Source organism: Mugil cephalus, chromosome 15, assembly GCF_022458985.1.
Source record: "Mugil cephalus isolate CIBA_MC_2020 chromosome 15, CIBA_Mcephalus_1.1, whole genome shotgun sequence".
NCBI classification, from domain to species: domain Eukaryota; kingdom Metazoa; phylum Chordata; class Actinopteri; order Mugiliformes; family Mugilidae; genus Mugil; species Mugil cephalus.
In genome coordinates, this window is record NC_061784.1 from 8,709,192 (window position 1) to 8,816,368 (window position 107,177).

Sequence of the window (107,177 nt, forward strand, 5' to 3'; positions counted from 1 at the left end):
AAAATATTCTGTTACAATTAAAAATGAAGAATCACACTTTAGTAATCTTATAACAATATACAGTTAAAAGTAAAAGTAATTCTTTGGGCCGTCTGACAGATTTTATATGCCAACATTAGATTATTTAAAGAAGTCCTGAGGTAGAGCTGAGGTCTTTTGATTGTTAATCGATATTAAACTGTAGGACAAGTTTAGAGGGAAAATTCTCCCCCTTAAATCTTAAATGACCTCCTAAATGCTGCCTTTGTTTTCTATTTTCTTATGAATTGTGTAAAATTTAAATATTTAAAACTAACTAGTGACTACAATAGTTAAATAAGTTTGGAGAAGTAGACTGTGCAAAAGTTGCATAACATGGAAACTCGCTGTTCATTAACTTTAAAATTGCATTTAAGTAAATGCACTTTTTTTAAGTAAATGCAACTAGTAAACAATATTTTAATATCAGAGTTGAATCTGTGTTACTTTCTTTACCGCTGGCTATGCAAATTCATGACAATGTGTTATTGTTTTTACATGGTGCTAATCTTTTTTTATACGTAAAATATTATTCCACGAAATGGTAAATGTCTTCACTTACTAAAAAACCAATTCAGTACAATATGTCTGGTTCTGATTGAGGCCCAGGAGGATTTTGTTGCTGTAGGACTGTGAGCGTCTCAGCAGATCACTTGTGATCTTTGCAGTCCGCATCGAACGCTGCCTGTCTCGCCGGATCTTAAGGCCTTTCTCTGAGTCACAAACAAAGTGAGACACGAAGTCTAAGAATCATTTGCACATTCGACGGAGAAAAAATAAACTGTCGCACTGAGGTGAGGCGCACAGTCGAGTTCGGTATGAGCTGTTTTCATCTGTCAGCGTGTGCTGCAGGTACATACTTTCCTACAGTGACACGGTGAGAGAGTGTCTGCATCAGAGCCCTTTTCCAGTATGTTAAAAACAAAACGTGAAGGTGGCAAGATGACTGACACAACAACTGTGAATCATTCTGTCTGAAATTACTGGCAATTACGTGTAGTTGGCTGCTGTAATCCCTTTCGGCGGGCACACCGGCTGGCTATATAATCTGAGTTGTCGAGTTGAAACAATGCCCGCGTATTTCAGCAGCTCGGCAATGAAAGTGTTATTCATAAAATATCAGTCACAGAGTTGGCTATTAATCAGAGTTGATTCTATAGCATTAGAGATGTTTCCAGCGGTTTACCACTTCAAGAAGTGTTTTGATTCATGTGGAAAAGGTAACTTACATCTCATTTTGCGGCCAAAGCTAATAAATATCTTGTCAGAATTGTTCAAGATGCAGCTAATTATAACAGGATACAATTTGCTAACAACTGAAAAAAAATGTTAATGTAGATTTCAAAATGTACGTCTTCATTGTTTTATTGATCAAGTTAGTATTTGTTCTCCTGAGAATGGTTCTGTAGGTTAAAGTTAACATTTGTTTTAAACCAGAATTTGCAGTAAAAGTAGCCAACAGATTAATGAAACCTCTCTGTTTCAGTTGGGTCATAAAAGCAGGCCGGTTGCCATGTAGAGAGAAAAGCACACTTAGTGTTTGGGCTATTAAAAATCCTGCACTCTCTAATTTAGCCATAAGCAGAGCATTACTATAACCTTTCCTCTTAGTGATTTATACTGTGTAAGAGAACCACGCAAATCTGTCAGTACTGATGTCATGACATGTCTAACAGTTTCCTCCGCATAGGAATGTGAGCACACTTCCTCCCCTGCCCCAAATACTTGAATCATGATATGAATTACTCGTGTTTGCGGGATGGTATTTACATTGAATTATGTCAACCACAACCTGAAGGGTTTGCTTTAAAAAAAAAAAAAAATAGTATATAAAAGTATATTTATTGCATAAGGCATGCTGTATATCATTTTGTGCTGTACACATGCAGAGATCATTGAATGCAGTTTGCTGCATCTCACCGCAAATGTCAAAAATGTCACTTTGTTGAAAAAAAATAAAAAATAATAGTTGTTGAAAAAATCCAAAAAGGCAGCGGCGTATGTTCATAGAGCATTCCTTCCAGAGAGAAGTCAGTCATTACGCTGGGTTATCATTATGGGGTCTATTTGGAGTGTTGGAACATGTGGTCAAGGTTAACTGTCTGTAGGCTAGTTCCCACACAACCCACAGCGGTTAAAGTGATGTCTTCAGACCACAGAAGAGGTAACGAAGCCGCCTCGACACTGCTATGGTTAAATGAGTCTAAAGAGTTTACAGCACTCTCTTAAATGGATGCTTTTAGTTATTAGAAGACTGTAGTAACAGAATGATCAGAGTAGAATGAATAATCTGGGTAGCACAGGTCAGCTCTCTGGGAGACGGTGATTGTATTTGTTTAAGAACGAAGGAAAGTTACAATCAGACTTCGGAGTTTTGTCATTACGTGGTCGCTGATAATTGCGGCTTTGGTCTCCAGGTCAGTCCTGTGGAGGTCATAACCTCGTCTTGCCTCTGGCCGTTAACCTCTCGATGGAAAGAGACACCCTGTTCTCTACAGGTCTGAAGATGTAATTAAAATGAGTTTGCCCTTTTTCTAAAAGACACAAATTTGACTTTGACCTCATTTATTAAGCCCAGAGGGATATATTCATTTTTTTTATTTTTTTTTCAAAAACAATCTTTCTCCCACTAGCACAACTAATGCTGTTTCTTAATTTAGACTAAACAAAATGTTTTTTTTAAAAAAAACAATAATGTTTCTTAAAACAATATACAGGTTTCCATATGAGCACTCAAAGAGGGTTTGGTACAAAGTTGTCAAAGATTCCTCACTAATGTGCCTGAGCTGTAAAAGTAATGTGTTAAAATTGTGGCGTGTTGCAACCTATTACCAAATGCATTTAAGTTAAGCTATAAAATAACTGTTGGGAAATTCTGAATCACACTTTGTGATAAACAAACTCATTACTCATGTTTCACCACTGGAAAAGGATTCGAAAAGACTGACGTTTGAATATTGTACATACAGCACGTGGTGCTTTAAAAGAAGACAGACACTCTGTTTGTCTGTTAGTGTGTGAGTAATAAATGCTTCACCTCTACTCGATGACATGATCAAGAGGTCTGAAGAGGAAAGAGAGAGTAAAACATCTCTCTATTAGTGCATTTTTCTATAACACAACGTAGTTAGTAACCTGTAGGGGATTGTTACTTTGACATATAAATGTCCGTCTTGGATGTCTCCGCCGTCTTTAATATGTCACTGATTGCTGAGATGTCGTTTGCAGTGAAAGAAAACATTTGTAGAAAGGTTGCCCTCTAGTGGCAAACATGTCACACTCATAGCTAGAAACCATGAAGGTTTACACTCACCTTTACTTATACTACCACTAACCTGTGTTAATCATTATTCCATGGCCTGTGCTGTGAGTGCAAATTCTTGTGATTTAAATTTTTAAATCCCGAAGCAAAGAGCGCCTTTGTGAAATTCTTACTGTATATCACTGGCATAGAGTGGCATGGACACAATACAAAATGTTGGTGGTCTTAAAATTTAGAATTCTCTCCTACTGTTGTCAAGTCTGTGCTTTGTGCCGAGTTTCTTACGTTCCCACATGAGAACCACTCTGTACTGCCGACCCCTTGCGGAACGAGCACGTGTGTGGTGTTGGTATCAAGACGATGCTGACTCTCACCTGCAGATGGTGTAAGTAGACTGTATTTGCTCCCTGTGCTGTTAGAGTAGACACATTATGAGAATATGTCAGATTTTTCATCTCCATGCAGCTGGAGTTCTCTATGTCCTGTAATTTCCTGTGCACACATAAAGTGAATTTAGGGAAGAAAATGTAAAGATAAAATGCATAAGTGAGAAACTCATCTAGTGCATTCAGTCCACACCCACTGTCACACTCAGCTTTCATTTTGATGTCAATTACTACACCCCTGTAAATTTTAATCTTTGCATCTTGCATAATACACTGCACAAAAACAAGCTTAAAAGACTACTGGTGCTAGTGTCTGATGGAAATGTTGGGTGTTTCATTTAGCACCGTTCATGTTTTGGATCCCTACCACCCAGTAATAAAATGCATTCAATTATGCTGTAACCAAATACTTTAAATCAGTCTTTAGACACAACCACACATGAACTTATTTGGACAGCAAAAGGTAAAATGTGGTCCTAGGACGGGTCTTGCAGTGCAGGTTATACATAAGATATAACACACTGACACACACGAGAGACAGCCAGAACAACATGGATTCTCCTAACCCCAACAAGATGCCCCGTTTATGACGAAATGCCACAGAGTCCCGAGGACCTCAAGGTCCTGCACCTGCACCTAGAGGGAAGTGCAGCACATTGTCAAGCGAATGGCTGACCCACAGTTTATCTCTGTGCATGAAGAGACCCATTGGTACGACAGTAGGAGGAGATGGGGAGTGGCATAAGGACATGCAATGCGTGACAGCCATAGACTGTATATTTGGAACAACAGATTTTATCCAGCATAATTCAAAAATGGTGAATGATTGGGGCCAAGGCAGGCAGCTGACACCTAGGAAGACAACTTGGGACATGTGAAATTGGTCACACCCTTAATTATGCACAACTGTGTTCCTTGAAACAGTTCTAAAGTTAATAGAAAAATCTACCACACATATAGTTATTCTGTAACTAGCTGTGGAGAACAAACCCATTTTGTGCCAGTTTGTAAACATGTTTATTAGTGCAGCGAAGTTTCATCGTTGGAGTCTCTGGGGATACGAGGGGACTGCCTCACATTTGAAGTGGTCATTCCAGGAACTGCAGTTTTTTCATTTCATTTTCTAGCCCCAGAGATTGCCACCTGAGGGCAACAAAGAGTCAAGACCCAGTGCACATGTGCAGTCTGTGTGTTGCGCAGGAGAGTTAACAAAGCCAAAAATTTTATTTGCCAAATAGCAGCAAAACCAATGACAATTTGATCTCACAAGCACTGCTGTCATAAAACGCAGCTCCAGAGAGTCTCTTGCATCACCTTGTAGAGGATTTGTTACCTTTCCAATTAACTTCTACCAGAGGTATTTGATTTGTTGTATGTGGTTACTTGTAAATCTCATCTCATCTTCTACTGCCACTTATCCTCACTCTGGTCGCGGTTGCTGGAGTCTATCCCAGCTGTCATCGGGCAAGAGGCGGGGTACACCCAAGACAGGTCGCCAGGGCTAACACAGAAGGCTAACACAGACACAAACAAAAATTCGCACTCACACTCATACCCAGGGTCAATTTAAGAATCAACCTAACGAGCCTTTGGAGGGTCGGAGGAAACCAGAGTACCCGGAGAGTACCCGGCACAGGGAGAACATGCAAACTCAACCCAGAAAGGCCCGAGTAAATATAAGACTTAAAAAAACTTCTGCATGAAACAACAAATTCTTCTGGTCGCACCTCTAAGTCATCGTCTCATTTTGCTGTATCACAGACAGTGTCAACGCTGTGTTGTGAAGTTCAGTTCACACCCACTTTGAAAAAGGATTTTTCATGACACCTTCTATAGCGATCTTTGTCAAAGCTACAGTGATTCTTCTCATGGTGCAGCCTTAAGTAAAATGCTTGGAAGCTTTAAGAATCAAAACAGTCACTTCATCCTCCACAAATTGTTTTATGGCCCATAATACACTTAAGACAGCTACGCTAAATTATTAATGTTACATCAGACCAGCAATGCTTAAGCTGGATTTATGGTCAATTCGACGGCGTACTTGCGGCGTAGCTCCAGACCCCGCGTCGTAGCCTAGAGTGTAACCACACATCTCGGTGATTCTCACAGCTGTGGTGCAAAATGCATTTCCTCGTCCACGTTCCTCAAGCCGGACACGCGCAGAATACTCTCCCTTCCTTCGCCTCCAATACACCGTATACTCTGCCGTCTTTAATCATCTCTGTCTCGCAGTGATTTTTTATGAATTTCACCTCCAACATGAGGTGTTTGGTGTTTGAAATACAAGGAAGAACTCAACACTGCTGAATAGTCACCAACTACTGTTTAGGCTGCATAATTACAAAGAGCGCCTCCACACCAGTACACCAGTATAAATGCTTTCAGCTAGCTAGCTAGCTAGCTAGGTTGTCATCACAGCACAGCGCTGTTGCGAGCTGAGATTTTGAGAGGTTGCAGGAAATAGCGTCAAGATTTTATTAAGATTTTAACTTTTTAAACTGAACTCTGTTTATATTAAGAGTAAAGCATAATCACAGGAGTGGCCATTTAGAGTGACAGGTGGCTGATGTCACATATTGCTAGCTGTCCTCCTAGGTGTCAGCTGCCTACCTCACCTGCACCCAACACTTCACTTCTTTGCCAGATTTTGAATTAGGTAGAGTCTGGCGGTGCCAAGATGGTGACAGCCGGTGACACCACACTGGGCCTAAAGGAACAACTCTTCAGGACTCCTATGGGTGACTTCACAGAGTTCATCTTCATACAGTCCACGTTGTAAACACAGAGTAGATGCCTTTTTTCACCCACTTGCCCACCGTGATACAAGTGACACAAAACAAAAATACATCAATTCTACAATTAATTTAATTTATTAAATAATTTGTGAATAATTATAATGCATTGCGGACCTGATACCACCTGATTAATCTCTGCATTAAAATCCAATTTTTAAAAAATCCAGTTATTATTGGTGTTTGTAATATGTTGATATGGTATAATGTAATGTTGTAGATATTAATTACAAAGTATGTCAGATTTGTTGGCTTAAGAAAACGCAGACAAGTCTATTAAATTATAAAGTAAACACAGAAATAAAAATAAAATACAGGCCCTTCCTGAATAACAAAACTTGGTGGTTTGGGGTAGTGCTCCACTTCAGCCTCTACTCATGCAACTTTAATCACCTCTGGATGCTTTGGTGATTCAATTTGATAAAAATTGGTATTTTTAAAGAACAGTATATAAATAAAAAATGCTTTCAGCGCAGAGGCAAAAAAAAAAAAAAACATGCTTAAATATTAGAACGTAAGTCAGGGCTGATGTTTTGATATTGTGTAATTGGCGTATCTGCAACACAAGTGCAGAATATAATCCATAACGTGTGCACGCCCTCTGTAACCGAGCGGCTCATTTGCAGCAGGAGAATTGCATGCAGGTTCCCATAAAGAGTGGGTGAGCAGTATTCCGAATCAGTCAGCTGCACCATGGACCATGTGTGCATGCATCCTCCTTCCCTCTCATTCAGCTGTTTTAAAACGACACCCCCCACCCCCTTCCCAAATCCTGCTCCCGCTCCGAGTGCAGTCATTTCTAGTGCAGAGAAATGTCCCTGGTGACACTGAGGGATGACGCAGACTCTCTCTTCCTTTCTGTTTCCCTAGCACCCCCCCCAACACCATCTTTTCCCTCTTTTGACTTGCTTCTTTTTTTTTTCTTTTTTTTTTTTTTTGCCTCTTGCACTCCCCCCTTTCTCCATTTCCTCTCCCCGTCTCCCTCTTCCCCCTCCACATACTGCCTCCCCCCCTCTCTCCCCTCCTTCTCGCTCTCTCTTTCTCTCTGCTCCAGCACTGCAGTGCTGATTGTGATTGCACACACACTCAATAACACACGCACACACACAGAGGGAGCGTAGCTGAGAGGCAAGGACTGCAGCAGCATGCACCAACCGCGGCTGAGCTGTTCAGGGACTCGAGGAAGGGGGAACTGAGGAGAGAAAATAGTGTGCTGTCTCACACCAGCCTGCGTGTGCACATTTGCAGCGGTGGGAATGATGCATTTCGAGAGCAGATAGCTTATGTTATCCGGCCTCCTCTGCACTGCCTCTGCATCCCATTCACCCTGCTCCTCCCACTCCAACTCTTCCTCCTCCTCCTGTCTACAGCATCATTAGACTACAGATTGACCGGGGGCTGGCGAGTGGTGGACGGTCAGGCTTTTGCCCCGGCTGAAGGATCCTTCCGTGGCTATGCTACATCTACAGCTTCCCTGACGGCTGGATTGTAACCGATTCTTCGAGCCAGAAGATAACCGACGGCCCGCGAGGAATCTTGGATGTGTGTGTCATTCTTTACTAGTGTTGTCATTGGCGCATTTCCTCTTTTTCGCTGGTTGTTTTCGCTTTCTCTGAGACTGGCTAGCAGGCACTGCAGCATCAGGACCGCAAGACCCGTGAAGTGGTAGGGCATGAGGACCCAGGGGCGACCCAAAGGAAGGGCTTGAGTGCTTCCATTGCTACCACTGCTGCTGAGGTGCTTATCTTGATTTTTTTTCCCCCAGAAAAGGGTGTCTGGTGGGGGTTGGGGTGGGTGGTGACAGCACAGGTACCTAGGCCCCTGCAGAGCAGAAACGGGCGGCTCTTGCGTAGAGGAGGCAGGCAGGACGTCCTGTGAGAAAGGGGGGGGGGAAGAAGGGCTGGCTGGAGCGTTGGGCTCCTGATGGTGGCTATTTTTGTCTCCCCTAGCTGAGTGATTGGGACAGCGGGTGGAAGAGAAGATGCTTATGGCCCGAGACACGGCGCGGGATGAGGCTCAAAAGCTACACAGGAAGTGGCTGAAGCACCAGGCCTTTATGGCAGAACTGGCCCGCAATAAGGAATGGCTGGCAAAGATAGAACAGGTGAGTGGAGATGAACATGTTCACGGAGATGGGGAGGGAGGGTGGGGGGGGGGCCCGGATGAAGAGGTCAGAGAGGAAGAGCAGGTATGTGCGTGCGTGCGTGTTGCGATGGGGGCACATGACCGAGGATCGGTGTTGATGGTGGGTGTGGTGGCTGTAAAATCGAAAAGGAGAAAGTGGGTGAGATGTCATCACTCAGCTTTCATTTCATCACTTGGCTCGGGTGCATCCAGAGTTACAGTACGTTCTCAAGGTTATATTTCCATTGTGCCGGTGTTGTTTCAGGTTCACAAGTGGTGTGATCCCTGTGGTACTTTGATCTTGTCTGTGCAGAGGTTTGGCCAGTCTGAATTTCATCGCTCATTTATGGAGGTTACAGTGAATTATACAGAGGACATGCAAACCTTTGCAGCAGCGAAGGCCAGACACACGGGGATTGCACACTTTCCAGTTTTCCTCTATTTACAAATTGGGTCTGATACAGCTGATATAGCATCCTCAGATTTTCTTTTTTTTTTTTTTTTTTTGCTTGGCATTCCCATCATGCTTTGCTGCCCTCACAGAGCAAAATCCTGGCTACACAGGCTGTTCTTCATGCCCTCTGTCACAGTGAAGCTCAGCTTGACTCTTTACATGTGAATTTGTCAATGAGGCTTCATTTCTGCCCATATGGCCCGTAACCAGGGAGTCACAAATACGTTGCTGCTTTTTCTCAGGCAAATGTGACATCTAGTAGCTGACATCTCACATATGTAGCTAAGTACAAGTTAAAATTATCTAAGTGAATTGCTGACTGTAGTTATGTAGCATATAAGTATGTATTGGTGTACTGTATACGAATACGTATAGAATGATAAAAATAACATAAAAATCGGTGATCTGATTCCCAGGAAGTGCTCTTTCGCTTTCAGCCCCCCGAGCGTCTTATGGACTTGAGTAAAATGTCAGACACAAACCATATTTGCAGATGCAGTTTTAAGAATCCACCATTTAAGAAATATCTTGATCATTGTTTTCTCGTTTGAAATGCAAGGCAGGTGAATGAGAAGACGCCTCATTTCCTCTCGTGCATTTCTGTGGTTAAAATCTCCTTTCGGGGCAAAATCTATATGTGGATTAGTTATGTGTGAAATGTGCCTCGTCTGCAATGTTTTTTGATTATTTGATCCATCTGTGTAGAGGTATCGGTCCTCTCTATCACAGCGTGTCAAGAAGTGTGGCTGTACTTGCCAGACATTTTCATAAATAACAAATTGTTGGTAAAGTCTATTAGACTTTGACCTTGCTTAAACGTACATACATTTGTTTACACGTTTTAATGTCTTAATTCAGATTTTTTTATTAAATGCTCTAAGAAATGAATTATAATATAGATTTCTACATACTATTTTTGTACCATATGCTGTATTATTAAATATTCATAAGATAGCCGTGTAACTAATTATAACCACAGCCCTTGAAGACAAGCCCTACTACGGTATACTACATTACTTAATGAGGAAATACTCATTAGCCACCTTTGTTGGCCATGTGTGAAATGTGTTTTAAGGTTTATCATTGTTGTCTAGACCCTCCCACCGAGCCAGACGCCTTGACTGAGTTCAGTCACGATGCAAAAGAGCTTAAAGATGGGACTTTATTTTTTCTATATAGTGACTTTTTTAGTTCCCAGTTTGAGACGGAATCGATGCTGCTGTTTATTATGATGCATCCTGTGACGTGGAGGCCCATGATATTACATTACTTCAATCACTGCCAGTTGAGACTCATGCAGTGATACAGTGATAAGTCATTTATCAGTCATATTTAAGTCTGAGATGTTATTTCAACAATGTCCAAAAGAGCGTGGAGTTCATTGTGAACGCCTTTTAGTGGTTACTGTGACACTGGTGTCATATCAAAATACATGTAAGTTTGAAGCAATGTCTCCTCCTGACTGATTGTATTTTAATTACGTTGGTATAAACTAGTACAGAAACAATTGCTCATAATTATAAAGTTATTTTTCTTTCAAATATTGTCATTTTCCAGCCACGGTTGGGCTGTGTGCCTAAATTTATCCAGCAGCCACTATCAGTCACACACTGGCGATGCCATTTAATGCCACACACACAAATGCAAATGTCAGATGCAAAACATCATAATTATTGTTTCTTCGTAGTTTATTTAAGTGGTTAAGCGGTATGTAACAGCCGCCCATAACCTTGTGATTATTGGGTGATTTTGGGAGACTATGTATTTTGTTTAATACATTTTCCTTCACCTCATCCTCTAATGTCTGTTGTCATAGTGAATGTTACAGTCTAACTTCTGCTAAACATTACAGCTCATAGGCTATATGTGCTTTTTCAATAATGTATTATAGATTACCTTGATATGGTTAATAAGCAGTAAGTCATAAAGGCTGAACAGCTGCTTCATACCAGAGGAATCAAAGAAGATATGGCATCAAATGAAGGCCTCCGCTCGCCGCCTCTAAATAAACGAAAAGGCGGGGACGATATATGCAGAATACCACCTAAAATACGCACACTTTTGAATCGGCTAAATGCTGGAGGATGTTTTGGTTTTCAGGGAGGTAGACCATTTATTTATTCAATCGTACGGCCCTAGTCTCAGCTAGTGAAAGACTAGAAAAGACTAATATCCTGAATATTGTTTGGATTTGGACATTTGTTAGTGTGTCACCCTGAGCTTCATGAGGTGATGGCTATTTATAATTATATAATTTATCATTTTAACGTAACATATTTTACCATATACCTCAACTCAGTCTCTGGATGAAATGGAGAATGAAGAAGAACAATATCCTAAAGGGGATAACCTACTAATAGACCCTCTCAGTTTCTCCTCTTTATGTATCAACTATTTTAATGTGTAATTATTCAATACGTGCTGGACACATACTGTACTAAAAACATATTGGAGGATACTTGGTGCACTACTTGGTGAGTTTCTGCTCTGTGTGACCGTAATGTCAATTGGCAGCTACATCGTAGGTCCTCCTGTAATCAGAAAACATGGTCTAACGTGTCCAGGATGTTCAGTGGTGAGGTAGTAACACAGATCTGCCCGGACACGTCTGTGGGCCTGCCACTTTAATGTGCCTTTTTCTTTTTTAACAGCACTCAGTCAGCTCGTTTTCTGTTGAAACGCAAACTGAAAGTATGCAAAGTGAGAAAGTGGTCCAGCATGCAGCAACGGTCCTGGACCCGAATCAAACCACTGACACTTAAATCATGAGCCTCCTCAAATTCAAGAAAGTATTTCTCGAGTTTAGAGCAGAACACCAAATGTTCTTCTTATCATTGTGACTCTACTTGATCCCTGAACAACACCTCAGTCTGAAATGAAACAGGACACCGCTTCATTTCCAAATCATCGTCTCACTATAGCCTTTCACGTTAAATAAACCAAAAGGATTGTCAGTGAGCACAGAAGATGGCTGCTTCATTAAGATGTTCTCTCCTGGGTTGACTGGTTCCCTACAGGTGTCTGTGTATATGTATCAACACACAGGAACTTTAAAGAGACCGTCACGTCACCATCGCCCAGCGAATATCACTTAAACCCCATCGCTGTGTCTGTCGTTACCTGAGCGTCAGAAAGAAAAGATGACGCTGCGTCCTGTTGTGATCGGAGAACTCGGCGTCCTTTTGGAAGGGTTCCCACCTCAGCCCCTTACCTCTGTTCTCTCACAGTACTTACTCAGCACATGAAGCGAGCTGCACGCAGCTCCAGTCCGACTCGTGCATGTGGAGGTTCTGTGGGTGCTTCTCTGTTACAGTGAGAGCGCTAACAGCTGACCTTGTGCCAAGCCTCACCACAGGCTCAGGGGTCAATGGTTTGTAAACAGCATTATTAACAGCATTGCATTATTCTATATGTATTTTTTAATACTTTCGTTAACTATTATTAAATCTCAGTGCTCCAAACTAAAAAGCCATTACTCTACATCTCAGTAGCCATTTTTTTTTTTTTAGATGTTTTGACATGTCACAGAAGGAAAAGCTCAGCCTTAATGCAAACAATGAGTAATCGTTCATTTCTATTTACCTGTTTCTGGGTCCTTGAATTGTTCACGCTGTCTCGCTCTGTGTCATAGCTTTACTCTGACACTGCTCTTAATGTTAGCCACATCTTTTTTTTCCTAGTCTGGTCAAAATGTCTGCTGCACTATTTTCTATACCCAGTCTGTAGCACTCAGTCCCAAGACACAGACCATTAAAATATGTAAAATAATAATAACGTATGGCTGGATTTCATTTTACCTCCATGTAATTGTCATTATATATTTGTAGAGGACTATTTTTCATGGGTGGATTACAATAGGTGCTGTAGTGCTTCCCAACCTGGGGTCCACCAAGGGGGGTGCTCCAAAACTTGTCTGATCAGTTTTCACCTGTTTCACCAGTTTTTAAGCTGTATTGGTTGTGTCTCCCCACTTGTAAGATGCGGATCTTAAGGTATTCCGGCACCGCGTTGCATCGGATCTCCGGCGTGTGGCGTTCGATCGCGATTAAAAAAAAAAAATGACTATTTAGAGGAGGGGGGTCAACTTTGTTACATACAAGTAGTTGGGAACCACTGCTCTAGTGAATATTGAGCATAACCAGCTTTAGGGTGAATCTGCATTATTGCTGTGTGGCTGATTCATGTTAAATTCATTTTAACAAAAAAAAAATAAAATAAAAATGGTAAGTGTGTTTTAACCTCACTACTCAGAAATCCAAACAGTGTGAGTTGTGTGACAGTGTCAGTCAGTTGAAAGTTCAAACATTAGCTTCACCACCTGCTGGATGATGTAATATGAACAAACCGTGCACAGCTTGTGATTTTGTGCCATCATGCTAGTACCGTAAATGCAAGGTCACCAGTATAATTTCACCAACGGCTCATGAAAGACATGTCTTTTAGTAAAAAGATTGTCACAATTTGAGCTTGTCATGTTGTTTGATATGTGGCAAATTACAGTTTCCCACAGTGTGAACAATACTATTCATTGCTGACTGTGGCTCAGTGAAGTAAACTGCTCTATAGCATCCTTTGAACGTTGGTGGATCCGTTTGATGCAGGGTTTATTTTACAACATCCAACATGCAACTTCAAGTATATTAAATAACTTAAAACAGTCACATGATTTCAGAGTAAATTAAAGGATTATCTTAACTTTGTTAAGTTGTTTTAACCTGAGTGTCATTGACTTAGAATTACTGATATATTAGCTGTTTAGGGTCCATATAGTTTGTATGAGATTTGATGGATGTGTCCAAGAATTTTAGTGATTTTTGTTGTCTTTTCTTATTGTTCTTGACTACATATTTTCATTTTTTGTCATATTATAGGTAAATATTGTTTATAATATGAATGGTGACCTTCGTTTGAGTTTTTTGCCACATTTTTGTTTTAACATCCAATGGACGTACGCATGTTGTTATTCGGTCATCAGTACAAACCGTAGTTTGGGATATCAAGAGGCACGGAAAGCAAAGTATCCTAGCAAATATTTTTATCCTACAGCGGGCAGCAATAGGCCGTGTAGCGTCAAAACTGCCACATATCCTTAAAGTAGAAGAAAAAAAAGCAGAAACATACAAACAAAAATGGATAAAGAAACGTGTCGAGCTTCCAAACCCGACCAGATGGTTCTCCTGACAAGACCACAGTTATCTGCATTAGCTGTCGATTTGAACTGCGTTACCATCCAATCAAGCACAGCTGAGAGCTTTCTGAGCAGCTGAGATGTTGATAAGAGTAAAAAAAAAAAAAGGAAAGAGTGTGGAAGGAAAAAGCGCCATTAATATTTGTTAATGGTGTGTTAACAATGGAAATCATGCGATTAATCAGGATTAGATATTTGAATCAGTTGCAGCCCTAGTTCACATCCTCCTGGTTTGGTTGATGAACTGTAATGTGATTCAAGGTAAATGAACCTGAAGTGAAATAACAGACAAAGGACCAATTCACCTCGGGTTTCTTTGCTGTTACCTGCAGTTGCCTTTAATTCGGCCATGCTACAACACATATACAGCACTATGATTGCTTGTTAATATTAGATTGTACCTGTGAAATCTTGTCATCTTTTTTTCCAAACCCAGCTGAGTCATGACATGCTTCTGCAATAAAACAGCATTGGGCAATCCCTGCTGCTAGCAGTGTATTTATTATGCAGTAGACCTCACAGCTGCAGGTGACTTTTATTGACTTGGTGACATTCAAGTGTTACATTGGGATTTGATATATTATTATTTGTAATGCATATTTTAAGGACTACATTGCGTCGTGTGAATAGTTAGGATACGCTATACATTTGTACCATCCTAAAGTCACTTTCTGTCTCCAATTAAGTAACTGTGCCTCACGTCTTTAATACAATATAGATGAACTTACACATTTCTCTTATTAAACCCACTTACACTGCTTCTGGCTCTGTTTTAAAACACTCTCGTACGTCACCCAATTCATTGCAACGCCACATGTTTTCAGATTACATGTATCTAATTCTACACATGATTATTTGTTGGGCTTGTGTTTCCGCAGCCCTGTAATGTAGAAGAAACTCATATCCCTTCTGCTGCTCCGGGAGCCTGAGTTGGGACTATTAGAGGAATGTAGGTGACAGCAGCACGTTACTACGGTGGCCGAGAGGGCTCAACGCACTGCAGCTTCCAGACAACGGACACCAGAGCACAAGGAAATGAAGAAAATAAGAGCATTGCTAACACTCAGTTATGTTAATAAATAGTATTAATGGTGTAAATCTGCAAATGAAGCGTGTATTTTGTCAGATTATTTGCTTATAAGCAAAAGGCTTATAAGAAATCATGCAATCAGCATAGAGTATAAAATAAACTTTAATTTCCAACATCACTGATTTGCAGCAAACATCAGTAACCCCCAAACATCTAACAACAAGCGCATCCCAGCTAAGTTCAGCACTATTTATGGTCTCCTGGGCTCGCAGCACAATATTTGTCAGTTAAAGATTTTCCTAATCCAGAAGAATCAAGAGTCTTTATTGTCATTATGAGAACAGAGACCCCCGGCTTTAAGGCACACATGTATACACAGACATGTAAATAGCACTTATGACCAAAACAGACAAAAAGAAGAGAAAATATCTACAGAGAAGATGTAAATAATGTAATAATAATGTACATAAAGTGCAACTAAATGCAAGTGCCGTCTATGAAATGTTGTCAGTGTGTGTTAATGTGCTCGTGTTTTACCTACATGTGTTTTCTAAAGTTGCAGTTCTCTGAGTTCTCTTGGAAACCGTGTGTCACAGTATTCAAACGCCTGCTGATTGGTGGCGCTGATATGTTTCTGTCTTGTGGGAAGTGGCACATTAGCAAAAAAAAAAAAAAAAATCACACTGCATGCCGATCATTTATACATGCGACGCGAATCACATTCACTCTGATGTGTGCTGCGCATCGGTGTAGAAAAATGTGGCGGCTGGAAGATCCCACCACAGACTCATTCACCAGGTGCATACGGGAAGTATGGTGCAGATTAAAAGCGTGAGTTGCCCGGTGTTACTTTTATCTGTACAGTAGTAGGTGTGAATACATCGTGCAAGTAGTAGCTCCGTAATCCCGCCCACTGTTTCACTGTGCTGCATCAGCGTTGCATGCGAGGCTGTAGAATTTGGCGACGCCGCGCTGCCGTAATAGCGTGATTCATTCGGTTAGCCGTTAAACCATCGCGCCGTCACCCATGACTGCCTTGAAAATTCACTTCACAGATGCCCTTTGGATCCAACTGTGCCCGGGCCGTGGCAAAGCCCAGCACACCCGCAGCCTCGCTCCTGTTCCACAAACCTTTGATTCTCTCCCCCTTTTTTTTTTGCTTCCTCTTTTCCTTTAGTCTGTCTTTCTCCTCTCCTCTCTCCACCCCCTCTCTGATTTCTTCTCCCTCTGCCTCACTCTGTGTGTCAGTAAAGCCAAGAGAGAGAGAGACCTGCTTTCTGCTGGCTCTGCATTATGAGAGGGAGAGCGAGGCTGAGGAAAGATAGGAATGAGAGAGTGAGCACTAGCAGCAGTTAAGCAGAGAGCCTGTGCCAAGAGAAGGAATGCAGCACTGCATTATGAAAGCCATAGGATATACAGTAGGTCCGGCTCTCTCGCAGATAAAGGCGAGGGGCAGGTTTTAGGAGATAAAACCTGTCATGTGCGCGCTTTTTTATTGTGTCACGGGCTAAATAAATAATGAATGTGTCACCGTTAAAATGTAAAAGAAAAACTGCAACGTTTTCCTCGGGCTCTTGAACGTGACGGCTGTGACGCCGCGGCCCGATGCGGAGACGTTCAGAACCCTGTCACAGATGGAGAACACCTCCTGCCACCCCGAGTCTCGGCATAGGAGGAGGCTGGTGAGAATCTATTCCGGGGGACGAGCTCCGTTGACACAAAGAAAAACGCCACGAGCTTTGATCTCGCCGCATCTCCTCATCCACGTCACGTCACGAGCAAAGCTCGAGACTTAGAGATGGGAAGAGGAGCAGAAGAGCCCAGGCAAAGGACAGAACGAGGCTTTATTAGACTTACCATGCATGATTTTTAGGTCAGCCCGGGGCCAAACTTTGCTCTATACACCTGCCTCTCCACAAGCAGGGGGGCTCCAGCCTTGGCATGAGCTGTGTTGTGCCAATCTATTTTGGGGACAACACTGAATTTAGCCACTCACGGTTTTATTAGAAGCGCTGTTGTTCCCTCAGTTCCCTTCCTGAAATGCCTAAATATATACACGCGTTAAAACAAGATTGGCAGATTCGTGGTTTAGTATAGCATAATAAAGAAACCGGGAGAAAAAAAAAAAGGTTTTCAATTATCCACAACCCATTGCCATGGAAATCTGAATTAGAATAAATGTCGACTTAGAAATCCATTTTCTTTGTGAGTGAAATCTAAAATGGTGGACGGCTCTCTGCAATGCACTGATTTCTGGTACCAACTGAGGCAACAATCATCGCAGCCCATAAGAAGCTTCCTTGAAGCAAAACCTGACATTAAAGGAGTGTACGAGTCGGACGTACGAAAAGCACTCAGCCAAGAAATGACAGTCCCACACATAATATAATTTTAAAGTAGGATAGGATTAGCACCGCTAAACGCATAGCGGCTTCCAGTAACTGATTAAGTTCAGTCGGTTTTGCTCGGTGTCTAACCCAGTGGTCCTTAACGCTGTCTTTCTCCAGGAGGGTCAGGAGCTGATACAGGAGAAGCCGGAGCTGCGTTCGGTCGTGCAGCAGAAGCTGGAGGAGATCAGGGAGTGCTGGTCCGACCTGGAGACCACAACCAAGGCCAAGGCCCGAGCGCTCTTCGAAAACAACAAGCCCGAGCCGGCCGTGAAGAGCTACTCCGACATCGACAACCAGCTCTCCCACCTGGAGCAGCAGCCCCCCCAGCTGGAACAGGCGCACCACCTGCCCACCTTCAATGAGCAGCTCCAGAAATTCCAGGCAAGACTCTCCTTAGTCACCCTGGAAAACTGTTGCCTGCAAAAAAAACTCTTTTACGTGTTAAACAGCCACCAATGAGGAACGATTAAATTTAATTCAATTGAACTTAAGTTACTGTCAACTGACCCATCTTCATCCTTCACCATGGATGCCATATTGTTCAGCACAGTGGCATGAAATCTTTTTCTATGCTTTTGCTTAAACCGTGACACACACCATAGGTCTTCAACAGGGGGTCCGCGACCCCTAGGGGGTCCACAGGGATGCTGCAGGAGGGGTCGCAAAATCTTTTTCATGTATTTTTTTAATTTTCCCCAAAAGTTTTTAATTTGTTTAAACGCTCATAAACATGAATCCAACATATTTTAGAGAGGAGATAAATCAACTTTATCTTTCAGTCAGCACTTCACTCATTCAGCGATAGAGGAGCTGTCTCAACAGACACCGTTTCACATAGAGCGTCACGCTACCTGAGACCCGTCAATCTGAGCCTCCTGTACGCAATAGGCCCCGCCCCTGTCGCCGCTGAGTCAATCACGAGGCCACGTATTACACACTGACTCTGTCAGGTTCCCCGCAGTTGGCCGAGAGCCTGTTCGGTCCCCAGGTGATATTCACGCTGCAACATTAGCCGAAGAGAAGCTAACAGTGCAGCTCACTCCCATCAGTCAACTACTGAGACCAAAATGTTTTGGTGCTTCTCTGTCCCTACTACATTTAGCCATGTTTAAATGTAAGGTACAACCCTACTGTTGCACATGTTTGATATTTTAACCTGTATTATTTGGATAGCTTAATATTGAATGCAAAATGATAACAATGTATATTTATAAGTAGCACTAGGCCGAGTTTAATATAGAACACATATAGTAGGTAGGGGGTCTCTTCCTAATCTCTCCATCAGTTTGGGGTCCTTGGCCTGAAAAACGTTGAAGACCCCTGACATATAGTATGAGCGTACTTTTATGTAGTGTAAAATTTTATAGTCCACCTACACATCAAGCCGCTCACATGCTTTAACTGCGGACGCCTTTTTGAATCAAGGTTAGCAAACTCAAACAGCACATCCATCGTGGAGGAATGAACTTAGATTTAGACTTTAGACACATTTTCATGATCCACAAGGGAAATTACTTCGTCACCGTAGCTTTGTTGCACATAAAAGTAAACACTCATAAAAACCACAAGATGGTTACCCCAAAATTAAACCCTTCAGTAAATCTTTGCTTCAGCATTTGGCAAATTTGGGAAATAAAAATACTTCTGCCTATGTGACTCCACCCCAAATTTCTTTGAGAAAGCTTTGTCCGTCTCTCCCACTATGATCTGTCGTGACATATCTATTAGTTTTGACAGACTGTAGAGTTCAGCTCATTGTAGTTTATGTAATTTTCCCCCCGCTCCGACATGTGTCCACCCCAGCCTCTGTAGTGGCGTGTTCTCATACGCGAGGTACCGCGGCATTAAAAAATGCACCATGTGCCTTTTTTTTCCTTAAAGCGAGACGACCAATTACATAACCCGGAAATGTTCTGATAGGAAAACAGCTGATGTGCCGCGTTTGTCCACCGCTCATGTGTCTGTAACGCGACCTTCCCCCCCCGATGCAGGCCATGGAGTCTCAGATAGGAGACTTCTACAAGGATGTGGGAGAGCTGGGAAGCTTGCAGGGGCTCTGCCTGCCCCAGCGAGGGCTGATGGCGGGTGACAAGGAAGGCGGGGAGCAGTCAGGCGTGGTGGAGACCCGCATTGTCCGCCTCATTGAGCCCCTGAAGGAGAGGCGCCGCATCCTACTGGCTTCCAAAGAGATGCACCAGGTCGCCCAGGACCTGGAGGATGAGATAGTGAGTAGAGTTCTCCATTGACTCGTTTTCATTCACAGTTAGACAGGTGTTAAAGCATTATGAAATGTAATTGGGCCTGCATATAGATTACATACACAGTATGGTCTGAAAAATGTACTCACCTAACTGTGGTTGTGTGTTAGCTGTGGATTCAGGAGAGGCTTCCCTTGGCCTCCTGTAAGGACTATGGGAATAACCTCCAGAGTGTGCAGCAGCATGTAAAAAAGAATCAGGTAAGTGTCGAGGATGACGTGCAGCCATTATCGCTCGAAATGTGATCAAACCACGCCTGCAAAATTCCCTCCGGTTGGTCCCGTAGGCACTCCAAAGGGAGCTGACGGGGCGGCGGGCTCGTGTTGAGGAGGTTCTAGACCGGGCGGGAATCATCGCTTCGCTGAGGACTCCTGAGGTGGAGTTCGTGCGCGAGGGGGCGGGGCACGTACGCCAGCTGTGGGAGGTTTTGCAGCTGGAGACGGAGAGGAGGGCTGTGATGCTGGACGCTGTGCTACAGGCTCAGCAGTACTACAGCGAGGCAGCTAAAGTGGAGTCCTGGCTGTCGGGGCAGAAGCTCCAACTGCTCAATGAAGAAAAAGGCACAGTATGTCCGTTCTTACATACGATCGCTGAGATAAATCCACATCAAAGTGAACATGCTGAACCTGTATCCTGAGATTCTCGTGACACGTTTCAGGACGAGGCGAGCACCCTGCAGCTGCTGAAGACTCACCTGGCTCTGGAGCAAACGGTGGAGACATATGCAGAAACAGTAGGGATGCTGTCTCAGCAATGCCAGCGTCTTCTGGAGCTGGGACACCCAGAGAGGTGCGGCATGACCCCCAAAGATAGTCGTAGAAACAACGTGAAAGGAGATAGATTTGATATTTACACAGTTTAAGCGCTGTGGCGGATTATTCATTTATTTTTTTTCCATTTTCAACAGTGAGCAGATCACCAAGCAGCAGTCGCACATAGACCGGCTGTACGTGTCTCTGAAGGACATGGTGGAGCACAGGAAGACCAAGCTGGAGCAGCAGTACTGGCTCTATCAGCTTAACAAGGAGGTGGAAGAGTTAGAGAAGTGGATCACGGAGCGGGAGGCGGTTGCCAGTTCCACCGAGCTGGGCCAGGACCTTGAGGATGTCACGGTTAGTACATGAACATAGTGTCTTTTCTACCCTAACCACTGGAAATACTAAATTTTAAATTCTTAGTCACATGTGAGCCATAATCATATACTGTAACAACAACCATTATTCACATCATGTCAAATACTACAATTATTTTTACCTTTGATCATTGGAATCAAATCATTTTGATTTGATGTGAGATTTCAAAGGTTCGTCATTTTAGAGGTGGGCCTCAACTAATGAATTCAAAGTGTGGCCTGTATTGTGTTACAAATAATGTAATTATTAATTAATATTGAATCACCTGCTTGTTTCTTTATTTATTTTTTTGTCAATTATCTACTTATTTTGTCTGTCAAATTGGCCGTTGTGTATTCACAATCATTCATCATTTCAGCTCTAGGATATACATGAGTAATCGTGTGGTTGGAGCTTCATGTTTCTACAGGTAGTTTGTTCAATCAAGCAAAAATATTGACACCACAGCTGACGCCTTCAAAGTTCCCTCTTCTCTCCCATTAGATCAGCTGACCAATCATTAAAGACATAAAAATTGATCCTTTAAACAAAAACAAACTCAGGTATAGGATATACTCCTCACTCCTCACCACCAGTGGGACGTATTTAAGGAACTGGAACATCCTTGATGATGGAGACCTCGGTTGATTTCTGGGTCACTGGTGAGAACAGAGGAGAGTCAGGATGGGATAGAGCGTGCTGTAATGAGCAGAAAGGAAAGCCCCCACTGTGTCGAAAACACGTAAAGGGCCTTAAAATGGAATTTTTATTAATACCGTGGTATCAGAATGAGTCAATTTATCTTCATATGTGCACACACTGTAGGGCGTTTGCTTTTTGTGTGTGTTCAGGTGCTTCAGGAGAAGTTCACCAAGTTTGCCTCAGAAACCAACAGCGTTGGCCAGCAGCGCATGGAGCAGGTGAACAAGATGGTGAACGAGATGATCGACTGCGGCCACTCGGACGCTGCCACCATTGCTGAGTGGAAGGACGGACTGAACGAGTCGTGGGCCGACCTCCTGGAGCTGATGGAGACGCGCAGGCAGATGCTGGCGGCGTCCCACCAGCTGCACAAGTTCTTCACCGACTGCAAAGAGGTACGGTCGAAAACAGAAATGCGCCCTGTGTCTCAGGTGACCTGCGCTCTCCGTCACCGTTTCAGGTAGACAGTCTGGCCGCGATGTGCGGCCGCTATTTTTAAAGCGCTCGTGATGACATCGCTTTCCTGTGTTGTAGGTCTTGGCTCAGATCGCGGGGAAGATGAAGCAGCTGCCAGAGGTGAGGGCGTGCCAAGCCAACATCACCAATCCAGCCACCCTGCAGAGACTCATGCACTCCTTTGAGCATGCCCTTCAACTGCTAGTTGCCCAGGCACGTGGTATAACTTCTCTCTGTGATTCAGTTGAACAGTGTACTTGATGTTAATGAGGGACGGGCAAGACAGGACTAGTGAATATCGGTTTCACCAAGCTTATTTTTTTTGGCATAAAGCTGTATCATAGGCCCAATCCTTAAACTAAGCTAGCCCTTAGGCCGAATAAGTGTATTTAAATCAGGGCTTGTTTGTTCAAGCAACTGCCACAATCCCAAAATAAATCAGGTCAGTTCAGTCTACTTTCAACAACCGTTCTTCTAAACTGCCTGTCCCGATGCTCATCGGTCACTGTGGGCTGAAGACGCTAATCGTTCCATCTTCGTGTAGGTGAGGCAGCTACAGGAGAACGCCGCCCAGCTGAGGACCATCTACGCTGGAGAGAAGGCCGAGGCCATCATGGTCAAGGAGCAGGAAGTGATGGGGGCGTGGAAGGAGCTGCTGAGCTCCTGCGAGGCCAGTCGCGTCCAGGTGACTTCAGTAACCGACAAGGTGCAGTTCTTCTCTGTGGTGCGTGAAAACCTAATGTGGATGGAAGGCATCATGGGCCAGATAGGCTGGGATGAGCCAAGGTAAGAAGTTGTATCCTTGTGCGTCTTTTCTCAGCGCTGTTTCTTTCTGTTGTGCATGCCGTTTATTTCAGGTCCAGAAGCAGCATTTTGTTCAGTGTTCAGTTAAACTAAAAATCTCTGTGACCCCGCGTGGTCCCTGCAGACAGAATTCATTATGTGTAGCATGGAATTAGGCTGCTGTGCCACCTTGACCTAATTTTATATGACATTTTATATGTGATGTAATAGGAGGCTATAATTCTACTCGTTAATTACTGCCATTATTTGTCATTTTTCCCAGACAGCATTAAATCTTTTAGTAGATGTCAGTACATCAACATGCATGAACATACTGCACTGTGGAACTGGCAAAGAGAAAAATGTATGTATGTAGTGTAAAGGGCTGCAGCTGCAGTAACTATTTCCCTTTTAGAGCTGAAATGTTTACGATGGTTGTCATAAATGTCTGATAATGTTAATACTGTTTATTAAAAGACAATGTATTTGATTAATCATCATTAATCACGATCATCAAATAATTATGAGATGCAGCCATAGTTGATATGTCATGTTGGATGGGATTCCCCAATAGTGTTTGCTGCTTAATCTAATCGTTAACATCTGATCCTCAGGGATTTGACAGCTCTGGAGGTGATGATGAAACAACACCAGGAGCTGAAAGTCAAAATAGATGGCCGCAGCAAGACCATACAGCAATGTGCCGATCTCGGCAAGATCCTGATAGCTGCAGGAAACCCTGCATCAGAGGAGGTGTGGCACGCTGCACAAACATGTAGCAGCAGAATGCATAAAACTCGCACAATTACCTGATTAAGTTCTCGCACTGTGTCGTTGACTACAACCTGTCTGACCGCAGATAAAAGAGAAGTTGGACAGTCTTCTGAATAAGCAGAAGGATCTTGTTGAGAAATGGGACAAACATCAGGAGAGGTTACAGCGCAGTAAGTAACTAAAGTTAACTACGTGACTACTGCACGCCCGAAAGCAGCTTTTAACACAACACTTTGGTGTCAAATGGACTCTGACTATAAATGCTTTTTTCCCCTTTGTCCTGTTATGTGCAGTTGATGTATCATGCATCATGTATGAATCTTGCTGTTCTTGTTTGAGCTAACATTACACATCCACTCTGAACAGGCTATAAAACGTCGCATATGAAGCACGCGCGAGCATGTAAATAACCGATTTTAACTGGAGCATACACAAAGCTTGAAACGGGCTGAGGTGGCAATCATGCTGTTGGTGTGCTGTCACCTCCAGAGCAGGAAAACTTCCAGTTTGCCCAAGAGACGGTAAAGGCGGAAGCCTGGCTGAAGGCCAAGGAGCCGCTGATTGCCTCCAAGCAGCAAGAGGGAGGAGAGGCCCGAACCCAAACCGACGAGGTCGAACAGCTCATCCTTCGCCACGAGGCGTTCCGGAAGGCTGCTGTAACCTGGAAAGAACGCTTCAGCTCCCTTCGCCAGCTCTCCGCAGTAAGCTTCGCTGTAAATGTTTAATCAGTTTTGTTAGAGTTACAAATTAATGCTGCTACAGGAAGAAAAAAAAAAAACTTGGGATGCAGCGATTGTTTATGGGCTCATGCCTTGGGTTTGTGTCCTTATGGCATGATATTTACTAGTAAAAGAGTTATGATGAGTACATATTTTCATATTATTTGTATTGATGATCATTTCATTTGGGGTTTTATATAGTACTAGAAGTTATTTAGCTATCTCTCTCTTTAGGCCGAGAAGAAAAAAGAGGAGGAGAAAAAGTCAACCCCGCTCTCCAGTCGAAGGATGTTCCCATTATCTTGCCTGACTCCCTGTGTTCCATCAACCAGCGCTACCTCTCCCTTCTTGAGGCAAACCTTACAGGCTCATGTAGAGCCCAAACCCTTACAGAGCAGTTTGGATCTGGGTGCCACCTCTACAGCCCAGCGATTGTCTTCGACGCTAGCCAGCTACAACCCAGTCATCAATGGATCAGGCTACCACGGACTGGAGCAACAGTGCAGTGGGAAGTTAGCAAGCACCTCGTACCTTGGGATGAACCACCAGGCAGCTGGAGGTGGAAGTGACTCTCTTTTCTCAGCGATAACCTCCCAGAGCGGCGGAGCAGACACCTCTCCTTACCTTGGAATAAACCATCAAACTGCTGGTAGCGCAGAGAGCTCCGGGTACTTTGGACTCAGCACTGGGTGTGTGGGTGGTATGCAGAACCAGTTAGGCACTGGCAGGTTAGGAAGTTCAGGAAACCTAGCTCAGCAGCCAAACAGCGGAGGTTTGGGAGGCACTGCCTTTCAGCCTCAACAGAATATGGGAAGTTCTGGATATTTGGCACAGTCACAGAATATGGGAAGCTCTGGATATTTGGGACAGCAGACTAATTTAGGGAGTTCAGGATATTTGGCCCAACAGCCTAATATGGGGAGTTCTGGGTATTTGGCACAACAGCTCAATATGGGGAGTTCTGGGTATTTGGCACAACAGCCTAATATGGGGAGTTCTGGGTATTTGGCACAACAGCCTAATATGGGGAGCTCTGGGTATTTGGCGCAACAGCCTAATATGGGGAGCTCTGGGTATTTGGCACAACAGCCTAATATGGGGAGCTCTGGATACCTGGCTCAGAACTATCAGGGCGGCAGCGGCGGAATGGGTAGCTCGAGCTATCTGGCACAAAATCATTACAGCAGCGGAAGTCTGGGCAGTTCTGGTTTTCTGGCACAGAGCGGCGGCATCATGGACCCCAAAATGGCGTACGCATGGCAGCACCTGAAAGCTGACTTCATGCAGCCCAGGATCAACCACATCCACAAGGCTGTGAACCCCCTCCTCGAAGCCAGCAGAGTGCAGCGGGAGCAATTTGGAGACATCCCAATGGCGGACACGGTGGGGCCCGAGTCGGGGCTGGAGCTCCTCCACGGCCGCCTCCAGAGGGACCCGCGCGGCAGCCGCTCGGACCCTCAGATGGACCATCTGAGGCGAGAGAGGGAGTACAAGCTGGGTAGGCAGACCTCCAGTGAACAGGAAATCCAAGCCAGGCTCAACGAGCTGCCGCTGATCGTGCGGCAGGAGCGCTACCGGAGGCGCCTGGAGAGGCAGTCGTCTAGCGAGCAGGAGGGGAACGGCAAGCCCAGGATCCAGAGGCAGGACTCGAGTGACCTGGAGGGCTCCGTGAAGGAGGGCTCTGACAAACGCTCAGGGTATGTCAACGCATTCAGAATCTAAACGCTTTAAGGTGCGCATAAATAGGAATGTCCATCAAGGTTTTGTTTGCTGTTTGTTTGACTCGTGTGTGTCGCCCGTGCAGGGAGAAGAGATCAACCATGGCAGAGATTGTAGAACAGGTCCAGGAGAGAGAGGCAGCAACTGTGAGTTAGCTTACACGCGGCCCATCACAGCGGTGTCTTTTTTTTTTATCACGCCTTGATGTCACACTTGTCTTTTTTCACCGGCTCTCTCAGGCACGGGGAGAGCCTTATCGCCCTCCCAGCAGCCTCTCGGCGCCCGTGACCCGCTTCGACGGCCGTCCTCGGGCACGAGACCGCCCCAAGCCGAGGAGGAGGCCTCGTCCAAAAGAGCCCGAAGAAACCCGCCGCTCCCGGTCAGCCCCAGCAACCGGGGCCCCGACGACACCCCAGCCGCCTTCACACACTGCCCATAACGAAGGCTTCCTCTACCGCAAAAAGGCCACCAGCTCTGACCTTGAAGCTCAGCAGAGGAGCCCAAACAGGTGGGAACATACAACAGACACACGGTTTGATAACAGCATGTGTAATTGGCTGGTCGACAACCACGATAACCATGCACACAGGCCAAGGAGCACATCATGACTAACCCAGTGATACATAGTGTTGCCAGCATTTAGGCTAATGTTAGCAGCTCTGTCACAGAGGAAGTTACAGGAAGCGTCCTCTCTGCTCATGTTAAAAGTGAAATAAAACGTGACGTTAGTCCTTAAATCTCCTACTTCTACACTACAATACACAAACATTTCTATGTGGATCATAAACCTATAAGGGTGCTGGGTTTTCAGTCATCCAATGAGGTCTTAGGCTGACATCATGTTGGGTACATGATGTCAGCCTAAAGATGACGTACTGAAAGCCTGGAAGGCAGCCCATCCCTAAATGAGAGAGTTTAAAGTTATCAGGTTATGGTCAGTCAAATCTAAATGTAATAATTTTGTAGTTAATAAATAAACCGATAGATGCCAGGAAAGTAAATTTGAGAAGAGGTACCAGGGCTAAGCATTATTCTTAAACCAGTTGAAGAAACTGTTTATTTATTGTGTTTATGTTTTTGCAGCTGTTCATTTAAACAGCTATTTTCAATAATGCTACTGTATCATATTTGGCTTTGAATTTGAATGAACATTTTGCTCAAAAAATATCGGGATATATATCATATATCGATACTAAACCTAAATATATCGAGATATGAGTTTTGGTCCATATCGCCCAGCACTAGAAAGTACATTAAAGTGGCCCATGCTACCTGCATAGATGGTATATATATATATATATATATATATTCCATTTTCAGTCTGTTAACATTTACGTGATGTGTCTTTTTTATTTTACAGCAAGTCCTGGGTGAACGTATATTGTGTCCTGAAAGAGGGAATGTTGACCTTCTATAAAGATGCTAGGAACCTGAGCACAACGTACAATGGAGAGCCTTCGGTTGACCTTAGTAACTGCTCATTTGACCCTTCACTGGGATACAAGAAGAAGAAAAATGTCTTCATTCTGAAGTAAGACCCCTTTTATGTGTCAAATTTTTATGACAAGTATTATCATTCTAAACTGTGAGGTTACAGAGTAGGTTTCTGCATGTGACGTGTCATAGCTCATAGGTTATTTTTCAGGTTTACGAGACACATTTGAGCACGGACCATTAAACAAGTGCAGTATTATTACTCATCAGATGATAAAATACACAGAGCATACGAAAAAGTGATAACCCCAAATGATTTCCTCTGCACCAGATTCAGCGATGGGAACAACTTCGTATTCCATGCAAAAGATGAGGTAAGATGATTCAGTGAGCTCTATGCATATTTGTGTACATGTGCATGTATGTGTTGTGTATGTTTAAGAGGAGCAGAAAGTGGGACAGAAGCTAATGTCTCTGAGAACTAATAGTCACTATCTTACATATTAAGCCATTTATCTAAAATGTCGATGTGCCTGAGGAACATGTGTTGAGAGATGGAGACGTCTGGGGAGAGACGCTACTTTACCACATATATCTCCTCCTTCTGTGCCATAGAGCTGACAGTGAGTCACTGTGCACATTGCAGTTTATCTTGACCCAATCCTGCATACAAAGCTCAGTTTCCAGAAATACTTACTAATTAATGTGTCTATTTTTCAATTTTTTTTTGTAATCCCCCTTTGATTACTCAAATAACACAACACAGCAGAGAATATATCACTATAACCTTAACACTAACCCTTTATTTGTTCTATTTTTTTATGCAGACCAGAAACTGGTCTACACCTTTTTTACTGTTTTTGACTACGGATATCTGCTGTATACGAACGCATCTGTTCATTGTCTTCACATGTTGGTTAGTGTGTATCATGCTGCACTGCGATTTATTACAAACTGTGGTTCTCTCACCCATCGATGTCTTCTCTACACAAAAGTAAATTGGCCTTCATTACATGCTGGGTAAAACTCCTTTTTATTTATCTTCTCTCTTGGATGGAAACAAGGAGGTTACATTCATGTTGCCCTTGGTTGTTTCAAAAATAAGAACAGACTTGGGAAAGAAAACTTTTAGGTCTTCAGCACCAGATACTTGGAATAAACTTCAATCTGAACTCCATCTACGAATCCTCATACCTGTGACTGAATTTAAAGCTGTGATGAAAACAGTCCAGGTTTTCTCTATGAGTTTTACTTAACTGTGTTTTTATGTAACTAATTTATTTAATTCTGTAAGTGTGTTGCCGCCATCTTGGCCAGGTCTCCCTTGTAAAAGAGATCCCTGATCTCAATGGGACTAACCTGGTTAAATAAAGGCTAAATAAAAATAAACCCTTTACCCCTGGGGACTAAAGGTCAGTCCATACATGGACTCATCTCATAGTGTTGAGACATTAAAGAGGCTAAAAGCCTTAATTGGTAGTGACCTTGTGTGTTTTCCAAGGATGCAACTGGCCACTTCATATTTTTACATTTTTAATTTCAATCACTAGCAAAAAAAAATCAAGATAATATTCCAAGAAACAGAGGGTCTGTATCTTTTTATTGAAGCTAAATGTATTTGACATACTGTATATAGTTCATAAAGTTATGTTGAGCAGGTCACACAGGACAAAGCATTAATGTGTGGTGGTAATTAATATGAGCCCCTCTCTGGTGCCTCTGGTTCACACTTGTGGATAAATATAATTCTTCTAAAAAAAAATCGAATGCAGATTTGTTTATATTAATCTTTAGAGGCTTCTTAGTTCCTGTTACATCATCATTTATCATCTAGAGAGCTTCAGTATTCACAATCAAATGTAACATATAATGAAAAAAGTTTCCATGCAGTGCAGTATTTTTAGATGATGCACAGGGAACTATTTCCAGACATGTGGTAGAGGTGCGGCCTCATGTAATGAAGGTAATAGACGTACAATTCAAATTCAGTTAAATTATTGCGTTGTGCGGCCTGTAAATACTTTTCAGTCCACCCACCACTTAGTCCTGACACCAGAAGTGAGTTCCTCCAAAACCACAAAATGAAACACATTCAAAAAAAAAAAAGGAGCCTCCTTCTTAAAGCTGCCTGTCTTGTGCTGGTCTCTGCAGGAGGACCTGAAGGCTTGGACTTCAAATATCACCACCTGTCTAGAGGAGCACGAGGCCATGGCCAAGTGGGACAAACCGGGCACCTCGTCCATGGACCCCGACCGCTCGGAGCGGAAGGAGAAGTCGGAGGGGGACGCGGACGCCAGGTCAGAGAGGTCCGAGCTGGCGGAGGGGGAGGAGAGGTCCGAGAAGGAGAGGTCAGAGAAAGGCGACGGCTCCGAGAAGCTAGACACGTCTGAAATCGCTGACAAGTTGGAGGGCGGGGCGGGGGGCTCCAGCACGTCTGGAAAAAGCAAATGAGGAGCCCTTTTTGTGTTTTAATTTACTCACTGACAAAAAAAAATCCCAAAAAAAAAAAAATCATTGGAGGCAGTGGGTGGGAGGGATGGATGGAGAGCATGTGCAGTTAAGTTTGCAGATCCTCAGTCACAGAGCTGGGACACGCTGAGGCCACAGTCCTTGGACTGATTATTGTAACTGTGACAGACTAATCTCTCAGCCCCTCCCCTTCACCCAGGCAATACATCAGTGCTTGCATTGTGCCACCTGCTGGTAGATCGGAGGTCGGCCGAGACAGACAGACAAGACAGACAGACGGACTCCAACAAATGGTCCCAGGAATTAGTCACTGTCACGTCCCATCGTTGATCGTTTAATCTCTTGGATTCACAGCATCTTTCTGTATGTATCTTTGACTGATAATGTAATGCTCTGTCTCTCTAGACAAACCAGAGAAGTGGTGAATGAAATGTTTCACAATATTAAAAAAAAAACAAAAAAACAAAACAAACAAACAAAAAAAAAACAACAAAACAGTTTTTTGAAGCAATATACTTTTTTATTTTTTTCTCTTTGTTAGAGAGAGAACTGGGGGCAAGGAAACAAGAAATAATGTAAGAAACAAATGTAAACTCTATGATTTGTCACATCCACGTAAGCTTACTCCAGGCAGTTGTGCACCTTAGACACTTGACACATCTGTATACTAACCATACTGACATTTAATCCAATCACATGGCTAGCTTTGAATCATGTTAATATATGGAATGCTGGTGTTTCCACCTGACCTCATTCTCGTCAACAAACACACATTTCTACGGTTTATTTTCAGTTTTATTATTATCATTATTATTATTATTATTATTTGTCCACAATGATCCATGTCAAGAGAAAATCTAATCCATTAACCCAAGGTGTGTTCAAAGTGGCAATGCTCAGAGTAACACTGAACCTATGTGACACAATGCCTTTGTATACATGACAAAAATCAGAACATTGCATGAAATAGTCTATTAGTGCACCTGTTAAACTTGCCTTTATTTTTATGTTCTTGACATAGGTTGGGCAGTATTGAAAATGCAATAATTTAATGTGTGAGTGCGTGTGTGGTGGTGGTGGTGGTGGTGGTGTTCTCATGGTCCACTTCTGAAAATGCAGAGGTAAGTTTGACAAAGGGAGGTCGTCCCACAGTAAGCATGAGAAGAAGGGAGGGTTCGTACCAGATAAATGACTACTCCTTCATCTGTAACATGAGTTAAGAAGCCAAGTGCCCCCCCCCTGCTGTCCGTACTGTGTTACTGCAACTCACTCACTTTCCACAGAATGTACTGATTTCAGCTGTGAAATGTTCAAACGCCCCAAATTGTAAAACCTCGGAGCAGTTCTCTGAGAGTCAGACCTCTCCGTCCAAACTCTTTGTCTTTCATTTGAAGCTCAAGCCAATTAAAATCTCTCTATCGGAGGCGAGTTAAATGCAAAACTGTCATGACTCAGATCATGCGTTGTAAATACCTATCTTTGTATGTATACCAATAAACGACGTGCTCTAATAAAACAGTGCTGAAAATGGGTAAAATTAAAACATTTGTATTAATCCAAAAATAATAAAAAAAAAACAATCATCACTCAGATATATTAACGTCTATCACATTTAAATGACAAAATATGCAAATTAGGAATCACTATCAATTATCATAGTGTATATATAAGTACACGGTATCTAGTTGTATTAAACACCTTTTACCAGGGAAGAGCAGCAGGACATACTGTAGGTATGCTTGCTGTATTTTTATATGCCTATATTTATTCATATAAGATCCCGGAGTTGCCCCGCAGCCCCATAACAACTTGTAATAATAGCTGATTGAGTAGTCAGTGTGTCTGTGGGAGGCGTGCTAAATTTATGTATTACACACATAACAAACTAAACTAGCCTGGGCAGTTCAGTACATACTGCAGTGGATAATCAAATTATTGGTGACTAAAGTAAAGTTCATTAAGCTGAGATCACAACGTTGAACAGGCACTGGTCCACTTACTGTTTCTTTTTTTTTTTCTTTTCTCCTGTATGTCAATTATTTTCCCATGTGTCAGAGTAACTAAAATATCTGCAACGTCACGAAAGCGGAGGAGGTAACAGCGAATCACGCGCAGCGGCCGAGGCTTTCTTTAAATTTGGGTGTCACAGTGTATTTTTCCATTTTCAATCCTGTTGAATCGCACCTCAAATGTGTACAAATTACTTCTTTACAGTCTTCCTTTCTAAAAAAAAAAAATAACAAAAAACAAAACTAACGCCAAAAGTCTCTCTCGGATGCAGCCGCGCCATTTGACCACTTACTGACTCGAGGATTGTAGTGACAGCGCGTTGTATCTGTCTGCATCGCTCCAGCCTTCGGATTAGTGTGGCCGGGACAGATGAGCTGTGTTATGATGTGAATGTTTTCATTTCTTTCTTTCTTTTGTTCGTCAGTTTCTTTGTTTTTGTTTTTTACATAAGTGCCATGTCACGCGGTTTGCTGGAACAGTTGCTCAGAACGCGGTTGGTTCTTTGAACGGGAACGGCGGCTCGTTTGACCCGTCCGACAGTGCTGCCTGTCGTTGCAATACATGTTTTTATCATTGAAAAATAGGAGCTATAGTATTTTCATGTGGCTGTAATTGTTCTGATTCATGGCAGATATTTAGCCCGCACCACCATGTGCATTTTAAGTGTTTGCTTCCCATCACTTTTATGAAACACACAGGGGATATTTTCCACTATGTTATAACAGTAACAGTCGAAAATTAAAATAGGCAGCATAAACCGTGACTGAAGACAAAAATATTGTGCAAAACTTTGTTTCCTTGGTCTTACAAGTGTGTATGTCTTTGTTACTTTACATTACAACTTGCTGCTATGACATTAAATAAACCTCCAAACTTGCTGACGCAAACTTGACTTGGAGTGGATGTGGACGCGCACGCTGGTCACACACACGCACACACACACACACACACACAAGAGTTAGTTTCTCACATTGATTTCCGCTACAAGATAAATGGTTTTTCTGTTCAGCTCCACATTCTTGAACCCAGCAGTCAGCTCTGACTACAGCATCTGATCATGACTGTTCACGATCAGATGAAGCCTTCCAACCCTCAAGGAAGCAAATTTGGGAATATTACAATTAGACATAATAGAAACTAACATTAAAGGATGTATGGTGTTGATGTGCAGACGTACTAAGATGTTAAGGTGTATTTCCTAGAACAATCAGAGTGTGTGCATGTGCGCCCCCTGGAGAAAGGGCTGAAGTAGCCGCGACGTTGCTGCAGGACTGAATCATTGCTGGAGCTCCACTTGAAGGGCTGATGTTCTCCAAACTGTGTCCGAGTCGGAGGGTTGTCAAAACGCTTCAGATCTGTTCCCATTCGCTTCTGTGCATACGATAGTACGGTGGTGAAACACAAACATTTTTTTGGTGTATTTGTGGCTTTTTTTGCCTCGCAAACCAATGAAAATGCTCTCATCCAGGCTATGTACGTGCAGTTTAAAGAGAAAAAAAAATAATACTAATGCAAAGCACATGTGAATAATTTATATGAAAAAAAAGAGAAAAGAAATAAAGGTTCATGAAACTTTTGTTTTGCACTAGCACAGCCCCATGCACAGTGTGAAAGAGTAGCGGTGATGCTGGGTCTGTTCTGAACGTAATCATGTATACAGCATTGCACAAATAAATTCTGCACAACTTGATGTATGTTTTGAGAATGTACATTTAAATTATGACTTGTTTCTTTTTTTTTCTTTTTTTGAATTAAACAACATCTTCCAACGTCTGTCCGTGGAAATATGAAACACAGAATTGTCTCATAAAATCTGTCCATCATTATTGTTTGCCATTGTCTTTTTTCCCCCCTCTAGTCCCTCTCTACTCGTCTCCTTTTTTTAGCAGAACTCCCACAGATACACAGTCTGTTCTGTAAATGCGGTAGCATCCTGATCTTTTCACTTTGCCCTCCACCAGATACTGCAAATATCTGTCAGGTCAGAACACGACCACCTTGACCTGTGCTGCTCTCCTTCACGGCCTGTCTGCAGGAGAGCCTGCAGGTCCTGTGTGACATTCACTTTGTTGCAGGAGGAGTTGAGTTCACGGAGATCAGCCTGCATCTGGCGGCCCTCGGCCCTCGGACAGCACACCAATGAAGTTGGTGTGATATATGAGAGAATGGGGTGACGCAGGAAGAAAGGAGTCGATGGATGGTGCCTGAGGAAGAAGGGAAAACTTGATGTATGATATAGGAGCAGCTTCTTTGAGCCTACCGTGTATCATTTTTACCTTTTAATGTCGCCATTTGTGCACAGACTAGGCTCACTGCACATAGTGTATCATTTCTCTGCCCTCAACACCTCTCCCCTACTTTTTGACATATTTTTTGACTTGGAAAGTTGTGTTTGATGAGGCCCACTAGCTAATTAGACTTGCCTGAGCTAAGGATGTAAAATGTATGTTCAGCTGACTGCTCTTGCTTCATCTCTTACCTTTGCTGTAAAGAATGATGTATTTTACAAATTCATCTGTTAAAGTCATGGTCCAATATGTAGTTTATACAAGTGGGATGAGAATTTTTGAACTTGAAAGGGAGCAGTTTAAGTTTTGAACTAGCTAATTTAAATAATTTTGTAATGACATTATTACATACAATAAAAATGGGAGTTTTGTGTGAGAACAGAAAGAAAAATATTTTACAATTCTGTTTCAAATTGGTTTTTATGGACACGGACACCGAATTCTCCGGGTGAATGCGTCACGTGACCTGTAGTCCGGATTTGTTTTTGTAGGCGTGAGCCGTTGCGTGCAAGTGCGGAAACTACGGAAGCCGTGCGGGCATCGCACAGCAGCAACTGGCAAGGCAAGGTAGTAGCTTCCTGAAAATGGCCAGCTGGGGAAGGGTCGCCGCTGTCCTGAGGACTGTTTTAAGGAGCCCTCGGTCCCTGCAGAGTCTCGCACTGCGTCGTGCGGTCGGCCCCGGTGTTTTGGGCTCTGTAATTGGAACCGGGCTTATTTGTTACTACCAATATCATGCACACAACAGGACTCTGCCCTTTGCCGTTCATGCCGAGGAAGAAAAAGTAAGTACGCAAAGTTTCTGTCGACGAAATTGACAGCAAACGGACTCGACTACAGTAAACGTATTTGCCTCTGTCGGTTTCCATTTGTATTACTATGTTGCTAAATGCAGGAACCAGCGACACTGTAGTTATTTTAAAAAAATGTTTTCCAAAACGGGCGTAGTAGTTACTCAACCAGGTGTTTATATCAACTAACGCCCCCTAGCTGTCACTGACAGCACCAAAACGTTTTATCTCTTAGTGTCCAGAGGTGCATACTGGTTGATTTTCCTCAGGCCGACAATAAGTATTGACGTGGTTCCTTAGCTGACAGTGGTGATTATCCTGATGTTGCAGGAAGTTGCAGCTCCTCGGTCTGCCAGAAAGAACCGTTTCATCCAGTTCGCCTCAGTGATCTATGATGAGGAACCCTACATGACCCCGAGAGACTTCCTCTTCTCTGTGATGCTGGAGAACGTAGATCGTAAGCTGCACCAATGTGCCTGACACCTTTCATTCCCTTGAGTTCACTCTATGCAGCCATAGCTTCCTAGACATGTACCATCTGTGTCAAACAACAATAATCATGCAAAGGTCCAACACCAGCCAGGCCACTTTAATCCGTCACCCTTATGTACATACACAGGACAGGACACACCTCTTCTAGGCATTTGAGATAAGTGACAACACCCAAGAAACGCAGCAACAAGATAAAGAGAGATGCATGAGCAAGACTGGGTATTGTGTACAGTGTTTTAACCTGGACTGGATAAATATGAAATAAACATCCACTCTTACTAAGTCTTCATACTGGGAAACAGAATAGCAGATAGTCTTTGGATTCCAGTGAAGCTGGAGCTGTGTGTGTGTAGCTGCCATACGAACAGAAGGAGAGAGTAATTCATTATAGGACACAAGCATGAGCTGTGGGAACCTTTACTTTTTTAAGGACTGCAAGTATTACACAAAAATAATAATGAGCACACACTGCAAAAAAGGAATTTCAAGAAAGCATCAGTGCTCTTGTTTAGTTCATTTAGCTTTTCCTGTTTTAAATACATATGCTTTAACATATGTTGTCTCTTTCCTCTCATGTAGGAAAGCTGCAGAAGAGGATTTTGACGCCACAGGTGTGTAACCGGTCCCTTGTATGTTTTGGTCACGTTCAGAAAAGGACGTTAAGAAACAAAAAATGATTTGATTTTCATTTAAAAATTCAAACATGAAATGAAATTCAAGGCATTTTTCTTTATCCGAGTCTAGAATGGATGAACAAAACTGTAAAAAAAAACGTTCTGTGTGGCCGGAAGTTCTCATTTTCAAAGTAAGAGCACTTATGAGGACGGCGCTGTGTAACAGAAGTTGACGGATATGCACCAGTACGTTGTTTTTCAAAACAATAACAGAGTCTCAGTGAAGAGGACAAACTAAAAATAATTATATATAATTAGGGAATAGTTACTAGCTAACATTACTCTTATATGCTTGCAGAGATTTCTACAGATCCTGAGTCTTTTTTGCCAAAAATCATGTCAGTGAGGTCCCAAAGAGCCTGGGCTAGCGAGGGAAACCACATAGAAGTCATATATTTGGACAGAAACACAGTACTGTCCTCATATGTGCTCTTACTTTGAAAACGGCAACTTCTGGTTGCATAATATGAATAAATGGCCGCTTTTGTTGTTTCTGTCTTCTAACGAATAAAAATAAAATAATAAAATAAAAATGGACTGATTTTAAAGTTCTGTTCATCCCTTCTGTTACTGGTGAAGTGTGAACTGCACACACAGGTCACAGTTTGAGCTAATGAGCCTTTTTCTTTATACTGACAGGAAGTGAACAGCATGTTGACGGCCGCCTCTAAAGCTCGGCCTGGTAATTCTCTGTTCAGAAACCTGGGAGACAACGGTGAGTCCTCATGTCTCAGTTCACAAACAGGACCTTCAGATTGTATCTCCAGATCCAGTTGTGTGACATGAACGTCCTCCTTTGTGTGCTGCAGGGTTGATTTCCTACACAGAGTACCTGTTCCTTCTGACCATCCTGACCAGTAAGTCGCTGGGATGTTTCTAACATTGATGAGCCGCCTGCTGAGGTCTGACTGAACGTGATCAGTTTGATTCTGTATCTATTGCAGAGCCGCGCACAGGATTTCACATTGCCTTCAAAATGCTCGACATTGACGGGAACGAACACGTCGACCAAAAGGAGTTCCTCAAGGTGAGACCGGCATAGCCAAACACAAACAACAGATCGTCATAAGACAGATGGTTTCTCATGTGGGCACTCATATTACGGGATGACACCTCACAGATTCATTGTGTTTGTTCAAATACCTTGTGTGCACTTAATTTGAAAATGTCGCCACCTTTTAATGCTGCCTCAAGCGCTGATGCGGCCGCCGCTGTAAGTATGAACACAGGCGCCACGTGAAGGTGAGGAAGAGCTGCACCGTAGCCGCTCGAGTCTGCTTTTCATCTGTCCTTTGTTTTGCTGCCTGAGTAAGCCCTTGACTTAGGTCGGTTTGACATTTTTGTGTCCGTTCCAGCTTAGGCTTGTGCTCTCTGAGGACAAGACCAGACTCCTGTGTGCTCAGCCGGGCTCAAGCAGAGGCTAGTTTTTCTTTCCGGTAGACTGCATGTTGGCATGTTCTGCACCTTGTGTCAGATTTTCATGTTGGGACTTGGAGGCGCGAACCGAAGGCGTACAGTAAAAAAGAGAAGGTGCATGGATTCTCATCTGCTCTCGTTTGAGTCGCGTCTGATTTTAACATGAAGGTCACGTCTCTGGTGTGATCAGGGACTGTTACAGTCCCACATAGAAGAAGACAGATGTTTTTTTTTTTATTATTTAAAGTAAATATGGCCTATTTGTTCCTTTTTTTCTTTTCTTTTTTTTACAATTGAGGCATAAAAAGTCATGAATTGTAAGTGTCTTGTTGCTGCAGGGGTTGCTGTTTACATTTCGCTCTTTCACCATTAATATTTCTTTTATTTTTTTGCTGCTAAAGCTCAAGAAGATCATTGGAAAAAGTAGTAAAATGAAAATTCCCAAGGACAATGCAGAGGTGGGTGTTTCTAGTGTAATGTCAGCACCTTCAGTTTGAATGGTAAACGTACCTGACAGTGTTGTACGTTCCCCAGAAACCGGTGGAGGAGGCCGAGGGCGTGAACACCACGCTGCAGGCCTACTTCTTCGGCAAGAAAGGAGGAAACAAGTTGCAGTATAAGGAGTTCCTCAGGTAAGGACACGTCCTCACCATAGTTCAGCTGTCATTGTGATTACTTCAAGGGGAAAATATTTATGTGATCGAGATGAAGTCTGCTTAGAGGTCAGATGTTTTCACTGCGGTTTAAACCAGTGATGAAGTTTTATTATAAACTGCTGCCTTTGGTTTTAAATATTTTAAACACGACTTCCTGCTTTAGACTACACCTACTACACTAGTTACTACAACTGATTAAAGCTAAATTCTTGCTCTTGAATGTAGAATTCTGTCCAGATTCAAAGCACATCATTATTACTTCAGATGCTCAGACCTACACCGACCAGGCATAACATTATGACCACCTTCATAATACTGTGTAGGTCTCCCTTGTGCCTCCAAAACAGTTGAGACTCATAAGAGAATGGACATGGGTCTTCTGAGGGTCCCTCCATAGTTTACTTCTTCTTAACTACTCTTCCTTTACTATGACTTTCTTATTTTGGATCATTGCTGTTTGTCGTCGCCGTTCCAATAAACTGATCTCGTTGTTGTTCAGGTTCATGGAGGACTTGCAGGCTGAGGTCCAGGAGATGGAGTTCATGCAGTTCTCCAGAGGCATGGACACCATGCGGAGAGAAGACTTCGCAGAGTGGCTGCTACATTACACCAACGAAGAAGACAACGAAATGTACTGGGAAAACATGAGGAAGAAGATCCCTGCCGGACAGGTACAAGCTCTCTCCTCCACGTCCACTCCTGTGTCAGAGTCACATTTAATGTGGCCTAAAAGTGAACTGGCTGGTTTTTGTTTTGTAGAGCATCACCTTTGATGAGTTCAAAGTCTTCTGCCTGTTCACCAACAACCTGGAGGATTTTGCCGTTTCAATGAAAATGGTCACTGAGGCAAACCGTCCTGTGGGAATGGGTAACACCACTCACCTTGACTGTTTTTCTATGATCACTACAGACATTACATGACTGTAGTTTATTCCTTTTTTTTTTAAATGCAGCCCAGTTCAAGCGAGCCGTGAAGATCGCTACGGGCCACGATCTGTCTGAGAACGTGCTGGACACTGTGTTTAAACTCTTCGACATGGACGGAGACAACTGCCTGAGTCATAAAGAATTCATTGGCGTGATGAAAGACAGAGTCCTGCGGGGTCTGAAGGTGAGTTCAGCCATCTTCACCATATATATATATATATATATGCATATATATATACATATATATATGCATATATATATACATATATACACACACACACACACATTTCAGTAGCTACAGATATAACTGACAGTTTACTGCTTCCTTAAGACAAATACCTACACTTGTCCCTGTAGCAGACACTAACAGCTTGGTCTCTTCATCTTCTTTCTGCTATTTATCTGCATTGTTTTGGTTTTGCATTGTTCTGGTTTGTGCGTTTCCCCTCTTAATGTCACAGTGGTCATATATTCTGTGTAATTTCTAGTCCGATTGGCAAATGACATGAACACTGTCACACAGAAAACCTGGGTGGTTGAATCATCTGCCTGGCCCTCCACACCAAAATAAGTGGAAAAGTAATTGATATGTGGCAGTGGCTGCGTTACATAAAGTGCAAAGCTTCTTTCTGACTCACATTTGAGGACCTTAATACCACATCTCCATCACTGGCATCTGTGCTGCAGATGACGTCACCAGCCATAGATGGTGACTCTTCAGCCTCTTCTCTGAGACATTTATAGTTGTACCTCTTCAGTCTGTCTCACTCCGCAACAACGTTGTCTTTTTTGCCGGTCAGGTCAATTTTTGTTAAAACTTACTGCTTCACTTTCACTAATCTTCGATGTGTTCCATCTTTATTAATCCAAAACAATCAATTGTGGAGATGAAGAAGCAGCTGGAAACGCTAAAGCAGAAACATGCCACGACCAAGCAGACCAATCACAGCTCTTGAGCTCTGCGTCACATTGTTACATTTGTGGGGGGGGTGCATGTCAGGCTACAGCGTTAGCGTCTGTGTGGGGCACTTTTAACTGCTCTGCTACAGCGTCAAATTGATGCAGAGGTCTAAACCGCATATTATTTGCACAATGTCTGACTGTCATCCATCCAATATTAACCCAGTCGTTTCCCAAATTTGTGCTAAGTAATGCTAACCTGCTAATAGCTTAAGTTTTATATTTGGCACATAGTGTTTTCTAGAATAATTACTTAACTCTGATAGAAACTGGAGGAAAAATGGTGGACATGCTGCTCAGATACAGGGGTTTGTCTTATATTTTGATTCATGTCATTGTAAATGCTCACACTAAGATTAGATTTTTTTTTTCGTCCACACAAATCCAGCCGTCAGCATTTCTGGCTTTCATTTGAGCGCTGCAGAAATAACATCTAAAATGCTCCCACTGTTAGAGGCAGTAGATATATTACATATCACACACACACACAGGTTCCACCCTGAACGTTACCTCCACTGTTGTCATGACGAACACTGTCCTGCCCTCAGGTCCAGCCTCAGTTCGGCATCTCCGGCTACTGGAAGTGTGTGAAGCGAGAGACCCTGAAAGGAGCCAAGGAGGCCTTGGGAGATAACGGGTGCCCCATCTGAACCACGGCACGTCTGATGGAAGACACGCCGGTGTCTTCTAGTCAATTAAGTGGTGTGAACAGCACTATACAGGAAACCACATGTAAAGAAATACACTGCTGCACTATCCTGATATAAATACTGTATGTTGTTTACAGGTCTATTTGTTTGACGTTGGCTAAAGTTTTGATTTAAAGAGATCGTGTTGGGGTGTTTACACTATTGCTTTCTCACTGTTTGCTCATTTTAATATTCAATTATTTTTGTAATCTATGCAAAGTCACATGCACTTAAGTGACCAGGTTGTAGGATTAGAAAACCTCGGTTATCACAAATTTAGTTCCTCCACTCAAACTGACATTTTGTGATCAGCTGTTCACAAACAGAGGCTCATGAGGGCAAAGCCGTCTGGTTCTGGCTTGTTTACTGTGATTCAACGGCAGCTGATGGGGTTGTTTGCAGGACAATCGCAAAAAAACAACAACACGGTCCATCTTATCCAGCAAAGAGGAATCAGACTAATGACGAGTTCATATAAACTCACACGTCTAAATAAACACGATACCGTCCCAGTAGTCAGGTCACTTAAGTGCATGTAAACCCTGTTGTTGTCAGTCAGTGTGTCTGCAGAACTGGTTAACTGTGGTTTAAGGGAGAGATGCCAATTCTGCGCAGGATGACAAGTAATGACTTGGTGTGAGGTTTTTCCACGTTCTTGTCAAAAATATTTATCAAATAAAGTTCTTATGAAAAATGCTGAGCTGAGATTGTGATCTGTAGCAAAAGAGCCAAACAGCTACAACTAATAACTATTTTGGAATTTATTGTAGAATTGACCTGTTTAGGACACATGAGTATGTGGGTTAACCATTGACGATTGTGGCGCTAATAATTATCATACATAGAAGTCCAAAAAAGTAAATAGACAAAACAAGCTTACGTCTGTGATAAATGAACTAATTAGTGACTGATGCCAAGGTTATCAGTGAATACAGCATACACAGCTACAATACAATAAAATTACATTGAGCATGAAGCCATCTTTGGTCTTCTTATCACTATAAACAAGTACATAGAAATTTGTATTGTATCAAAAATAGAAATTACATAGCCATATTGAAAGTAAATTCACATTTTTGACATAATATAAGGAGAATACCTAAGAGACATGGTGGGATTACATTTTTTCACTCCTTGGCTTTAAGGATCCAATTTTTTTTGTTTGTTTTTCAATTTTTGAACATTCTGTTGTTGTTGTTTTTTTTTGAAGAAATGTATGATTCTCTCAAAACCATCTATCAGTATCGCCGTCCTGAATAGTTATAGGACAGGACGCAACGTTTATAACAAAAAAAAAAAAAAAAACAAACACAAAAAACCAAATGAAGATTGTCATTCTTAGAAACAAGCATGTGCTTTCAATCCTGGGATTTTTGAATTGCGGCCTCTGCCGTGCGGGACAAAAGAGGAGGGAGGGAGCGAGGGAGGGACGGGGGCTGAGGCTCAACATTCGGTGGAGGTGTAGCGGCTGAGCCGAGCCCCGACACTCAGGCGTGTCCCTCTTCTCATGAGTCCTGTTGTGTCTTTAGTTACCAGTCTTTGTGTAGTTGTCCTCCTGGTGGTCCAGAGTTATTCTGCCCTCGGAGGCTCACGTGATGAACTGCAGCCAAGGTGGACCTCTGCTTGAGATAATAGGGAAGTGCTTTCAAAGTGTTTGATCCACTGTGGAAAGAAGGAAAACATAAAACAGTTCAGAAACAATAGGCTGCATTCCTGTTAGTCACAAAATGGTTTTCGGGGCTTTTAGTTTCAATTCTTATCGGCCTCATTAGACATCAGATTTCTCCGAATTCTTTTTGTAGCCGGACAATGAGACGAAACTCACAGCCAGAGTCCTAAAGAATGAACTTTAGCCACAGGAAGAGACTCGAGGAGTCCGGCAACAGATGGTGTGGACACTAGAAACAGGCAACCTGAAACATACTTGTCATGATCTACCTGACCAAACTATCACTAATAATAATGCTTTATCATTTATCAGAGGATTATTTGCTTGTTTCAAGGATTAGACCGGTTGATGTTGTCAGATCAGTCATAATTCTCTTTATTGTCCCGTGTTGTTTTATACGGTTTTGTCCACGCAGCTCAAAGATATTTAGTTTAATTGAAAAAGGTCTCCGGAGTTCTTTAGTTTTTCCGCACCATGTATCGGCGTCACAGTCAATTAGAAGCAGAGTTGGAAATGACCGCTACACAAAGACAAACCGTGCAATCATTCCCATATGTTATCAAAAACCACTGATAAATCAGTTGTTTCCATTGTTATCGACTGCGTGTTTACACTAAAGTGAAAGCAACCGAGTTATTTATGAATAAATGTACCAATAACGTATGAATAGATAACCTTAAATTTTATTAATGAGGACTGACATATTAAATAAGGTTTTATATTTTCTACATTTTCATGGCGATGTCTTGAAAACAAAAATCCTCTAATTTAAACACCTGGAACCTGGTACAGTCTAGTTTGAAACATGAATATGTGTCTTATCATTTTTATAAAGTAAATAAATAATTCAGTTTTCTGTTGTTTTAAATGTGTGATGTCCAGTGTAGCCCGGGTTCACTCTGCACACAAAGGGCTCAAGTTAAAATATAATTTTTTCAATTTCAATATTTATCCAAAATTAAATTTATACCAAGCATCAAGTCTGTAATGTTGTGTGTTCTGTAGTGTGTGTAGCTCAGGGTGTATTTGAGTTAACACTAGACACTGTGACAAGACCCTCTCATATTGTATATTGTGATATGAAGTTGATTCTTATGAAAACTATGATTGCTTTACTAATGAGTTACACTCCTGCGTAACTAGAAAAAGAAGACGATCGTTAGGTTTTACACTTCATTCATTCCGGCTGTTGTGCGAGTGTCGGTCTGGAACACAGAAAGACGTGTTTCATCACGGTCTCACCATTCACAACAGGATGGAGACGTCAAGGGTCGTTCTCCTTCTTCACCGTCACGTCTCCGTCTCCGGCCAGGATGGTCGAGATCTCTCCCTGCATGAAGGCCCAAGGCACGGTGGATCCAGCCAGGGGGCAGCGCTCTCCGCTGGGGCAGTACACCTCTCCTCCTTGACCTTGGCTGCGGATGAACCCTCTGGTGCAGGGGAAGCAGAACTTGTGTTGGGGGACAGAGGGACACTGGACGAAGTGAGTGTCCTCCAGGCGCTCTCTGCACAGCGTGCAGCAGAGCAGGGTGCCCTGGGCGCTGCTCGTAGACTCCCCGGCGTTGGCGTTGCTGCTCGGCCCCACCGCGCTCATGCCCTGCCCGACGGCTGCCTGGGAGACTGAGGTGGAGGCGGTGGAGGGGCTGCTGCTGGTGGGACGTCCGGCTGAAGACGAGTGGGCTGTGGACATGCTGGGGCTGTCTCTCGCCATCTGACTGGAGCTCAGGCTGTCTGCGACCCCCATGAGAGCCGAGATCGGCGAAGGCTGGCTGTGCAGACGGGGTGGGCCTTCCTGAGGGGCGGCCATGCCAGGAAGGGGCTCCATGCCGGCGTAGGCGCCTCGGGGCCAGGGCTCCCTCCCCGAGTGTTCGGGCCTCCCTTCGCTCTCTCCGTTCTCGGAGCCCGGAGAAGCCTTGCGGCGCCTGGTCGTGCCCTTCGCCGGCCCGGGGCGTCCAGCGGCTGACAAAGGCAACACTGGATCCGGCTGCGGCAGGACCTCTGGAATAGGGGGCTCTTTGAACATGCGCACGCCGTCATTCAGCAGCTCGGACAGCCCGCGCCAGTCCCCCGTCCCCTGGCGCTTCTCATATTCCACATAGCGGAGGCCGGAGTTCACCGCTTTACCTGCGTCTTTGGCCGAGTCGCGGAACATCTGCCTGACCAAGTCTGGAACGCCCGAGAAGATCATCCCAGAGCCCGCGGGATATTCCACAAACACCTTCAGCTCGAACTCTGGCGTCGTGTTGGCGTCGAAGGCCAGAACGCGACCCATCAGGTTGTGGTCTTTCCTGAAGCGCACGTTGAAGGGCACGCAGCTGCTGAGGGCGAGGAGCACGTCCCGGACCACCTTGGGACGGTTCGGCCAGCCTTCCACCCTGCTGCGAGCCACCTCGTTCAGTTCAGCCATGACTTCATTGTTCCTCCACACCGCCGGGTCTATGCCCACCAGAGGAGAGGTGCCCGCTCCCACGCCCAGGGACACGGCCTGTCTTCTGCCCCCGTCACCCATCAAGGGTCCAGCTGAGACCGCGATAGGTGTGGCTCCAGCTCTGGAGGCTGATAGTGAGGTTAAAAGCCCATGGGGGCCCGCTACTAGCCCCTGAGCTATCAAGGTGTGGGGTATGGTGCCATGCAGGCTGGGGACTGCCCCAGCCACAGCCCGGCGGGTGTTGGGGCTCTGTCTGCTGCCCTCCGACAAGGCCACGTCTTCTGCCCTGTGCAAACCATTGGGGAGGCGAGAAGACACCCCGTACTCCCCCCTCCCTCTGTCTACACGCTCCCCATGCTGCCGCCCCATTTCAATGGGCCCAGCCGAGCCGGGTTTGCTCTGCTGAGGACCGGGAGACCTGCCGTCCAAAACTCCGTGCGTGCTCTTCAGCTGCCTGGCAGTTTCTATGAGGAGCTCTATTCGGTCCGCCCCGTCGTAGTTGACACAGCCCCGGCACACAGCTTCACTGAACTCCCACAGCATGGCCCAGGGCATCTTGGGCAGATCGCAGAGGTAGCACCATTGCCGTCTGGAGGAAGACTGCGAGGCGGAGGACATGTTGTTTACAGGCCCTCGACCAAACTTTCTTCGGAGGCCTACACGTTACGGTCCGCGGTTTCCAACAATACTTCAGTCCTCAGACACCACTGGCCACATGCCGCGGATTCTACGATAAAAAAAATAGTTAAAAACCAACCTCAAAACGCGACAGTTGGCGGCAACATTTAAAACTTAACGACGTCTTCTTTCTCGGTTTGTTCGCGTCGGTCTGTGTGGAAGGAAGTAAAATGTTATAAGACACCGGAAACACCTACGCGGCTCGCGCGCGCGGCTTCACGGGAGTTGTAGTTTTGTGACCCCCGCCGCCGTTTATCGCCTCTCTCTCGAATAATCGAAGAACGATTAGGACAGCTACACAAAACAAATGATGCAAGACACGGCGATTGAATATCACACACACACACACACACACACACACACACACACACACACACACACACACACACATATACATATATATATATATCACTAGTCAAACATTTGAGCACACATTCGCATTCAACAGATTTTTTTTTTCTTCATTTCATTTCATTTTCAACATATAGCACAAAAATGCAATTACAGTACCAGTTGCAGTACTTTCTACATTTTCGCATAAAAATTTATTAAAGCATCAGTGGATTTTTACACAAGGCCAATTAAACATGAGACACAAATATATTTATTCCCAGTATTGGATGTGACTTGGTTGTAACTACATGTTTACTGGTGATCATCCACAGCAGCTCATTCCTCAGTACAGAATCACTTCAGGCCCTTTCTATTGGATTAAGGTCGGGACTTTGACTTGGCCATTGCAACACATTAAATTTGTTCTTCTTTTAAATAGACATTTAAAAGAATATAAATAGACAACAAAGCAGATTTTTTTATATTTGAGGTTCTTCTTGTAGCACCATCTTTAGCTTTGATAACAGCTTTCATGAGGTCGTCACCTGAAAAAGTTTTCCTGCGTCTTAAAGCAGTATTTTTTTTTATTATTATTATTATTATTTTTTTCACTCTGTGGTCAAACTCATCCCATGAGTGGTTGTGGAGGACAGGTCATCAGACATAACATTTCACCAAATAGCCTGGGGGTGTGTTTGGGGTCAATGTCCTGTAGAAAAACAAATATTGTTCCCACTAAGTGCAAAAACTAGATGGGATGGGATGTCGCTGCACAATGCAGTGGTAGCCTCGCTGGTTAAGTCTTGGCTTGAGTTTTGAATAAATCACAAGTGTTACTTGTGTCACACCTCCTCCCGGATGCTTCATGGAGAGAACCACCCAAACAGAAACCTGTGCACCTCTGATGCGTCTTGCAAAGATATGGTGAGTGGACCAAAGATCTCATCAGACCAAATTGCACATTTCCACTGGTCTAATGTCTATTCCTTGTGTTTCTTGGACAAAGTAAACATTTCTTTTTCCTCAGTAATGGCTTATTTGCAGTGGTTGGACCGTGACTGCTTTATTCTCCTTTGAACAGTTGATGTTGACATGTGTTTGCCACTGGATCATAGTGGCTCCAGTCTGAGGTGCTGTTAATTCACCATTTTCTGAGGATGGCACTTCTTCTTTGAATTTCCCCAATAGGGATCTATGAAGTATTATTATCTTCTACTGAACCTCTGCAGCACTGGTAACTCTTAGTCCTTCTTTCCTGGGGCGGTCCTCATGAGAGCCAGTCTGTCGGGTTTCACAACTGCACTTAAGGGTACAGCTGAAGTTTTTGAATTTTTCCACATTGACTGAACTTTGTGTGTTAAAGTATTGACAGACTGTTGTTTTTCTTTCCTTAACCAAGTGGTTCTTAAGATAATCCTTCCTTTATCCCCCCTGTGGTCACTATCTAATTCCATCTGTTTCATCATGTTTGATGTCTTCAGTATTAGAGGACAGGTAAAAAAAAAAAAAGTTGACTTCACTTGCATAAAAACAGCTTGTGTTGTGATAAAGGTCTGTTCATCAGGCGATGAAAGGCCATGAGATGCAGCTGAAAGTGCCATTATAAATCTAATCCTTGGAGATATTGTTGAAAACTATAATAACAATTAATTATGTAGGCTTCAGGGTCACATCTGCGCTCTGCCAGTCCAGCCTGGGGTCTTATTTGAACTTCTAATTCCACCAAAGTGATAATTATAACACACTGATTAAAGAGAACTAATCCTTGAACACCACGGCAGTGGACGCACAAAATCCATCGTGATTTTGTTCTTCTTTAAATAATATTTTATTTCCATGAATTGACCTTTTCTCTGAACAAGAGAGTAGAAGCGATAACCCTTAGTATGTGAACGCTGGTTAAAAGAGTACTCGCATTATTGTTACGGTTTAGTTTATTTAAAAACTGAAAAGGAGGAGGGGTCATATTTAGTGTTGTGAACATACAAAATAAACAACTGATTAAAAAAATCAGAATGAAAGAAAAACAAATCATTGAAAACAAAAGTATAATTTATGTAACATTTTCCTAATGCACATTAAACCTAATTTTTGTTAGTCAATACTGTTTTTCCTTATACTGTGACAACAGAACTGCAGCATACTCAATGCAAAGACAAAACATTACAAATAGTTTGACAGGAGAGTATTTAGTTGGCATGGTGTGTGGTTGAAAAACACAGCTTCAGTGTGTACGGGTAAGGCCCACCTGGAAAGAATGAGAAGGAAAAAAATTAACATTTAGAAAGATAAATGACCTTTCAATTCTTTTCTTTGTAATAGCTACAGTGCATGGGAGGACTTTTCAGTTGGAAGTCCCTAAAGACTAGACAATGTACCACACATTAAAAGCTTTTAAAACCAGGCTGATGTTAACAAGATAAAAACTTACTGGGGTTTTTCATTTGATAATGGTTCATAAGAGCCAGAGCTTCCATGGCATCATTGATGGATTCCCACTCGAGCAGTCCGGATGAACTTCGCTCACCTGTTGTGCCATAAAAAAATATAGATTACTTTACTACACAATACATAAAGTGATGGGCTGATGTAGTGGCAGCAGTTAGCAGACATCGTCTTACAACTAGAAGAGGAGCTTGTATTTACATTTATATGTAACTGTTTTACTACAGTGTGTCGCACATAAAGGTTTAAATCCTGTAAAGTGTACAGACAAACCATGACTCTATGTAGTTTATGTGTATGGAAATGTTTATCTTGACTATTTTGTACTTTGACACAAGTATCAGTATCCACTCATTACCTGACTGTAAAAATCTAAATGTCACAAAACTCCCTTTCATGGGTGAATTAATTCACATCTGAACATAACCAGTTATAGTAGTAGACAGGATGTGACATTTTACTCACTCTTTCCAGTGAAAAGCTTCACACTAGTGGGGCTCTTAATTCCCAGCTCGTCACAGACCTGGAAGGAGAGGCCGGTTAAAATATATAAATAAATAAATGAGGTTTGTTGAAAATGTTTCGGTCACAGACAGAACCAGGCTCTTCTTACCTGGTTGAAGATCTCTACAGAGATGTCGGGCTGTGCGTTAAAGAAGTGCAGGACGTTGCTCGGGTGCTGGATTCGGTTTTTCGCCGCCTGCTCTGGGGAGGTGAAACGGTTGTTGCGGGATCCGTGGAAATCTTTGAAGCTGCTGGTGTTGTCCTCTAGCTGATAACACTGTCCTGGCACGATGGCCTGCTGCTTGGAAACACTGCAGGAAAAGAAGTCCGATCAAGCATCGCGTCTGTATCTGCAACGCTTTAAATCTTTCTTTAAGGATCTGTGCTAATGTTTTTAGAAACATCTGCAGAGTCACTCCTACCAAACATTGAGTTTCTGTCCAAACAGGAAGTTGTTGTTGAGGTGAGTGATGGCTCTGTCCACAGAGTAACAGTCTCCCATTTCTACCATTGCTGCTCCAGGCTTACTCTTCATGAACTTGACCTGGAGATGAAAACAAATTAGCTGCGCAAATATGTTCATGCATAATCGTAGGTAAACTACTGTGAGCATCTTTCAGTTTACACTGTGTAGAGCACTTAAGAAATCATTATCAGACAAATGAATGCATTAAATCTGACTTCATGGAGGTAAGGGGGTTGCTTAATGCTCCACAGCATCATTAGACTCACCCTCTCTACGTTTCCATAGAGGCAGAAGATGTTGAAAACCTTGTCAGCGTTAATCTTAGAGGGCTCCAGTCCGTACACCATCAGAACCGGGGAGTCAGCGTGAGGCCCGTACTCAGGAGGCGGAGGTCCGTACCCTGGGCCGTACCGCTGACTACCGCGACCACGCCCACCCATGCCCGGCCCCATGCGGTGGGGAGGGGGTGGGCCGTAGCTGTCATCATTGTAACCATGGTAACCTCCTTGCGGGCCACCTGAATTCAAGAGAGAGAGAAACACATTTAGGTTGCAGATACAGTTCTGGAATGAGATTCACTGTCCCACACGTGTAAAGACACAAATGTCCTTATGGGATGTTTACCGTAATCAGGTGGGTGGTCTCCGAGAAGAGCTGGCTGTCTCTGCCGTTTGTTGGGATTTGCATTGGGATCTAAAAGCGGTGAAATGAAAGTTATCCGTCAAACAGACACGTCACACAGTCCGCTTCGTGCTAAGGGACAGGCTTGTGGTTGGCATGCAACAGAGGGGCCTGACAACTTGTTAAAGTGTTTCAAAAATCTGCAGGCTTTTAAGATAATCTAACGGGGACATAATGGAGATTTTTAAAACAGTAATTTTTTTTTTTTTTTTTTTTTTTTTTTAAAGATAGCTTTCAAACATTTTTTTTTTTTAAAGTCCTCCTCCCATCCTAGTATAAACACACACACGCACACACCTTGTGAATTGTTCCAATTGCCTTCACCATCAGCATCTGTGCAGGTACACACATACACATGTCAAGTCCAAATTAACATGAACCAATATGCAACACTGTATAAACACATTTGTGAGCACCCATGGCAAATATCTGGAACAGACATTGAGGCAGAGCATGAAAAAAAAAAAAAATGCATTGATGCCGTGAACCTGCTGCAGCACCTGCTGCTTTATTTACTTCATAGTTGTCACATGCCAGGATAAGACAGAGGTATAACACCAGGAGCGAAAAGATGAAGCACCGGAAACAATTACATTGTGTATGACAAAAATCAAATCAAAATTATAGAGTGGTGTAAGTTTGTCAACATAACAGCATGTTAGTAGGTAACTCTGTTGTAGAGAAATGTTCCTGCCATCTCCAACCACATCAACATCACAGCAGCCTAACAGGTCGACAACACACTCTTAGAAATTAATTATTAAAGCTACATGTATTGTTCTCATTGTGGACACTGTGACCATAGTTGACAGTTACAATAAAGCTACATGTCAATGAATGTGCCCATAAGGCACTGAGGACTTTCTACTTCATGGGCATCAGATCTTGATGTTCCCAAAATTCAAAACCGTTATCTAGAGTGATTATTCAAGACAGGTTATATATCAAATTATTAACCAATGTAGTTTCAAGAACACATTCATACAACTACTCTATTTGCAGACGTAACTTTACCCAACATCCAACGTTAACTCCACATCCGTTGAGTGAAACCAATTTATGACATTTGTTGAGGCTAATCACATTTTATATCTGTTATATAAAATACATAAACTGAGATGCATTCTTACTGTGACCAAAATGATATAAATGGATGTATGAACGCTGTGAACTCGTACTCAATGTGATGACAAGTGCAATGCATCACACTAAGGCAGGTATGACGTTCATGAAATACACCATTGGCTATTTACAACGACTGCAAATTAAATATGTCACTAGAGACATAGAGACACAGTAATCGGTTTTACAAGTGGACACGACTGGGACTAGATACCAGATGGGGTTTGCTAGTACGACCTGTACAATCCGTTTTACAGGCGCTTATAAAGCACATACAGTCTGAATATAATAAACTCTCCAATGTCAGTTCAACACAAAGTGGACATGATAACAATTTTGAATCTAACTTATATCCAAGCTGCTGACTGCTCCGTGGATTCCTTCAACATTAATGTGTTTGGTAAATCAACACAAACCAGGTGCCACAAATGCGGCACAAAAAAACTATTTCACAAAAAGAAAGTTGCGATCGTCAAACTCCATTAGACTACTGAAGTGTCATGAATATATATATATATATATATAAAAAAACAACAACAACAGCTGTCATGCTGTTGTAGTTTCACAATAACTTTGAATTATAACCATCAAGTCAGATTATTCATTCAGTTCAGTACTTACAGCACCACACATGGAGCATGGGACACAGTGGGCAGCTAGGGGGCAGTCTTCAGCAAGGGTGCTACCCGTCAACCTCCTGACTCCAGCCTCAACTCACTCTCCCTCTTCAGCCTTGTCTTTCTTCTTTCCTTCCTTGCATCCCCACCACCAGAGAGAAAAGTACATCCACACGTCCGTACTTGGTTTTGACTTGCTGTCGGCTCTGTTTTGAAAGTCGCTATTAGAGGCTCATTTCCAGCTTACCGTGCTCTGACCACAAAGCGGGATATTTGCACCGTTTGAGAGTGGGCTGTCAGTCCACAGACACACTGAGCCAAACCTGCATCACACGGGAGGCGTTAAAGGCATCACTATGGGCCAGTGCAAAAAAGGGAAAATGAAACAACGCAGAAACAACACAAGAACAGCAGAGAGAGGGAGGGAAATGGGAAAGGTACAGAGAACAACAGAGTCCATAAATGTAGAAAGCTTTGGGAAAGGATTTGTAATCTGTTTGCCTCTGTGCTTGTTGTATGCTTGATAGGTGTCTGATACTTGTGTCTTCATAGGCCCCCCCGTGGATATTTCTTCTCGTGTAAAAATGGGCACTCGCGTGACGCTCGTTTGTTTGCTTTTAATAGCTGTCAGTCACTTGCAAAGTGAAAAGGCGTCTAGTGCTTGACAATAAGTCATCTGGAATATCTGCATGACGATGTGCTTGTCATGGCGGTGTTGCCTTGGATGTTCAGTTCGTTGTATGGTCGTGTTGTGTTCGGCGCAGGAAGGTGGAGACGAGGAGTATTTGCGTCTGAGCGAGCGAGAGAGTGGCCTCTTTGTCTGTTTACTGCCCCAGTATGTGGTGTCGTCTGTCCCCTGGTCGGGCTGAGTGTGTCTGAAAAGTCCTCTGTTGCTCCCTGTGGTTGTGTTATGGCAGGCACATCCCAAGAGCTAGGAGGTGGTGTGGCCGCTATGGCCACACACCTGACTCCCGCCCTCATCAATGTGTTGTGTCAAAGAGGGTGCGTCCTCGGGGCTCTGCAGATGAGATGTGCTGTACTGGTAAAGAGGTGGCGGTTGGACGCTTAGCAATCTAGCAAGGTCAGTCTGTGGTGGGATATGCGAGGTGTCTGTTCACGCGGCCTTGGAGTATTTCTGTCCCTCAAACTGAAATGATGGCTACTGTCCATCACCAGAAATAAAAATGGGTTCCCGTGTCAGGTGGTAGAGATAGGGGGTGATGATGAGCTTGGAATAAGGAAGTACTGAGTTGAGGTTGTGTTCCAGTATTTGATGCCCCACTGTGTCCGATGTATGCCACGGAGCGGATTTACGTTAGCTGTGGCTGTGGTTGCTGTTATACTGTAGCTGTAGAAGACGCTGTGTCTGCTTAGAAGTTGAGGTGAGCCTGTATGAGTTTGCACAGTGAGGACACAAGGAGTACCTCTGGGTCGTAAGGCAGCACGAGCTACGGAGTATCAAGAAACCTCTCGAAGGAACATGACGGCAAACAACTGTATGAAACTTGTCATGTACATGTTGTGGTCCTGGTTGTATTGAGGGTAAAGTGGTAGAAACATCCTGTATTTTGGTCAAGGAAGTTGTGGAAGAATCTCAACACCACATGTAAAATGGCTGAAGTTATTATACAGGCAATGCCCTGTTAAAATATTATGTTTTATATATATATATATATTATATTTCTAAATATAATATTGAATTTATTTGCGTAGATTGAGCAGTAAGTCTGAAAACATACATTGTTTTAAAGCTAAAAATACATATAAGAAAGCAGATACTGTCAAGTGTATGTAAACTGCATTTTAAACTAAAGGTCCCATGAAATGCAGAACCTCCTAGGTCTCCTAAGTCACACCTCTCTCCTATGTGTCCTATTTTTAATAAATTCAACTAATCATATCTTTTAGATTAAGGTAAACCAACCAGGTGTGAAATCAAAAAATCAAAAACGTCAGTCACTGGGTTTGGTCACAACTACAGTTTATACAGTTACCTACCTACCTACCTATATACAGAAATATACGGACTGCACAGTTCTCCAAAGCCTGACGAGTCATTTCATGGGACCTTTAACCTGAGGTGCATTTAGTGGTTTCATAAAGCCACTCAGCTGAGTAGTGTGACGTCCAATTTAGGCTGCGATAAAATCTCCACTATGTGTGAAAAAAAGGCCTAGAGGTGTGCTCCGTCGTGTCTACTGGATTGGTGTCGGCAGGGACGTGACATTGTGCAGCTGTGGCATGCTCTATGGGAAGTGTGAACCTACGTGAAGAATGGTGCGCTACGCTAGTGAGATTGGTGCATTTGAATGTTCGCATGCATGAGCCTGTAATTGAGGTTGGCTGCCCTCCAGGTTGCTCCTCGTGCCCTTACTTTGTGCTTGCTATGTGGCAAGAAAAATGCATGACTGTGAAGGCATCGCAGGGATACTGCCTCTTAGCACTGGGTTGAAGTGCACGGTGAAAGGAACCATGCACGTGTGATCGAAGGCAATACCCCCGGAGGCAGAGAACCCTAATCATCCCATACAGTGGCATGAGAGGAAAAGAGGAAGAAAAACGGGGAGGGGAGGGTTGGGGACTGCGTGTTACCTTGGCCACTCAGATTGGGGTTTGTGTAGTCCCACGTGTCCTGGTCGTTCTTAAAGACATTAAGGCGCGCTGGCTGTGGAAAGGGTGACGTTACAAAAAATGACAATCAGCTTCTTCTCACTCATCATCTCGTGTTAATTCTCCAGGTACAAAGGTTGACCACGCACTGCCATATACTCACCTTGGCATATTCAATCTTCAGAGTGCAACAGCCTGAATAGATGTCTGCCCCATTCAGAGATGCTTTAGCCCTCTGGGCACTTTGGACTGAATCAAATGTGGACACGATGAGTTAAGGGGAGGTCTGATTATCCAACGTTTTTTTTTTTTTTTTTTTTTTTTTTGTAAGGGATCAAGTATAATTAAACACCAATATTTTACACAATCGTAGCAGGTCCAAGCAGAAAACATTGTGACCCATTATAAAGGCCATTACTGAAAAGGATATTCAACCATGGCCTGTACACCATTCTTTCTGAAGATGACAATCCTCTGCACAGGACCACAGTTGTTACAAATGGTGTAGAGGACATCCTGTGGAGGCACACATGTAAGTTTTTACTTAAGGTGTGTTGATACACAACACTATAATACAGGTAGCGCACATACTGCACATGATCGCACATGATCACACATGACCAAACAGAAAAACATTCTGCTTTGCTGATTTAAGACAAAATGTTTTTTTATTTCCCTGTTAACATAAAACAGCTGCTGTTTAAAGTCTGAGTAAAGAAAGACAGCGAGTATTTGCTTTTTTTAAACCCATATGAATCCAGATGTTCCAACACAATTTCCTTCAACAGTTGTTTCAAACTGAAGACCTAATAAAAAACATGCAGTGAAAAAATGTTTGATGGCTTTATTGGCCAAAATACCTGGAGAAAATTTAAATTTTCAGTATTTTGTGAAAATGGAAACAAATTATTCCCATTATATAACTTGAAGAAAGCTTTGATCATCACTTATACCCAACACTGAAAATAAGTGATGAATGTGCAGTGATCAAATGAATGATTCAGCCTTAATACATAACCATACAGTAATGCAGACAGCTGGATATCGATGAAGTATGACAAGACGTTACCGTGGTGATAGGATAGATGGGGTTGATGATCGTGAGCAGCAGCACATTGTTGACGCTCCGGGTGTCATCCGAGTCTCCTGGTCGGGAGATCTTTTGACTAGTGGAATAATTGATGAAGGCAGGGTGACCGCCAATGTAAACCTGGTTCTCTGCTGCATATGTAACAGCATTGCAGGACCCATTCATGTCTTCATATTCAACCAATGCCTGACGCTTCTTAGGCATCATAACCACAAAGCTGTAAAGAAAATAAGAAAAATTAAAAAGACCCATAACCAGGATTACTGAACCACATTTCATTAAGGCAAACAGAAGTCTACTTGGTTGAGCTTGCAAGTATGCTGACTTTAATCACATTTAAGTCAGTATTATGAGACAGTTTCCATATTCACAATAAAACACAGGATTCCTCGTAATGTGACAGCATCAAAACGTATTATCTTCCAAATCTGCGACTCCATCTCCCCATGAACAAGCAGCAGACAAGATCAGATAAATCCTGTGTACGCTCTGTGCCCACGAGGAAACAAGACACATAAGAAGTCCACTAATAGCCAGTGAAAGGCCAATCTTCTAAAAAATTAATGATCAAAACTGTACCAAAGAACTTGTAAACGGGACCTCGAGCCAACATGCAAGTGAATACTGTACGTGTTAAGATATGTGGACTATTTTAAACGCTGTGACCACTGATAATACAACAGTGGGTGGGACGGTGCTGTGTGGGCATTTATGAGGTTATTGCAAATGTTGACATTAACCTGAACAATGAGAATCACACAAATGAAAACGCAGGGACTACGGTCAACATACTACAGATACGCCAATCAGCCACAACATTAAAACCAATGACAGGAGAAGTAAATAACGTCAACCACCTTGAGACAATTCAAAGTTCTGCTGGGAAACTATTGGACTTGACATTCATTCATATGGACCCACACAGACCAGATCAGGCACCCCCGCCTTATAGCAATGGCGGCAGCCATTCTCATCAGGATGCAGGTGTTGACCTGACCTCCAAATTCACTACATCCCAAACTGATCAAGCACCTGTGGGATGATCCACAGAGGCCCCCATTAACAACATTGTGTTGCCAGACACCACAGGACACCCTCAGAAGACTCATGCCCATTCTCTGATGAGTCACAAGTGTTTTGGAGGCACAACCTACACATTATTAGGAATGTGGTCATAATGTTGCGCCTGATCGATGTGCAGTACATTAAAAGCTCTATTATTACCTAATGGCACCAAACTCCTGCAGGGCCTCCACCAGGTCAGCCTCCATGACACCGTCCACCAAGCCCCTGATGTGCACCACCGGGGACGGTAGCGGTTTATGAGGATCATCGTAGTTCTCCTGAAAACGAGACAAGATTATGAAGAGGAAAAAGAAAAGAAAGCATGACCAGACTGACAAGAGAGGAGTTAGTAGCAGCGTTAGTGACTGATGTCATCGTGAATCTTCCTTCAACGCCTCCCTGAGCAAACAGCCTCTTCTTTGTGTCATTTTGCACATTTGCTAGTCAACTAAAACGTGTCTCCTACCCAAACACAAAACTGTATTATGTGTCAGCGTCTGTCTATTTATTAAATGATCACAAAAGTCACACTAGCGTCATTAAAGCTAGACCTCACCAACCCATCGGTTTGCCTGGGTTAGCTAGCGCTGGTTAGCTTCTTCATTTTGACCAGCTGCGAAAAACTGCACCGTCTTTATTTAAACTGAATTCCTGCCTTGGACGAACGTAAACGAGTGCACATTCACACAATAAACACCAGCAACAAGGACACTTAGATACCACTCACCGTTGTCATTCCTCCGTCTTCAGTTTTCTGTCTTTTGGTTGCTCGGCCGCCTTCTCCGTAGTATCGGCCCGCAGCAGCAGCCATGTTGTCCGGCCGGGCTACTGCTGCATTCCAGGCGCATGGGAAAAACGGAACACTTGCGATGTTTTACAGCAAGATATGCCTCAAGTTAAACACCTTTCCACCCGTAAAATCACATTTTATTCTGCGCACGGGGCGAACATTCAAAAATATTCTACATGTGACTGTCACTCTAGCTGTAAAGAAACGCTGTCGGCGTTTTTATTTACATCATTTTTTATTGTTATTGTTCCTGAAATCGTAAACCTTAACCACCATTTAGACCGGGGTACTCGAATGGTTTATTCCCTATGATGGACGCTGAATGCAGCGTCACATGCTACATGTTAGTATTGGTCACCATGCAGAATCAGTCACTAATATAATCCTAACTATTATACAGTCTATGATTAAACCTCGGGGTAATCAACGTGAATCAGTTTGAGCAGCATACGGGGAGATAAACACAGAACATCTCTAAATTTGAGATGAACCTAATTGCCAAACTATGGAAACATAACCCTACAGAAAAGCTTCCACATGATGCAGTATTTGAATGGCAAGGACATTTCTAAACCATGTGCAGTTCAAGTACAATCTATACTAAGATAATGCTCAACGTATTTTACCTTTCTTTTTACCATTTGTCCAGCTGACTCGTGCATTACACTAAAACACATATTCTGAAATCAGTTTCTTTTAATAGCATTTTAGAGCCCTCAAGCCAATTTCCACATTATTGTTTCGGGTGCAATATATCTTGTACTTAACATGGAATACATCATATAATATGTGACATTACCTACTGAACAAATGTGAATATAGGTCTGACACAACCAGCATGGGGAATGGATCCAACGGGTACACACTGAGTCAAAATTTCACTGTAATTATGACAACTTACAATAAAGGACAATATGCTTCCGTCGATATCAGCTGAAATACAACAAATTAGAAATACATTTAATTACACCATTGATAAATAAACAGATAAGACTTCGGGGGTGAATGAGTCATCACTTTTAAACAGTCGCACTAAATGGCCATGTGCTTATCAAAAATCCATCGCCTGTGTAAATCTTCATCAGTTTCACATTTCAATCTTGGGTCCATGTAGTGCATTTACAATCATTACTACTATTATTTTCATAACACTTAAAGCAAGTTCAAATTCAGTAGGTGCAGTGCATGACAAGCAATACTTTGTGTCACAACACAGAAATACAGTTTAGCAGTGCAAGATATTTCACAACTGTAGCTCATCCGTCAAACTGCAAATAGTAACCAAACTGTGCTCAACTGTGATATACTGTACAATGGCCACAGAAAACACTTACATCTGATTGGCTGGCAGGGTTCCATTCAAAATTGACATGCTTTTACGGACAGCAAACCAATTATAACACAATGGGTGATTTAAAGCTTCTATATTTGCTTTGGATAAGTGGCCATGATATAAGCTTGATGACACACTGAGAGGTGTCCCGATATAAAATACAACCGACTCCACCGTTATAGAGAAGAGCAAAGTGGTGTTCTCCAGTTGTTATTTTTATACAGAATAGCTTATTGTGTGTTATCACTTACTCATATTGGGGAAAGTAGGTGTCACTGATTTTCTAAATCATTCATTAGGTTAGGTAATCTATTCCGGATGCGTCTCTATAAGCGGAAGGAGAAAAATACCAAACTTAAAATCCAGGTTTCAAGCAAAATCCAGGGACATCATCAATTACATGCTGACCATTTGCTCTTCATCAAAACAGTCTCTGCATTTTATTCATGTGTAAATAAATCCCTATCGTCACAATGGATTCTATTGACCGGAAATGTCCTGCAGTTTATGTGACATACAGATTTGTATGTGTGTATACATTTCTTTATGAACCATGGCAGCAGCTGTCAAGTGGTGACATTGGTTGATTCTGGTGTTTAGTGTAACAGTACTTTCCAGGTTAATGCCCTGGTAATGTGTGTGTGTGTTAGCATGCGGTCATGACTTTCCCCAGCTGTGGTCTCTCAGAAGCCTTTTATATGGCAATAGGCCTCCAAGCTGGAGAAGAGGATGTAGAGGAACCAGAGTCCAAAGAAAAGTAGGGAAGTGCAGACCTTAGTGATCCGTGGCCCTCCCAGTTCTCCACCGACGGACGGCCTTCGGCGAAGCATCAACACTCCCATGCTGAAGAAGGCAAAAATGGTAAAGAGCGTGACGGAGAAGGCCAGTGAACCGGGGTCCACACGGAAGACCTTCCCTTTCACTTCCCAGTATATGGCAGCCGCAGACCAGGCCACTCCGATGCCTAAGAACACATTAACTGCGTTGCTTCCTGTTACATTTCCAATAGATGCGTCTGCATACTGGTCCTGCGTGGCAGCCACTTTACTAGCAAAGGTGTCTGGGAAGAAATAATAGTTTGAAAATTAGTTCAGTAGTTTAATTAACTCTGGCGATCATTTATCTGCTTAAACTTTTTGGAAATTTAATGTGCGTTTAGTGCAGTTGTCTGAATTGTTTTAAAATAAATTTAAAAAATCCACACTAACCTGGAACTGATGTCCCCAGCGCTACAAAGACCACAGCAGTAACGCTGTCTCTCAGGCCTACAGTGCAGCCAAAATGGGAAGCTATGTCTCCAATAACGGCTGTTAAAAGACCGATGACACAGATTGACACTATGAAGCAAGCCCAGCCATTCCAGTACTCGGTGGGCGGGACGCAAGCGAACAGAATCTTCCAGAAAATGCACAATATGTGCATGAAATAGTCGAAGCAGTTCGGCATCCGTTGCTCCTGTCCCTCCTCCTCATCTCCGTCACCTGAGGACAGACACACGGAATAACTAAGAGAGAGCCACAGAAAAGTAAACCAAACACCATCTACAACATAGGTCTTCAACAGGGGGTCCGCGACCCCTAGGGGGTCTACGGAGTTACTGCAGAGGGATCGCAAAATCTTTGGTTGATTAGACATTTTTTATATATTTGTTTTTATTTTATTTGTTTGTTTTTATTCCCCCACAAATTTAAATTTCTTTAAATGCACGTTAACAAAAATCCAACATATTTTAGTATGTTAGTATTTAGCTATGTTTAAAATGAAAACTGTTTTTACTTTAAACATAAGGCTTCAATTGAAATAAAAAAATATATTTGAACTTGTGTATTATTTGAATAGCTTACTATTGAATGCAAAATGATAATAATAATGTATATTTATAAACAGCACTAGTTTAATATAGAATACATGTAGTAGGTAGGGCGTCTAATGCAGTGTTTATATGTCCCTTTACATCTCACCGTCAGGTCCAGTGTTCTCACTGTACATGTCCAACTTGTTTTAAAATAAATGCTGGTGTTTGTTCTCATAGCTCTGAGAAAAAGCTAATGATGATGCTGATACACCTCACCTGCATTAACTACGCACATACTCAGAGTAAGTTCAAGTTTCAACACATGGCTTCCCTAAGCTCCTTATAAATACTAGTTAGATACCAACTACTGATTTACTAAATGAGGTTGTACAATTGAAACGTTTTAGTTGGCGTGTCGGTGAAACCAGCTCTCAACTTAATTCTATTCAGGCAAATCATGGAGAACAATTGGCAGCTATCATTACAGCATTGTGCCCGTGTGCGTTTTCTCCAGGTGCTGTTGCTTCCTCCCACAGTCCAGAGACATGTTGGTTAGATCAATGGTGAACCCAGACACTTACCTGCACTGACTGTCACCGCTTCAATAAACTGCTCCCTCCATGAGTGTGTGCCAACCACTACAGCCAGGTTTGTGTCTTTGAGGAGTTTGTCCACAGTGCTCTGTTAAGAGATATTAAACAAGTCAGTTAGAAGCAGAAAGATTATTTCTCACATGAGTGTGTACACAACAGACAGCTTCACATTTCATCCTTTCCAGGGTTTTTTTTTCTTTCACAAAACCTCACAAGGTCTGTTGTTTTAATTTGTTTCACGTGTTTCAGGTGAAACAAACCAGGCCAGTGCAATAAAACAAATGGAACAAAAAGTTCCTATTTATTATTAATTAAAAATGAATTATACATGTTCACAAGAAACCCACAAACCCACTGGCTGCTGCAGAAGAAACCAGTGAAATTTAGAATGAACTGACCCAAACGTTTCTCACTCAACACACACTGATACACACATTGCTTCTGAGTGTATCTCATGTAATTCACAAGGAAAGCTTTAAAAATGTTGTTTTGAGCGTAAGAAATAAGAAAAAAAAAGATGAAAAAACTATAGTATATTATATAACTATATTATAGTTCTTATCAGACTTAGCATGCTAGTAGAGACTGTACCTGATCTAGGACTCCATTGGGAATCTGATGCGTGAGTGACACGGTGCAATGAATGAAATAAAACACATACTTACTAAACACTTGTCACGTGTGCGACAAACCAAACCTTTATGAGGTTTTCATTTGTTCAAACTTATCAAGAAAATATAACTCATATTCAGAGTCTACAACGATGTATTAACTCTTTTAAAGCATCAAATGTCACTTTCACAATTATGGCTAACATAGCTTAATATACTTGTCTGCCCATTGCAATAATAATATCTATTCATACTACTTAGACTGCAGGTTTACTGCTAGCATAACGCCTTCCATCACTCACACACACACCTTGAACTCACAGGACTCCTCTATGATGACCTCTAGCCTGCTGTGCTCTCCTAAAATAGGTTTGCCCATCTCTGAGATCCTCCTGGCCTCTTCCTCCTCGGGGGTGGGATTGCCTGTTGAGGAGCACATTTTATTGTTATGTCTGCAATTGTTAATGTCATTTAGAAAAGGCACACACTCCACCCCTAAACGTCAATCAAGGCTAAGGGCCCACACTTCAGCAGGAAAAAAAAAATAAATTACACACTAGCAGAGTGTAGCATCTTTTAATCCTGTTGTGTTAAAGAGATAATACACAGATTTGTACTACCGCCGTAGCCAAATAAAGGCAAATTTGGAGCAAAGTTCTAACAATGGCAAGGAGTGGAACTGATGACAGACGCTGGTGGTTTACTCAAACATCGCTGCTGACGGTATGAGAACACGATTTCAAAATGTTTTTTTGAAAATTTGCAGCTTTGGTTTTGTTACTTCACAATAAAAGTTCAAATGCTACACAGTGCACCAACACCCAAAGCTACACCCAAACAATCTTACCCTGGTTTAAAAGCAGCGCTGTGAAGAAAAACAGATAATGATTCAATATGATTATTCACAACCTCATATATTAAGGACATAGGGAGACAGACGATGTACACTTTGTCCAGAAGCTCAGTACGTACAGTGTGACTTCAGTCTCACAGAAAATAAATTGCTGCTCATTACAAACTTGTTTAACGGTCTTCCAACCTGCAATAACAAGCTCATATCCAATTCCCACTTTGTCCTTTTGACACATTGAGGTTTCGGAAGCATCTCAAGAATATTCCATTTACTACCGGCTGTGGCGCCTGTGTCATAGTGAAACAGATACAAGTAAGTGAGTGTAATCCTCACTCCCTCTGATGCATGTGTGCAGCAGTCAACTGTCTGTGTTGCTGTTGCTTGTTTGGAAATTTGATCTTGGATATTGCTACAGTGCACTTTGCGCGTACTGTTTTCCTTCTCCCACAACGATCGTCTCAAACTACTTTCTTCATTTCCTTAACCACAAAACAAGAATTATTGATGAAATTTAAAATGCTTCCACCCTTACCAGAGATTCCACGCTTCAGCCATTTGGGGTCCTCGAGCACGATGAAGAAGTTCTCCTGCTTCTCGTACTCCTCCACGTTTATAATGCGCACTTGTAACGTCTGACTGGAGATATGGAAGAATGCACACGCACACACGCATATTTTTATTTCTACGAGTGAAAAATCCTATTCTTTTAAACGTGACGAGGGATAAGTTTCAACAGTACAGGAAACCCTCGCATCTCGACCATTTTAACCATCCACATAAATCACATCACATATTGAAGTGACTTAAATAATTAATGACAATGGACCGTTAAATAATTCAGGACTAAACATAGTGTTCTTGCTCCCCAGTGTGTCACAGAGAGAGAGACAGAGAGAGAGAGAGAGAGAGAGAGAGAGAGAGAGAGAGAGAGAGAGAGAGAGAGAGGTAAACTAAATGATATAATATCCTGGTTAACTATTGTCTGCACAGTGTTTATTTGTGGAATCCTCTGAAGACTGACTGACAGCTTAGAGGTAACGCACACAGATAGACGCCGCATAACTTTCACAGCAGGAGAAAAAATAGGGCTCCCCGCTCCAGATTTCCCAATTAACTATGATCTTGAAATGGTGGTGCCCTTTACTTTGAAGCATCTTTTGATGGGCCACGTTACATAAGAGTCTTTCACTCTCAAGTGCACAATTAGCCCACGAACAAACGCAGGTTATACAACCTGAAAATTTAATGGGAAAAGGATCTGTCACTTTACATGGGGTGACTGGAGGTTCCCACACCTGACCAGGGATGGGATTATCTTTGGGTGTCAAATCCTTTTGTAATTCTGTAAGACCTCCTCCACCTAGAGTGGGTGATGGACGACGCAGTAGTCTTTCTGTGAGGCTCTGTGGTCCTTTCCAAGGAGCAGTGACCAAACGTACGGGCCATTAAGGGGGCGTGTATTTGATGCACAAGTGCTTATTTGATACAAGTGCTTATTTGAGGGCTGCATGTAAACTCTACCTAAAATGAACTACACTGTCTATAACAGTGAACACGCAGAGGGACCTGTTTAAGTATTTTTGGCCTACAAAACTTTGTTTTATGGTCCAGTGATCAAGTACAACAACAAGGAGAACAGAAGTGTTCCTGGTCACTGGACCATGAAAAAGTCCTGAATAAATGCACTATTTATCTTTGTTTTATGAACATTTGTTACTTTCAAAATTTTTTGAAATGATTTAGTGTATGGGTCTTCAACAGGGGGTCCGTAACCCCTAGGGGGTCCGCGGAGGCACTGCATGGGGGTTGCAAAATCTTTGGTTGATTAGACATTTTATATATATATATATATATTTAGTTTTTTTGTTTTGTTTTTTTCATTTTTCCCCACAAATTTAAATTTCTTTAAATACACATTAACATGAATCCAACATATTTAAGGGATACGGGACAGTTTAACCCTCTGGAGTCAACGGTCGCAACAGAGCGTCCAAATCACATGACCAATTTAAGACGATGTAGCAGCAAGACGCAGCATCACTGAATTTCCGTTTTAACTTTTGTAGAAAGTGCTAACTTCAATTGTGTTGGTGATTGAAAGCAAAAAACAACAACAACAACAAAAAAAAAACAACACAAAATGGAACATGTAAATTGTTGTAAACGGCTGTACAAAAATGCGTGACGCTTTACCTTCATTTTAACGGGAATAGTTATAAATACTTTTGTTGTTTGTTGTCGTTTACTGAAATTTGTAAGTTCTAAAAATGCTTTGTTAAGTATGTTTGTGGTTTTCACAGTGAAAAATCTAACTTTTTCCCACTCAGTTTTAGTGCAGTTTTAGGTCCAATGTGTTAATACAGTTTGTCAAAATGAAAAAATAATAATAATTGTGTCTAAAACAACGATGCCAAACAAGTGAATGTAACCCCCTTTTTTTTTTTTAGATGAAATATAAAGGTAAAATCAAAAGTAGTCAAAAACAGCCAATTACACCCTGGACTCCAGAGGGTTAATATTGAATGCAAAACGATAATAATAATGTATATTTATAAATAGCACTAGGCCGAGTTAAATATAGAACACATATAGTAGGTAGGGGGTCCCTAATTAATCTCTCCATCAGTTTGGGGTCCTTGGGCAGAAAAATGTTGAATAAACCTGATTTAGTGCCTTGTTATTTATTTTTAAAACAAAAGTATGTTTTCATTCTTATATGAAATACTCTTCTAAAAATGTGTGTCCATCAGACTTGTACACTGTCCTAACACAGCATTTCCCTCTTCCTCACCTGGTCTGTTCATTGGTGAATTCCAGCTCCCCTCTGGTATCCTCGTAATCCACTCCAGCCTTGCCACTGCCATCCTCCGTACGGTAAGGGACAGCAACGGTGCCCCTGGAGCCTGAGTTCCTCACCACAGTCACTGTGAGTAGGCCTGTGCTCTCACTCACCCGCAGCACCCGCTGCCCAAAGGTGAATATGCCAGCATGGTCATCATCCAAGATAGTGACAGTGGCAACCAGCGGCTCCACTAGTTTACCCTTGGGTGGAGTTCCTGTCCCTTCATTTCCACCTTCCTCTAACCTCAGGTTCTGAAGACGCACAAAGAAATGCTCATCCTCCTCAAAGACGTCGTCATCTAAGATTCCCACCTGGAGAGTAAAGAGCATTGTACAGTCAATCTCCTCTTGTATAAGGTTATAATAGTTTTCATGCACTCATTACAACACAGCTTTGACTCAATGTTAACTCTGATATCATTTTTCCTTTCTCACCTTGATTTCTTTGCGGACCTCTCCCGGTTCAAAGACTAGGGTTCCCTTAGCGAACTCATAGTCTGCTCCAGCATTAGCAGAGCCATTTTCTGTACAGTAGTCCACATAGAAAGTGTTCTGACCCGTGCCGCCATCAAGGATCACCCCCATGGACAAAAAACCACAGTTCTCGGTACACTGGTACTGAGCATTTTCAAAGCAAATATGTGAGCACGTGGCCTTGTCAGCGTCTTGTCGTTCTGGGCGGCGTGCGCGCTCGGCAGCGTGTTTCTTTAATATGTTGCCCGCACCGATCATCATACGGGTTGCCTGTACGCGGTAGAAGGCGCGGCTCTTCTTCTGTTGAACCAGGGCAGAGTAGTTGGCCATCTCGATTAGCTGATCCAGGTCTTTGTCTGGGTGTTTCTCCTTCAGGTCTTTCAAGATGCGGACCACCTACCCAAGAAAATAATTTACTGTAGTTGTAAGGTATCACGCCGTATAGTGTTAAAGAGATGGGCTAGTTACTAAGACTGATTGCTCAGTAGCTTCTTTAAAAACATGGTTTAGTTGTGACTACACAAACTGGGTATAGTGTTTGGTGAAGAAATATCTTCATGACAAAACTTTCTTTCGGTTGCTAAGTTCCCTGCTGTTCAGATTCCTGCTGTCTACAGTTCTGCCATTAAACTTTGTAAAAATGCTACGTTAGCATTCTCTTTAAAATTCAACAGCACAAAGGAGAGTTCAGTCTACAAATCTCACCTCTTCCTTGTTCTGGTCAAGTTCATTTCCCGTCTGGACAGAGACCGTCACACTGGAGGAGTTTCCAGGGCACGAAGCGCCGTCTGACAACTTGCCATCCATAATAACATCGACGCCTTTGGGTTCAAGGTCCCCTTCCATTTCTACCACAATGCCATGCCTCTTGTCAGCTCGGTAACGTTTGTGCATGTATTTGTAGAAGAGCAGGCGACGGTCAGCGATCCAAGCCAAGATCACACAAACCGGGAAATAAAGCAGTGTCACTATGGCCTCCCACACCTGCAATACGACAATTATATGGTTTAAACACTATATTAGAAGTACAGTCAAATTAAGTTTCTTGACTTTGGACAATTTACATGCATTTTACAAAACATACAAACAGCAGTGCAACATACAGCAGAGTTACATATTCTAGGGAAGACATGTGAACGTGTCCATGATCGTCCACGTTTTGCATCAGCAACGCACCTCTACAATCCCAGGTGAGATGACAGCCAGTATGAGGTAGAGCCAAATGTAGGCAAAAATACTCCAGAAAGCCGTGATGAAAAACACTCGCAGGTGTTTGATCTTGCGAGTCTCTCCATCGGGGATCACCCACACACACAGACCAATTATCACAAACATATTGAAGGCAGCGCTGCCCACTATGGTGCCTGGGCCAAGTTCCCCTGCATCGAAGTTGTGCCCACACACCTGTCAAAATAAAACAGTTCAGCAACAAAACGTCAAGCAAAGAACCTAGTTTGAAAGTTAAGGGGTTTTCAAATGATAAATTGTACTCTATGACTTGACTTTATACCACAACATAACAAGCGAAAGAAACACAGATAAAACAGATTAGTTATACAAGACGTCTTCAACGTTTTTTCCGGCCAAGAACCACTGAACAGGATCGCGGCCAATTGTGGCCTTTTGATTGGTTCAGCAGCAATAGAGGCGGGGCCTACTGTGTACAGGAGACAGCTACATATATATAAAAATGTCTAATCAACCAACTCTGTTGAAGACCCATAATTTATGCTATATCTGCCTTTCAGTTCACATTTTTAAAATTATCTGATGATTGAGAGTCTTACGTATAAAGATAAGATAAAAGGCAAGAGTTTCTGCATGTAGGCATAAGTCGAAACCAAATGAACTACCTCAATAACAGAAAGCAGGATCTCAGGTGCAGAGGAGCCCAGGGCCATGAGCGTGAGATTGGACACTGTCTCGTTCCAGATTCGTACTGTTGTCACTGTAGTTTCACCGTTGGGTTTGGTGATGGTCACTTCTTTCTCCTGCGGGGACAGAAGTTTGGGAAAATGTCAATAACTTCTAATTACAGTTAGAATTTCTCCAAGACTTAAATAAACAATGACCAAAAGTGTATCAAACACAGGCGAATGAAGCATGATACTGGAATTACGTGGGTCACGGTGATACGATACAAGTGATGTACTTTTAAACCAGTATTTATGAGGATCCATTATAACACCCTGGTAATGTTCTTCCACAGAATTACAGTGCATCATATACGAGCCAATGAAAGTCGCCGCCTGGATTTAACTAAGCAAACTTAACTAAGCAAACAGGTACAAGCCTCCTTTTGGATAATTACTACATGGGCAATTATCTTTTAGCTAGCAACGAGTTATTCAACCCCAACTGATGCAGTGAGTCGCTTCTTGTTTCTTAAACAACCACGTGGTCTGTTTGAGAAGGGTCCAATCACTGGCACACACCAAGCAGAGAACACATCTAAGGAAGTTGAAGCAGAAACTACTAAATTTGGGTTAAGAACTGTCCAACGCATTATTAAAAACTGGAAGGATAGTGGGGAACCGTCATCTTTGAGGAAGAAATGTGATCCAAAAAAAGTCCTTATTGATTGTAATCAGTGATCACTTAAATGTACTAACTGAATAAAAACAACAGTAGAACTACACACTGTGTTTAATAGTGAAAGTAAGAGCATTTCCACATGTACAATGAGAAGTGAACTCAAGGGATTGGGAATGAACAGCTGTGTAGCCTTAAGAAAACCACTAACCGGTGAGGCTAACCGGGATAAAAAAGGTTTCAATCAGCTAAGGAGCATAAAGATTGGACTCTGGAGTCAATGGAAGAAGGTCATGTGGTCTGATTAGTCCAGATTGACCCAGAGTGATGGGGCATCACGGTAAGAAGAGAGGCAGATGAAGCGATACGTACATCATGTCTAGTGTCCAAGCCTGTGGGGGCAGTGCTATGATCTGGGGTTGCTGTCATTCTTAAAGCAAGCCCACATAATTATCACAAATCCCTACGTAAACTTAGTCGTTACTTAACTACTTGCTTCTCCTTTCATCTTATTTTCTCTAACAATGTTCCCAATGTTAACGTTATGGAGCAAACACAAGAAAAAATTCTTTTATGTGTAACTGGCAATACAGTTGATCCTTATTCAGTCATTTTTTAGGGGGAATATAAATTTCACGCTGACATCTACAATGTGAGAGTAGAACATGACCATAAAAATGTCAGTTTACATTAACAACCTTTGAATATTAAGCTCAATAATACCTGAGAGGTAATGACTTCTATAGATGCCATGAAGCGGTCTGCAATGATGGACACACCCAGGAACAAGTAGATAAGACACAGGAAGTAGATGACTGCCCTCCCCGACTGCTCGCCAACTGGAGGGTTGAGTGGTAGCCACACTGGCAGCAGGATGCCAGGTCTACACACCACTTCTCCTGCACACGATCGCGTTCCTGATGCCGACGTGTTACCGGAAGGCTGAGGCGGCTCGGCGGCGGACGCTCGCTCCACAACCTGAGGCTTGAAGGTGGTGCAGGGATGGCACAGGACGAGGAGGAGGAGGAGGGGGGAGAGGAAGAGGAGCGGGGAATGATGACAGGGGAGGGGTCCCATGGTGTCCCTGAGTCAGGGGGTTGAGGTTCACTGGTCAGAAGACTCTCCTGAAAAAGCAGAGACGGGCACATTATGCTAAGAAACAGCAGTTATGAGAGCATACGGGATATTGTTTAATATTCGGCATGTGGCACTGATTAATTGATCGTCCCGACAGACCTTTACCAAAGCGCAACCAGTTCCCAACAGAACAAGTCCCGACGAACTGTCTGCCACAAAAATATTGTTGCCGTATTTTTGTAATCTTCTGGTCATGTTTAATTAATCTTTGTCATTTAATACCTAAGAATGGTTTTATATGATCAAAACCAAGTATGATGTAAAATGTAACATGAAGTGCATGCAAAAAGTTTCATCAATTTTTAATCTTTAATGCTTTTTTTAAAAAAACTGCACAGTTTCTCAGTTACCTCTGTCATTAATGTAACTTGTCTATTATTAAATATAAAACCAACACTAAGGCTTGTAATTGGCTGTTAAATGTAAACTGACCCACCTGAGTCATCTTGACAGCATATTGAAATATAGCCTCTGAGAAACTAAAACCTTGCTGCTAAGCCATCTTATCATCCTCTGGGACTATTCACTGGGGGGTAAGAATGACTGAGCTCTAAATTACAGCTCTGTCAGTGTTTCTTTGCGTGCAGCACCACGTCAACACGTGAGCACTACTTCAAAGTGAAATTTCAAGTACATTTCAGGTGTATTTGAAACTTCTGCAAAGTCGTAAAAGAGACAGGTTTGGGGGAATCATTCATTCTTAGACATTTTCCGTATGTCAGCTAATGGTGACTTTAATTCAGCCATTCTAATGTGTGATATAATGCCCATACAAAGACTGAAACCCTGAGATCCTAATCAAATTAACTCATTTATTTTTTGCTATTAATCATCTACTTTATTTATGATCGAAATCATTACCACTTTGGCCAACCTTAATCTGACACTCGCCCGTGTCACGCATCAAAGATGAGCTGCATGAGTAACTCTCCTCTGTGTTACCATGACTTATTGATTGGCCATTAAAGGTCTTATAGCTGATCATGGAGTCATGATATGTTATTGAGCACCCTGTAGTTTTTTCTATTTTTTTTTTTTTTTATCTGCTGCCCAGATAAAAATCACATTTTAGACAGTATTAACTTAGCAAAACATGGGTTGATGTGTGTGCTACCTTTTTAAATGAATGAATGTGTCTGAACATCTCTAGCGCGTAGGCAGATTCAGGTAAATCGTGCCTGAGGATGTATGGGTGTGAGTACAGCGCGGTGATAAAAAAGCTTTCTGCCTGTGAGCCCACCGCCTCCACTCCCCTCGCACAGGTGACACTGTGCGATTGTGCACCGTGAGCTGAAACAGATACCGGGGTGCTGCATCTTTGATGCAGCCAGAGCTCTGCCAGCTCATTATGGAGTTGTGATTCAGAAACACAGCCCAGAGGTCCCGCCGCATCGCATTTCACTTTCCAAGGCCTGCTATGGTTACCACGACCTCAGACAGAGGGCCACCTTACACCCAACTCCTGCGGCAGGTGGGTGACTGTCACCAAAAATAACTTCCTCAACATTCATATTTAGACAACAATGGCACACCGAACAAAGTCATATGGCAAAGGCTGGGAATGAGGATATGGCCTGCTTTAGGCTCATTTGTACATGTTTACTATATGTTACTTTGTCTTTGCAGATGATGAGTGGTATGCAACAGAGTGTCAAAGGGTAAAGAGTTCTAGCTGATCAAGAAGCTGGTACTGGAAGAGCTGGATGCATTATTGATTAAGGCATTCACCTAAATATAGCAGGCTATCTCTTCCTTTCATGTCACCTACAAGCAGCAATGTAAACATCATTTAGATGAAGAGCGTGGTAGATTTATCAGCCAGACATGAAGAAGGGAGTGCTTCTTGGTCTTTCCACTCGAGAGACTACTGCTCCTTCCCTCTCACCTACGCAGACCAGAGCCGTTCTCAACAGTGGCACTGACAGAAGGGAACTCTTTCTGATTTGATCTGACATTCACTCAGACCTTTAATGCCTGACTTGAAAAAAAAAATTATAAAATGCCAAAAAAAATCTCACACTATTCTCACAAGCTCTTCTCACGCCTGAGGGGACGGGGTTCGCGAGGCCGTTGACGGGTCCGTGGTCTCCTTCTCCTTGTTGCGAACAGGAACATTGAGCTGGGTGATAGTTCATCTCCCCTTACTGCTGCTATCTGTCAGCACCACTGATAAGTGATTGCTAAGGGTTATATTACACTGATAGGAGTGCCATCAGAAAAGGGAGTTAGCACCTTTAACAGTTTAATATTCCCTACCTGTGACCCGGTGGTGAGTCGGTGTCAGATAAGAGATGCTCCCTCCGGCATGCAGAGCACTCAGGTGTGAAAACGAGGCAAAGATGAATAATTCAAGCATCAATAATAGGAAATCAATGCAATCTGACTTACGATAACAAGTCCTTGGGTCTCTGAAGCCGCTAGTAATTCCCCTTTAGAGCCAACAGGCCAATGGATGACATCCCTTTCTGATGCAGCTTTGAGCCTAACTGTCAGAGAAGCACTGAGGTGGTACAGAGACGCTTCAAACAGTTGCAGCTCTTCTTCACCAATGGATGAGCCATTACTCTCAAGTAACTAACAGACACCGTGCAGTGAATATTCACACCAAAAATGAAACCAGTGTTACTTTAACCTAGTTTAAGCTTTGGCCCAGTTTTGGTTGTATTTGTAATAGTACATCGAACAATAACCACTGCATTTTTTTCCCATCTAAATTAGAATAGTCCAAATACACTTCATGAAGTTGGTCCAATCTGACACTGACCTGAAACATGCACCTTTTGACACATACCCACCCTCAATTACCAATCCATCACTGACGGGAAACAACACTGCATTGCCTGAGCAGCTTGAACATTAACCTGTATGTAGATTGACAAAGATCACCTTTCCAGGATGTAAGCTCTGTGCACAGGTAAACCAATAACACACCACGTATCGGTTTCAAGGGCAGCCAATCAAAGCCCGGGTCTTCACAAAGAGCACATGGTCGCGCTCATTATGCAGCATGACTGCAGCTTTCACGCGACCTATACAAATAAATCACACAACTGACACATCCGCCATTGAAGAAGTTACCACCTCATTAACCACTCTAACAGCAGTAATCACATATGACACCTCTGATTAAATCGTCATCAACAGTGAGTTTGTGAGGACAGTTTGGTCCAGATGGTTAGAGCAGAAACCGTTCGGACTAATCTCTCTCCTCACCCTTCCTGTCCATCTCTACTGCGCTGGCCAAAATGTTGACTCTGAAGACGATCAGTTGAATAAATTCTGAGCAGAAGATGAGCGTAGTTGGCAGCTACTAGTATAGCCTAACCACAAATACGAAAGAGAGTGAAACCAAACAGCTCAGAATCTAAATTCTTTTTAGTCGTGGAGTTATAACTTCACTGGGGCAATTTATTTCTCTTTATAATGACTTTAATGATCCACAAATTAATTGGTCAAAGTAGCTCAACTGTTACAAATAGATGAGCTGTTATACAGTCAATAAAGCTAATAGTACAAGCATAAGATTTGGTATTATATTATAAGATAATAGTAGTTACTATTAGCTAATAAAGCTAATAGTAATAATGTTAGACTCATTCTATATACTGATGATGATCAGATGTTAAGACTAAAACTACCCTGTGTTTAGAGGTGCTAGTTGTTCAGGTTCACCCAGAGACATTAAATAAAATCCAAATGCACGATCAACTAGATTAACAGGAAATGCTCCAAATCTTTTGACTGTAAAACCCTTAAAAAGTATTGTTGTGGCGATTAATGTAACTTCTGTTCTGCAGCGACTTTGAGGTAAATGCAATTATATGCAATAAAAATGCAGTTCAAGTGACAAAGGGCTTCAGTAGGAATGTGTGCTTGCTCATATTGGCTGGACACTGCACTGCCTTGTCGGATGATGTCACTCTGTGGTTCAGCAAACTTTTTTTGGATGCCTCTGTATACAGTATTCAGCCAGAGCCCCCTGCATTGTCACTCCTGCTGTCCCGGACGGTCTGTTTTTCATGTGATGGTGAAGTCAGTCTGAACAGGCTTTACTTTAATTCCCGGGAGTTTCCTAAGCGCTAAACCCTGCTGGAGTCGAGAACATATGTAGCCGAATGTATTAAGTTAAAAGCCAATAAGTTGAAAGTCTATTTTGCTACAACCACAGCTTCAGATCTTATAAAACATGTAAGTTTATAGGTTCTATGTCCCCATTAAAGGCTGGCACTATCTTTTAAAATGTGTAAGAGCCCAATCAGAATAAGTAGAAGAACCCATCTAAAAGTTTTTATTCTCATCTGAATCTCTAAGAAAGCCCCATCTTGCATATGATTCAGTCTCGGACTTGATCAGTATAACTACAGCATAATAACATCTGTTCGAGTTACATGCAAATTAAGACGGTTAGACAGTCTCAGCGTTTTATTGTCTCTGCGTTTGTCATTGAGGTAAAGGAAGGAAGGAAGGGGATATGTCCCTTTAATAAGTAACACAGGGCTTTGGCCCGCTGCTATGGGTCTGTCAATGGACCAGATGAATCAAAGTGTAAGATAATCCATCTGGCTAAAAAGCCACACAGACAGACAGACACACAGACAGACAGATAAAGACTGAGCCAAACCACTAAGGTGGCATTAAAAGTCTCTTCATTGTTTAGTTAGGCTTTAGATTGTGTTTTACATTTCACGCTTTTTACCAATTAAATTGGAGCCAGATCTTGATTTGAGTCCGTGGATTTGGTTAGAAAACGTTCAATATTTAATCAAATGGGAAAGTCTGACTCTTTTTGCATCGTAGAGGAAATTTTGGGACGACTTTTCAACATTTTGAATATGCATGTGCGCAATGTTATGCATGCGTAAACCGGATGGAGCAGCTTCTCAAATGTGGCTGTGTGACATTTTCCAGAGTTTTGTAGCTTCGCTCCTAAATATTGAGGCTATGCAAATGAGGTTTGTTAAAGAGTTATCGAGCTGAGCCGTTTCCATTGCATTCAATTTTCCACAGCCGCTTCTGCAAATGTTTAAACAAGTTTCAAACATGTCACACACCGGTTCAGTTATATTAGTCACTGAATGAAAGAATGCACCTACATTACCGTCAAAGCAAAGAAGCAGAGCCTTTCGGGAAAGCGTACCTATAAAAATACACAAGCGGCACCCACGCACCCACAAACAAAGTTCTTACGACTGTGTTGACATAAACAACAAAATGACATTAGAGTCGCTGCTTTATTCTTTCTTCTTCTGCAATACTGCCCTTTCTTTCCTCCATTCATACTGGCTTTAAAGTACAATATAACACTACAATGAAAACCGTGTGTTTACGACATTTAACAATATGGACAAAATTAAATTTCTATACCAACTAACTTCACCACATCTCTGCGATATGGGTAGTCAGTGAGTGCACAGGTTAACTACACGGGCTCAATCAGTACCCCAGAGGAATCAACTGGTTGTTGAGAAGTCCCAGTCCGTACGTAGCAGAGGAAAGATAAGACAAGCGGCGCACAGCCTCTTTTCCCTCCGTGTCCACCGGGTCAAAATTACCATCAATCTGGACCGCAGCAGTGCAAGCTCGGCTGAGCGCAAGGTTTAGTTTACAGCACGGCGGGCACGGTGCCACAAGCCGTTCAGTTTCTCAAGTATGGAGATCTGCTTTCAGCTGCCACCGTTGAGGTCACCTCCTCTGACCTGAATTTTTGAAAATAAACACACGGTCTTTAAACCACATTTAAGCAGTTTCTACTTCGGATGTATTTGCATTTTGTTTAAGTCACTCTGTTCTGTAATTTTAATCAGTGAAATAATATTTCTGGCTCATGTGCTTTCTGACTACTGATGTCCACTGAAGTCAAAACAACGCATAAATGTAGTAATTCTATCGTTAACATTTCTCATCCTTTGTGGCTTTCAACAACTCTTATTTAAATTCCCAGCTGAATGTCATTTGTGTCTTTAAATTCAACCCAGCACTGTTTAACCTTGACTTGAACATTTGCAAAATCTTAAGAATTCTTGAAAATTTAAAATGAATATTTTAGATTTTAGGTTAATTCAACCAATCACATTTCAGTCCCTGAAAATATTGGACTGATTATAAATGGTTGGAAGTTGTGGGGGGGCACTCTGCCAGCCCACATAAAGAGATGTAGTTCTCTCAGTAGCTTGCAAATGAAATTGAAAAAAATCTCAGGGCTCAAGGCTAAACATGAGTCATTTTGCTCCGCCAACAATAACTTAAAAAATAGCTGATAGGTATGTAGAAGGCAAACTAATGACTTTTGATCAGCTGGTTCATAGATATGCCATTTCTACAAGACAGTACTTTAAGTATCTACAGTTAAGCTTCATATCACCACAGACCCACAGCTTAGAGGAGGAAACAGTGAGGACAGTCGAGGACAAAGGTCATCACTGTATACTATGCTGACATGCAAATCAAAAGACAACTCACACGCAAGACTTAACGTCCGGAGAGACGAGCTGGGAGTAGATATCACTGAGGATGAGTGGGAAAACATTTGCTTAAAAATACAAATGCAGACTATTAACACAGCATTGAAACTGATACAGTACAAATGGCTGTTCAGAACATATGTCAGACCTGTCAAACTTAATCAGTTTAACCCTGACATTCCTTATAATTGTCCTAAATGCATTGATAATGGGGGCTCACTGTTGCATAGCTGCCATAGAGGTAAATCTTGAGGCGAAGTTCTGCATGTTAGATTTTGCACCAAGCCACAAAACAGCACCTTTGATCGACTTGTGTGTGCTTCAAGGCGGGAGAGTGATCTCATTGAGATGGTAAAGTATGCACAGTCTTACATCTGCAATGTGGTAATGGCTACTTGCATTGCTTTGGAGAAATTAACACAGTTGGTCAGAGCGAAAATCGGCAAATTCAAGGAAATATGGGACACCTTCATGCAATTTCTGGAAAGTGGAAACCAATTTGTGCAACTGAATAAAATGGTAGCAGCTAATAAGATTAATATTAATTGGTACGACTAATATTATTCATGAAGTGTTATATTACCTAGGCTTTTTGATTGTATCATTTTCTTTACCCTGAGTGTTTGACAGTGGGTTCAGGGAGTTTATACATGTTTATAAAGGCAAAAACTCAATAAATATATTGTTAAAAAAATGCTAGCATATATGTTTAATACTGAAGAAACTGAATAAATGATGAAGAAACAAACAAACGTAAATTGACCAAAAGATTCGTCTTGAACGGTGAGTTGCCTCTACTGCCTATGCTCTGTCATTTTGATTTTCATTATATGCCATCAATAAATATACATCTCGATTTTTAATTCATAGATTTGTAACATAGTCTGACATAGCCAACCCTCGTACCGTGACGATGGAGCCCCTTGAGACCCCATGGGTGGTCCAATGCTCCTCTGCGTTTCTAATCATTTAGACATTTAGATGGGCGAACAGCCCATTTGAGACGACATCCTCCTCTCCTTTGAGTCGCTCTCCCTCCGCCACAAACGCTTGTTTTCTGGAGACTTCTCAACGTGTAGGATGCCTCAGTGTAAAGGGAAGAGGCAGGTGGACAAAGAGAAGCCGCGTGGGGCCAGAGGTGAGGCGGACGGAAAGCAGTCGGTAGACAAGCAGCTGACAGCCAGCAGACAGCAGTTCTTGAGGTTTCCATTACCTGAGACACGGTGCCCAGTCACTGGCAGGCCCTGTCACCTTAGAAGGAGCAGCATTCTCAACTTCAGCATGAACCCAGACAGGGACACCTTGTTATGCAATATTCAGGATACTGTCAAAAACATAAGCAATACACGCAAAAACACACTTGCACTTAGCTGGAACGTAAGACGGCCGTTTCTTGACTCCTGTGAGTAAGCGCTAACCTTTCAAACAGAAGTTTTTGACTCGTTATTGAGGAAATCTTAACTTGTTACCCAGTTTTAGTGAAGTCGTCTAATGTTCATTAACTGGGTGACATCTTATGGACAAATATAAAGAGCCAAACAGCGGGAACGGACGACGAATGAGTAAAATAATTAATATCTGTGTTCGAACCGTGCCTTTTATCGTTCGCCGTGGCCCCGTCAATTCAGGCCAACAACCTAGTTTAGACCAAAACAAATGTTAACAAAATGTGCAGAGGCAGCCAGCAGCCTGGGACACACAATAGGCGAGGGAGTCAGTGGAAATAAAGCAAACCCCCACAAGCATTAATTCTCCTCTCCCAGTGGCTCACATGCACATGTACTGACAGAAAGGCTGGTAAATACTAGGAATTACGGCACAAACACTGCTGTAATCTATGGGAAGATTGTTACACAAGCTAAATTATTCAGAAGTTAAACATCTCTAACGGACGTCTCTTACACAGAGACATTATTTCTCTGATCTAAGTTTGTGTGACGGGGGCTTTTGGGTTTCATTATGACTGCATTAATAAATAAATGTAGTGGTTCAATCTAATTGGTCCACTGAAGGTAACGGCTACCTGTCCATAGGTCCTGATGCCCCTAAACCGAGGAGATGAAAAGGTTTCAGTGGGAGAGTGTGGTCATCTGTGCGGTTTTACTGATTGATCGGAGGGGACATGCGAGAGAAACGTGAGGTGTAGCATGGCCCTTTGTCCCCGTGGCACCTGCACATGGCGCGCGTATCGATGCCTGCGTACAATGCCGCAGCGTTGGTTTACTTGAGCTGTCACATACGTGTGGGGGGGAAGGGTTGCATTTCAGGATAAGTGTCGGCTTCAGTGGTGGACCGCTTGGATTTAGCTCCTGAACACCAACTTTCGTTCGAAGGGCTTCGATATCACAAAAAAAAACAAAACAAAAAAAAAACACAGGAAAACATCTGGCTTCTGTGAAATGAAATGTGAACAGGGTGGCAATAAATTATTTTTAATATCCTTCAATCCACCGATTATTTTAATTATGAAGTTAAATTTAAGATTTAAAAAAAGTGTAAAATTCTTTGTCACAGTTTCCTAAATAAATAAGTCGTAGCTGTCTAAGTTAGATATAAGTTAAATATAATATATCAAGTTGCAGAAATATACATGCTAGAACAAAACATAGGTGCAAGGGCCAAATGTTTGGTATTACTTCTTTAAAAATTAATCCGTTATCGACAGTTTAACTACAGCACAATCCGCCTAATAGCTCTATACCAGTAAAAAGCATATGGCAACATACTCTTTGGATTTGTTGTAATCACAGGCAATGGCTTTGCATTTATTATGTATAACATTCTCTATTACAGCCTAAGTGCAGCACCAACAGTATCATTCCTATGATCCCGAAAAGGCCCAACGTTCATTTAAACCATTTTCGAGCACTTCAAATGTATGACTTTACATAAGTTATATGAATATATATTGTCATATATGAAAAGAAGAGATCATAAAAGTATTCAGGAGTTTAAAAAAAAAAAAAAGAAGTAAGAAATAATCATAGTGCTTTTTTGGATGTCTCTCTGAAAAGTGATCTAAGCGATATCATCTGTAATAATATACATCGACCAGCCCTAGTGTGGCTGAGGAGGGGAGGAGAAGGGGGGGGGTGGATCTGCAATCAACACCCCTTGTCTCACACATCAGCAACTCTCAACACACCTGTGGGAAGCCAGTTATGTATCCTCAATCTGCTAAATGAACGACGCTTTTCTGTTAAGTTAAATGTCAGCCCTGAAGTTCAGCCCCTTAAAGGAAATGTCAGGGAGAAAACAAGGCGATAAAAATGAGATGGGAACCCGCTGAGTGTCCGGCAAAGACACACAAACTTTGGCACGGTCTCCAAAAGGCAACACGAACAGCAAAGCTGAGCACTCTTAAGTAGAAGTGAGTTAAGCTGATGTTCACGTACACATGTGGTACACCTGGTATATATAAACAACACGTGGCATGTTGAAAAAAAGAAAAATAATGTACACTGTATAGACTCTAAGGGGAAGTATTTCCCCCTTTTTCAATTTGCCTCTACATTTATTATGCTCTATATTATAGATTATCTATTGCTAACTGATCACCTCTATACCACCTATACATAACTTTTTGACTCACTGCATCTACTCTGAGACAGAGATGTCTAGAAGTTTTTGTTTTTTTTAACAATGTATTCACAGTGAAACTCAGAGTGTCAGTCAGACATAAGGTGGACAGTCTACCGTTTAATGTTCGCAATCAAAACTACAGATGGGTCACGAGGGCGTAGCCTTTCGCCGTTTTTCTGCCCCGACCATCCCTCTATCCTTACCTTATGTCCGTCTCCCACCTTCTGCTTTTATGGCACGGTCCCGCCAGCAGCTGTCATGTCTTCTTGAAAGTCTGAAAACGCCGGGCGAAGCCTCCTCCGTGCTGCCTCAGCACACAGCCACACTCAACGGAGCGGACTTTAGCGCGAACTCACATCGTGGTTTATCTGCGGTGATGCTGCTGGAGCAGGAGGCGGCTGGTGCTGCCTTCAGGGTCTCCTCCCCTCTACAGTTCCTGTTGTGGTCTTTGTCAAGTCGGATAGACTTGCGGTGGTCCGAAATAACAACCAACCAACAAGTGTTCCCGTGTACACTGAGTATAATTTGAGAGCTTAAGTCAAGGCGCGGTTTTATTTTCCAGCAGCAAGTGCATCTTGTAGTTTATGGGAGAGATGCTGAGAGCTCATGAAGGCAACACGGGCAGGGGAAAGTGCGCAACTGCAAAGCTTTGTTTCTTCTTCTTCTGTGGGTGGAATACACTATATCAGGGGTGTCAAACTCTTCGTAGCTTGGGGGCCACACAGAGCCCAATTACAAATCAAGTGGGCCGCACCAGTAACATAACAGAATAATAACCTATAAATAATGACAACTACAGATTTTTTTTTCATTATTATTATTATTTGTCATTAGTTTTAGCGCAGAGAAGAAGTAAAGTTGTACATTAGGAGAATGTTTATATTTAATAAACTATGAGAGATCCATCTGTCTTCTGTTTGGTGCTGGGTTGTTGTGTTCTGTCCATCTCTCTTTCTAAAACAGTGGATAAATTAGGGATAGCAGCTATTTTCATTGAAAGATTCCGTCCTCTATGTAATTGCGGGCCAGATTAGACCCAGAGGGCCGTACGTTTCACACCTGTGCACTATATGAAAGAGATTGAACAGGCTATTGACACAATTCACTGAGTTTATCACTGACCCTAACCTGCTGAGTATATAGTAGATCAGTATATTTACAGTATATTATGTCCAATTAGTAGTAATGCTCTCACTCTTTTAAAACTGTGTAAAGAATACACGTGGGTGAATGAATGCTCATTTATATACTTTTTGATAAGCAACTGAACTTGGCTATTAATGTTGATTTTTATGGGTTTATTGTAGTCATCAAGTCTGTAGCTGTTAAACAAAATGCAGTTAGTTTGCTTTAGATATCAGCTGAGGAACGGTCACACCAATCCAGGTTTCTTTTATTACCACAATGAATTGCTATAAATGGTTCTGGTAAGGATTAATAAAGTAATTTGTTACAAATTAAAGCATCTTTAACGGATGTTCTATGGGTGTGTTGTTGTGGTACGGGACCGGGTTTAGAGCATCAGAGAGAGGACATTTTGGTAAATATGTACATTTTGATCCGTTCTCTTTTTCAAATGCCGATTTGAGGATTAAGACTTGGATTTAGGGTAAATGTAATAATTTTGGTTAGGGTTAGGGATAGCTTTAGGTACTTAGTAGAGATGGTTAGGGAAATTATATCAATGAATGTTTTTGCAAAGATGACGTCCAAAATGTGTGTATTGTATATTCATGCCACATCAGTGTGTAATTTATTTAGAACAACAAACAGTCATTCATTCCCATCATTTATTTTAAAAAATAACTCCAAATTCATTCATAAAGATCGATGATTGCATCAGCTGTTATATCCTTCAACCTTCAACAACCAGTTTAATTTCTAATAATCACACTGGCATGATTGAGTGCAGTAGCAACTACTGAACACCTGCCCAACAATTTCCAGGATGATTTCAGACTATGGGCTGGTTTTGACGGCTTTAACAACCACTGAGCTGCCGGAGAACTTTGTGGGGAAGAAGCCGTTCAAGAAACTGTTCTTCACCCGGTGCTGAAAGTGAACGTATCTCACCCCAGGTCCGTAGCCAGAGAACACATGCGACACCTGCAGGCCAACCCAGACAAATACAGTTAACAGTTTGAATACAGGCAGGTCATTACAACTCTCAGGGGAGGGACACAATAACTCACCTCCTTCCATTTGTGTGAGTGAATGCTGCAGTCCTCTTTGGGGCTCACAGTGTGCTCTGCGATCACCTTGCTTTTGTCTGCACCTAGTAACTTTACATGCAGCTGGTAGATGGACTCGTGCAGCTGAGACTCCTCATACCTGGCAAAATGACATGACATTTGTTGTTGCCTTAGTATTATTATAAAATTACAGCCAATTCAGAGCTATATTTGTGCTGATTTACGCTGACCTACAAAAGCAGACAAACAAAATCTAGACTGTAATTTTGTATGTTTGTCTGTGGTGTTATTTCTTCTGAAATCCAAACAAATAACAATTTTGGTAACATACCTGATTTTGGAATTTTAAAGTTTTACATTAGAGTAAATGTCTGAGATTTTATACTGCGCAGCTAGTTCCACTGAAGTTGTTCATCCAAGATTTGGATGAACAATTTACTTTACCAATAAATAACAAAGAAAGTTAGAATATTATATCTAATATTATATCTAATCTAATAATATCTATTATTATTATGTCCTATTTTCTTAGTACTTAGTTTTATGGTTAAAGAGGAAGCAAAAAGTCTTAACTTACTTTTACCAAATACACAATATACTGATTTGTAGGCCATGACGAAGTATCTCTGTGAATTATTTTCCTATTTGCTTATATATATTGGATCAAATAAACCCATTAATGTATGCTCTTAGATGAAGTGGTTAATGTCATTGTTGGAGCTTTTTCTTGTGTATTTTCCTCAACATGTGATATGCAAATCACCATGACACACGACTGTGAAACATGTACTGTACATTATGTCATCGATGCTTGTACCAATGGAGCTGATAAGGCCACTGTTACAGTGTAATCTGACTGTACGGTGGGAGGTGGGTTACATTGTATATAAACCTACCAGTCCTGGACGACTATTTCAGGCTGAAATTCATCCAGCAGCTTGTCCCACAGTCCCTCCGCAATCAGGTCCACCACCTGCTCCGTGGTGAACCAGCTGAGGAGAAGAGAGCAGGCAAGAGATGAATTTACCACATACTAAACCTGACCTCACTGTTGTTACACATTGTCGGTTTAAGTAATCTTAGGGGTCCCTTTTCACAAGTAATGGTTCTTTACTTTTTATGCAAATACCAGCTGTAAGGGGAATGTCTGACTGCATGCAACACTTACCTGTACTGGGGTAAAGCACACACAACAACACCTTCCGGGATGCCACTGGTATCATAGGGCAGCACTTCAATGTTTGTGGTCCAACTAGTGAAGTCACCTATTGATTAAATTAAACTTAATTTCTTTGTTGTTTGGGCTTACAATCATGCTGGTTGGTCATGTCTCACCATCGGGCTCAAAACGAGGAGGTCCATGTGAGGGAAACTCAGGCAGCTCAGGCTCAGGTGGGGGGTTATCCTTACTCAGTCCTGTGTAAAGAATGAGACACAATGCTGTTGGGGCCACTCTAATCTCACTGTCAATATGACAAAGCCAAAGAGTATATCTTTATGACAGTCCCTGGGTGTGCCCCTGTGTAAAAAACACAAACTATGGCAATTTTAGTCCACTTCACTCCTCACCGTGACTTAGTGCATTGTTCTAATGTCAAAGAGATTTATGTGCAGGTCTTCCAAGTGAAAATGTCCGCTCAAATGTTTGTGTTGCATTCAGCCAAGTGGGCTTCTATTAACTTTCTGGGTGGAGTTTGCACGTTCTCCCTGTGTCTGCGTAGGTTCTGTCCGACTTTCCCACCATGCAAAGGCATGCTCGATAGGTTCATTGGTGATTATGAACTGTCTGTAGGTGTGAGTGTGAATGGTCGTTTGTCTTTCTGTGTTATAGACTGGCCACCTGTCCAGGATGTACCTCTCCCCCAGCAGAGACAGGCTCCAGAGGAACAACACTAACCCTAACCCTACAGAAAATGAATAAATGAAGGAATGGATTTCTCTAAATTCCTTTGACACCACAACCATCAAAATGATCAGTAACGAAATGATTAATGTTGTATTTGATACTGTGGTTGCTACTTAAGTAGTGTTGAGTCATTTGAATTAAAAAGTAAACAAATTAAATGAAATAAAATCCAGCCCCGACACTAATAACATAAACTTCTCAAGGATGAGTATTGTACAACACTAGGATGTTGGTTTGTCTTACACATCTCTTCGTCGTATTGCACAAAACTGAACGTTGACGTTTTCAAACAAGTTGAAGAGGAAGTATGGTCCTCTTTTGGACACATTTTCCACACATTTAAGACTTTCAATGAGTCATACACATTAAAACGCAAACATAAGGATCAGTTTAGGAACATGAATGGGATTACCAGGGAAATAACAGCTTTCAAAACAAGTAGTAACTCTGGTACAAGTAAAGTGACCTGCAGACAATCACTGAACTCTAAACTCTCTTATGGTCCAGTTCCCGTGTCTAAATCTGTCCCTGGATCGTCTGTTTAAATAAAACTTAGTGTAGATCAGCCAAATGCTCTCTCTGGATCGGTCCAGTGAGTTAAAACTACTGACTGACAAGGCTACTTCTAATGGAGATAGTTTACCGTAAGGCATAGGGTTCTTCAGCAAATTTCTTCCCAGCGGCCTGGACTCATACACGGACTTCCAGTCCAAGCAGTCGGGCATCGGCGCGCCCTGCAGACCCCACTCAGACTCACACTTCTTCTTCCACTCGGCGGCAGACATGGTACTCGTGAACACTCCGTGGTCTAGTGCTCTGAATCGGCCAGGAAGTCTTAGCGATATTTATTGTAGCTTGTAGTCCATGCCACACCCCGCTGTCGGTGTAAGCGAGGAAACGCACGCTGCTCCCTCGCCTCTTAAAGTCACAGTAGTTAGACAGTGGCTCCAAAAGGAGAAGCAATGTCGGATTTAATAATAATAGCAGTCTTTTAGTTTTGGGGCCCCACGTCTTGGTGAAAGTGATCGTTGAAAGAAAAAATGTTTAAGCGGAAGGAAATTCTCCGTTGACCTGCCTACAATATAAGGTATAATAGGAAGGAAGGAGAGATTCAAATTTGAAAGACGTATAAAATCAGAAAAATAAATCGCATCATTTTACTACCTGGTGTAGTAGTAATAGGACTACTGGTCCCAGGATGCTTTGCTCCCACAATGCGGTCCACAGTAAACGTTTCGAAGCTATATCCTACACAGGTGTCTCGCGTTATCTTAAGCCCTTTGCCCTGTACGATATCTCCATGGTTACAGGGTTATTGCAGGGACACTGGCCTTTGCACTGCTAACATGTATGTGCACCGACTTGAATCAAAAGGCAAGGTCAGCATCTTAAATGTGAGACGTTTCAAATGGTTCCATGTGATATTTATGACTTTTGTTTGGCACATATGCATAATTACAACTCTATTTGAGATTTAGACCTAATCTCAAAGAATAGATCCTAATTCCCAGACTTGTCGCTAAAATAAATAACTAATAGCATTTGAGTAAATAGTTGTGTATGGTGTGAATAAATTATGGAATTAATCATTAGTTTTCATTAATCTGAATATATATTAATGTCATGTCACCAAATTATTTCCAGAAGATTAAAAGCTAAGTAATATCGACCACACCCAGATAAATTCATTCAAGCATGTTTTTTTATTTGTTTGTTTTGTTTTATTGTAGTTTATCATCCATCTGTGATCATCTATGTAGCCCACTGTGTGCTCTCACATAAACATTTTAGCTGTGATGCCAAACACCTGAAAAAAAAACAGGTCGATCCATTATTAATTTATTCATTCATTTTTATTTATTCATTTATTTATTTTAGATATTCATCATTTTATGTTTCAAAAAACTGAACAGTGACAACATTCTCGGAAACATGAACATTTTTCCATACACTAGTTTGCATTTTCCATACTTTACCAGACGTCCCATACTTACTTAGGAACCCTGTAGTATGCAGAATAGGTATGCATGCAAAGCTAAGGTACTGTACTGTTACTGATCTGTAGTAATGCTGGAATCCACAAGAACGCGACATTTGTAAACTCTTTCACAATCATCTCTGCTGCTCTACAGATTACTCAGTCACAATATGTGACTGGGAATTTTACTACTTCTGCTTATTATATTATCAGATGGCCTCAGTCTTTTGGACATTTGAAAACCATTATCTAAAATGAAGAAGACAAAAAGTTTGAGACCCTCCATTATTACTGAGTTGTCAATTAAATAGTAGCAGATTTGTGGCATTGACAAAAAATATAAACAAAATATACAAAAATATTGTCATTGAAAGCTGCCAAGAAGCGATGTCTGAACAAAAACCATATACAGTAACTGATTGCCCTAAGTTTGACCCGCTTGTTGACATTTAAGGGATTACCGAAGAAACCTATTACAAAAGCTTTTATACATGAGCTGTTGGTGTGTGACTCAACATTTACCGAAAATTTATATCCACCCCACCCTTCCCACGCTCCAACAAAGAAGGTTTGTCATTGTTCCAGCAGGTGCTTCATCGAGCAAAAGTTGGACTCATCTGTTATTACTGATTTCGAAATGTGTGGAAGAATAATACATGAGCATTTACAAGGAATAAACTTTATTCATTCTCTAATCTAATGTGGAAACACCCCATCATACCCAAATGTTTCTTTGACTAATTGTAGATCTCCTGCTCTCTCTAGATTCCCTGCTTCAAATCATCTGCATCTATAATTTTTTACATTCCTTCGTTCTGAGGTGTAAATTGCTAACCGTGTCCACATGTAATTAGCACTGCATCGTTTTTAGATCCATCATTTATTAAAAGTGTGGTTGACTACTAATGCTATTATAACTTTCCAAGTGTAACCATGCAGAGGCAAACACACAGTGTGATCACAAACAGCAGGTAGGGAAGAAGTTTACCAAAGCTACAAAAGTAACCAAACATGGCAAATGGAACCTTTACATCATGAACTTCTCTCACATATCCAGGTCTAAGAAAATATATCATAGATATTGATGATTGATGATTTATTAACACAAAACCTGTTTTTATTTTTTCCATGATGGTGGTTGTGGAGCAAATTGAGCCACATATCTTGCGATGAATGTACTACTTTACTACAAATTAATTTACATAAATTATTATTATTTTAATTGTATTAAAATAGGTTAGTTATGCATATTCTATTTTGTTTTGTTTGTTTTTTTTTTAGAAATGCTGCCATGCCAAGAAAGTACAGCAGAAAAATAGACTGAGGCTCAAAACCCCTTGAGGAGATAGACGGAAAAAACAACTTTTCTGTGTGACCCTGTCAAATGTGAATTCCCGTCATGTTTTATGACAGTAATTACAAATGACATTTTTCCTGTTTTTTTTTTTTAGAGAAAACTTCTTTCTCCTCCCTTATATTACATACAATTTCATGTAGCTTGTCATATATAGGTTTATGTCCTTACTTTATTATTTCAATAATTCAACGACTTATCTATTTTATATTAATATTTTTAGCCATAAATCATAACTATTATTACTTTTTCATGATAAACTAAGTCGTTTTCTCAGTAGCTTCCATGTCACGTAAACCACTGATTCCAAACATAATGCCACATGGTAATACCACACTGGACACCCAGACATTGAGGCCAGTGTTAGCATGCGTCACCTTTTGACTGGACAGTGTAACCACCAGTAGACAAAACATTCGCCAACAACAAACCCTGGTTCAACTCCATGATCAGAGCTCCGCTCATTGGCGGCAATGAGGCTCTGTACATTGAGGAAGTCCAACAACCACCGCAACCTCAATACCATGAAAACACTGATTTTAGGAGGTTCAGGACCACTCCACACACAGGTCTAAGCGTCAACAGAGAGGTGGTGGAGCGGGTGACAGACTTCAAGTTCCTCAGCCTGCACATGGGTAAAATAAGTATTGAACACATCACAATTTTTCATAGTGAACATATTTCTAAAGGTGCTATTCTCATGACATTTTCACCAGGCGTTGGTAGCAACCCAAGTAATCCATACATAGAAAGAAACCAAAACAAATAAGTGCAGAAATTAAGTTATGTGTCATGATGTAAAATAACAGAGGCGAGAAAGTATTGAACAAACACATAAAGGGAGGTGGACAAAAGCATGGAAAGCCAAGACTCCAGCTAAATCTATCAGTGATCAGAAAGCCGTCCTGCCACTTGTCAGTACTAATGAACATCAGCTGGTTCAGTCCAAACTGACAGCCTTTAAAAACATGTGTCATTACCAAAGTGTCACACAAGGAACATGTCATGATGGGTAAAAGCAAAGAACTCTCTCAAGACCTTCGCAACCTTATTGTTGCGAAACATTCTGGTGGCACTGGTTACAGAAGGATTTCTACACTTCTGAACGCTCCAGTGAGCACTGTTGGGGCCATAATCCAAAAGTGGAAAGAACATCATTCGAGCATAAACCGGCCACGACCAGGTGCTCCCCGCAAGATTTCTGACAGAGTGAAAAGAGTTATCAGAAGAGTTGTCCAAGAGCCAATGACCACTAGTGGAGAGCTTCAGAAAGACCTGGAATTAGCAGGTACAAGTGTTACAAAGAAAACAATAAACAAAAGAACTCAAGGGCCATTACCAGTATGCACCCCCACCACACACGACTCCATTTCTGAAGAAAAAGCATGATGAAGCTCGTTTAAAGTTTGAGACTGTTGCCAAAAAAAAATTAGTTGTGACTTGCAATGTGCATTGACAGTTCAAGTGTTTCTTCTGCTATTTGCCAGGTTTGCTTCATTTCAAAATTCCCATGTAACACTTTCTTTTTTTTCCTTCTCTCTTTGGTAAGCATTGCATTTTCCCATTGTTGCATTTATTCATGCTGTGAGTGAAAAGTCAACCAGACTTTTAATAAATGATTGATCTAAAAACAATGCAGTGCTAATGCTAAAAAGGTGATAGAGATATACAAATAGTTAAAGAAACATTTGTGTGTGGTGAAATAAGCCAACACACTAGATGAGTCTGGTTTGTGCTGGATGAAGCACCTGCTGGACCCCTGTGTAGAGTGGATATGAACTTCCAGTAAATGTTTAGTCCCACATGGACATGCTGATTTATAAATGTTTCTTCTATAAATAGTTCTTCAACTATCAATTGATTTCAAATGACTTTATTTTTCATGCAGTTCATATCTCTGGCCTTGATGTGCTTCCAAATCCCACAAGAAGCAGGTAATAAGAGCGTTCTCTGTTGACCCCTTTGACTGGTGGCTGGAGAGGGCAGAGGGGCAGAGGGTAGAGACACATTTGTCCTCACTGTAAGCGAGTACACTGCTCAGAACACCTGGGGCCTTTGAGCTGTAAGAAATTATGTGTATTTGAATGCACCACTTGATGTCACTATTGCTACTTATGTCTTTCTGAGAGGTTACTTACAGAGACCACTGATAAACTTGCGACTACTCCTTTCCAGGCGATCCTATGGTCCTCCATCTTCTAATCTTCTTTGTCGTCATGGAGACCGAGGTGATACTTTAGTTGACCAGTGGGGGGGCTCCAGCCTTCACGGCTGCACCTGTCAGAGCAAATATGTCCTTAATGGTCTGAAATCCTGTGACTGAGACGATGACTTCTAGAGTCTGGAGAACAGAGGACAAAATAGGAAGAAGTGATTCTTACTTCGGATGAGTGTGAGGCAGGGACCCTCAGTCTCAGGGTTTTCCGGTGGGTTTCATCCTCTGCATGTAGCTGGGCTGCCGTGATACTGATGATTTCCTGGATATTTTGGCTGGGCAGCTACCTGCACACAAACAAAGCATACAAAAAAGTGAGTATAATACATCTTAGTAATTTTTTTTTTTACCAATGCTGCCATTGCTTACCTTTGCGTGGCGCTGCCATGTCCATTGTTAAGAGCTCTGAAGACCTGAAAACATAGAGCAAGGAAAACAACATGTTAACATTAAATTAGTGTAGGTAATATTTGCTGAAGACTTTTCTTAATGGTGCTATTAATTGTTAACTTACCTCCGGTGTGCACTTCTACGTCCCATTTAAAATTTTAAAAAAAAAGCAACAACACAGCTTCGATTTACTAGGATAAGCAGGTGTCCCCACTTGCATCCAGGGGAGGACCCCTATTTTACTTTTATTTTGCTTCTCAATATCCTATATGTATGTACACTCGTGTGGTGACAGGCAACACCTGGTGAAATTGTATATAGACATGAGTTCTGCCGTAATCCAGTCATCTGAAATGAAACAGCCCCTGGGGAAAGATACTGCCTTGGACATTCAACGCCAACCAATCTGCTGCGTCAGATGGAATTCCAGCATATCAGTCCTAACCGGAGTTGCTGTCATCGTGCAATCTAGGATTGATCCAGTAATTCACATGCTGTATGTGCAGGAGCTGAGCCAGACAAAATGGATGGATAGACTCCTCCTTGCACTTGTATGAATTAGAGCTCACACCTGTCCTAGCCTTTTGCTACTTACCTGCTCTGCACAATGCTCTTCAACAACTGAAAGTGAGAGCTGAATTTGAACTTCAGACTTTCAGTTGCTCAGAGACAGACAACTATGAGCACAGCCCCATCATCTTTAGCAGGTACCGAGCGCCTTTGTGTTGTTCCAGTCCCTGTTTGGTAGAAGCAGCAGCAGGAACAGGAAGCTGCATTTGTTGTCAATCCTGCCAGAATCTGCTGGTGATGACAAATAGACGAAAAAAGAACCAGGTCTCACGTTGTCCTCTTAAAGAACATGTTAATCATCAGATTGAGAATCTGGCCTCTTTCCCTTCATCCTCGAAGTTCACCACTCTCTCTTTCTTGTCTTCCTCCTTCTCCTCTTCCTGCTTTACTCCCTCCATCTCCAACCTGCAAATGTTCCCAATCCTATTTGAATTGGAGCTGACTAAGGGCTTTCCTCCCATCATGGTCTTTCGATACTTACCTGTTCTGCGCAACTCTCTTCAACAATTCTCTCTCCATCTCCATCCACTGTTGAGGAGCAGCAGCGGGAACAGTAGGCTGCACTTGTCATCAGAGCCTTCAGTTCGGTGTTGTAGCCTGAATCCTCTCTGATCCAATCAGATATCCTCCTCCTCCACTTCCTCTCATCCATTCTTAGCATCCTCTTACCGTTCTTTTCCAAACTCTGCCTCCTCTCCTACTTACCTCTTCATCTTCCTCCTTAAAGTCCACCCTCTCCCCCATTCTACTTCCATCTCAACCAATTCCTCTTGAAAGTCTTCAAAGTTCTCCTCCACTTGTTCTTTCTCCTCCTCTCCTCCTCCTCCTCCTTTTCCTCCCCCTCCCCCTCCTCTTCCTCACTTAGTTCCTCCACATCCAACTTGCCCATGTTTCCAATCCTGCAGCATTCCAGCAGTCCTAGTCGGAGTCGCTGTCATCATACCAAACAGGAGCCATCCAGTATCTTGTGTTTGTAGAAGAGCTGAGGCCCGATGATGTTGATGGAGTAGGATCCTCTGGGCTGTACTCAAAATCCAACCTTGGCCTCTTGGTGCTCACCAGCTCTCCATGGCTTTCTTCCTGGCTCCTCTTGGTGGTGGAAATGCCGGCTGATGTTGAAGGGGCATCTTCTGCAACTGGTGTTAGGTCCCTCTTCGTCAGCTGTGGAGGAGCAGCAACAGCAACAGGAACAGGGGGCGGCACTTGGTTCCAACCTCGAAAGAAGTCGTCTGGTGGCAAACTCCAAGCGAGAGGTAAGCCGGGGCCCACACTGTCCTCATCATCTTCGTCATAGTCTTCGGAGTCTTCAGTCATGGTGTCGTAGCCAGAATCCCCACCGTCATCCTCCCACTCCTCTTCCACCTCCATGTCCAGTGCCTCATCTTCGTCCTGTATACGTACCTCTACCTCGCCGTCTTCCTCTTCATCAGAAGAGATGAGGGGGTAGTAGTTATCGAAGTCCACAATCCAGATGTCTTCCAGGAGGTCCTCTCCAGCAGGACGTCCCACGGCGTTCTCCAAGTGCGGAGCGGCGGCACCTGAGGAGAAAAAAGTTGAATAATGCGAAAACTTCTGTATCCGTCTCATAACATCAACACTGAGAACAAAAAAATAAAAGAAAGGACCAATGTTAAGTCTACATAGTTTACGGTCTCCAACTGTTAAAACAGATAAGGACGTGAGAATGATTTTAAACTGCACTCAGGTGAGATGTCATCATATGTTTGTATGTTTATATGTATATTTAATGGAAACCTTGACCTCAGAAACTTTAATACTCTAAATAATAATAAAAATCATACAATACAAAACACATTAATGATGAAAATGTGTTTACAGCTGGATGGGAGTGTAGTGAAAAAGATCATTACTTCTGGATAAAAACAGTTTCCACAGTTTTGAATGTTAATTCCCCACCCCCTTGTTCAAAGCTGCTTCAACTTCATCCAAGTAGCATCTGAGTGGATGAATAATCATCAGCCGGTTTCTAGTCACTCGTGTAAGGTTCACTGAATATTTAATAGCGCAGGACAATTGAATTATCAAACTGGAGAAACATGTCTGGTTTCCAAAAAGTGTAACAGAGATGCTGAAAGTAGCTAATCAGAGAACACATAACAAATAGTGACGACGATCAAATAGCAAACAATACTGCAATACTTTATGACCAAACTTGTGCTCACTTGTACTGAACAAATTACTCTCTTGTGCACCGACAATGAACAGTTCAGTTCAGCATTATCAGCGAAAAAAAATTATCATGTGTAAAAAGTTCCCAGATCTTAAGAGCTGTAAAATGGACTGTGGGTGTTGTTGTTGAGTATCACCACTAGAGGGCTCTCTTAGTGTGTTGTGTTTATGTTAAGCACTCTGATTATGGCAAGTGGATTAGGCCACAGATTACTTACTACGGGAGACGTCAAATTAAATTACGTGCTAAAAGTGTGACTTGACTCTCCACGCCCTGGAGAAGAACATTGCCAGCATAGTTTTGTAGAAAGAGGGTTAGTTATTTTTATTTGCCAGTTCATTAGGTACATTATGTACATTTTCACTTATGTTCTCTTATGTTTATGTGAATGTTCTTTTTATTTTCTTTCTCTACACAGCAGTGCTGGTAAAAACACATCAGTTGCTGTGGCACACAACATTCATGCTCAGAGATGTAAAGTGCATTTCAAGTGTAACATACCTGTTGTAAAACACAAAGCAAACACAGCAGATATACTGGAAATCTGTGTCAAATGTTGACCATGTTTTATTATAATAATAAAATCCCAGCTTTCTAAATAATAACCTTGCTAATTTACGTAAATTAATCAGCTACACAACTTTGTTGTAAAAGTTAAACATGTGTGCAGATACCTCAAATGCAAAGCAAGACAGACATTAAGCTTAAAAAAAAAATGAGATAGAGAAGCTATGCCTCAGAGTGTACAGTGATGCTGACTGGGACGCAAATACAGCAGACAGGTGCAGTACATCAGGATGTGGTGCTAGTCTAAGTGAAGGAAACTACTCAGAGGCTTGGACAAATATCATTATGTACCAACCAAGGTATATGAAGACAAACGAGGAACTATAGCTCTTGCCAAAAAAAAACGATAAACAAGCAAAGATGCAAACATATCCATATTAAGTTTTGCTTTGTGAGAAAAAATGTAGCCAATGGAAAGGTAATCTTGGACTGTCCTACTGACCAAATGATCACTGCTGTAATGACAAAGCAAGTTACTGAACTAACTACTAAATATATTACATTGTTACAACCATTCTGATAATTTACATTTTTTTAATCAAAATGCGAATCACCAAAGTAAAACCACATGATTAGTTTTTAAATCTGGTTGAAGCGAAGTGTACAATAGCAGAAAATAAAAATACTCGCAAAAAACATCTTCTAAGTCTAATGATCATGTTCTAAGTCTAAGTCTAAAAAACATCTTTTTAGATGCACTATCAACAGCCAGTACAGGCGTTATTAAATTTTTGACAGACACTAATGATCAAAATTTGGTTGCCAACTGCTTTTAATATAACTTTCCAGACCATGAACACACCATGAAAATGATGTATATACACAAATGCCAGGGCACGTTTAACACACATACCATTTATTATGGAAATACAACCTGTTAATTTAACAGATCAATGTACATGCACCAATACAAATGACAATAGCACACACATAAAACAAAGTCTGAGTAGGTTGAACTTAGCTGAAATAATTAAATGTAAGAATTATATTCACATTATTACACAGTTGTGATAAACTACTAATTTGTTTAAACAAGTGAACTGTGTTGCCCTGTATAGTTCCATCGTCTCCATGGTGAACAAGAGATCATATGTTGTTTTTTTCCAAAAACATGTGTACATATAGACATTTTGATGCACCCAATGTCATGATTTCTTCAAAATAAATTACTTTTGTTAATACATTATGCAAGTGCCGAATTAAAACATTCTATCAAACAATACTTTTCTCCATGAAATCATTTAGGGCAACTGGATCACATTGGACACTGTTTTGCCAACTACTTTTGTACATTTGTTTTTAATGCTAATTCTGTAATTTCATTACTCTGTTTATTTTACTTTACAAGATATTACTTTTTTATTTAATTTTAATCGATTCTTATTTTAATCTCTTATTTTACTTGTGGTTTTTAGAGTGTTTCTTTTATGTGCTAAATGACTGTGGCCAAGTCATTTCAATCGTGGATCATTAAAGTCCGTCTAAGCCTACTAGTAAGTTAGAATAATAATAATAGATTCAGTAATTCAATAACTGGAATAAAAAAGCAAAATCTTATTTTGGTCCTACCAGCAGGGCCGGCGACTCCACTCGCGAAATCCTCCATGAGAATCGTATCCAAGGTTTTCAGTTGTTCACTGCTCCACAAGTTTTGTTTTCCAACCAGATCCGATGTCCAGTAAGATATTTCCTAGTGCGTCTCTCAAAGTGTGAGCTGTCCCAAGAGTTAGCTCCCACAGTTTGATCAAGTGCAAAAGGGGACATTAAAATGGTCCGTTGGCCTTATATACCCTGGTCAACGTTCTGTTTCCATGACACCAGCTCCATTACAATCGAAGCTGTTTCACGACACTTCATGGAAAAGAGAAACCATTTAAAAATACTAAATTACTGCAGAAATACAGTGAACTGCATTAGCATGGCTGGGTAATTTAGTTACCTACATCTCATTTGTCACCATCGAAGTATCAGAGTAGTGGAGTAGTATATACAGTCAATGAATGGAACTAGCAACATGCTATTTTTTGAACAATTTAATGGGCTAATTTCCGATTAACCAATAATATACCAATACTTTTAAGAATTATTATTATTGTATTGCAGCGACAGATGTGGGAGATCCTACACAATAAGATATAATTTTGGACCGCGGTACAGTTAGTTTTAGATTGGATATTCACAGATATTCACTCCAGATCCAGCAATGTGTCGCTTAGGGACCATCAATCGGTCTTTGTCAGTCACATGAATGACACGCCCACCGTCGCCATTTTGGATGGTTACTGGAGGATAAACAAAACATGAGCAGATGATAGGGGAGGTTTAACTGAAGATGGAAAATGTAAAAAAAGAAGACAAACGAGCAGATACCGAGACAAACTCAGCAAAGATACCAGGGACATGTATTTAGCCAAGCTGTTCACTATAAATAATATCGATCCGTTTGACCTGAGGGCAAACAGCTGGAGCTCCAATGCAGAACTGCTGCCTCCAACTTCTTCCCTGAACATCACAAACTATCTGGCATATGGAATAAGTGCTTATACTTTCGAGGAGTTTTGAAATTATAACTCCCTTGAAAGGACATACATACATACATACACATTTAAACACAGCAGTGTTAAAACAGTCGCCTGCATTAATAAACAGAAGCATCATCAGTAAAAAAAAATTATTAGACGTCAAAAAGCAGTGTAATGGCCTCTGTGAGTAATGCACACTGAATATATTCAATTCTTAGATGATTCTGACCAATTCTTTTTTTTTTATCATGTACACTGTTTGTATTGTTTGTAAAATATGAATCAGCAAAGTTAATGTACAATATTTCCTTCTGATGTCTGATTCTGATGCAAATGCAAATACTCAAGAGTAAGTAGAATACCTGTGTAAAGGTATTTTGTTAACATCACCACTGAGCTGTAGGAGAGCCTCAGCTATGAGGTTTTAAGGTCAACACTGATGCACTTTCTGCTGGTCACCAGCAGAGGGGTGATGAATGTCACAGAAAAAGTGTCCAATCCAGTTTGAAAGGGGGTTTTCTAGGAGACATATCTGAAGAACAAGCAAGTGATTGGTCCCTGGTCCCTTAATTCATACAACATGACATAACAGTTTAATTTAACATGTTTTCATGTGTCATATATTTTAAGAAGGGAACTTGTTCAAAACCTCAAAACATAATCTTCCATCAAGTCTGAATCCGAATTCAAATATTTTTCAACTGCTTAGTGGGTTGCTGATCAGATGTTGTAACTGTACGGAGGGGGATCAGCTTTTTCAGCACCCTTATAATAAAGACTGATTATTAAGTCCCAGTCTACAGCATGGACTGTCATGGGACTGTGGAAACAACTTTCACACAGGAATTTGAGGCATCTCTAATGAAAAAGGACAATGAACTACCCAAATATAGTGTAATTTCCTGTAATAATGTGAAATGCATGGATAGTGTTTGTATTTATTTGTGACAAGTCAAGGGTTTGTTTTACTCAGTGCCACAGAACTAAAATACTCCCAGTGATTGTCTTATATTGTGCACCTATCAAGACAAAGAACTGAAACAGATTGAATGACAAATTAAACAATGATGAAGAGATAACAGTCACATTTTTTATTTGTTTGGGGTAAGTTAATACTAAATCCTATAGCTGCTGCATGTTATTTATTTCTTTATTTATTTTTTATTTATTTTCATTTTCAAAACTATTCAACCCTGTGTTCAGTTAGAGCCTTCAGAACTATTTCAGGACTTCAGCCCACCACCATCTCCTCCAGGGTTATGTGTCCCTGTTGTGCTTGTCACTGTGGGTCACAGGTTTTTCACCTAAATAATAAATAAGAACATCAGTCAGTACTTCCTTTCACACTACGGATGCATGCACAAGTAGGCAAAGACAAATGAAAAAGATGATGTCTACAAACCATCCTGCATCAGAGCTTGTTCCATTTTCTTCTCATGTCGTTTACATTTTACACAGATTACACTTGCTCTGTGGAAAAATGTTCATGTTAATTTGTCATCTAGAAGTTACTCGTGGTATAGCCGAGTTGAATAGACGACAACATTAGTTTCCACTGTTCTGTGGTTTAAACTTACGTTCTCTTCTGTCATAGGGATTAATTTATAGTCCAGTGCGATGACATGAGGAGGACCAGTCCCAGGAGAGTTTGTCGTTGACTGAGAGCCAGGGGAGATACATTAGGCAGCAGGGCTATGTCGACAAGAGTGAGTTGCTGCACAGCAACACTGCTGTAATATTTTTCCAAAGCAGATATTTACTCTGATAATTTCTCCCGTAGGTGCAGTTGTCAAGTGTTAGACGTGTCCTACTGCACGGACAGGTGCTTGGCGTGCTCAGAAATAAACAGTCATATTCAGCAACCTTGGGTAAGAAACGATCTGTAAATGCCAGTCATTAAAACGTGGTTAAAAACAGTAGTGCCATTGCTTAGAAACTGTCAGAAGTCTTTAGAGCAGAGACCGAGACGTGCAGGGTGTGACTACTTCCCCATCTGTCACCATGTCTGCATACAGCCGACACCTGTCATTTACCCTTGTGCCCCGGTGCATTGTGGGCTTACTGGCCACAGTGTGTTAGAGGTGAACTCTGGCCGCCTGATAATTCATGAGTTAATCCAGTGAAGTGACAAAACAGTTGAACAAACAATTTTGCTCTTGCACAGAGATGATAACACCCCAGTAAGTGAAGAAGAATCCTCTCTAATACTATAACTCCTTTAACCCTGGGTGACAGGGCATGCCCCTGATTTCACACATAAATAATCATCATAAATAGTGTTGTGGAAACAGTTGCATCTTCTTTGGCTGTAGTAAGACAACTGATGACATCATCAGGTTTGTCATGAGTAGAGCTTCAAGCCTGGGTCTTTCTGGTCTATGCAAATCAGTTGTTTTTATCTAGTGAAATGCTGCAAGAGATTCACTCTGGTGCACTGGTTGCACATGTGGAAAAACAAACAAAACAATAGTTCAACAACACTACCAAACAGCATGTACAAGGACAGGCAACATTTCAATCTGTGTGTGCAAAACTACTCCTCCATATGGAATAAACCTTCAATGTGATGATGATTGAATACACACGTGGAATATAAAGTATATTGTCAGTGATCTCAAACAGATACATTTCTGCATTATGTTATTTAAGGACCTTAAAGAACAAGTAAATCTGATTACAGGAAGTGTTCACAAAAAGGCAAGAAAAAGGAGAATACGTGATTCACTGGCTGCATATCTTCATAGGTTACACTAGTCCAGATTATTTATTTCAGAGGAAAATGTTAAACGCAATCCTGAGTTTAATATGGCAAAGCAAGTTTTGTTGTCAGATTGAGGAGCATTGTGATTTTAAATATGTTGTTTAACCCAAGGTAATAAATGTTGAACAAGAATGGGAAGAATAGACATTTGATGGTCACATTGTCACTCGCTCTGTAGGACTCTTCCATTTTGTTGCCTTATTTAAAAACCTAAAGGGCTCAAACAACTTTAACAGACACCCACAATTATGCTATGGCATAGTAAAGCAGGGTTCACAGGATACATAGTCACGAGTTGACTGTTGACTTCAAAAAATCTGATCCAAAGGCTAAATCTTTAGTTTTTCTGCTTTACACTTAAGGATAATGTAAAATTACACCTTCTAAATGATTGATGTGACACTCATTTGTAATCTACATATTTCTCTTGATGTTATGACACAGAGTGCAGCACCGCATGTTATTCAGCCCCAACATATGTGCAGTGATCTGCAGTCACACACTGTACTCAAAGCCTCTAGAATGCCGTCCCTTTATTCCTTCAGATGCACTGATACATATTTGATACGCTTAAATAAATAATTTCCTATTAGAGCATATTGTCTTCATTGTTTTGGTCCAGTTAATCCTATCGAGAGAGAGTCATGTCTGCTTGCTTAGCGACAGAACCTGCATGACTCACTTAATACTGTAGTGAAGGGATGAGGCAGAGGATAAATGCCAGATCCTCAGTCTCACTTTACATTTTGTTTGCTGCATGGAATTGAGTTTGGCAGGGTTTTAAGCCTGATGGCAGGTAAAATATATATAATTACTGATCTGTCATTTCAGTTGACCTCCAACTGATAGCCTCTGGAGCTTGGTTGACAGGAGTTGAATTTAGCTTTTATATTTATTCAAACTCTACCAAATTGAGTCCCATTTTGTGCGGCAGAAGCTAGGAGACCTCGGTCTGAGATGGACAGATAACTGACTCAATGAAATTAAATCAGGGTCTCGAATGGGCAGGGGCTGTGCTGTTTGACGTGGTTCAATGGACCCAGCGAGCTTGGTATAATTTTAGCCACCCTCTGACTTTATACACGTGACCCCCGGTGATTTGAGATCCAATGGAGTGCAACTAGCCAGCAACGCTCCAACATGCACAGCAACAAGTAAATCAACAAAGGCCTGCTTGCACAACATCTGAAGCACTTAATTGCACTTAATTGGTTTTTAGGTAGAAGGTAAATTCATTAATGCGTTGCACTAAAATGCTTATGATATCTGCAATAACACAAATTTGTATAATGTAATGCTGTGCATATTATCTGCACTCCCCTGCCTGTTCTCTACAAACAGGTGCAGAGTTTCATGTTGGGAGGGGGTTAAATATAGAGTGCCATAAAGGTGTTATATATAGAGGCTTGTTACATCATTGTATTAGGTTACCAAGCACATAATGTTACTTTTCTAAACATGTTTTGTTGAAATGGTTTTGTAATGAAGGAGCACTTGACATGCACCACTACTCTCGTATTAAAATGAAACATTTCCCCCATTCTTGACCTATGTGACATCTCTTGCTCTCACCGGTCGCAACTGTAGCTTGACACCATACTATTCTGACACAGGTCAGTGCTGTTGGCGTGGATTCCTTCTTTTCAAGGGGCCAAGCTGTATACATTTCAACGGACAGCCCTGTGAGGCTACAAACTAATTCTCACTTTGTGTGACACTCTCAGTGGGATAAGGGAACAACACGGAGATTCCAGAAAGATGCGTAATGCCACCGAGCACTCAAATCAATGAAATATATTTTATCCAAGATGCCTACACCTTTCCGTCACCCCTTTGTCCAGTTATTTCCATGGTGTGACGGGGGTTTCTCCCATCTTGTGAAGCTGGAGGAACTCCACGGTCACCATTAGCAGAAGGCGCTAGCAATCTCACCACCCTGTTGCATAACCGCTCTAGACCGGCATTATTCAGTTGCGCCGGGGTAAAATGTCAGCAGCTACACACGGTATCTGGTGTCTCATTTGCAGGTTATACTACTTCCTCTTGTGGATTAAAAGTTGAACTTTAGTTAGAGGTCTTGGTACCAAATAGGCATGCAAAAAATACAAACCATTTGATGCGCTTCAGAAACGCACACATAAGACAAAATCGGTGCTCCGTAAAGTCACGCGCGCAAATTCCAGCTTGGTGTGATAGTAGAAACCTGCACTAATTTGGTAACGTCTGACGTGGAGGAGGACAGGCAGTAGACAGCTGGGTAACATGAGAAGTGGTTTCAGTTCAGGGGAACAGCAAACACTTCTCTTGCAGCAGGAGAGGAAGAGGAGACAGACTGGCACAATGCAACAGAAGCAGTTAGTTAGAGAATATACCTTGCATGCACATACAGGCAAATGTCAAAGAGTAGGCTTGAATCTGACAGAGTTGAACTGGAAAACTCAGATGGAGAGTACGTGCTCTGTATGTGCTGGGAAAAACAACTGGTAGTGGTGAATATGGGGGACTGGAAGGAGCAGGTGTGAACCGGTCAGCTGTCAGTCAGCCATGGCTGGGACATCCCACAGAAGGGGTTACATGCTGGGATGCCCCCCTTTTGGAACAGTGCCATTGTTAACGCTCCTAAGGATCTACGGTTTATTTATTGATGCACCTTTAACGTGTAATCTCTGCACAAATTTCCTCGTGTATTTTGATAACATAATAACCATTATCATTACCAACTACCTCTCCAGGGAGGATAGATGTAAACAGGAAGAGTTTGATTGCATCCAAATTTTACTTTGGGTGTAGGCCAACCACAGTGCTTCTTGAACACAAGGTTATTTATGGGCCACATCACATTGGATTGTAAATATTAGCTGTATTCTTTATGTTACTGATCTAAACCAACATGCATGGAAATAAATTCTTCTGTGCTGCAGTTGTGCATGTTGTAGCTGAGGAGCATTTGCACTGGCAAAATGGCGTGAGAAATCCGAGAGAATACAAAATCCAATAATGTTGCTAATGAAACTGATACCAGCATCACGTTGCATCCACAACATTCCATCTCACAGCCAGCACTTAAGGTTTTCACTGAAGATTCAATGTCTGATAATTGACATCAATCAATTAGAGCCTAACTGAGTCATGACTGGTTGAAGGTAGTCGCTATTGGTCAGTGTGAGTAAAACTAATCATATCCAGTATTTCATAATCAAATTTGTACGTATTATCAGTCAGGAAGTAAAATTCATTGACAAAACCGGTGTTATTTTGGGAAACGTGTACTCCCCTGAGGTCTCTCAAGGCCTCCAATAAACTTGGCCAAAAAAAAAAGAAAAGAGCTCCTGAAAATCAAATGATCTTGATTTGCTTGCCACTGCTGAATGTAGTGTGTTCATGGTACAAAACTGACCAATTCTGCTTCAGTGGAGCAGCAGTCATTGTAAAGAAAGTATGCATCAAATGCAAACCAATTTGGATTAGGATTTTTAGCATTCTTCACACTCAGAATATCTCTATGATCAAAATATACAAATTTAGACTGCATTTGCATGAAGCTAAGTGAAAAGACTATCAGCTCTTTTGAACCTTTACACCCGAGATAAGGGCCTCCTATATCCACAACATACTTAGTAGAAATGAAGCTCAGCTTTTTTCAGCTGCTTTACCCACCCCCCACCATCACTACACTACCACCCGTCACTGACCCCCTCCTCCCCTGACTGATACTCACACTGCCCAAGTGGAGTTATGCATGGGGATGAGGGGTGGTGAGGAGGAGGAGGGCGAAGGTACAGCTGCAGAGCCCGTCTTGGATGACTGAGATGTATATGTGTCCCTTTCATAAACCTTCCACAGTATCAGAACAGAGGCTCTGACCAATGAGGGCGCAGCAGGCACTAAAATGGCCAAGCCAATGGCTGACTGTCTGCTTGGTATATAAACGAGGAGCACGGACCTCCAGAGTTGGGTGACCCCTATTTCGGCTGTGGTGAACAGGATCTGATCCCAAGGACTGTTACCTCTATTCTTGTCTGGTGTGCAGGTAAAGAAATATCACAGAAATGATTCATTTTTAAATAGTTGCACAAGGAACTGATATGGACATAGATGTCCAAACATTTAGAATGGCAAAGATAACTTACTTGGCAGCAACTCTCAAAAGGTTTCGAAGGTAAAACTCAATACGATGAGTCAAACCTAATTTTGTCATATTCTCATTTAAGTAAAATATGCATGAAAATTATGTTTTACCTCAGTACCAGTAGCTCCGTTGCAGTTGTAGGTGTTCTGCGATGTGGTCTCTCATTTAGACATTGATTTATATGCACAGGTGCTTAGTACTGGTACATGTAAAGGAGACAGCCTAGATACGTTGGTTGTGATTTAGGCAGTTATGACTTTTTAGGCTTTAAGCTAATGAGAAACTTACTTTAAGCAAAGCGGCTACTTCATGGAAAAGTTTAGACTCACAAACCAACTCAGCTTATTTGCAAAATGTTGCACTTCGGTACACCGTAGTTTACATTTCATATAAAACATTACAAGTATCACTGTTTTGTTATTGATGTGATCAGCCTATCAAGGCCAGACATTATGAAAGTTCAGCATAGAGAAAACCTCAAGGAATGTACTATGTGTTTGACCCTGTACAATGATGCTATGATGCAAACAACGTGCATAGTGTTTTCAAAGAGCACATGTATGTAGAACATGCGTATTTGTGTGGCAGTGTGTAAATTGGACAACTGGGGTGATGTGTCTACTGGGAGATTTAAAGTACTGCTTGTACATTTGTACATGCAGAGGACATGGGGGTAGTCAGTAATGCTGGTTCTAAAAATACCCAGCCATCAGGCACTCCTGCCTCTACTCTATTTCAACCGGACATCTGAGCTGTTGGAAATTGAGTGACACTTGTTACCAGGATTCCTGTGCTGACACTGCTTAAACTCTGCAGCTGTCTTGGAGCATATCACATGCTTCCAAATGCTGAAGTATTTCTGTAATTATTCAGACCACCTTCACGGACAGTGGGAGAATAGCATGAATTGCTTTCGTGATCATCCCAAGCCTCGGAAAAAGTCTTCTGATCTTTTGTTTCCCTCTCTCCACAGTGTTAGAAAGCAATCATGCCTTTCGGTAACACCCACAACAACTTCAAGCTCAACTATAAGGTTGAGGAGGAGTTCCCTGACCTGTCCAAGCACAACAACCATATGGCCAAGGTCCTGACCAAGGAGCTGTATGGCAAGCTGAGGGATAAGCAGACACCCAGCGGTTACACCCTGGATGATGTCATCCAGACTGGTGTTGACAACCCCGGTGAGACCCAGTTGATGTTAACAATCCAATACTTGCCTGCGAAATTGCATTAATTTGTTGAGATGAACCTGTGTGGTGACCTGGTTTTACATAATTAGTGATACTGTAATGACCAACACAAACCTCTTTAATTCATAATCTGTCCAACTTCTAATACACCCGTTCTACCCTACTTGCTGCTGGCCCTCAGGTCACCCCTTCATCATGACTGTTGGCTGCGTCGCTGGTGATGAGGAGTCCTATGAGGTCTTCAAGGATCTGCTCGACCCCGTCATCTCCGACCGTCATGGTGGATACAAGCCCACTGACAAGCACAAGACCGACCTCAACTTTGAGAACCTGAAGGTGCAGTAATAATCATTTAAAGCTGTCAGACAGTTTATGTATTACTTTTCACCCAATACTCAAAAGTTATTCCTCTGTCATTAGGGTGGTGATGACCTGGACCCCAACTACGTTCTGTCCAGCCGTGTCCGTACTGGCCGCAGCGTCAAGGGATTCACCCTCCCCCCCCACAACAGCCGTGGCGAGCGCAGACTTATCGAGAAGCTGTCCGTTGAGGGTAAGCTGTTATTATTTTAAGTGTGGTATATGAAATATATATTATATTAAGTATTATTTTGAGTATGCAGTTGCAACGGACCATTCAAAGGAAAGGATAGTATTGTTTAAGGATAAGAGCGCCCAAGAGATACACAAATTTGTCACTTGAGGCACTTGAGTGAAGATACACTGCTTGCCTTTGTGCAGTTTCCTAACTAAGTCTGTCTTCGTAGCTCTGACCAGCCTGGATGGTGAGTTCAAGGGAAAGTACTACCCCCTCAAGGGCATGACTGATGCCGAGCAGGAGCAGCTGATCGCTGATCACTTCCTGTTTGACAAGCCCGTCTCTCCCCTGCTGACCTGCGCCGGTATGGCCCGTGACTGGCCCGACGGCAGAGGCATCTGGTGAGTATGATCAATGGCTGTCACCAGGCCAGCAGTGAAAACCAGCTCCGTATTACCTGCGTGTTTATCTCTGTCCTTGTGTCGATCTCAACTCAGGCACAACGACAGCAAGACCTTCCTGGTCTGGGTGAACGAGGAGGATCACCTTCGTGTCATCTCCATGCAGAAGGGCGGCAACATGAGGGAGGTCTTCAGACGCTTCTGCGTTGGCCTGCAGAAGGTACAGAAAGAGAATGCATCGAGATGAGCTGTAATGATAAGACTGTGTGGATCGCTGCAGGATGCTCACCTGACTCTCCTTATTTTATTACCTGCCAGATTGAGGAGATCTTCAAGAAGCACAACCACGGCTTCATGTGGAACGAGCATCTCGGCTACATCCTGACCTGCCCCTCCAACCTGGGTACCGGCCTGCGTGGTGGCGTCCACGTCAAGCTGCCCAAGCTGAGCACACACGCCAAGTTCGAGGAGATCCTCACCAGGCTGCGTCTGCAGAAGCGTGGCACAGGTACATGCACTCTTGAGCTTGCACACTCGTGTACCAGTTTGAATGGCCCACTGCGCTCTCCACAGAGACGGAGGTGAAAGCTGTGATGTGTGATCTGCATCTCAACCCTTGCCCTCCTCCTTTAGGTGGTGTGGACACTGCCTCCGTGGGCGGTGTGTTTGACATCTCCAACGCTGACCGTCTGGGTTCCTCCGAGGTTGCTCAGGTCCAGCTGGTGGTTGACGGTGTCAAGCTCATGGTCGAGATGGAGAAGAAGCTGGAGAAGGGAGAGGCCATCGACAGCATGATCCCCGCTCAGAAGTAGAGAGACAATCTTATGTTTTTCTTGCGACCATTCATGTGCAATCAAGTCAGCTGACATGCGTGCGGAGGAAACAGCTGCTCACCTAGAGACTCTTGACTCTGCTAACCTCTTATTCTTCCATCCAACTTTTTTTTTCTTTTCTCTGTCCTTTGTGCTTTTTTCACGTTCTGTGTTGGTTGGTAACATCCTGGGATCAGCCTCCACTGAGCCGGGTTCACCCGGCAGACGTGGCATCACCTACTTTTTGGTATAAAAAGTAATGACTATTGAACATGTTCAATAAAAAAATTGCCCAATGAAACAATAACACAACTGTAATTTTGGTCTTTTTTTGTTGTTGTTGTTGCTGCAGCGTCATAAATCTTAGTATTAAAATAACAATAATAATATAGGTACTGAAACAAGACCCCAAAATGAAAGAAAAATGCCAACATCAGTGAATTTTATTCATCTTCAGCTCCATGATCTCCTTAAATACCACAACCACTCAATCTCAGTTTACAGTTTGCTTCTGAGGGGAGGAATTAAACAGCAGAACAGTATAATTACTGATACAGGTCAAACTATGCGTGTTCTTCAGTCTATTTTGCATATAACATCAACTGTTTCCAAAATCAGTTTTGAAACGACAGTGCATGTTAAATACTGATCCTCCCAGGGTCCTAATACTGTTATCATCCACCACTTGAACCAGACCCAGGACACACCATCACTGAGCAGGTATATAAGCATTTACGCAACACTCAGGTCAACAAAAACCCTTTTCAAGAATTTTTCACAGTAGATTCCACCTTAAGACAATGTTCATCCATCGTATACTAAGAGTGAGATGTTTCATAATAACTTATTTGCTTTTTTTTCCCATTTTACTTCCAGAATTTTCCACTGAAATGCTCAGCAAACAACCTGACACGTGTTTGTGATCAGGAGACGGTTACATAACATTTCTATGGCTTGAATGCAACCCGGGGCTATCAGCACATTTATGAGGAGTTATTAGGATCTGTGTAAATTCACGTTAAAAAGGAACCAAACTGACAATTTATCACCACTGCAAATGTCCTTGTGCAAGATCTCAATACATTTTCCTCACATACTGTACATTGTGGTACACTTTATGGCGTATCCAAAGACTTTTAAGAACTCAGGCGCCATCTTGCATGTACTGAACCTATCCTCTAGCAACAAGGTGGAGTGAAATCACTGTAACTCACCCGAGCCCTTCAGTTTGTTTTTGTGAAAGGGGAATAGTCTGGCGCTTCGTCAAGCAATTCGTGTCTAAAACTGTGTCTGTACTGTATCATAAAGCTTCCGATCCTAGGTGTGCATCATGTTTCACTTTTCCCCCAAAAACCCAAACTCTGAAGTCATGCAGGATTGCAGGTTGGTTTTGTTCCCCATTGTCACTGACAGAAACTGCTGTAATCTAGAATTACTTCCCTTGCTCTAGCTATAAATAAACCTTGAGCTCTAAGATATATACTATATTCATATATTTTATATACAGCCATCAACTGACTGATATAAATCCTGTTTTTTTTTTAATGATATTATTCTAAAAAATAAATAAAGTACCTGTGCAAATATCCACAAATTGAAGTGTTTCACATTTAAGACATTGGCGCCCTCCAGTGGCTAGTTCTGGGTATTACCTATACAGGTACACTGGAAGGAGCTGATTCAAGTCAAAGCAAAGTGCATTGAGGTCTATATTACCTAATGCTAATATACACCACAATGAGAAACGTCCAGGGAGAGGACAAGGACAGACTCCTGGTGTC

The 107,177-nt window shown here is 42.0% G+C and overlaps 7 protein-coding genes and 2 long non-coding RNA genes across 12 annotated transcripts; 3 read left to right on the forward strand and 6 right to left on the reverse strand.

The window, feature by feature from the left end:
- Positions 1 to 7,559: 7,559 nt before the first annotated feature.
- On the forward strand, positions 7,560 to 32,967 carry sptbn4a (spectrin, beta, non-erythrocytic 4a). The gene is made up of 20 exons (XM_047606242.1): positions 7,560 to 8,195; positions 8,408 to 8,562; positions 17,762 to 18,025; positions 19,636 to 19,869; positions 20,013 to 20,102; positions 20,189 to 20,467; positions 20,561 to 20,691; positions 20,810 to 21,014; positions 21,866 to 22,111; positions 22,251 to 22,385; positions 22,717 to 22,958; positions 23,570 to 23,708; positions 23,815 to 23,899; positions 24,219 to 24,430; positions 24,683 to 26,145; positions 26,253 to 26,313; positions 26,407 to 26,675; positions 27,528 to 27,698; positions 27,933 to 27,975; positions 29,753 to 32,967. Exons 2-20 carry the CDS (start codon positions 8,440 to 8,442, stop codon positions 30,050 to 30,052), a joined length of 4,692 nt encoding a protein of 1,563 aa, XP_047462198.1. The 5' UTR covers positions 7,560 to 8,195; positions 8,408 to 8,439; the 3' UTR covers positions 30,053 to 32,967.
- Positions 32,968 to 34,894: 1,927 nt separating this feature from the next.
- micu2 (mitochondrial calcium uptake 2) lies at positions 34,895 to 41,664 on the forward strand. Its single transcript, XM_047606244.1, has 12 exons — positions 34,895 to 35,150; positions 35,487 to 35,613; positions 36,228 to 36,259; positions 36,962 to 37,037; positions 37,132 to 37,179; positions 37,267 to 37,349; positions 38,140 to 38,196; positions 38,273 to 38,370; positions 38,894 to 39,065; positions 39,154 to 39,262; positions 39,348 to 39,505; positions 40,830 to 41,664. Exons 1-12 carry the CDS (start codon positions 34,953 to 34,955, stop codon positions 40,929 to 40,931), a joined length of 1,260 nt encoding a protein of 419 aa, XP_047462200.1. The 5' UTR covers positions 34,895 to 34,952; the 3' UTR covers positions 40,932 to 41,664.
- A 52-nt stretch (positions 41,665 to 41,716) lies between these two features.
- LOC125020760 (interferon regulatory factor 2-binding protein 1-like) lies at positions 41,717 to 45,930 on the reverse strand. The gene is made up of 2 exons (XM_047606243.1): positions 43,882 to 45,930; positions 41,717 to 42,632 (listed from the first exon to the last, which is right to left on the reverse strand). Exon 1 carries the CDS (start codon positions 45,683 to 45,685, stop codon positions 43,904 to 43,906), a length of 1,782 nt encoding a protein of 593 aa, XP_047462199.1. The 5' UTR covers positions 45,686 to 45,930; the 3' UTR covers positions 41,717 to 42,632; positions 43,882 to 43,903.
- Positions 45,931 to 48,112: 2,182 nt separating this feature from the next.
- Positions 48,113 to 57,566, reverse strand: hnrnpl (heterogeneous nuclear ribonucleoprotein L). 2 transcript variants are annotated; one of them, XM_047607079.1, is made up of 14 exons: positions 57,406 to 57,566; positions 56,838 to 56,956; positions 55,593 to 55,830; positions 54,954 to 55,039; positions 54,687 to 54,783; positions 54,506 to 54,578; positions 50,472 to 50,507; positions 50,118 to 50,186; positions 49,760 to 50,010; positions 49,450 to 49,571; positions 49,137 to 49,338; positions 48,989 to 49,046; positions 48,510 to 48,605; positions 48,113 to 48,326 (listed from the first exon to the last, which is right to left on the reverse strand). In XM_047607079.1, the coding sequence occupies exons 1-14, from the start codon at positions 57,487 to 57,489 to the stop codon at positions 48,268 to 48,270; spliced, it is 1,590 nt and encodes a 529-aa protein (XP_047463035.1). In that variant the 5' UTR covers positions 57,490 to 57,566; the 3' UTR covers positions 48,113 to 48,267. The 2 variants fall into 2 exon arrangements, with proteins under 2 accessions (XP_047463035.1, XP_047463036.1); XM_047607080.1 differs by lacking the exon at positions 50,472 to 50,507.
- Positions 57,567 to 58,146: 580 nt separating this feature from the next.
- slc8a2a (solute carrier family 8 member 2a) lies at positions 58,147 to 80,473 on the reverse strand. Of its 3 annotated transcripts, none has more exons than XM_047607076.1 (12): positions 79,884 to 80,473; positions 69,224 to 69,624; positions 67,822 to 67,959; positions 67,145 to 67,372; positions 66,674 to 66,952; positions 65,930 to 66,364; positions 65,445 to 65,806; positions 63,186 to 63,289; positions 62,111 to 62,223; positions 61,178 to 61,277; positions 60,010 to 60,282; positions 58,147 to 59,861 (listed from the first exon to the last, which is right to left on the reverse strand). In XM_047607076.1, exons 2-12 carry the CDS (start codon positions 69,575 to 69,577, stop codon positions 59,485 to 59,487), a joined length of 2,763 nt encoding a protein of 920 aa, XP_047463032.1. In that variant the 5' UTR covers positions 69,578 to 69,624; positions 79,884 to 80,473; the 3' UTR covers positions 58,147 to 59,484. The 3 variants fall into 3 exon arrangements, with proteins under 3 accessions (XP_047463032.1, XP_047463034.1, XP_047463033.1); XM_047607078.1 differs by lacking the exon at positions 79,884 to 80,473 and adding an exon at positions 78,122 to 78,419; XM_047607077.1 differs by lacking the exon at positions 79,884 to 80,473 and adding an exon at positions 72,026 to 72,124.
- Positions 80,474 to 81,456: 983 nt separating this feature from the next.
- nccrp1 (P1, F-box associated domain containing) lies at positions 81,457 to 84,631 on the reverse strand. Its single transcript, XM_047606109.1, has 6 exons — positions 84,422 to 84,631; positions 83,208 to 83,288; positions 83,041 to 83,137; positions 82,769 to 82,864; positions 81,873 to 82,011; positions 81,457 to 81,786 (listed from the first exon to the last, which is right to left on the reverse strand). The coding sequence occupies exons 1-6, from the start codon at positions 84,561 to 84,563 to the stop codon at positions 81,640 to 81,642; spliced, it is 702 nt and encodes a 233-aa protein (XP_047462065.1). The 5' UTR covers positions 84,564 to 84,631; the 3' UTR covers positions 81,457 to 81,639.
- Positions 84,632 to 89,000: 4,369 nt separating this feature from the next.
- On the reverse strand, positions 89,001 to 95,279 carry LOC125021369. Its single transcript, XR_007114339.1, has 6 exons — positions 94,613 to 95,279; positions 91,687 to 91,823; positions 89,695 to 89,738; positions 89,492 to 89,612; positions 89,249 to 89,387; positions 89,001 to 89,170 (listed from the first exon to the last, which is right to left on the reverse strand). It is a non-coding gene; the product is annotated as an uncharacterized LOC125021369 (long non-coding RNA).
- A 1,222-nt stretch (positions 95,280 to 96,501) lies between these two features.
- LOC125021336 lies at positions 96,502 to 97,282 on the reverse strand. The gene is made up of 3 exons (XR_007114325.1): positions 97,143 to 97,282; positions 96,968 to 97,035; positions 96,502 to 96,869 (listed from the first exon to the last, which is right to left on the reverse strand). It is a non-coding gene; the product is annotated as an uncharacterized LOC125021336 (long non-coding RNA).
- Positions 97,283 to 102,188: 4,906 nt separating this feature from the next.
- Positions 102,189 to 105,703, forward strand: ckma (creatine kinase, muscle a). Its single transcript, XM_047606408.1, has 8 exons — positions 102,189 to 102,356; positions 103,429 to 103,636; positions 103,827 to 103,981; positions 104,066 to 104,198; positions 104,413 to 104,584; positions 104,681 to 104,804; positions 104,903 to 105,092; positions 105,218 to 105,703. The coding sequence occupies exons 2-8, from the start codon at positions 103,444 to 103,446 to the stop codon at positions 105,394 to 105,396; spliced, it is 1,146 nt and encodes a 381-aa protein (XP_047462364.1). The 5' UTR covers positions 102,189 to 102,356; positions 103,429 to 103,443; the 3' UTR covers positions 105,397 to 105,703.
- Positions 105,704 to 107,177: the final 1,474 nt, after the last annotated feature.

Bases quoted from the DNA above. Each gene is read 5' to 3' on its own strand.
- sptbn4a (XM_047606242.1), top strand. From the start codon at position 8,440: ATGCTTATGGCCCGAGACACGGCGCGGGATGAGGCTCAAAAGCTACAC. The intron at 21,015-21,865 runs GTTAGTACATGA...GTGTGTGTTCAG, and splicing joins AGGACCTTGAGGATGTCACG to GTGCTTCAGGAGAAGTTCAC. The intron at 26,676-27,527 runs GTGGGAACATAC...TTTATTTTACAG, and splicing joins CAGCAGAGGAGCCCAAACAG to CAAGTCCTGGGTGAACGTAT.
- micu2 (XM_047606244.1), top strand. From the start codon at position 34,953: ATGGCCAGCTGGGGAAGGGTCGCCGCTGTCCTGAGGACTGTTTTAAGG. The intron at 36,260-36,961 runs GTGTGTAACCGG...TTATACTGACAG, and splicing joins AGAGGATTTTGACGCCACAG to GAAGTGAACAGCATGTTGAC. The intron at 38,371-38,893 runs GTAAGGACACGT...GTTGTTGTTCAG, and splicing joins CAGTATAAGGAGTTCCTCAG to GTTCATGGAGGACTTGCAGG.
- LOC125020760 (XM_047606243.1), bottom strand. From the start codon at position 45,685: ATGTCCTCCGCCTCGCAGTCTTCCTCCAGACGGCAATGGTGCTACCTC.
- hnrnpl (XM_047607079.1), bottom strand. From the start codon at position 57,489: ATGGCTGCTGCTGCGGGCCGATACTACGGAGAAGGCGGCCGAGCAACC. The intron at 50,187-50,471 runs GTGTGTGCGTGT...CACCGCTTTTAG, and splicing joins CAATTGGAACAATTCACAAG to ATCCCAATGCAAATCCCAAC. The intron at 49,339-49,449 runs GTAGGAGTGACT...CTTTTCCTGCAG, and splicing joins GGACAGAAACTCAATGTTTG to TGTTTCCAAGCAGCAGGCCA.
- slc8a2a (XM_047607076.1), bottom strand. From the start codon at position 69,577: ATGGGACCCCTCCCCTGTCATCATTCCCCGCTCCTCTTCCTCTCCCCC. The intron at 67,373-67,821 runs GTAGTTCATTTG...TTATTTTGACAG, and splicing joins TCCTGCTTTCTGTTATTGAG to GTGTGTGGGCACAACTTCGA. The intron at 63,290-65,444 runs GTGAGGAAGAGG...CCATATCTCCAG, and splicing joins TTCACCAATGAACAGACCAG to TCAGACGTTACAAGTGCGCA.
- nccrp1 (XM_047606109.1), bottom strand. From the start codon at position 84,563: ATGTCTGCCGCCGAGTGGAAGAAGAAGTGTGAGTCTGAGTGGGGTCTG. The intron at 82,865-83,040 runs GTAAGTGTTGCA...TCTTCTCCTCAG, and splicing joins TGTGCTTTACCCCAGTACAG to CTGGTTCACCACGGAGCAGG. The intron at 81,787-81,872 runs GTGAGTTATTGT...GTTGGCCTGCAG, and splicing joins ACTCACACAAATGGAAGGAG to GTGTCGCATGTGTTCTCTGG.
- ckma (XM_047606408.1), top strand. From the start codon at position 103,444: ATGCCTTTCGGTAACACCCACAACAACTTCAAGCTCAACTATAAGGTT. The intron at 103,637-103,826 runs GTGAGACCCAGT...GCTGGCCCTCAG, and splicing joins GACTGGTGTTGACAACCCCG to GTCACCCCTTCATCATGACT. The intron at 104,805-104,902 runs GTACAGAAAGAG...ATTACCTGCCAG, and splicing joins TCTGCGTTGGCCTGCAGAAG to ATTGAGGAGATCTTCAAGAA.